General features: G+C 46.1%; 2 protein-coding genes and 1 long non-coding RNA gene across 3 annotated transcripts; 1 reads left to right on the plus strand and 2 right to left on the minus strand.

Annotated features, from left to right (window-relative positions):
• Positions 1-909: 909 nt before the first annotated feature.
• DOCK11 (dedicator of cytokinesis 11) lies at positions 910-74,212 on the minus strand. The gene is made up of 53 exons (XM_088538473.1): positions 74,110-74,212; positions 57,150-57,266; positions 56,837-56,926; positions 56,342-56,424; positions 55,689-55,758; positions 53,413-53,508; positions 51,082-51,216; positions 49,655-49,832; positions 49,166-49,245; positions 48,496-48,579; positions 46,355-46,495; positions 44,544-44,753; positions 44,266-44,388; positions 43,239-43,321; positions 42,084-42,206; positions 41,829-41,905; positions 40,628-40,812; positions 40,466-40,531; positions 40,203-40,295; positions 39,686-39,809; positions 38,876-38,997; positions 38,357-38,443; positions 37,262-37,351; positions 35,129-35,247; positions 32,852-32,921; positions 32,645-32,770; positions 32,406-32,477; positions 31,875-32,021; positions 31,360-31,443; positions 30,799-30,910; positions 27,226-27,404; positions 25,273-25,386; positions 24,080-24,155; positions 23,676-23,779; positions 21,509-21,620; positions 21,322-21,388; positions 20,854-20,901; positions 20,272-20,414; positions 19,474-19,589; positions 17,400-17,537; positions 14,208-14,390; positions 13,399-13,512; positions 11,597-11,812; positions 11,460-11,517; positions 9,904-10,010; positions 8,928-9,050; positions 7,866-7,979; positions 5,952-6,098; positions 4,885-5,095; positions 4,322-4,512; positions 3,615-3,715; positions 2,866-3,004; positions 910-1,049 (listed from the first exon to the last, which is right to left on the minus strand). The coding sequence occupies exons 1-53, from the start codon at positions 74,209-74,211 to the stop codon at positions 927-929; spliced, it is 6,213 nt and encodes a 2,070-aa protein (XP_088394599.1). The 5' UTR covers position 74,212; the 3' UTR covers positions 910-926.
• A 9,748-nt stretch (positions 74,213-83,960) lies between these two features.
• WDR44 (WD repeat domain 44) lies at positions 83,961-105,657 on the minus strand. Its single transcript, XM_088538474.1, has 20 exons — positions 105,508-105,657; positions 99,320-99,353; positions 97,515-97,589; positions 96,481-97,111; positions 95,744-95,874; positions 95,561-95,653; positions 94,472-94,608; positions 93,639-93,722; positions 93,240-93,346; positions 92,157-92,308; positions 91,270-91,408; positions 91,110-91,174; positions 89,947-90,060; positions 89,348-89,470; positions 88,414-88,605; positions 88,129-88,230; positions 87,025-87,140; positions 86,259-86,386; positions 85,473-85,604; positions 83,961-85,039 (listed from the first exon to the last, which is right to left on the minus strand). The coding sequence occupies exons 1-20, from the start codon at positions 105,582-105,584 to the stop codon at positions 84,945-84,947; spliced, it is 2,727 nt and encodes a 908-aa protein (XP_088394600.1). The 5' UTR covers positions 105,585-105,657; the 3' UTR covers positions 83,961-84,944.
• A 13,259-nt stretch (positions 105,658-118,916) lies between these two features.
• Positions 118,917-127,946, plus strand: LOC148590808 (uncharacterized). The gene is made up of 2 exons (XR_015914239.1): positions 118,917-118,963; positions 127,901-127,946. It is a non-coding gene; the product is annotated as an uncharacterized LOC148590808 (long non-coding RNA).
• The last annotated feature ends 1,624 nt before the right edge of the window (positions 127,947-129,570 follow it).

The raw sequence follows: 129,570 nt of genomic DNA on the forward strand, positions 1-129,570 counted from the left end.
ATCAGGGTATATGTTTGCCACAGAGTGATAAATAATTAAAAAAAAAAACAAATCTGAGTTATTTCATTTCAATGCACTGCAGTTTTTGTTTTTAACATATCTTGCTGATTATTACAATGTTTCTGGAAGGCATTAAAACACTTTATAATTCCCAGTTCATTTTAAGGTAACTTCTAACAATTTCTGTACCTTTATGTGTAAGTCTAACAGTTCATATCTGTGTGAAGCCATGAATGGTAAAGCATAAAATTAGTATCAAGTGAGAAACGTCCTGCAGAAATGCAAGATAAGCTACAACTGACAAGAGGCACAGTAAGCTCAGCTACCATGGATGTTGCTTTAGAATTATCTGTACAAGGGACGTATGAAAATGATAATTTCTGAATTGGCTTTTTGTTATTCTAGACAAGGGTGAGTTTACTCTCATTATATGAGTGCAGAAGGGGCATACGGAGTCCAAGCCACTTTCCAGAGAGGAGCCTCTCTTACAGCGACTACAATTTCTTCTTCATGTTCCCTGCCCAAGAAATCTTTTAGCAGCAAATATAGTATCATGCTCATTTCTATACACTCTATGCTCCTTCTATGTACAAAGTAGTTTTACATTTTATTATATTCCATTATACAATTTTACATGGTACCGTTACCATTTCAATTCATAGTTTAGCAATTCAATACATACTTAGATAACTGCCTTTCCATGTACTGTTATACATTTAACCAAAAACAAACAAACAAAATGTAGAAAACAAGCACAGTGGTGCAATGTCCAGGCACTTTCAATGTTGCTCAGCAAAATAAGCAAGCACCCTGTTTGAAAGCATGGTAACTTTTAGAAAAAGAAAAATGCTCATCATGGATTTTTTTAACATCTTTTGCACAGTTCCAAGTATTCCTGAGAAAGCTGTAAAATATCACTGGCATGTTTATATTTCAGCAGTGGGTCTAAGTGAACAGTAACCTCCATCCCCAGATGTTCCACTGATTGCACAGAAGACATGTAGGGAGTCATGCATCCATGGCGAATGCATCGTATCTTCGTGGTACATCTACACAAAACAAAACAGCCACAGATTCAGTAAAAGTCCAGTTCATTTTTAAAAAGCTGGATTATAATAAGGCATGCAAAAGAGATAGCCGACCTTGTCTTCAAAGCTGTTTCACAAAGGCAGCATAACAAAGAAATGAGAAAGAACAGTAATTCAGCAATTTCTGTAGCACGCATATAGACACTCTATTGTACAGCACTAGATAGTTTTCAGTTAAGACTACCCAATTTAGGAAGGAAACAATCCTCTCTGTGTGGCAACTTCTTCTTATAGCCTAACAATAACAGAATTGCCACACAGTCTTCTAAGAATTGCTCTCGAAGTAGCTGCTGCATTTGTTTTTTATCCTGTCCTTCATCAATGGGCTCAAGTTAATCTGCATTTACACTGCTGAAACTGAGATCACTGGCCATTGTAAACAGTTTTTGGACACCAGTATTCTGTCACTCTGAGATTTCCTGCACTTACTCAGCTGCAGTTCACCATTTTGGGTTTTTTTTGGATAGGTTACAGGCTGATCCAGTGAGTTACCCATCTGCCAAAATAGATGTACAGCCTGCATGGCTTTGGAGGCCCTGGAAACACTTAGAAAAAGGTATATTATTTGTAATGAGAACCCTAAATGAATCTGATTTCCCTTCTACGTTTAACTGAGGAACTTTGCAAAGGGACAAAGTGTTTAACAATGCACAACCATGCAGAACAATCTTTGTAAATACTATGTTTTACACTGCCTCCAGATGTCACACAAAATACTTAAGAAAAAATGAAAAGTGTACCATTCCTGGCGAGCATTTTACTTTGATGTTTCAGTTGCTGTAATAATATTTTGCCCATTAGCCAAAGAGAACAAGGCAATGGATTTGAAAATACATATATAGGTAAAAAGCTGTGTTTTAATAATGCTTCTTTGTTCTAAGATAATCTTAATTATTGTATTGCTTAGATGCAAAACCATGATATTTGTTTTAACTTTGAATATGAAGAATTCAGAAACCACAAAAGTTCCAGCAGCTGCATGCAAATTAAACGCCTTGGAGAGGTTTACTTGCAAACATTTTAGAGTAAGCAGGTGGCAAATTCCTATGAACATTTCTGAGCAAACTCAGCAGTGAAATGAACTTGTCAACGTAAAAGTGGGAAAAAAAGCTGAATGTGCAAAATGAGTAGTTGGGCTACTAAGAAAATGGTGGTATGGAGAGAATAGCAGGGAAATCTCATAGCAAAAGGGAGATAGAACAGTCACTTATCCCCATTACACTCCTACAGCAAAACTCATCACCATCATGAGACTGTGCTTTGTTTCCCTGAAATGACATTCTACTCACCTGTGCCAACACTCTATTTGATTCCTTTCAACATTTAAAATACGGGTCAATTAAGTTAGGACAAATACTTTAACAGTGCATATAAACAGCACGTTGGCTTTAGGCCAAAATTCAAAGTAAATAACCTTCAGAGACAAACAAAAAAAGGAACTTAGGCAGGATATAACAAAGGAAACCAAACTTTTGCTCTCAAATTTTGACCTGTTATTTATCATGGGATTCTTACCACGTAGAGAACATGAGACAAAACATGGCACAGTGTTTCTGGTGGCCACAGCAAGCAGGAAACTACCAGTTACACGACCTGTGAGGACTCCACCCTGGAGCACACGGTACAGTGACACCATGATGGGGCTTTCAACCCACAGGAACTGGGTTGTTAGGAGGTCACCACGGGTATCATTTACTTTTTCACATTCAGTGACTGGTGTTTTTACGTTTTGCAAAGAGCACGAGGAGAAGCAGCTCCAGGGGTGTGCGGTACGTGCCTGTTCGTGGATGATGTCAGAAAGCTCTTTCACCATATCCCTAAAGTTTGACTTCAGGCCCTCGTGGTACTCCAGCTGGTCCTCCTTAATGAGCCGCTCATTGAGGTCCAGGGCAATTCCGCAGGCTTGGATAAACTTCCTGCAGGTGAAAGCGATGAGCTTGTGGCATTACATTGTACACCAGCCCGGCAGGGAAAACCCTCAGCTCTCCTTTCCTCCAAGGTTCGGGACAAGTCAGGTCCTGGGGGGCAGCTCTGGCCCCATGGAGCAGGCGGTGGAGAGGGAACACTGGGCAGGAATGGGCTTTCCTTCGAGCCCAGGCTGGCAATAAGTGCAAAAAGGCACACGCACACCCGCAGGGTGACACGGTGTGACACAGGGTCACCCTTCCCACCTGCTCTGGCCCCACACATGGCTTGCAGGTCACAGATATGGTTTGCTAAAGGAAAACAGTCTGCTCCTTCCAACAAGCGTCCGGTGGGTGAACGGGAGTCACCGGCACCCAGCAAAGCAACGGGGGAGCTGGTGGGTGCCCGGTTGATCCTGGAAGCCCAGGACATGCTCTAGAAAGGCAGCTGGGGAAGCACATTGTCCTGAGGGCAAGCAGGAGCTGCCAGGGCACTCCTTATACAACAAGAAACACTTGGGCATTCAGCACCTCCTGATCTCAGGAGCAGGCAAACACGTAAGAAAAAACAAGCACTATATGCTAACCCTATGGTTAGTTTTTATTACATTAGAAATCCTACCTGAACATTTCTTTTAACTCATTCACCTTCTTAGCAGGATATTTGCTGGACTGGCTGTCACTTAGGAAAGCCCTAGCATAGGCCAAGGGACCAGCATTAACCTAAAAACAAAAGCAGTCATTTAAGCTTGAACCTAAGTTGAATTGCTGAAACAGTTATAAAAGTATAATAATTTTGTTATAATTGAAAAACATTATTTGAAGACCACCAACCTGGCACTATACAGGAGACGGCTAAAGTTTCTAAACATGAGTATTACTTTTTCTATCTTTTTTTAAACCTAAAGACAGATGGAGATTAAAAAAAAAGTAGTCTATTTCCTCATACTTTTTTCTTATTTCTGTTTAGAGAGCAATGCAGTCTTAAAGTCACATGCTTAGAGAAACCAGGTTCACAAAATGGCTATAGGTTTGCAGTACAATCTTCAAGAATTAAAAATATTTCAGCACCACCCACTGCAAACTAACGTGGAGATACATTTGTACTTGGCATTGCAAATACAACCGGAGAAAACACTCGCTGCCATGAGCCACCTGCTCAGGTACAACCGCACGCAGCAGGTGCAGTTTTGAAGGCGAGATCATGGCTGCAGTGCTGCAAGCAAGGCAGTTAATCATTTCTGAAAGGTAAATGTGCTGCATTGCCTGGGGATGACTCACTCCGAGATGTGCATAGAAACGTAACCTTGAACGGAGCTCAGGTCTTACCTGCACAGAAACACAGCCCTGCAACTTGAGCTGCAGCTGGATCATATCGACATCACCGGCAGCGCAGAGTTTTTGCAGCTCTGCTGTCTTGTCTTTTATCTCGTCAGTAGCGACATCAATTGGTTTTAAATTAACCTGATGTTCATAATTGACTGGAATTCTCTTCTTTACATACGGAAAGGAGTTCGAGGCTAGCAGAAACAGCAAATGAAGTTCATAGGTTGAAAAGCCTTTCAAGAAATGGGACTATTCTTCATAGCAAAAAAAAATATATATATATATATATATATACAGGCAAATCCTTGCCCTCTGAGTTTTACTCAGCGCACAAGAAATCCTGAAACAAGACTCTAATCTAACAGCATTACTTACTCATTTGTCAACATTTGCGCACAGAAATATAAGGATAACCTTCCCCCAACCTCCTCCCAAAAGTGAGAATAATTCATCACAGTTCTGACTAAAACTGAATTTCTGACTTGTTTTGGGTATTTCAATGTACTAAAACACTCTAAAAAGAGGTCCTGATACCTTCTGTCCCACATTTAGATGCTCATACTTACTAGTTAGAACAGTCCTTTTTTTACACTGTTCTTCCACACTGCCATGCTTTTTTCCAGATAAAGTATAAGGAGTTTCGAACACAAATCTATTGATATTGTGGTTTCTTTCAAATTCAGTCTTTCTTTCAGAAATTTCTTTGTCATCAAAGTAGGGCTTCACATAGGTCACTTGAATATGAGCATACTTAGGATCAAGGTCTTTAACATTTACCTGTGAGATAAGAGGATTGCTTACTAGAAGGCCAAAGGCTACGAACATCACAGATAATCAGTTAATTTAGTTAATTCATCTGCTGGGATCTGATGCAAATCCCTGCTGCTTTCAAGTAAATGATAGACAAAACTCTTCCTTTGACCCCAGCTGCGATGGCAAGGTGCTAAGGCCATCAGCTGGCAGATGCATGAGATATATGGAGGTCTGGGATGAGAAATACCTCACCTGTTGCCAAACAAGGCACATCTGGAACAGATAATCGTATCACCGTATCAATCAGCGCTGCACATGCCTGACCTAGTTAATCCCAACACAACCACGAGCTAGTGTGTATGCAGTACTGTGCCGTGGCATGCAATGCTGCAGGCTGGCACAAAGCAAAATCTGGGATCTCCAGCAGTGTCTGGAGTAACCCACAGTTGCAGCCCAAGGAGGTGCAGACCTGTGCCCTGAGGAAGCACAGGGAGCTACGGCTGTTCTGGGCTCCTTATTCAGCAGAATAACAGCAGGTTTTAGATGGGTAGGAAGCAGGCAGCCCACGCAGGAAGAGTTACACAAGAGGGATCTGTTTCCAGGGAATCCCCCAAACTGCACCATAAAGAGGGGGAATGAGCAGGAGGGTGAAAAGGATTTCCTCTTAGATATGCACTGACAAAGCAATGAGTAACCCTGTTTCCAACCATTTGCTCCTTTGGGCTGGGTCCTAACTCCTCCTGACAACAAGGCTGAGACGTGGGTTGCAAGTTTCCAATTTGTAATTCCCAGTTCATTTATTCCCACCTGGGAGCCAGATAGTCTAATTTAAAGCTCTGATGTTCACTGCTAATAGCATGTTTATTTGGTTTAATGCTACCTTGTTAGAATCCTGGATAATCTTTACAGTCTCTGATCCAAACTTTTCTCCATAAAGCTTAAGAAGTCTGAAGGAGATTTCCGAGAGGCCCGTCAGCTTGGGTTCTTTATAGATGTATTCCTTCCCATCTTCTTCTTCAAAGAATGTCTAGCATTAATTTCACACACACAAAAACACACACAAAAAACAAAGTAAGAAACAAATGGGTTTCTTCACTTGGGAAACGTTATTTTAGATTTTCTACTTTGAAAACAAGTTTATTCTAGCAAGAAGGTTTATATGATTGTGTCTTGCATAAAGTGTCATTGAATGTGGTTTGTTTAACAGGTTCCTTCAAAAACTGTATAAAAATGAAGTTCCTTCCTTAAGCAACGCAAGCATGCCATTGCTGAACAGAAAGGCTTGAATAGCACTGATGGGAAATCTAAACAATGGGGAAGGGGAGTTTGGCCAAAGGTTTTCTTTTAGGGAGTGCAGAGAGGGGCAAGCAGGAGAAAAGAACCCCACAAAAATAAAAACAGAGAAGGAGTAGAAAGACACAAAAATTGAATGAAGCCTGAGAGCAGAGACACATGAAGAATCTAGAGAATATTTTGTGTAGGCTGAAAGGGACTTGAAGCAATCAAGAATGAAACGTGCTGCTTCTAGTTTGATTCCTCTTGCACTGAGAGAAGTGGAACTTAGTGCAGATGTTGTAAATAGAGACAAAATGACACCAACAGCATCTGCCTGCATTGTCAATCCTCCCTGTAATGGGAACAACCTGAAGGCTTCAGGCTTTGGCCAGTTATTCCAGCTAGAAGTTGTGACAGAATATTAAAACTATCTCTCTATTGTTGACAAATAAAGCTGGCAAAGCTTTAAAACAAAAAAACTGGATCAAATATTGGTCATCAGGATACTACTTTATGTAGCTTAACTGGAGGAGCAGCAAACTAAACTCTAGCAGCTGTTTCTTTTTATCTGTCGTTAACCTTATTTGCCTTGTAAATAACCAAAGATGAAGATAAGACAAGGCCAAAAATAAAACTTATACTGCTGTAGCAAAAGCTTGTGCTCAGATATGTTATATGTGTAACAGTGGTGGTATTCTTGTGTCCAGGCTAGTTTCAGGGGTATACATCACCTCGTCTAGAGGAGAGGACCAGGAAAGACAGGGCTATTATCATTTACACAACATTTTCTAAAGAGCACTTCTGCATCTCCCCCAGCATTAGGGGTTCACAAGCAGAAGAAAACACATGGAATGTGGGAGATGACACATTTTATTGGACCAATTGATAAAGCTGGAAGAAAGGCAGCTGCTTTTAGGCACAGAATACTCTAAGAGGTCTGATAAGCACATACTCCTTGGAACTCCAAGCCCAAATCTTTTCCATTTCTTTTTTCCAATGACTTCAGCTAGTCTAACAAAAAATACCACCTAACCCTACAAACTTGTAACTGACACTGCACTACATATGTTATGCTCCCTGTTTCTCACGTAACCATTTTAATCTGCTGATGTCTGTAAAACAGCAGCAATTTTCTGTAAATTAAAATATCTGTTACTAATACTAGTTATATACTATATACTGTGGTATTATCAGTTATATACTACATACTAAATGGATTTGTGTAAATTATAATAATGATTGCACAGAATGTGGTTTTCTGAACCTTCTAAGCCATTTCCTAACTGCTGAGCTGCTTTGTGAAAATCCTATCGGCAGATCACAAGCTTAACAATAATGAAGCACTCCTAGAAAGGCAGAGAAACACTGGCCTCAAGAATGTCATATTAAAATGGTTATGTACACACTCCCGTGGCTGCACCCCAAGTAGGTAGCAGGCTTTTCAGCTGCAAAGCCTCACAGAAGAGCAGCTTTCTGGGCCAGGTGAGTGGTAAACTGGCAAGCTGCTTTATACACTTACTTGTCCATAAAAGGCCACTCTGAAGAAGGTTCCAAGCAGCCTCTTCCTTGAGTGCATTACCTCCAGTATCTTCGCATAGGCTCCATGAAGTGTTCTGTACAGCTGAGTAAGTTTCTGGAAATCAAACCTTGACATCATTAAAACAGAATTACACAAGCAGGAAATTATACATAAAACACTGGAAGCTACTGAGATATCTGAATCCAATCCTATGGGGACTTTGGACTAGAATTTTTCGAGAGGCTCATTTTTCCTTTGGAAAAAACCTCATTTTTAAACACATGCTTAGTTTCCGGTCTGAGAGGTGCCACTGATTTCAAATAAAGCCGCTAACCTTAGAGATAAGAACTGATAATAAACTGAAAACTGAGATAAGAAGAAACTGAAAATTGCGGTAAACCTGGAGTCTCAGCATGCTCCTAGACTAAGCCTTTAAGAGTAGAACAGTTTGCACTATTATAGCCAAAAAATCTTTTCTGATTGAAAACAGCGTAATGATATCAAAATAGATCAAGGCTTTTCCTAGCTTCAGTTATACAGTTGGACGTTGTCCTTGTGTGGAAGGGGATATGGGAGAGGAGGGAAAGTGAAGCACTAGTCTGCAGTCCAGCAACACCTGCTCTGGAGTGAGGATCATAGCAGGGGATGGGAAGTGCAAAGAGGAGGATGGGCTGGTGACAACTTCCTTCCTCCAACACTTGCTGCTGAATTATCTGCAGATTTAGTCCTCTATTTGAGCAGATCTTACTCTTTTTTAACCTTAAAGGTCTGAAGTCTTTACGCATTAAATGACATAAAGAATCAGTGGCTTTGATAAGGGCACGGGATGTAGGAGGACAGTAGTATATTGGGGAGAGGGAATTACTACCTAATAGGAACCTTCTCGATCTGGAAATGCTTTAACTTTAATGATTACATTCCAGATTATTGCTGGACACATAGTAATGACACACAGTGCTTTACTGACATCAAGCCATTAACTCATAATTTCTGAAATAAGAAAAAAACAAGAAGCTTTTTTAGCCATCTAGGAAATTACTTGAGCTGTACAAAAATGCCTACCTCAAATTCACGCCGCTTTTCATAGATAGGAATGATCAATTTGGAAACTTCAGAAATTGTTTCATAACGCTCTGCCTTCCACAGGCCATCTATACATTGCTCCAGCAGCTCCACTAGCACTTCCTATGACAGCAACCAAATTGGTGGTGTTAATAATAAAGTCAAAGTTGGAAGCTTCACATAGTTCAACACATTTCAGAACATGTTCCCACAACTCCAGACGTTTAAAATCTGTGTGTTCCTGGCCTTTTCAGAGGTATTTTAAATTTCAAAAGGGAAAGAGCTGAATTATTTTAAACAAATTTCATTTTTAATAAACCATGGGCAAGTATGTTTATTTAGCTACCTCCCGATGTACTTACACAGGTAAGAAATGTGTAAGAAATGTGTGCAGTGGCGAGGACATGTGCTGCTGAAGATCCTCAAACCTAGCCTTGATGAAAAGACAATCTAGCCGTGAGGTTGCAGGGCCACCTTGCTCAGCCACGTGGCCCACCTAACACTGATGCACAGAGATGCAGAATTAATTGTGAGGCCTCACAGAAGGATTGCTCTCCACTGTCCTGATTCCCTATTATGTTTTCTGGAATGTTCTGCCGATGTGTGTGTCCCTTTGTCAGGGCAGGACTGTATTTGACTCACGTTCTGCTCCTCCTTGAAAATTTGGTGCTGCAGTGCCCTTGGCCAGCAGAATTTGCATTTGCATAACGTGGCAGGCAAAGTTTGTGGTGCAGCCTTTTCAGTCTTAGTATTAGAGAAGTCTTTCAAAGGAACCAACAGCTTGTACCAGTTTTACTGACCAGAACTTTACCCCTAAAATCCTTAAACAACCTTTCCTCTTGTGAAATTGTTACAGAATACTTTTCCTTCCAAGTGCCAGTGCACGGCTATAATTTATTACAGCTCACACACAAAAAGATCCAAAGCTAAATCCTATCAAATCTTAAACCTACAGGTCTGCATTACAGCACCTCACCTCACTGTAATGTACATCCATCATCCCCCCATCTTCTTTCATTGCACCTTCTTCATCTATGTTGGGAGTGATTTTCCTGAAGGCAGAGCACCCACTGGAGAAGAGTTCTGTGGAGGACAAAAGCAAATCACTTTACAGAATATATCTCAAATGCATCACACTTCAAGAGCCAGCCAAGCAGTCTAGCTGGTAGGGAGATCCTACAAGCAGCAGGAGACCTGATTCCCATTTTTGCCACTGATTTGCCACATGACAACACAGCAGAACCCCCTTGGCCATTCTTCACGGCAGTCACTCCTAGTATGTCACCAGCATGAAGGGCAACAGATCTTTCAGCACGCTGTGTGGTGGTCACCTTTAATCAACCTAATGGGCTGCAACTCACTGAGTTGGGCAAGACAAGAGTACATTTCTGAACAGAAGATCTGAGAAAAATCTATTACCAGATGCTGGAAAGCTGGGTGGTAAGAGAACAGGCTGTCAACTACAAGAAGGCACATTTCTTTATGCACTCTCAGCTTTGAGTAATTTGGCCTACATATGTGTAAAGAGTGTCAGTAATGGAGATAGCTCATTGCATTCTCTCTATATCCCTTTGGACTTGTTCCTCTTCTAAGTTCTTGTTTTAAAGCTGGTTTTGGTCAGCAGCTTCCAATGTATAAATAAAGAATAACTAGCTTTCAATCCCCTCTGCTCTCTAACTATGTAACATACCTATCAAAAAATTAGTATACATATCAAAAAGAAGTTATGATTTTCCCACTTGGTTAACACACAATACATAATTTGGAGAGACTTCAAGTCCCCTGAGCAGGACACTCAGAGACCTTCCTGTCAAAGGGAATGTATGTTATCAGCTTTTGCAGGCCCTTAACTTTCTGCTACCTTTTAAATGTTATGCCATTTCAGCCATACTTCACCCATAGAAATAAGAAATGGGGTAAATATATCAACTGTTAAATAGATATTTAAAAGAAAATCTGCAAAACGGTGCTACTTTAGAGTGGAACAGTCTGCCTTTACTTCCTGTTTTGCATTAAACCACAACCCCTTTTTTTTTCCCCCCCCTCTGGTGGGTCATTACCTATTTGTATAGTTAGGGTACAACCTCATTTTTTGACTGAAATCCAACTATAGTTTTGTGTACCTATAGCGATACTTCTAGTGTGATGAATATACTGAGAGTCAGTTTTTAACAATTGTTTCCCCTTCTGAGCACGTTTCCTAAAGCGAATACATGCGAACACTTGAACTGAGCTGCATCCGTTCTTATTTTACTCAGCAAAATGTCATTGTGATTATCTAAGTAGAACCGATCAGCCTAGTAAATGCCCTTGCTTGAAAATCCGGATTAATTTCTTTAAAAAAATCCCCATCTTTTGCCTTTGTCAGCCCATGGTGCATTATTATTATTTCCTTTTTAGCTTGTTTAAAAATGCTCTACAAATAATCATTTACCAAATCTTACCAAATTACCAAAAAGATTCTGATCCCCACAAAACCCAAGGGCAAAGTCACGACACTGCCTTTGTGCCTCTCTAGCAGCAAGCACTTACTTTTCCTGTGAAGAAACTCTGCAACGAGGGCTGCTACGTGAACATAACACATGGCTGCCTGGAAAGTACAAAGGGAAAATTAAATGTCATCTGTACATCTGTCTTTTTGTACACCGTGGCTTTAATTACACAATTACCTCTGAAAAGTCTCCATTTTTCACATGAATCTTTGCCATGCTGTCCAGCCAAGTTTTGCGGAGCTCTGGAGTGCTTGCATAAGATTTTGCTAGACTGTACTGTAGGTCTATCAGCATTTCTGGGTCCTTTTCGTGTTCTTTCATTTGGGCAGTAGCCATGAGCACTGTACGGATTCTCTTTGTCAAATCTTTGACTTCGGAAGGAAAAGCAGTTGCCTGACACAAAACAAAGCTAGTTAAAAGCAGACACAGACATAGAAGGTGTTCCAGCCTTTGGCAAAGATAGTCCATCCTTACCCTTTGAGCCAATATTCCACTTACTAACGACCTGAAAATGCAAAGCACTGGAGATAACTGCAGCTTTTACTTTTTGAACTCACTCTGTGTAGAAGGTAGAGCATTGCATATGCAATGACATGCATTTTACTCTGGGTATGCAAATCCTATTGATTTTCGGGCTGATCTCTCCTGGTCACGCACAGGGTGTCAGGCTGGTTATTCCTATGCTGGCTTGAGGCAGGTACCTTGGTAACCTGCTGAGTTGGTGTGAGAGCGAGATGAAACTGCTCCAAGCATGTGAACGTCACGGAAAGGGGCTTTAAACCATTCCTGAACTAGCTTTCAGTTCATTTAACCACCGGCTTGTTAAGTCTCTGATGTGGTCACTCTTGACTTCCTACAGAACCAAAGAGCTGTATCTGTAGAGCTTCTCACCGTAGGAACGTAAAATAGGGAAAGTGGAAAAAAACAGTTCATCACAGAATTGCAGACTGTAGTCAGACCCCTCCTCGGAGCAGGGTGAAGATAAAGCAGGCTGAGTAGGGCGCGTGCAGCCAGGCTCTGATAACTTCTAAGGACACAGATCCCACCTCATTTCAGAGCCCTGCTCTAGGGCTACACCAGTCTCTTGGGGAAGAATGTTTTTTCTCCATGGAATTCCCCATGCAGCAACTTGTGCCTATTGCCTCCTATCCTGTGACTTCGGAGCCTGACTTCATCATCTCTACAACCCCGCTTTAGCAGAAAGCAGTAAAGTGTAGCTCCATGAAACCCGTTTAAATAATCATCTCTGCACAGAAGAGAAACGAGGTCTTTGTAGGGTATATCCTAAGTATAATTTTATTATATCACAACTCAAGCCCTAACTGTGGTTCTCATTTCACCTTTAGTTCACAGGATGATGACACCACTGTAAAATACTTTCCACTTTTTTCTGTCTTAAATCTGTAGTTATAGGGTGCACAACGGAGCAGGCTGTAGCAAGTGTGTATTGTTCAGTGGGTTGGGTAGAAGCCGTTCATTTTAATACTTAAGGTAGATAGTTGTTTCCCAAAGGAATAGGGAGAGCAAAGTAAAAACACATCACAACCACTAATCCCTGGGAGAGGGGGCTTTCTCCATATTGCTGAAAATCAACTAGTTGATTTTGCTTCCAGCTAATCGATACTTCTAGGCAGTAGAAATGCCAGGGCCTTCCTCATCATCCCTCTCAATGCTGTAGGTTCTTGGAAAGCTCTTTGGATAATCTTGAAAGCAACGTGCTGAGCAAAGCACAAACTGAATTACAGCGCTACCTCCTTTTGGCTTTAAGCCTGATGGATGGAACACGATCTTCTATGCAGCTGGCCATATTGCTGTTGGCATAATCTTTGTTTACTGAGCAAACAGAGCCCAGTAGGAACTTATAAATCATACAATTCCATTCATTAGCTTTACCCTTAAACACCATTTCCTTGAGTGCTTCCCCACTCTCACCCCCAGTAGCTGATAGCCCATGACATGATTTATTTTCCTCAACTTACCTTCATAGGTCTGTCGCTGTTGGCAAAGTTGTTAATGATGAGCAAGGAGTCCTGAAACCTTGTCCCACCACTGAGTGCCACATCGGCTATTAACTGGCTCACTGCAATTATTATCTGTTGGGAAAGAGCAAGGGTTTTATTTAAACAAATCCTTGTAGAGGTGTTTTACTGTCACAGTTATATAAGATGTTTATACAAAAAGATCACGTCTTTCCCACAGTGTAAGCGATGGTTGTTGTGGCTTCCCTGTCACATCTCCCAGGGACAAATAGTCTCCAGAGTACTTGCTGAACAGCAAGCTCACATGATCCGTGATAAAATGTTCTTAATACTAACCCTAATGAAGTAATTAGTACATCACTTTTCTTCTGTGACTTATTACAACCCAAAGGGTGTTCATCTGCCCATCTAGATATCTAATTTGCCTCAAAAAAAGCAACACCACAAAAGCAGCTCCAGAAAAACAATTCCTCCTCCTGAGCCAAAGGCAACTCTTCCTGCTGTCCTTCCAACCCCATCCCAGTCCGCCTCCAGGGCAGTGATGTGTCTTTTAACCATGATTCCAAAAAATCAAAAGCTTGGAGTCTGACTGGGCCAATCAGTGAAAGAGAAATTAAGCAAAGCCTGGAAATCAAGAGGATTTTTGACCAAATAATGGCTATGTTTGCTCTTTTCAGATGCGTGTGAGAAGTTTCTCTGGAAACATTAGATGACATATAGCTACTAGGCCAGTATACAGTCAAGCTCTTGAAATATGAGTTCATGAAACTGGAGGTGGACTGCTCTCTACTTGTTTCCTGTTCACTGACCTGAAGATGTGTTCTCAGAAACGTTCTCCTCTTGGTGAACTCAAAGTTATTTCTCATCAGGAGATACAGAAGGGCAGAAGCCTCATTCCTGGTGGAGGCCAGCTTTGATGTGCAGCACTTCAGGATCTCGTAGCAGAGGGCAGCACACATGTTCACCCTTCCCTTGAAAAACGCTGAGGGAAACTTCACAAGACATACACAAGCATTAGAACAGATAAATGACACCCATGGTGCTCAGAGGGACGGAGGAAGAGGGGTTACACAACACGCTCCAGCCTGAAGGGCCTGTACAAAACCTTTACCAGAGTTCTGTGCTGAAAAGTATTTGTGGGAATGAATCCAGGGCCTGTTTTTAGGCATGTTTCCTAAAGCAATGAGGAAGGGGTGACCTCAGCCAGGCCTGAGGAGCAGGCGGCCGCGGCGGCCTGGCACACGACTTCCCCCGGCACCGGCCGCAGCGGGGTTGGCACGGGAAGCAGAACAAGGAAGAGTCTGGCCACGGCATGTGGCCACAGCCGCACGGGTGGCACCAATGCTTCCTGGCAGGGAAACGGAGGCCGTTTGGGCATTGCGTGTGGTGTCCCTCCGTGGAAACGCTCTGCTTTCAGTGGCTGAACCCCTTGGCTGTCACTGAAGGAGCCCTGGGGTCCCCAGGCCTCTGCTCACTGAGGACACAGCGGTCCTCATGGCCCACCCGCCACCTCGGCCTGCCTCAGCACCACCTCCTGAGGGGACATGATGGCAAATACCACCAGGGAATGCAGCTGCATCCGCCATGTCCGAGCCTGGAGCCATTACCACATCTGGGGGAAAATCTATTCATGGGGAACCTACATGCCAGGTCAGCTCCCTTTTGGGAGATGAATCCTAAGCAGGCACAAACCCTGTTGGTGCCAGGGTCGGAGCGGCGCCCAAAGGGTTTCTGCCTGCTGAAGGCCTGGCCAGGAGCTCCCAGCTGGCAGGAGAACGTGAGCTGGAAAGTGCTGGGAATGGGATGACTCTGTGTGCCCTGGTATGGAAACCCAGCAGGAGCCAACGCAGCGAGCGGATCCCAGCCAGGCACAGGGATCCTAAACACAGGCCAAGCCAGTCTGCTGCAGGGCAAGTCACCTGCGCCTCCACCCTGCACGTTTTCCTTCACAACTTTTAATTTATGACCATTCTCCAACATGCAAATATGTGTTTTGCTGTAACCGACACTCTGAAAAGAAGGATTTGGATTTTAAGACAAACTTAGGGTATAAAACAAAAGCAAGCTAGCTTTTATTGATTCTTCCCAGTGAGTAAAATGGAGACAGCTTCCTTCCCAAATTCCTGGCACACATGCAAGCAAGCCACATTCATTTTAAAACCAAAACCAAACATGCAAACAATTACAGACCTGGGTTTTCTGCACTTTCTCAAGATTTCTTTTTAAGTTTTTTGCCTATCAAATAATCATGTTTAATGAAGAAGAAAAAATATTTTGAAGATGGAGTTTGGAATGCAGAGTAACAATGAAACCAGGAATTTTTTCTCCTCTAAAATCCAGCAGTGACAGACACCAGACTATGTGACACACCAGATAAGAGAGGGTTTGTTTTCAATGTTATTACTAGCTACGGAAAGCATAAAAATGACCACTTTGTCCCTTTTGACTGCCTCAAAGGCATAGTTCACTTTTTTTTTTTGTTTTTTACTTGATGTTAACACTGATACACTAAACCAGCTAACAGGCATAAGCAACTCTGAACACAAAAATCCAGTTTTCTTATGTCAAAACTTGCAGAAAAACATCCTTGCACTTGTCATGAAACACAGTGACACTGACTATTCTATTGACACTTTCGGAATTAGAAAAGCACGTTAAAGGACTTAAAAGGAAGTTTGGAACCCATGTGGTTACAGAGTTGGCAAAGAAAACACTTCCTTATAGATACCATCTGCTGGGCTCATATCTTGCTTTTACAGAAGTAACAGTGTGTCCTGTCTTAGGGGAAATGTGAAAAACTAACTGAAATCAAATTTTCAAATCTCTGGAGACCCATGATGCCAAGTGTGGATCCAGGCTGGCCTAAAACCAAGAAATCTGCCCAACTGCCCATCCTTGCAGAAGCAAAGAAGGCAGCCAACACTGCTGTCATCATTACTTTCCAAGGAAGCATACAACCCCGAGGGACTGCAGTGTCTGATCTGCAGTATCAAGGTTTGAAAGCTGATGGTGGGACCATATACTGTCTGGAGGTGCAGGCTTGGCTTCACAATTAAACAGACACAGAAAATCGTCCAGGAAAGCAAGGAAAGTCTCATTTGCTATGGGCAAGAAACAAAAATCAGCCCTAGCCATATTCACACTAGCACTTGGCTAATAAAATGTTCATAGACTTCAAGACTTCTCTCACCTTTGTAGGGGTGTCTCTCTTTAGCATCAAACTTGGTTCAGTTACTAGTACGAGTTACCTTTGCCAGCAATACTTCTTAGATGCATTTCAAACACGTACTGTCCTAGCTGGCTACAATCTTTTAGTTCATTAGGTGAACTTAGTCAATTTGGTGTTACATTCAAGTGATGCAGTAGCTTTTAGTTCATTTTGAATTTATCATAACTGTGCAACGTAGAAGCAACGGAAATTGCATGCATATTCGGTCTAAAAGAATGTATTCATGAGAAGCAGCAGGTTTTGACAAGCAAGAAGGCAAATGTTAGCAATAGCATCAGTCACAGCTCTTATGTGGTTAGCTTTGACTCTGCTTGAGCTCTGGGGATTAAGCAACCTCACGTGTTCCAGGGCTTGGGAAGTCAGAGGCTGTAGAAAGGTCTGGCTGCTGCTACCCTCTCTCAAATGCACACGAGCGGTTCCAGTGTGCAAGCACTGTCCTGGCAAGGGCTTTGTTAGCATTGTTGCCTCTTTGGGGAACAAATATCCAGAAGTACCAGCTTTTTGTGGAACTGATGATAGTCACTAATAACAGCTTTATTATCGAGGCAAATAAAATAATTATTGGAGATTTCTCTGTTTCATGGCATACAAGGAATAATAACTGTTGAAACAGACAATTTAACTTGGCCTTGATTTTAAATAGGATAAGTATTTGTTTTCTAAAACTCATCTTCTAACAGCACAAAATGGCGATTTAGTAGCTGAAGCACATTGGTGTCTTTCTCATGCATATATAAATTCTACTGAACCTCTGGAGTTATGTATTACATACCTTGCTAATGAAAGCTCTTAGAGAGGCAAACACATGCTTAAGAGCTGCTTCTGACTGTCCGTTTTTGAGAAAAGCAAGATGAATATCAAAAACCTTCTTCATGAGTGGATTATGACCATCGTTGCTTAAAAGCTGGGTCTAGAAAGAAAGGAGAGAGAAAAGTTTGCAGAAACTAGAAATGCCAGAAGCAAGAAATGACAGAGAGAATTTTGCATAATTAATCACATCAATTCTTTAGCCAGATAAGGAACAGGGACATTTCATAGTAGAAAACAAAACAAAAATATTTAACCACTTTTGCGTCATTAATTCCAAAGCCTCACTCAATTATCTGCACGAATTTCCACCAGTTCCCAGAGTCCCTTTAAATAAAAGAGCCTCTTAACAGCATAATTCACGTTCTGTTTTTCCTACTTGTTTTTATGAACCTCAACAAGAGTTTTGTTTGCAACCCAAAGAGAGAGAGAGAGAATGACATTAACACATCTTTTCACTGGAAGGATTCTTAGCTGCAGTTCATCAGTAGAGCTCCCTTGTCTTTACCAAACCTTGGCAGTTTGCACCTTGTAAGAACCCATCTCTCTTTTCACCTATACAAAGATGGTAATCCTCTTTATCCTAGAGAGGATTAACATAACTTGGTGTCAAAGTTATTTTGCTTATATCTACTTTTTCTGCCTAAAGACCTTTTTTTTTTTTTCTTCTAGACCAGAAAAGGAGGATTTGGGTCCTTTCCAAAATCTCGGAAAGTTCTTATTCCTGGGAAGTCCCATACAATCACCAGATGTGCATCTACAAGCTCTATCACGCACACCTGATAACGATGGCACGTACAAGCCCTGGGGGGTGGCCTCTGCTTGCAGGGATCTTTGGAGTCCTGCACAGGAGACTTGGCACCTCCTGGCATCTGGCAGGAACATGGAAGCCCTGTATTCATAGGAGATCAATCATCTCTCTTTGGTTGCCAGTTCCAAGGTTGCCCGGGCTCTAATTTGTCCTTGGCATCCTCTACACTTGTGGAGCTGGGTAAGTTTCCAATCCATACTCTTCATCTGAGCCCCACCTACTCCATAGATAAGAAAAGCATCAGCATTTTTCCTGCAGTATAGGGCACATTTCAGTGTGGTAACTCTGTTTGACCATAAAAGCAAAGCAGAAGCCCATTAAAGCGGAAGGGAATCCAGTCTATCCTGTGGTTTGAAAATCACATTGTTTTGCGGTTCGGCTATATTCAAAAAGAGGCAACTGTGAATGTCAAGCAACATTTAACTCTTGTTGCTAAAATTTTCTTCTGTTATCTAGCTATTATGCTGTAATTCAGTGTATGCATCCGGGCTGTTTTTTCCTTTGGAACAGGAGCAGAGGATAAGACCTTTCTCATTCTGTTGGTCAATGCATCTAAAAAGGAGATCTTCACTGTGCTCACTCTGAAATCCTTGTCCTTGTGACATTATGCAAGACACTGCTAGGAGCAGGACTCCCCTAACCACATTCCGAGGAAGAACTTTGCTGGAGCAATATTTCACCATTTTGCTGCCAACCTGGGGCTCTCTCCATCACACAGGTTTGATTCTTGCTGATGTCAATGACTGCCAAAAGTGTGATTCACAAAATGGAGAAGATTTATACTGGTGGTGCTGGTCCTGTCTGAACTGGTCATGGTAGCTGGAATGCCTTTGCCCAGAGACATCAGTGTGCAGCAGTGCAAAGAAATCTGGGCCTTGCTTCCAAGCAATTTCTGACAAAAACCGACAGTTCTAAGAATGCTAGACCTCCATTTCCCTCTCCTCTAGTCCCTGCAATACAGTTTCCTCTTATTCTATTTTCGTAACGCCTACACTCATGGTATAATGTCCACATAATTTTCCCTGGTCTTGCAGTTTAGAACAAATCGTAAGATTGCATAAGTGCGTAATTACTCTGAGATCCTGTGAAATACTCAGCATTTTGGAAAATAAACCAACTGCCAATCATTTGCCTGCCATTATCTGCCTCTCTAGGAGAGCAGATCACCAAAACAAACATACAGAAATAGAGCACGCATCTCTACAGTATTCTTGATTTCAGTGCTGACCTTGAAACTCTGTGTGAAAAAAGAGATGGTGTCCAGGACTGTCAGGCACACTTCAGTGGCAATATTGCCCTCCAGCAACGCCTGGTGCACAATATCAGCTTCTGATGTGCCTGCATCTGGGGATGGAAAGCAAATCAGGAACAAATGGTGCTCAACAATACGGCTCCCAGAAAGCCTAAAAGCTGATACACACATAGGGTTCTCCCCTGACACTTCTCTGCATGCTGGAGGATGAGGTAAGAATAGTGAGACATGGAATTTACCAGGTCCATTTGGAAAAGCTGTCTCAGGCTAATGCCACCCAACACAACACATGTCAGTATCTTCACTTAATCTCACTGTCTTCAAAATCTCAAAATGAGGCGACTCAAGTGGCCCCCATGGAGGGGAAATAGCAGTGTCTTTCAAGGGAGTGAAACTCAGCCATGTGAAGAGACTTAGAGCATGTCTTGGCCAAGGTCTCTGCAAGGGAACCAAGGTGAGGGCTGAACTTCTCCCCCAGAGCAGCTGTCCCTGCTCTCTACCCAAACCAGGGGGTCTCCCAGGGAATCTGAGTCAAGACCAGTGAGAGGGGAAAGCTACACAAGTACTAAGTCCCAGGGCTGATTTTTAAGGGACTGACTGAAATTTCTCCATGCCCACTTCCCCAGATTTAGAAATGTTGCAGAGATACCAGTGATCACGGTACTTCTCTAGAGCTTAAACATCCCAAAGCAACAAGGAGCAAATGAGAAAAGGCTGCATGCGGTTTTTAAGAAGCTAAAACACCACAGTCCCACTTCATTCCTCTGTACATACTGTGATTAAGAGTGAAGGAGGTCTCCAAGCTGCCCAGATGCTGAAGTCGTGCCTGCATCCCTCCAGGTCTGCTGCGGAGCACTGGCATCGTCTGAGATTTCCTATCAGCTCCCACATGCTTGGATAACCAGGCATCGTGCACCCTGCAAGGGCAAGCTAAGGCTGAGGATTTGGACGAGCAGCAGCAGCCACCTCACTACAGGTTACACGAGGCGCTTGTCTGGGGTCCTGGCCACGCTCCGATGTGCTAAGCTCATGCTGGACAAGTCCAGCAGGGTTGTCCCCAGCTATCCTGGTCTCAGCAAAGCTGGTCTGGCCTGCACGCAATGGCCCTAATGAAGCAGCAGAGATGCAGCCCACGACTCATGTTTCTCCTGCGCTCACTGCAAGGCCATTGCAAACACGTGCAGCCAGTGGGGATCCCTGTGCTCTCATGCAGGGCACTAAGATGACGGGATGCTGCTCTGGCTTCCTGCGTGCCCGGATTGGCCTGGCATGGGCACACGAGCTCCCTTCCTGCTGCAGCAGCAGCTGGGAGGGCAGGACGGAGCCCTGCGGCGCCCCGGTGGAAAAGGGCAATACCTGGCGATGTTTCTCTTCCCCACGTATCTGAAGTGGAACAAACACACTCTAGAGAAGAAGAAGAAAAAAGTCTCAGAGATCCTGCAGATTAGGAAAAACTCAAAGCATTTCAAATCAAAAGTGGCCTTGCCTGTGGACACACGCATGAAGGTTTCAAGCTTATGCTTATGTTTTCCTCGAGCTCATACCCATAGTCTCTGAAACCTCCCTGCGGGCAGCTGAGTGCCCTCTCTGCCACAGTCTGAGCTGCTGCATTCAGGACAGCAGCCACTCCACCTTGCTTTGGCAAAAGAAATTGCCTGGGGCAGGGGAAAATTATTTTGCTATATCCTGGCCAGACACCTTTAGTGGTGCATAGGGATGTGGGCATTTTGAGAGACACAGGGCAGACATTTCTTCTTTGCCAGCCCTGCACAACATGAGGTTTAACAGTGCAAAGGTGCAGAGTTTGAGCCTCCTGATACTCACTCCAGAAGCACAAGGACATTGATCAGTTCTTGAGGGGTGAATTTGTTCCAGTAAGCCAAGAGAGTATCTGAAAGAAAAAAAAAATCAAATGAGATTAAAAATCAAGCAAATATACATACATAACTTTGAGAACAAAGCTGCCAGTGATGGTCTCCTGCCTTTCTGGCTGCCCATGCGAGACACCAACCTTCAGAGATCATCTTCACAATGTAGAGGTAGCACATGAGGAGCGTCCGGATCTCAAACTGGTCCAGGCGGCTGCAGTGCGACACGCTGCTCCTCGTGGAGCTTCTGCGGATCTAACGGGACACGGGCATGAGGCAGAGGCCAGCGTGGCCCGGGTGGCTCAGGCTGTGCCAGGGGAGAGCCTGGGGCCAAATACGGCCCCACATGTGGGACAACGTGGGCACAGCAAGTGGCTGGGCACGGTGGCCTTCCTGCTCTCCCTGCTGCTTGCAGCCCAACAGCACCACTCCTGATGTGTTTGGAGACATCCCATCCATCAGGGCTGCTGCTCATCCAGCGGGCCCCTGTCTGGAAATCCTGGATAAATGGCCAAACTCTTTTCTGCCCAGAAAAGAAATGCTGGGTGGAGAAGGATGACATATCCAGCTAAACACATGGCAACTCTGCTTTCACTTCCCCTGCTTTCTAAAGTTTGCTAGAGCTTTTAAATTCCATGACATTTTTGAAGCCAGTTCTTGTCAAACAAAATAGTTCCCTAGCTTTCAAGATGCAAAGCAAGATTCTAAGTTTGTTTAAATAGATACACTTTAAAACAAAACGCCAGTGAGCAAAAAAAAAAAGAGCATTCTGCTTAAAAAAGAATCCTTTTTTTTTTTTTAATTATTTTGAGAAGTTTTCCCCTCCCCCCATTTGATGACTTAGCCAAAGATAACTGAAATACTTCTGGTGAGTCAATCTGTGTGGGAAAGGCTGATTATGCTGTGGTGGAAAGACCAGATTTTCAACGTTTCACCATTTTTTTGCATTCTCCCTGCAAGCCCTAGCCATAACCTTGGACAAACAGCTACAGCTAAGCTCTAAGCAGGACCCTTCTTTTTAAGCTGTGCCTCACATGTTTGGAGAGCAACCCAGAGGTCTCATTTGTTGTTTATTCTTGGACAGATTGTGGATGTGAGTCATAAGAAAACAGAATTAAACACTCACTTTAGAGCCGGAGATATGGCGCTAGACCCAGGACTTTGCAGCTGACCCATGCCTAACTACCAAGCTCACCCAAAGAGAACAGGCAACGAGCAACCTGTCTAAAGCTGTGACCTCTGCGCTGGTCACAGTGCTGCTTTTGAAAGGCTTTGTGGATATGATATTTATTAACATTAAAGGAATTCTCAGCTACTCTGAAAAATGTCCCTTCTAGGACATGGGAGAGGGTGATGGGGACAGAGCTGAGAACATTGATTCCTGCAAACCAGCCGGGCGTTGCTGCCAGCAGAGCTGGAGCACATCCTTAGAGCACTGCTGCATGCAAACGCTTGGGTATTCATGTGTTTGGATAAACTTGGTCCCATATTTCTCCTATTTCTTTCTTGTATTTCACACAAAGGAGCTGCGAATGCTGCACCTCCCCTGAGCCTGTCAGGGCACAGCCGGTAGGAGCCCGGATAATCTCTGCCTTACTTGTTATAAAGGCCAAAGCTGTTAAGGGCTCAGGGATTATCCTGGCCAATCTGAGACATGTGCAAAGTGCCTGGGGGAAAAATCAGAGCTGGGTTGTATAAATACCCAATTTCCATACATGCAATGTGGAAATAAAGACAGTACATGCTTTTGGAATCCTTGGGGCCAGGCCTTTCTGCGGTTTGACCAGTCGCCTGGTGTATATTTGGGTTTATGGTTGTTAATCTTGTGCTGGCTTTCCTAGAAGTGCCTCATCTTCTCTGAAGTCCCTGGCCATGGGAAGCCTCATGTCACAGCTGGGAGTGCTCTGCCTCCCAGCTGTGCATGGACACCAGCTCCCAGCTCCATGGATGAGGCTGCTCAGGCAGGCTCAAACCCATCCAAGCACAGAGAATACAGCTGCATGTGGAGAGTGTACTGCAGGAGCTGAGGTTTTCCTGCTGGATTTTGCCTTTCATGTTTTTCGACATTTTCAGTCACTTTTCAACAGCTGGTATTTTTAGCTCGGGGATTGTCAATGATGGAAAGCATACCAGATCGGAGAGTCTGAGCTCCCCTATTAAACATGAAGCCATTTGCATCCAGGGACATTTTTAAGCTGGCTTTTGAGGACACAATCACAGGCAACTCCTCCTCCCACCCCGTTTCTCTTCTGGCACATCCCAGGCATGGGCCACGGACCTGTGTGTTCCTTCTAAGCCCAGATACGTTACATTTTCGCACTGATCCGGGGAACCTGTTGCCCCCTCCGAGTTCAGGGATCCTTTTGAGTCTTCTCGCTTTATCCCATGTCCGTTTGGAAGTGCTGCTCCACAGGCTGTAAAAAATAACAAGCCCCACGATGACACCATTTGCACCTACACTCTGCAGGGCGCTGGCCCATCACTGACATTGCAAGGAGCAGGCGATTTGGACAGAAGAAATGGGGATTTGCTGGTTAATCTGGAAAGAGCAACCAGGATCACATAAAAGGGAAAAGAATTAGAGCTCTGAGAACATGTTTGTCCTCTGAGAGGTAGTTTAGGTGAAGGCTGTTTAGGAGGTTTGAAATACTAAGCACTAGTAATAGCTTAATTTAAAACAAGGAGAAATTTAAAATTTGGGAGAACTAATTTACCTGTATCTTTGTCTGCAATCAGACTGGATCTGTTTGAAGGAGATGCAAAATTGCACATGAATTCATCTCTGGAAGCCTGCAAAGCAAGAGGAGGCTTTTTTTCCAACAGGGAGACACAACACTTCTTCAAAGTAAGGAAGAGAATAACGAAGCAAAAGGCAAATCAGAGCAGTCTTGTAAAACACAGATGAAAAACAAAATCAATTTTCTTACTTTCATAACAAGGAGACAAATGACTTGGGAAGCTGCACAATGAATTCCAAAGCATACTGAGGTGAGTTATAGCAATTTTTTTCTTCCCCCTTTTTTTTAAATCATTTGATCTGAAACTATTTGAATGTTTTTACTTATTTATTTATTTATTTATTCCTTTTATTTTGCTCCGAACATGAAGGGCTGAGCCCGCTTGGGAACCACACATTGCCCTCAGGCAGACAAGGCAACTCCCAAGCAAAGTCGCTTGGAGTCTAAGGCTGAGTCCTGTTGCAACTCATTGCACTCGGAGGGACTCACCTCACCTCGAGTATGAGGCACAGAGCACAGGGATACATTAAATGACAGCAAGCAACAGGCTTGCTCCACAGCCAGTGCTGCAACCGGGACAAGCTCACAGGAAAAGCAGAATTAAGGCAAACAGCGCAGGGCCACAAGGATGATCAGGGGCCTGGAACATCTGCCCTGTGAGGAGAGGCTGAGGGAGCTGGGCCTGTTCAGCTGGAGAAGAGAAGGCTGAGAGGGGACCTGAGCAGTGTCTAGAAGTACCTCAAGGGAGGCAGTGAGGAGGATGGGGCGGCCTCTTTTCACTGGTGGCCACCAACAGAACTAGAGGAAACGGCCGGAAACTGAAACACCAAAAGTTCCACAGGAACTTAAGGAAAAAAAATTTAACAGTGAGGGTGCCAGAGCCCTGGAACAGGCTGCCCAGAGAGGTTGTGGAGTCTCCTTCTCTGGAGATCTTCAAACCCGCTTGGACGCAGTCCTGTGCCACGTGCTCTAGGTGACCCTGCGTGTGCAGGGGTTGGACTGGATGATCCCTAGAGGTCCCTTCCAACCTTGAGCATTCTATGATTCTGGGATGCTATGATTACTGTGGGGAGAAATAAATAGCTGTTTCTAAAGCTATTCCCAGCCACACAGGGCAGGGTGAGTGGGTCTGGGGAGGAGAGAAGAGCCGGTGCCCGCGCGTTGCTCACCGGGCTGGCGGCCGCACCGGGGCAGAGAGGATCCCGGGCGGCCACGCGCTGGATGTTCTCCAGGAGCAGCCCGAAGAGCGGCAGGTAGAGCTGGGCGATCTTCGCCTGCTGGTTCTGAAACACAGACGGGGAGGAAAATGCAGTTGAGAGCCCAGGGTTTCAACAGGTTGCAAGTTAAAAAGGAAAACACTTGAGCTGATGGTTTTTACACATTGCAAACTTGTTTGGCTTCTCATTGGCACTTGTGGAGTGGCTGTTAGGTGTCACCATTCCAACTGCTGCCTTCGGGCGGACAGGGACTCTGGAGCCTGAGTGACATTCCCGGTCATTCAGGAAGCATGACAAACTAAATCCCGGATTTCCTGACTCTCTCACTGGCACTTCATTTGCGCAGGCTGATTTTCAAGTTCAGCGCCCATGAATAATGAAACAAAAATATCTGTTCCTCGCCTTGTGATGACAACTGCTTCCAGTCAGGAACTCTCCATAGAAAATGTTTCTGGATGAGAGGGTTTTTAGGAATGGGTGTCATTTGGATTGACTGATACAGATTTGTTTTATTAGGTTTTAGAATGATCAAAGACGGTCTGCCAGGCCTTTTCTAAATGCAAGACTCGCACCCCAAATCCTTTTTTGTTAAAAATTGATTACTCTGGACTCAACAGAAAAGTTCAAAAAAGCACGCAAGGCTTTAAAATTGAATCATGGATTTAAACTGACACAGTAACTTAAATTTTTGTTCTGATTCATGGCGATAAAAATAAAAGAAATCTTGAAAGTGCCCATCGGTCAAGAAAACTGAGTTGTTCTATGGCAACGAACACAGGGTTTCTGCAGCCGGAGGGAGCCTGTGCCAGCAGCCTCGGGCACATCCAGACCATCCTGCCAGAGAGATGATGTCTCATTCCCAGGTCCATCCTGCACGAGCGCCAGGCGGACTCCTGGCCACATGGCCCTGAGCACAACGGAGGCTCAGAAATCCAGTGGGATTAATTTCAAAACGCATGAAGCAAACGGATGCTGAATTAATGTGAGGATTTTTGGGCACCCAGAAGAGCAGGCCACCTCTGAGCTGGCAAGTCACTGCTGCTGTACTGCGTCTGGGACCCGGCACACGCCACGGCTCTGCTTCCAGGCAGTGCAACCACCAGTGATCTCACTGCACACAAAAGCAGGCTGCATCCCGCTCAGCTCTGCTGCCAAACGGGCTGAGAAGCAAGAGGAGGGGAGCTGGTGCCAGTGCTCTGTCCCAGGAGGCAGCCCGTGTTCCCAGGTCAAACCGGGAATGCAGCAGATCAGGAGCAATTAGAGGAGCTAATTTGGAAGCAGAGATTGGCTTGCAGTTTATAGCAAGGACCACCTGTACCTGCACAGGTAGTTCAGTGCTTTCAAGGTCAACAGGGTTCAGCATCAAGGAAGGGACCAAGTCCATCCCCGAGCTCTTGTGGTGCCATCACAAGCTAATGCTCTGCCTGGAGAAAGCTGCAGAGCGACCCAGCGGAAAGACAGCATCCCATGGGAATGCTCTGATTTACTAATTAGTAAAACATGCAGTTAACTTGTAACAGAGATCAGTTCCATATTCTAATTAGAGTATAATAATACAGGATATTAATTTAACCCCAAGTCCAGAGCACTGATGTTGCTTAATTTTGAACAGCCTCCTGGCTAATGGTAGCTCAAGTTCCTTATTGGCTCAGAGCTTTATTACCTAAATCCTCAGCATGGGTTAGAGTAATGAGCAGTCTGCAATGAGCAGACTGAATTACTTGTTTTCCTGGATCATTCCTAGAACTATTACTACACCACCATAACCATCAGCAACTTAGAACAGTGCTCTAAAAGGCAACTAGAGCACCCTAAAATGCACCATGCAAAATCTAAAACTCTGATGTGCGTCTTTGCAGGAAATTCAATAACACTATTTTTAAAATCCAACAAAACATGCCCGACCTTGTGCTGGTATCTGTTGTCGAAGGCGTGCTTTATCAAGAGATTTTTTAAGACCGCGATGGCCGTACATCTGATATCGTAGTTGTCCTGCAAGGCGACGGAGGCTTCTCGGAGAAGCATCCCCACCAGGAAATGATGCCGGCAGTACTCGTCCGTTAAACTGTATTCGAGATTTACATCTGAAAGAAACAGCAAGACAACGGTTAAGGGAACTGTTCCTAGAATCTATTCAGAGCAAGACAGAGGGGTCCTGTAAGCCAAAACAGTTCATAAGGCCTGTTCATACCTCGCTCTCCTACAGTGCAGGAACCCTTTAATAGGTTTGAACTGAGTACAGCCTTTTCTCCCAGGAGATTAAGCCATATCAAAGATCCTTCCTTCCTCCAGTTGAGGATAATCATTAATTTTGGCCCCTCACAGTTTCAGCAGCAGCTAAATGAAGGCTGTCTATGGTGTCAGGCTTTTCAAAGACTAATTGTAACACCAGAGATGGCTGAATCATGTAGGGACAGCTCTGCTTGCTGCCTGGGGACAGCTTTACTCCTGACAGGGGGTGATCTGAATCCCCAAACTGCCCGGAGGGGTAACGGGCCGAGCAGAGGGTGCATTTGTGACGGTCACCAGGAGACGTGTCCCTTTTAGCCAGGGTCAGAGAGCGGAACGGAGGCAAATGCAGCTGCTAAGCCTGAGGGATGCAAACAAGGACAGGGTGCCAAGTGACCACTGCTGTGGCTTCCAATAGATTATACGGCCGGGCTTTCCAATCCCCCTGTGAGGAGCCAGGGCTGGATGCCAGCAGCTGCTTGCCACAGACTGTGAGAGTTCATTAACAGATGTTACAAGCTGCATGGACTTAGAGAAGGAAGGCAGCCCATCATCTAACCACCTTAGCTTAACTGCTGCCTCCTGGAGAGGCAGGCAACACCCACACTGTGCCCAAAGCAGGGGCTGCTGCAAGGGGAAGGCATCACTGCCACCAACTCGCTTGGATAAGGTAGGGAGAAGCGACGGAGCCAGATTGTGCGCTCGGGCTGCTAGGAATGAGCTTGCCCTGACACTGTTACCTCTTTTGGGCAGCTCAAAAGAGATCACAGCTCCTTGGGCAGAGTCTGATCACGGTTTCAAGGGGCAAAGCTTGTGGCAGTTAAGTCTCCCGGAGGGATAACCCCAAAGCTGCGCGTTCTTTCCCCAAAGGGAACAAATGCCGTGTGCTCTGCTTGGATGGTTTCTTGAAAACCCCACAGGTGTAAAAGTTTCTCTGTGGTGAGACATAATGCACACACAGAGCTTTGAAAATCCCAGCCAAAGGGTTCCAGCAGCTCTGTCCTGTTGCTACAGAAGATATTTTTAAGTTGATTGATTCATAAGTAACATTTACTGGTTTGTGAAAGTCTCATTCAGAGGAAAGGGAAAGCAATCTGGAGCATTATCTAACTTTCATTGTTAGTCATTTTGCAAATGCCTAAGTGTCACACATCACGGCTGTTTCATTAACTGGATGCAAGCTAGTTGATTGGTGGCTGCATATTTAATTTGACATTAGAGCATTCAGTGAACCTGAGGCAAATTGTTCCACAGCAAATGAAAAAAAAAAGTCTAATTTATGTGTAAAAAGGGACAAATAAAAAGATGGCAAAACTTAACAGGAAGAAGCAATGCTCCAGATCTTGAAAAATGGGACAGCACTTCATGTTTTCACATTACTTGTAAGGCTATTGCTTAACCTCCAGCTTTCATCAATCTCTTGTCCTTTTGCCATGGCAGGATTGCAAAAACGACTCCGTGCTGCTGTTGCGAGGCCGGGCTGCAGGGTCTGCTGGGGCTGATGGAAGCCGCCTGTCCCCAGGCGAGGCCGCAGAGCAGCCGGCACCCTCCTGTTAGCGGAGGCTTTTCCGAGACGCTGCTCCAAGCTGCCTTGGAGCCTCGGCAGGATGTGGTCACAAGGACGTGCTCTGCCCGCTGCCTTCCTGCACCGATTCTGCGGCAGGAACCCCGGGGGCTGCTCCTGTTTGCAGTAAGGGAATAGCAGAGGGGATCAGCGGGCACGTTCCCCCTCCTGTCGAGCAAGCCCATCTCCTCTGTGATGAGAGCACGGCAATCCATGGCTCTAGGGGCTCCTGTAATCCCAGGCCTGATCACGAAAACAGATGAGTTTGCAACAGAGATGCCCCATTTCAAGTCTCCACCGTGGCAGTCAGAGCACGAGCACCACCCAAAGGGGCTTCTGCTGAATGAGGATTGACCGCTCTGCTGTCAGAGAGGCAAGCGAATGGCATCATTGCCCTTATTTTAAAATATACGTTTTAAAAATAAAACCTCACCTGGCAAGTGCCTAGTCTTAGTAAAACAGAGGAGAAAAGATGAGCTGCTCCTGCAGCTTTTCAGATTATCTATTGCAAATGCAGAGCTGAATGCTAACCAAGAAAAAGCGTTTGTAGGTTATCGTGCTACAAACACGCAATGAGCGGGCGCTGGGGCCACTTTTAGCATTGCACTTTTTTAAGCTATGCCAGACATGTAGCCAAGCTGATGTGAGTGTAAACAGATTAGCAGATGGCTCAAAAAGCTCAGAGAACATGCCACAAGAGGGGAAAAATGTGAGTTATTGTTGCCCCAGCCACCTGGATGTAAAGGGAAGCATTATGGGATTTGTATGACTGCACCCTAAGGCTCTGCCAAGCATCCCATTGCTTCCATCAAAATAAATCCACTAAGCTTTCACATGGAAAGATGCTAAAATTCACTCTCATCTCCGGTATTTGGCCAGCCTGTGAGCACTCAAACTTTGTAATCTTTGGTGTGTATTTCTAGCACAGATGAGGCATCACGACCCAGAGAGAACGTACATCCACACCAATCTTAGGGAGCCGGCCAGGAACGCTCCCGGCTCAGGGCTCTGTCCTTACTGCCACTTGCAGCAGCTGCAGCCAACTGTGTAGTTATCCAGCGTCGACCCAGGTCCTCAGCACCCCGCTCTGCCCTGCGGCGAGCAGGACCACGCGGGACACGGCGAGGCCGCGAGCCGAGGCCGGGCACACGGCAGCACCGCACGTACCCACACGCTCGGTATGTGCCGGAGGCTGGCGCGGGCCCAAGCTTGAGCACAACCCCGAACGCGGAGCGAGCGGCTACGCTCTTGTTCCAAGGTGAAAGCAGGAGGGATCTAAATCTTTTGGCCACAGAGAGAGCTGGCAGCAGAGCAATGAATTGGATCTGTCCTCCTGCTGCCCTGATCAACGAGACATCCTGCCTCTTGGGAAATGCTGATGGTTGCGGGAGCAAAGGATTGCACTTGTACTATTTAATATAGGTACTGTAATAAAGGCAATTTCTTTTGGACACTGTTAATCTGATGCAAATTTAAAGACAGAAAATACTGAAAGGACTGATTGCAGACCAGTCCGGAGCTCAATAACTTATAAGCAGCAAGGCTGTATCTTTTCCCATGATTAATGTAAATCAGGCTAACCAAGACATACATTTATTTGACACTAATCCCAGTTCCACCTGGTCAGAAGGCTTTGAGAGCAATAAATTTCAGCTTTCTAGACAGTCTCTTGAGGAATTACCTACCTTGAACTCGCTGCAGCTTGGGTTTAGAAAATGTCATTGGTAAGTTCAGAGGAATGTAATGCTCATGGTTGCAAATGGTTTGAAGAAATTCAAACTTGTATTCAACCAGGAGCTGAGGGGGGGAAAAAGACAAATAAAATATGGTCACAGTTAGACCCATTTGCTCTCAGTTCAGTGTGTTTCTTGCACAGAGAGTCCAAACCTCAGTAATAATCAGCAGATTTTTCTCTGGTCCTTTGAAGTGTCACTGCATGCAACTGTCACTTGAGACAGGCAATTCTTTTATTGTCCAGACTTTCCCTCTCACGCATCCATTACCTTTGCCATCTGTACCATTAACCAAACCCTCCTTCAGTTCAACTGCTTTGACTCTTTATATTGTTTTAAAGCATAGATGCATATGGGCTCTTGGCCCAGATAAAGAGGTCTCTGCCTCCAGAAGATGCTGCAGGAATTGTGTTAAAAGGGCCTCCAGGAGGGTTATAAAATAATCCTTGCAAAGGTTTGACTGCTGCAGATAAGTACAACTGCAAGCCATCTTTCAAGAAATACCCTGCTTACCTTAGGGTCTTTTGGGCTGAATCCAGAAATGTAATCATTTATCAAGTTAAAAACAAATCCTCTATCCATAAAGGTCAAACAGCGCTGCAAAAAGCATAACAACAAGTGAACAATTATTACAGAAAACAATAGTCTTAAATGTTCTCTGCACTACCACCCTGCCGGCAGTCAAATTTGATCTCCTCCAGGCTGCTGCTCACTTCCCAAAATTCACTGAACCGATTCTCTGAAACTACTTGGATGACCTCACTTAGGTCTCTAGTGGACAACAGAAACACTTAAAATGAGAGCACACATATTTCATCTCAGGTTTTGAACAGCTGTTGGGCATGACTAAAAACCCCAGATAACATATGGGGGATCATAGCTTCTTTCTGTCCCTCTGAAAGTCAACCCCCTGATTTTTCAAGTCTGAAGAAACTGCTGAGATGATTGAGTACAAACATCTGTTTGCTCGTTGCTTACTTCTAATCGTTTTTTCCTTAAAGCCTGGGAGAAGGAAAGAAATTGCTGACCTTCAGGAAGTTAGCCAAGCTAAAATTGACATTCCTGGACTCCTCGGGAATTTCATTATAGCGAATGGTCACATGAGGAACGATGGCAAGCAGCAACGAATGCAGGGCATGCTGGTAGGAGTCAGGGAAGCGCTGGCCTCTGGGGAGCTGAAACCAAAGGCATGTCATATAGCAAACAGCACTGAGTGCAGGCATAAATTTCCTTTAGCATTTGTTTAGGTTATTTCCTAACAAAACATCGACACAGAGAGCACTGGCTGAAACTCCAGTAGCCAGCATCAGAAAAAGAGGTTGCACAAACCGCAACAAGCTTGTGAACTTTAAAATTATTATGGGAGAGGAAAGGGCAAAAGGAAAAACAAAGGAAAAATAAAAAGAAAAATAAGAAAGATCTGACTAGCTTTTCAGCTTGTCAGAGCTTGTATAATGGAAGAGAATTACAGATTTTTTTTTTGCAATAATTTTGAGGGAGTTAGTTTGTGATGGCTCCATTATGTAGAAAACTAATATAGGAAAATAATACATTTTTACCTTAATTTTGTTTTCTTCCAGTAAGTATATTGCCATCGACTTTGCCAGTGCTTCAAAGAAAAACCAGGAGTACTGGAAAAAGCAAAAAACACTCTTAAACTTCTCAGTGTGACTGACTGTGTTTGACTATGTGGGGAAGAAATGGTGTATGAAGGAGGGTTTGGATTTAAACAGACCTTTAAACTAAACTCCTCGCTTCTTGCCATGTCCCAAATAAGCCTTTTTTTTTAACTACTGACCTTGAGCAGCTTATTGATGGCTAGAAAATCCGCCGATTGCTTCAGGATGGTGGCCATGGAAAGGCCCAGGATCTCGTGGGTGAGCTTGGCCTGCGTGGCGCTGGGTTTCTCGGCGCGGAAGGCGTACTGCGAGGCAGGAGGGACGGCGTGAGAGCGCGCGGGCACCCGGCGCGGGGACACGCGGGGCGGCAGGGGGTTGTGACCCACCTTTAGGAAGGAGCGCAGGTAGTGCTCCAGGCCTTCCTCGTGGCACTTGGACACGATGTGCAGGAGGACCCTGAGGAAAAACACCGTTTGGGTTCAGCATGCGGCAAGTTCCTGGGGCTCATGGACGCAGTGGCTGCCTGGGCCTTATTCAACCCCCTAAACCCCATCCCTGGTGTGCAAAGAGCCCAGTTTTCCAGCCGACAGCTGGGATTTTCTCCAGCCATCCCTATCTGCTGCCTCTTCTGCATGTGTGGCTGTGCCGTCCCTGCCGTAGCCCCTCAACGAAGCATGTGGAGCCGAGCTTCCCAAATCCTTTTCCCCACTTTCGGATGAGGTGTCACCTGCACTACATGTTCTCCACCTCAGAGGTGAGGTGGAGGCTGCCACCACCTTTTCCCTCAGGGTGTGCCAGGATTAACATCCTGCGGCAACTCCAAATTACTCACAACTCAGTATCAGGCACCTGAGCACACTCAGGCACCAGCTACATCTAAAAGAAACAGATTAATTTGTCTGCACCTGGTTCTCCGGTGTCACCCAAGAATGGCTTTATTGACAGGGCTGCTAAGTGCAGAGCAAACGCTCGGGATTCCTCCACACCCTGCAGCTTATCACACACTGAGCCTGTCTTCACCCTAAGCCTTTCCTAATGCTACTGGGAGTGCTAATTAACAACTGTAACACTAAAAAAAAAAAAATCCACAAAACCAATACAAAAAGCCCACAAAACCTCTGCTGAGAAAGGGGAAAATGTCTCCATGGTTGTTACACTCTGACTTTTCCCTGAATCTCCTGAATTGATTAACTCTGAAGGCTACTTTTTACTGAGTTTATAGCATGTGTATCCTCCTCACTCCCTGCTATTTGCTATATCGTTTTCTCACTGTTGTCTCACAGTTCACTGGGGACAAGCGGGTGGTGGAGAACTCCAGGGACCTTCACGGAGGTGCCAAGCACCCGGCTTCCTTCACCAACCCCGGGGATTCACATTCTCCCTGCAGTCAAATGCAGCAACAAACTACCCTGCTTTGTCCCAGACCCCACAGGCCAAATTGTGGGGAGATTTTATGATCAGTTTATCAGACACGGTTGATTTCAAATTCCACTCTGAAAGCCTGGATGACAAAACAGTTGTTATGAAACACGGAGCTAAGCCTGGAAAGGAGCAAACAGAGCTTTGCAAACCCTCTAGGGCTGAAGGTAGGAGGTTTCAGCAGGTGGTTGGAGGCTCTCGGTGCCCAAACCGGCCCTCAGGCTTCAGGACAGCCAGATGCTTTTGGCCTGGGGATGCAAAGTGCTTTCCAGAGCTGGAGCAAGCTCTCCATAGAGCATTCCCCTTGGTGTTACACCACTGTGCGGAGGAGGCATCAGCCTGGATGTTTTGAATCGAACCGATTCACTCAGCAAGGGAAGTGCTTTTTGCAGGCCTAGCAGTGTCCCTCTGCTGCGACCTGGCCTTGGGCAGCACTGCCCTCTTGGGGCTGCAGAGCTCAACTAAAGAAAAGCTCCTGGGCTACGTGGTCTGGGCATATGCAGCAGGTACTTCCCAACACCTGGGAATTTTAGCAATGGGAGAGTGGCCCACAGGGTCTCTGAGGGAACCACGTCTGCTCCCCGCAGCCCAGGATGCTCTCACGGAGGCTGGAGCCTTTCAACACTGCAGCAACTCGGCTGCCTTCACACCCAGGAGCATCCCACCAGCAAACCCTGCCCCAGGTAACAGGGGGGCATCCTTAACCTCCCCAGTGAAGCTTTTGAACCAAATAAAGTGGCAGAAAAGAGAAGTATCCCGCTCCCAGGTTCCAGCCTGGCATCCTTCAGGAAGGAATCTGCTGAACTCTGCAGGATCTTTAAGAGAAAAGTCATTTTGGGAAACTGCTCATGAATTTGTTGTCATAAAGGAAAAAATATGTTTCCTTTGAAAAATAAACCAGGAAGGTTCATTTCCATGCGCATCACAGGCTTAAACATCCCCTTAGCTCCCCACTGTCAGCACTGCACCTTCCCAGCAGCAATAAAACAACAGTTTTCCCCACAGAACTCTCTTTTCTCCATTTGTACATGCTCTCGGAACAAGGACTCCATGCTGTGCCATGCCACCCACATGTGCTAGGAGAAAAGAGCAACCGGTGCTGCATGAAGCTGCTGGGAGCCTGCCTGGCCAGGCCATGCTGCCTCTTAGCACCTCGTAGTGGGAAACCACACCATCATTTGCACTCTACTTTGTGGTTTTGCATTTATGACTGAAGAAAGATGGATGGTTTACCAGACACTCACATGGTGCAGTTGACAGCTACTTCATCTTCCTGGGTCACATTTGTAAGGACTCTAAATAGTTGCATAAGAATTACAGGTAGAAACTGAATCATTACTTGGATCTCCATGGCGTGCAAACACTAAAACAAATGTTCAAAACACAGACACGTTTAGTTCAATATTTTACAGATGTTGTGAAATATTTATAGTCCACAGACATTTCTGTGGCAATAGGACAGGCATTAGCAAATGCTTCAGGGTGTGGGCTTCAGCCTGTCCGGGGCAGGAGACTTGGACCTCCACCACTGCTTACTCATAGAGCCTTCAGGGAACAATATGAATCACTCATGGCAGGTATTAATCTTCCTCTCAGATTTGTCCAGGCAGCTATGACTTAACCAGAAGTTACATGCTATGATATGACCCTAATGTCCCAAACCCTGAAAGTCCCTGAGACCAAATGCCAGGGAGGCAGGAGAAACGTAAACAGACCATTAAGATGTCACCCAGGAGCCTTGAAGCAGGACTAATCTGTTACAAACAGGAACAGCACAAAGAAGGGATCACTTGCCTATCAGCAAAGCCTTGAGGAACCAGCTGTGAACCGGTTTTCCTCAGAAACATCATCTAAGTGTGAGGAAAGAGGGGAAAGCAATTCTGCCTGGAGGCAGCACACGGCCACCAACTTGATGACCACGGGCTCAGGGACCCTCTGACCCAAAAGAAAGAGGGAGTTGCACATACACAGTTACCTAAAAGTCATGAAGGACAAGAAAACCCATCCTGTAACAGATGAATTATAATATGCAGTAGATAGGTGGAATCTGTTAACAGTAACTGTATAAATAATGAGTATACCAAGCTGTTTGGGGTGCCAGTTTTGTGGAATCTAGCACCCATCTCTGCCCAGAAATGACTTAAATACTTTGACCCTGTGTGTGCTTATTGCACAGCGGGTGATGACTCTGTTTTAGGGACAACCACCACAGTATTCCAAAGTTAAGGCTGAAGTTCTGATCCCAACTCTTCGTGTCACTCGGGACAGTTTTCCAGAGTGACCAAATTTCATTTTCACAAGTGCCTTTAGAGCGAGTGAACTTGACATGCAATTACTTGCTGTGAGCCTTTCCTCCAAACATGATTTGATATCAGAAATACAAATGACTTAGCGAAGGTCAAGCTCATCTGACTGCATACATGCTTCAGCCATCCCATAGACATCTTATTTCACCTGGGTCTCAAGATACAAGTCTGTGAAGATTCTGTGTATCATTTTCAAATTTCAAATTTTCAAATCTAAAAAAAAATCTTAAATCTGTATTGAGGTATTTAAATTACTGAACTATTTAAATAATTGGGGTATTGGTGGCTGGAGGCCCTAACTTGTGGTTAGCATGTAAATGTCTCTCTCCTTGCAAAGCTGCAGTGAGATCCCTGTGGCCAGGCAGGGCTGGGACCTAACCAGCTCCTTCAGGAATTGCTTACAAAGGCAACTACTGTTTTAATGCTTGGCTTAAAAAAGGTCATTATTTTTATTACTTAAAATATTCATATGTTATCTGAAACACACCCAGTAACTTGGTGATGATAAATCCCCACCACTGTAAGTAGAGCTGTTGCTAGAGCAGCACACTTGAAAACAGGCTGTCCAGAAAAGAAAAAAGGACAGTAAACAGCCAAGAAAATTATTCCCTGCAGAAGCTTTCCTTGGACCTGTTCCTTTTTACTCATGCTGCAGGGAACGCCAAAAAGCTAGGTCAGGGTCACAGGCCATCTACAATTCAATATAACTGAGTTACAATCTCACAGATCCTCTTCTGCCTGAACAAGAATCCCGTGTTAAATGGAAAAATTTCCTGAAAACAAGAGTTTAAATCAGGTTAAATGCAGCAAGTGGAGAAGGCCTTTGCAGCTCTTGTAGACTGCCTGCTCAGGAGCGCCTGAGGCCTCCAAGAAGAGGCTCTGCCATAAATGATGCTATCTACCTGTTTGTATCTCTTGCAAAGTGGCATGCAAACAGCGGGCAGTTTGGTCAGTAAGCAAGGGAGAAGATAAGGATTTTGCACAATGCACCAGTCCTGGATGCTGCAGGGAGTGCAGGGGTCTGGTGGCCCATTAAAACATAAACAAAGTGCACTGGAAGGCACTGTTCACCTTTAAGTATTTAACAAGGTCCCCTGGGACTTCCTTAGCTCCTGCTTGAACCAGCTGGCAGTACTGGAAGAATTTGTGCAAATGCATGTCCTGGAAGAGAAAAAAAATCAAATTCAGTGCAACAGCCTCAGTCTTTCACAGCTCCTACAACTTCTACCTGCAAATCCACTGGCTTAGCTGCAGCAGCAAGCCCCATGTCACCAACCCTGGCACTGCTCGAGTCCCCCCTGTGCCTTCTTCCTAGGCTACAGCACTGCTTCCCAAGAACCTTGGGAAGCCCTTCCCAAGGTCCTCAGTCACTGCCACCCTCTAGCTCCCAACCAATCCAAGAGGAAGCACAAATCGCTGCCACGTTAAAATGTTGCCCTGATTTCACCACCCTCAGTTCTGACCCCATCCAACAGCAGCTTGGAGAAGCAGAACCAGCAAGACCCCAAGCCAGGCTCAGATGACACTGCAAACAAATTGCAGTGGATGTACATGATGCCGACGGTGTCCAGCACAGAACAAGGAGCCAGGCCGAGGGCTCTCCCTGGGGACAGCGAGGATGGGAGAGGGCCCGGAGCACGTGTGGGGAAATCTGCACTTCGCAAGAAGCGCGGGGAAGTACATCACCACCACAGGGCAGCACTGCACGCAGCGACCACACAAAACCGCCTCAACTGATTTCAAAGCTAAATTAGGGCTCTGCTTTCTTGTGAAAAGTGTCTGCTGTTGTCAGAATATTTTTTCCCCCCTTAATTTAGTGAAGAGACAAATCCCTGGGGAAACCTCCCACCTCCAGCAGCTCTTTACTCTTTTGCATCATCTAAGCAGCTTTTTTGCTCAAAGATTTTCTTGGTCGTGCCGGCTGCAGTGCAATCAGCCAAGAAACACCAACCTCTCCTGAGGCTCGGTCACACAACCACCTTGTCACATCGACCCAAAGGACGGACTCCCTGAAAGTGATCCCAGATCTGCTAAAGAAATACCTCAGTGCTGCTCCACAAACCCGGGTACCCCCTTCCCACAGCCCCAGCAGCAGAGCTGCAGTGGATTCAGCAGTTATTTCCTCTGCATTTGTCAGAGTCTTTAAGAATGAGGTGCTCAACTTACCTGGGTGTAAATGGTGGAGTTCAGAAGGATTTTGATTTTAAACAGTGGCTTTGCTCCATCCACCCACCTTGCATCCACACTGGACTGCTGTGAACAGACAACACCGGGGCATTTGGTTTCAGATTGCTGTGGGAAAGTGGTTTCATGCACAGATGTGTGATCAGAAGACATTGCGTGGGGTGGAGGAATAGGACACCCTCCAGCGCAAACACCAGTGATGCAGCTGTAGCTACACACCAAGTGTTGCACATATGTCCACCCAGTCTAGACGGTCTCAAAAACAGTTTAGGCAGCCCTCGTAAGCATGGAAAGCAGAATAGAAGCATTCTGGCTCCCACCCCAATAACTGGAAGCTTCAAGGGTTTCACTGCAGTAGGAATCTTCCCAATCATGCTTCCCTGAACAGGTAACTGTGCTAAAAACATGCAGAAAACAAACACAAGTCCAGAATTTACAGATGTAACAAAAGCTCAGCCACTCTCTTTCTGTTATGTTTAAGCCCCAAAATGAGCTTCCTACCCTTCGTGACTCCGTGTCTCCGAGGCCCAAGTAGCCAGGTGGAAGGTTGGATGAAACAGGCAAATGCTGCTCCAAGGTGATAATCCGTCCATCCTTCAGCAACGGGACCCAGGCGAATCCCACTGTGGAGGCAATCAGTGGTCCATAATTAGTACCCCCAAGTGATGTATGTTTGTCTCAACCTTCAGGAAGAGTTGTGTCTCACTCTGAGGAGGTCCAACCCACAGCAGCGCAAGTGGCTTCAACTAGGCTGGGATCGATCATGTCAGCCTCGTTAAAGCACATTTCACCCGAGGACTTAGCGTTTGAAATCAGACACGGCACAACCATGATCTCAACAGCTCAGAAGTGGGTTTCAGGGACAGAAAAGGTGCATAAGGCTCATTAGGATGAGGGTTGCTCAGTTGCCTGAGGACTGGCTGCAAGGAGTCCCATCCAACCTGACTTGGGTGAGCTCAGTCACCTAAACCATGTTCAATGAAGGCAAGATCGGCCCCTGATCTTATGCCAAGCTTTTGTTGGTGACTTGACTCACAAGAGGACTCATTGCTCTTTGATGAAAACCAAGTCAAGACACAGAAACAGCTGTCACGGTACAGCAAAAAAAAAAAAAAAAAAAGCTTTAGTATACGCTGAAAGCTGTATACTGTGTTTTAATCCAGTTTAGATTCATCATTTGTATTAGGTCATTTGAAAAAAAAGAAAATTCAAAAAGCTAGTATTTTCATCAAATATTTTTTTCACGTCCCTACATTTATTCCATTTTGGACTCCTACATTCCAATAGAAGCAATTTAAGCAGTGAACATACCTTGAGTTTCGACGGTGTCTTGTTTTTTCGATGTTGTCTTTGTATTAATTTCACAGCTGACATGATAGAAGGTGAAAAGCAAATGATGCTTTTGATGGAGGTGAATTGGAAGCTCAATTTTAATCTAAAATGATATCATGATAGATAAGACTGTATTTTTAACTGTGGAGTAATACTTTAAGTTCCATTTTTATTTCACAAAAGTTATGCTGTACTCAGTTACACAAGACATGTTTCTACCCATCTTAGATAACTCTTGGCTAACATTTCCATTGCATTTGCACGTTACTTATTAATGGGGGTGTGTGATTGGAGTGCACAAAGCGTGACAATAAAGACAGCAGAAAACAAGCTGGCATTAAGAATTGAGAAAGTCAAAAGGGCTTTGTTGAGCCCTTCTACTGAGACAAAGGCCTGGTGTTTATTTTTGCCCAGCCCTGGAAAAAGAGGTGTCCTAAAAAGCCATTTGACTTTGCAGAATCCAGGCAGGTTTGTTATTTCTCTGTTTTGATTTTACCTCATCATAAAACTCTGGACTTTGGTTGTGATGCAGCACAGCAGCATATGCATTTGTAGTCAAGAGAGGGCCTCCAGGTTTGCCATATATACACTGGAATGAAAAAGGAGAAGCTGGATTCAGGGCATCTGCCATGATGAACCACCCGATCAAATCAGAACAGGCAGCACCAAAGCTCAGTGTTTTCCTGTTGTCCTGCTCAGGACACTATAGAACTGCAAGCAAATGGCAGCCCCAAATCCCTAGAGGCAACAGGCACCCACCTTCAATGGCCTGGCATCAGCTTCGTCCGAATCCCTGAACTCAATGCACACAGCAATATTCCTTGCCTGAAATGAGGAAGGAGAATGAGCTATTGCCACAGATGAGCAGTGCCACCCTAGCCCATGCTCATCTGCCTGCAGTCGGCCTTCTGGGCTGCTCACCTTTGCAAAAACCTTCTGGTTCTCATACTTCAAATGCAAGGGGTAGACATAGAGGTGGTTTTTGTAGACAGTGAAGGGGTAACAGTATTTGGCAACTTCTGGGACGAGCTCCTCCACTTCAACTGCAATGTTCTCACAGCTCTTTTCAAATGGCTTTATAGGGATGTAAGAAGCCGTGACGCAGTCTAGAAGGGAAGGAAAACCCACATGAGCACACGGCTGACATGCTTGGTAAGTACAGCTAACGTGACAGGAAACCTGTGGGTCTGAAATTCGGTCATTGCTCCTGAGCACTCACTTCTCTTCAGCCAGAGTCTCGTGTGTGCTGACTAGGCAGCAGGATTTGCCCTGCCCTCTTTAGAGTGGTCAAAAAAAATTATCCTCTTGATCATGCAACATCTGTGGCATTAGCAATATTGAAGAAAGACGAGTGTGGGGGCACTACTAGTCTCTGCTCTCCTCACCAGCAGGAAGCAGAGCAAGAAAGTTGCTTTCCTGTAGATCTGGGCAAAGCCAGAGGTCTTAGGAACTACCTATGTCTGGGCTGGGGCCACTGCTCTCCCAATCTCTCATTGGATTTGCAGCTTGACACCTCCAGGAATTTGATCTATTAAATTTTGTTTTTATAAGTGATGCAAATATGACCTGAAGGAAACATCCATCGCAAGGGAGAAAGCAGCTCAAGTGATGGCCTTCAAAAAGAACCAAAAAAAAAAAAGAAGTCTACCAGAAAACTTTTCAGACAGAGGATTTGACTAGAGAATCTGTAACAGGCGCTGCCACAGTCCCAGGAGGTGGCACTGAACAGGCCACGAGTCCTTTCTTTGTCTTGGTTTCCTCATATGCAAAGCAGGGAATCACTGACCATATCTGTGAGGCCCTCTGGTGCTATAGATGAAAAATGCTACATGAGACTGCTGTAAAAATAACAGTAAAAGCAGACAGGGGTTTCCTTTAGATTTAGGATGTGCCAACCAAACTGCGAAGTTTATGCACCCCTAAAGTAAAGCTTTGGGTTTGGATCATGTCCCTTCACAGAATCCACCAGAGAGACTTAGAGGTCAGTAGTTGTCAGCAATGAGAGCCACTCATTTCTTACTGCAGCCATAAGATCCTGCTTTTTAATGGAACTGCAACCCCCTTCGATTAACACCAAAGGACCAGCACCGCCCGTACTTATTTTCAGATTCAAGGTCCTTACTTGTGAAGTCCAGTGGGATGTCTTTGATGACAATATTTAACTGGGCTGGAATGACTTGCAGTTTTGTCTTCTCTGGTCTGCATCAGGGAGAAAGCAACAAGAGCATGAGTCTGGAAAATTAATGTGCTGAAAAGATCAGCAGGGCTTTTTGTTACTCTGAGTATTTCAGAAATTGTCATCTCATGCTTACACTCACTGTTTAAAAATGTATATTAAAATGTCTACTCAGCCACTGCATCAGTCTCTTGCACTTACTTCTTATACTCTGCTAAAAGCTTCAGCATATCTTCATTTGAAAGCTTGCTGCTGTCTTGCTTGTACAGAGGGGAGAATTTTCCTTCAGAATCCAGAGTTCCCTGCGAGTCTTTAAAAACCGGCCTGCAAAAGGAAGGGGACAGATTTCCTCCATGTTGGTAAATCAGCAGATATCTGATATTTTTGACACATTGGGATGAAGGGCACTTTTTCTGGTGAGAGGTTCACTGGCTTGTAACTCTTCTAAATACCTCCAGGTCCCACCAAGCAGCACCCGGGTCTTTGCCTGTTGCATAAAACCACATGTGGCACCGCTCATTTCAGTCCCCTTCCTCTAAGGACAAATGGTAAATTATCTTCCCTGCTGCTCATCCCCATATAGGCCAAGATAAAGGCAGCAGGTATCTGTGTATTGCTGTGCACTGGCTCTCCAGAATGAATTGAGGAAGTGCATCCCCGAAACACACTCCCGAAGTGGAGCAGCAAATGCCACAGGAAAAGGCAGCTCGGGAATACAAGGGTGAGCAGTACACCCTGAAATCACAACCCCATGCAACAGTCATCTGGTGCCCCGATGTCACCACAGTTCCTATCAAACAGCAATGCAAAAACAGGAGGCAGCAACAGAGCGATGAAACTTGCCTGCAGCACCATCTCTATTAGGACAGATGTACTCTCACTGTGACTGATCACATAACAGGGAGGCAAAGGCAACACCATCTCCCAAGAGCATTAATTAAAGGAGAGAGAAAGATGGGAGAGCTGGTGGCTGCAGCTGGACCAGGAGCTCCTCCGCTCTTATCCCACCCCCAGCAACCGCGGGTGCCAGGAGGGCATTTCTGCACCAATTGCCATAGTAGAAAGGGAGATTGTAACTTGTCCCCAAGAATGTTCTGCCCTAATACCAGAAGCTACAGGTCAGCAGGAAGGTTACTGTCTTCCCAGCACTGTTTACTTCTCAATATTTTGTTTCTAATTCTAGACAGAGTATTTCAAGCCAATCCAAATTTTGCCTCAGGAATCAGTGTCAGATCCTGCCCTCTGTTGCCTCCACGCAGCTTCCCTGACTCCAGCAATCTGGCTCTTTGCCCGTTTAGCCCGATATCCTCCCGGATAACTCCCAGAGCAGCCAAAGGGCAGCCCGAGCCCGCTCACCTGGCAGCCCAGCCGAAGGGCATCCTGTACTGGCCCAGGCGGCTGCACACCTGCCTGGCCACCTTATGGACCTTCTGGGCAGCCTGCAAGAAACGACAGAGAAGGTCACCGTGCGCCCCGGCTCCCACGCCGTCCGGGAGGGAACAAGGAATGAAGGAACGTCACGCTCTCCGGGGAAAAGAAACTCTCTGTGTTCCACCATACGCAGACACAGAGCTTCACGATTGCTTAAACAGTTGATAGAAAAATCGCTGTCAATTCACAAGGTGCACATTTATTACTTTTGCAAAGATATAAAAGGCACAGTCATATTAAAACTCGATTCGACATTATACTGTCGGTTATAAGAGGCTAAGTAGTATATTTTCCAAATCTGACTGTAATTGGCTCATCCTTCACAGGCCTACAAAATGTTCAAAGGGAAAGCTAGCATTTATGAGCTGCCCTGACACACGTTAATTTTCCTGTTTTTACCAGCTGCAGCAAGGCTTCATCAGCTCTGCCTGGCACGGAGGCAGGACCAGAGCCTCTCATTGAGCATCGGTTGCATATGGTCCCCCATATGGTCACAGCACCCTCCACGAAGCATGAGGGAGGCAGGATGAGCAGAGAAAAGGGTAAAGCTTGTGCTTTGCTGCTACTAAAACACCCTGTGGCATTCCAGGGGGAATGAACTCAGAAATGCTCTGGGACACGGGGTGCTGCAGCACGACCCCTTTCTTGGGGTGTGAAGTGACCCACTTTGCTGCTACCTTGCTGATGTGCAATGGGGAAAGGCCTCCCTGCTCCAACTGCTTCACTCTTTCCAAAAGTCTTCTGTCTCCTTTTGGGGAAGGAACTGAGTTCCCCCAAGACAGCCTGGCTGATGCCAGCCTGGGAGCAGCACAGGTAGCAGGATGGATGAAGACCAATATTTGCCAGACGGAAAGTTAAAGAACAGTGAAAACATCCCGTGTTCCAGACCGCACGACTCCAAGGAGCAACAGGCAGCATCACTAAGAAGATCCTCCCACAGCCCCCCAGATACCTTTCCTGGGTCCGAGTTCTTCATGTACGGCTCTGCGCAGTGCGTGATGCTGCCCTGCAGCACCTTCTCCACGCGGGCCACCAGGAAGATTTCCACGTGAGGGTCAGTCACGGAGAAAACACCCTACAACAAGCAGACGGCAGGTTGTCAGAAAGCTGCCTGTACCATCGGACTTGGCACCCGGCCACTCGTTGCTCTCCTCCTGCAGCCCATGCAAGACCTGCTCAGCCCCAGCACCAACAGAGAGGCAGATGGAGGGGAGAAAGTCACTTTTTTACCCGCTTTATGTAGCGCAGACAGGACTCGGGGACTCCGTGCACGAGACTCTCGCCCGGCGGTCGCCCCTTGGAGCCCTCTGCCCCGGGTGCGGAGTTATCCAGCAACATCTCACGGACACACGGAGGGTTCAAGTCCACGTGGAAGTCAGCTGAAATCTTGCAATTATTTTTCAGGTCAAATAATGCCAAGCTTAGGAAAAAGGGCTCCACCTAGAAGTTTGATGGAATGCATGTGTCAAAAAGATGTATGGTACAGGGTCAAGAATATTGCACTGCTTTGCTCGCTGAGCTTGTCTTTGGCATCTGTTTGTCCCTTTGGTTTTTACCTTGAAAAGATTCTTACAAATACTGCATACTTATCTGCTCTATAAACACATACATTTTTTGTTGTGTATTCTTGCATTTTAGTCTAGTTAATTTAAACAAAGTTTATTTTAAAGCCATCAATAAATTAAGAGGGGAATCCATAGGGGTTATGTAACTGGTAAACTATGAGGTCAGGAAGAAAAGATGACCCCGATCCATCAGTTAAAACAGTTTATCCTTTGCAATGAGAAATAATTCAACTGAAGAGTGTTTATGTTCACATGCTGAGGACCACGTCACATGCCACTATCCCAAAGTAAATCAGCTCAGCACTGCCCCTCCTCAGCTATCTGCTATCAAGACACACAAGATGTTTGTTGGTCGCTAGCACTGGGGCACAGAAGGAAAGTCAGCACAAACCACCTCAAATAAAGCTCACAAACCAAGCTCAAATACAAGGTCAGGAGTGTTCTGGAGCTGCTTGTGTAAGACTTGCCCCTCGGGAGGCCATCTCACCCCAAGCTGAATGCGCTTTGAAGCTGTTGACCTTTGCAGCACAACACAAATGCTGACAGTTCTGCGTATTTTTAGTTCAAAAGACCCTAGCAGGCCTTCTTCCATGTAAAGATAAAAGCAAAGGCCCGAAGATAGCAGTGTTCCTGAGACATTACAGCATAACTTGGACGCATTACATCAATACTAAAAATGCTCTGATTAGCTCCTGCGCTGGGTGTGATTAGGGATTAATAACAGGAATCTCTGCTGTGGGCAGAGCCCTCCCCAGCTGAGCAGCAGTTTGCTGCACTGGCTGATCCCACGGGGACCGTGAGTGCCACTGTGCAACCATCATGAAAAAAGCTTTTGCATTTCTAACAAATACCACAAGAGGTGCCATTTGCAGAGACTGGGGACTCCCCGTGGCTCTGCCTGTCCTGGAGGGACTCAGGACTAGCCCACGTGGAACAGGGCTTGGGAGGGAAGGCTGGGAGAGCCTGGTCTGCTCAGCCTGGCGGAGCAAAGGCCAAGCAGGGATACGACTGCTCTTTACAGACATCAGGGGCTCAGAAAAGCCAGGGCAGAGCTTTTTAGGCTAAAGCACAACACTAGCATTAAAATAAATGCACATAATAAAATGGCCATGAATACAGCCAGGCTAGGAGTCACAAGAAGGTCCCAGAACAGGGAAACTCCTTACATGAGAGGAAATGAAATCAAACACAGCAGTGAGTGGTCTGGAGATTGTGCTTACTCATTTACCAACAGGATTTTAACAGGCGCCCTGAACCTCACTGACATGTGCTCCCGGTGCCACCAAACTGCTGGTCTCACAGTGGTCCCAGCTCCCGGCAGACCTAGGGCATGTCAGGACCTAGCATCAAGTTCAGGTCCCATCAGAGCTCATGGCAGAATAGGACATTCTTATCCATCCACATGAATCTGCCGTATGATTTTGCTGCTTGACAGGGGCAAGAAGGCAAAGCTGGTGATGCAGGAGCTCTCCTTACGTTGGTGGGTCCTCCTTCCGACCCGTCGTTGAGCTGGGCGAGGAGGTTGAGGGCCAAGCCCTGGCAGAGCACCACGAAACGCCTGCTGCACTTCTCCTCAAACGGCTTCACGTCCGGCTCCATTCCGGAGAAGTCCAGCCTCTAGACAGCAAACAAACAAGTCTGGCCTCATTAAAAATGAAAATAAAGCCCTGAATAATGTTAAGGGATCACATTACAGCCAATACGATTTACTATACTATACCAATTTTTTTTAAGTGGTACAAAAAGTACAGGACATTCACAAATGAGTGCCATTTGGTGATGTTACACAAATGCATTCAGAACATGAACTCATGAAGATGCATCATTTTTTAGCCATCTGGTTTTTAGAGCACAGAAAACTAAACCTCAGTATGATTTCAGTTCCTTCCTGCTTTGCTGTAACCCTGGGGATCTTCCCAAACACCATTTAGAGCTTGGGGAAGAAAGCAGAACATAAGCCGTCGTTACACTCAGAAAAGTATCTTCCACTTTGAAGATCTGACTACTTTAGAGATGGTCTCTGTGCCTGAAATAGAGAGAAGGCACAAGCCATTGGGATTGCGAACAACATCTCAAACCTCTCAAACCATAAGGTGTTTCTAGCACAGCAATAACCTGCACGGTTGGGAACAGCAAAGACTGCAGAACTGTCTGGGAAATCCAAATAGTCTTGGTTATAACCATGTATTTCCTAACCAAGAACATCCATGGCTGGTCCATACCTTGACACAAACCTCCTCAGACAGCAGACATCAATGCAGCCAAGACCCTGTGTGCAAGATCAAGATCCTCAGCCCTCACCAGAGCTGCTCTCCGCTGGACTAGGGTCACAGCCATCAAACACCCCAGCACAGCAGCACGTCCCCCGGGAGGACCTGGCACAATCCTGCTGGTTATTCCCCCTCGCATCCTGCAGAAACCAGCAGGCCAAACCCAGGGCGCTGCTTTCTCACAACCGCGTAGCTTCAGCAAAACAGGCTGCAATTGTTCATCCAATTCCTGGGAAAGTTTTCCCATTGTTCTTCCAATTTCCTTTCTAGAGGAAAGTACCTTGCAGGTATGTTTTCTCCCCCAGTTTTCTTAGCACCAGGCATGCCAGCATACACATAAACACCAGCATTCACTGGGACAGTGATCTTGGAGCTGTCACAGCAGCTCTTTGACCCACACCATAATGAAGAGCTCTGTGTACACAGAAAGGGCACACTCAGCTTAGCCCTAAATTTGGTTAGAAAAAAAAAATGTGTATTAGACTCTCTGTGTGCTCCACTGAAGGATATTTCCACTTTTAACATCTGAACTAGAATATAGAAAACTTTTCAAAATTTCTCTTCAAAAAAACCTCCTGCATGACACAAAAAATAAAAGATGAGCCTGGGACCTAAGGAAATAGCGAGACAAAAGCTTGCTTGGTGTAACTAAAGCTTTCAGAAAACTAATTACACTTTCCCGTTCAACTAGAATGTTCTTTTTCACAGGTGTGAACAAGCTAAGGCACGCCAGAAACAACGAAATAACTTGGAACAATTCTCTAAAACCGTGCTAACAATTGCAACTCCTTCCACTGAAATCCCACACCTGGGCCTGGGCAGAGAGGCCAGCAAAGACGCCAAAGCTGAGAAGAAAGCAGTGATGCTCCAGTGCAATGACAACAGCATGCGGTATTCTTCAAACTTGTATTCCACCCTACATTTGCCAGCTCTCTGGAACATGAGGCTGTTCCTATAAATCCCTGTGATCATGTCTAATGTCACAGCTCTGTATTCTGGTCGTGCTGAGCCCATGCAGCAGAGAGGTCCGGAGGATGGATTTGTCATTCAGCAGCATCAAGGTGCATTATATAGAAACCAGGAAAGCTGGAAGGAGGCCACCCAGGGAACTGTTGTGTCCCTTTTTCCAGCTGAGCATGGACACGTGCAGTTCTTCCTGCCACAGCAGGGAGGTGGGCACAGACCCCTGCTTGTTGCACTCCTTGGCAGGGCATGGGCTGCACTTCCATCCTCATTGCACCAAAGGAGACTCTGCATCTGCAGGTGAACGCTGCAGCCATGCAAGGGAACGGGGGAGGCAAACTGCCACGGAGGCTCCTAGAGGGAGAGAAACAGGGGCATGTTTACCTGGACTTCTGGGTCAAAAGAAAAGAGGTTTTGTCTTCCATCATTTCTGCTCAGTTTATTCAGCTGATCTGTTTCTCTTCCATACTAGGACAAAGGAAAGCATTGATATTAGTGCCTGGCTACACAGATGCAAGCATTTGTGTTTGAAAAGAACAGATGCAAAACAAAATAAGTATTTTGCAGGTCTTCCTTGTGATATGTGAGAGGATGCAAGGCTTCTCACTGCACCCATTAGTGCTGCACTGTGACTAAGGCAATGTGGCTCTGCTAAATAAGAAAAGAGATAGAAGCAGGCAGCTACTCTCTGTATCATGTACAAGGTGCCACAAAACCTCTGCTCTGCAATTTTACCCAGGACAGTCATCCCTGTGGAGCAGGAGTGACCAATACTAACCACAATGTCCCTACTCTAGCAGTAAGTCTGGTTCTTCTTTGTGAAGAAGTGTGGAGTTATCTGTGGGGCAATCCCAAGAACTATCCTAGCTCCATCCTTGGGCAGATGAAGTGCTACCGACAGCAGCAGCATGCAGTGCCTGCCCAGCTTCCCCGGAGCTGCAGTTTGGGACTGACCCACAGCATGTCACAGAATGTGGAAAATCCTTTTCCACGTTGTGGAAGTGAGAGAAAACTAGCTATGGGCTTGGAAAAGCGAGCCCTGCAAACAGAATACCTTCATCAGCTCCGGATGCATGCTCCTCTCCAGGCTCTCCAGGATGTTCTCCGATTTTCCCTGGGTACTCGATTCATCATCTGTAGGGATACAAAACCAGGAGATGTCCAAGACAATTGCAGGAGCACCCTCTTATTCCTGGCTGCCAGAGAGCACTCTGCAACATTTGTTTACAACAGCTAGCACAGGAACAGTTCATTAAGACCTTTCTATTCCTCAGGAATAAGATTTTCCCATACATTACTAGTACCAGAGCGTACAGTTACACCCTTCTTGGTCTTTTTAAAGAAGCATTTTATCTCAGGGCCAATTTTCCGGGAATCTTGGAACTGTGCCATGGATTTCCCACCCAGAGGAAGGGTCACGTTTCACTCGGCTTGTGGTTAACACAATTCTTCCTATTAATCCAGAAATAAAAGGAATTCTACAGGCACACAGTTTGCATCCTGCTGGAGAAGGGTGAACACAGGTACTTCTTTATAAACTGACCTTGCACCGATTCCACAGGATCTTTCTTCTCCTGCACCAAACTCTCAGCATTGCTCTGAATGATCTTTCTGAGAGTCACCAGCCACTCTTCCATCTCCTGCTCCGTTTCAGCTGCCAGATAGTGGCTGTACTTATCAATCGTCTTGAGTTCAAACGCGTAACGGCGCATTTTTGGACACTGAACAAACAAACAAAAAGAGCAAACCTTGTATTACACTTTCCTCACTTTCCATTACAGCTACTCAGCTCAGTACCTGTTAGAAACCTCCTGTCAGCAAGGGCGCTGTAAACCGAAATATTGAGACAGGGAAAAAATAAAAAACTAAAATCATATAACACCACAGACATCCTTGTTGACAGCAGAACAACTTCTGCAGCCATTGCAAAGAGCTTTATGGCTGGGAATAAGCAGCACGTGCCTCTGTGTGGCTAGCTGCCCCATCAGTAAAAGCAAGGCAGACTCAACCACAGTGGCTGCACTGGGAGAAACAGGGCCAAGTTTTCTTGTGTCATGAGACCTGCAATTTACCCAGGGAAGGGAGGACCTGAATTTGTCTAACAGTAAATAATGCTGCCTTCCAAGATACTTACAGGCATCTATGTAAAAGCTAAAATGGCTCAATGCAAATTTTCTGCTGAGATCTCCTGGTCTTTGAACAGCATTTTCCAATGAGGAGCCCAGGTGAATCTGATGCAGTCTGGGAATTACACCCTGTACATCACCAAGGCATGTGCACAGCAATGTGCATAGCTTGTACTGTATTCAGAAAGATGAGTATCTACAGAAACGCACAGCTCTGACTCATCTCTGCTCAAGCAAACAGCTGGGGCAATTTATGTTGTCCTGCACCCGCTCCTCTACACTCTATGCTTGGAGCTTCAGCGCAGAGGCTGGATGCAGAAGGCAGAGCAGCTCTTTACTGCTGCCCTTCACTACCAGCAGAACGAAGCAGTTTAGGTGCTACACAAACTCCTGCTCCTTCCAGGTTTTAACCCTGCAAGGTCTTTACTGCTGGGAAGAACCAAAGGGCTCCATGCTTGCATACCCTAAGAAACAACAAGCAGTGCGAGCAGCAAGCAGGCAACAAGGTGCACAAGACTAATTCACACCAATTTATACTGGCCCCAAACGTCAGGGCGTTCTGCAAGGTACCTGGCCTACAATAACCAGGTGGAGGCGGCAGACAGCAGGGAAAAAGCAGATAAGGTGACAATGAAATCCTTAGATGCAGCAGTGTATTGCCTGGGATGGCACCGTTATGCAACTCCTTGCCTGGATTTTAATCAGATTGCCCGACAAAGCAAACGGGCTTTGACTTACTTTGTAAATCCATAGCCCTCACCTCTCAGTTATAGTCCTGAAAGAAGCATTTCCATCTCTGAGCAAGGCACATGTCCATGTACAGCCGTGCAGAAAGCACACCTACCTGAACAACGTCATTGCAAGCATCCAGGAAAATACAGCCTTTGGATTCCTTTGATATTTTCTCATCTTTGTAGGAATTAAGAATATAGGAGCCATCGGTGAGTTGCGACAAGTAAAAATATCTCCTCTTGAATACCTGCAGAAGCAAAAAGTTTCTCCCATGTGAGCATTCATTCTGTTGCAAAATCCTATGACAGGCTCGTTTTTGGAACCAGCCTTCCTGCCAGCCCTGGGCTGGCTCCAGCCTCCTTCCTCTTTACAAAGCAATGCAAGCCTGAATGCAAGCCAAGTAACACTTGTATAACTCACACTTGCATTTCTGTTTGAAAATTACAAACCTGTTTTCATCAGCTGGTTCTGTCTGTCCAGCAGACACTGGACCATAATTCAGGAGCCCATTTCAGCAGCAACTAAAGTGTAACCAGTCTGTAAGGAACAGTGTTTCACAGTTGCTGGAGATGACTACTACGAGAATCAAACGGGAAGCCAGGGCAATAGGGATTGCAAGAGGCATTCCACTGGACTGGTAGATCTCTCTCCAGATTTTATTGGGCTAATATCTTATGAGCTATGGGATTTCATGCCAAAACATTTGAAACTTCTGGATCTCTTCATGGGAAGTGCAGAAGCAAGCACCAAACACTATGCCTATCATCTTGGCACTGCCAGCAGAGATAATTGTCAAAAGGCTTTGATCATTTGGCATGAATAATATAAAACCAAGAATAGAGGGGATATCCCCTTGGATCAGGCTACAGATGCTTGTGGAGAAAACGGCCATGGCAGAGGGATGCCTAGAGAACCTTGGAAGTCTATCTTGGCAGAAGGAAAAAAGAGAGAAAATCCTCATGCCATGGCAGTGTGGCACACTGGACTGAACAGAATGCAAGACACTGCCTAGCCAAGCAGAGAGGTTCTTCTCAAAGGAAGGGTTATTCTCAAATAAAGGTAGGCAGCTGTAGTCTAATTACATTTCCCTTGCAGGCTGACTCACCACCAAACCCATCCTGCACATCCTTAGCAGCACGTGAAGAGGCAGCAGCAGCCGAGCACCTCACAGTGAGGAAACAGCACCCAAAAGATGGGCAGGCAGCACCCAAAAGATTCTGCAGCAGGAGCACAGCCTCTCAGTGTGCCAACGAGCCTGAAGACTTCCAAAATCCTTACATTTCTCACACCTGCCTTAGGAGGTGTTTTGCAAGGCAGCTCAGGAAACGGCCTCTGATTCTGTGCAGTTTGTTTTTTTTAAGTTTTGCTAGAGACTCTATGGACCTTATTAGCAGAACAAAGTCCCTGTAGTTTAGCCACCATCGCTGAACTCTGGGTCTAGATGCTGGGCTCTGAGGCCATCATTAAGCACTACATGAACCTCAGGCAAGCACGCACGTAACTAACGGTTTTGAACATCAATGATAGCTCCTCCAGGTAGTGGCAGGGGCAGAAATGTCCAGCTCTTTGACCTTGCTACTCAGAAAAGCAGAGAATCCCTGTTCTATCCTGCCTTCAAGTTCATAAGGAGCCATTTTAAAGCTCAGATTAAATTTGAGCACACGAACTGTCTGGCTCTGCTTCTCATTCATATGTAACTTACTGGATTGAGCCTCAGAACAACTGATTTTTTTTTTTTTTTAAGATTTACCAATATTCTAAAAAAGCAGAGAGCCTTGCAGCAGCCCACAGTTGAACAGGACTACCTAATATTCCCTTTATGTAGTAAGAAGACAGCTGCATGAAAAAGAAGATATTGACTTATTACCACAGCAAAAACATGTGCTGAAGCTATTAAAAATGTCCGCTGCAAAATCTGGGCAATTTCACGCCAGATTATGCACAACACAGAACAGCAGACATTGCAGCTGTTGCTTTTTAGGTCAGGAACGCTCCGTCTCCTCAGTGACATCATCCCTGCTTTTAAAGCAAAGACTTGTCATTTAAATTTAAAGCTGGTCTCCATGCATATTTCCTACCGGGGAGGAAACTAGCAATTCAGAAAGCCTATTTTGTAGGGCAGCTGCTTCAGTTATTTAAATAATTTTCCCATTTTGCATCTCAGTTGCCCACTCAGAAAACAATCTGAAGTTTACTAGAAAGTGCTTTACCTTTTTGACCAGCCTGCCTGTCACCATTTGCAGCGCATTAGCATTATATTCTGGGGAGGGAACGCTGTTTCCGAACTGGGTTTTCCAGTGTAATTTGAGATATTCTGCAAAAGGGATGGACATGCATCCAAGCCAGAACCCAACAGCTGCACTCCACTAGTTTTAGAGATTTGCTCTGCACTTAAGGAGACTGTGCTCCATTCACAAGGAATATGACCCCGGATCAATCTTACCTTCATGGTAACAGTGATTGTGCTATTTACATTTGCTTTATGCAGCCAGCCTTGCTTTATCACACCACCCTTCTGGGAGCACAGGGACGAGGAATCCTAGAAGAGAGCAGAACCAAAACAAGGCATCACCTTAACTCACTGCCTTGGACCACGGAACATTTACACCAAAAAGTGATCTTGTTCTAACCAGAGCAAGATACATGTACAGTGCATCACAAGAATTGCAAGGGCTATTTCCTTCTACGAAAGGGTCAAAATAGGCCAATTCACCTTTACAAGGAAAAACTGCACCCACACGGATAGAGCCGCATTGGAATTTTGCAATTTAGAAACACACGTTGGTGCTCCTGCAGTATTTCAAAAACCAGGGGAAGGGGAAGTAGGGAATTTGCAAAATGGTCTGTTTGACCAGTTGCAAAATGCAGAACTCCATATTCATTTCATCATTTGTTGTTGTATAAATCAACTTTCTATTTTAAATTAAAGTAAACCTCTTCCCCCTCCCACCAAAAATAGTTGAAATTCGACTGAATTTCTTCACATTTATCAAAACAAATAGTTTTAAGGGACCAATCAATCTGTTCTTGGCATTCTGGCTAGGATTTCAACCTCTGGTCCTGAGCTCCTGGGGCCAGGTAACGGCCCTGCATCCACACCGAACTGCAGCCTCCACTGGAAGCAGAGGCAAACAAGATCTCGGAGCAATGGAACAACTTGCCCTGGGCCAGCTCCTAGAGAATCAGTAGCAGAGACGGTCTGTTCTGCTGAGCTGTCCAGAGACTGCTTTGGCCTGGCCCCTGAATCCCAAATGGCAGGTTTTTACTCCTTTCTTTTCCAATTTGCAACAAAGTACATTTTCAAATGCTTCATTGTCCTGGTTTAAGCAACCCATTATTTCTCCTTTACAATGGCTCACCTTTGTTCATCAGTAAGTTTCTTTTACTCAAATTCCCATCATTTAATTCTAATGTAAGTGCTCTGTCAGGAAGCTATAAAAGCGTATGCTAGGCAGGGCCATGCCAATAAATGGCAAAACATCTGCCAGAGCCCTTGGAGTGCCCTTCTAGGAGAAACATCAGAGGTTTCGCTTGTGTGAGTATTTGGGAAACTGATCAGGGAGAAGGAAAATCTCCAGTAATTTTTGAAAGCCATTTCTGTCCTTTCACACTCTCAGAAGCAAGCTGAGAGCTGCACAGCTCTGTGCAGCCCAGATGAGATGGAACTAAAGAGATAGCAGCCCAAGTTAATGATGTCATGAAAAGCAACAAAACAGCCAAGAAATTTAAGGCCAAGCTATCAAACTTGTTATCAAACACATTTCCATTTATGACAAAAAGCCAAATCAGTGTTGGTCTGCAGTGTGTTGGGACATGAACAGCAGTGGTTAGAACTGCACATGAAATGGCCCTTTCAAATCTTCAGCTTTGGCAAGAAAGAAACTTCCCTTTCGCCTTGGTGAGTTCCCCAGCAGCAGCAGTTTGATGCTGGGCTTCTTTTAAACATCTGGGCTCTACTCCTTGTACCATAAAGTACAAATTATTAATGCCAAAACTGTGAATTAAGCTTCACATGGTACCTGAGACAGAAAAACATTACTTCTCTGACAAATAGGGAAAAAAAGAAGATGTACACAGGGGAAACAGAGAATCTCTATAGCCCAAAGTGACTGAAATTCCTGGATTTTTAGAATTGCTAGCTCATGCAAACGGAAGAGCTTCAGGGCTGCAAATCTTCCCTACAAGAAGGGTTTGTGCAAATATGCAACCTCCAGAGGAAGCGAATGCCACCAAATATTTGCAAGTTTGTATTATTTTCACAGTGGATCAGGCCCATACAGTACACAAGGCATACGTGGGTATAAGTGACTGATTAAGAACTGTCTGTTATGAGGCAGAGCACGACCTGCTTTAAGGTCTGATATTACCTCTGATATTACCATATTACTGTGTAGTTGAAAACCAACTTGTCCACATTCCATTTTAGACACAAAGAATTTCACTTCGTAATATTTTTGGCTTCCTTCTTTTCTGCTGCTGCACCATATCAAGTGAAAGTGCCATGAAAAATATTAAAGTTAACCTTCCATTTAATCAAGGAGATTCGTTACAACACTTCCAAATAAATCATTGTCCTACTTTTGGCCCAAATCTGCAGGACAAAACATCTCAGCAGAAAGTCACTCCTGGGAAATGTATTCTGACTTTGCCTTGTGAAATCTGCTTTGTAACAGATTTTACAGAGCAACAGGTTAAAAGAAAAATAAAAAATCCACTTACCTCGTCCTTTTCAAAGTCTTCATCAATCTCAAATACATGGCTTGGAATCTTGTCTGGCCTAAAGGATTTGCTGAAATCATAATACATTTTAATTTTTAACGACTGGGGAATAAGGGTCCTCTGCGCCTATTATCTGATGCTGGATCAAGTACTGATAGCTAAACCACAGATTATGGAGCATACCAGAAGGGTCATCCTGCAGATTTCACCAGATCTACAGCCTTGTACAGCTAGAGAGCTAATTTCTGAGTGCATTTTGTGGTACTTAAGCACAATTTGCAAGCAATTGGCTTTTCTCATGTTACTGCCCGATACCGCAGTTTTTGCTGACTTGCACTTGTGCAATATAGGAAACAGCAGGCCAGTCTATCTCCCAGCTTGCAAAAGAGCCCCAAATCATGAGATAGCAAGATTTTCCACAAATGTAAACGATATCGGATCAGCAATGACACCCCATTTCTCTCAGAAATCAGAGAGGGACACGGTAGCACCCATCGCCGGCTCTCAAACCTCCGGAGCGGGACATTCCTCAGGGCAGGAGCTCGGTTGCAGGATGCAGGAAAAATGAAACATTGGGGCAGGCTGCCCCTCTCCAGCCAGAGCAAACCACAACCCTGTTACATGTTAGAATTCCAGGGGAGAGCAGCACTGACCATGGCAACGTTCGGAAGTCTCCCGAGTATTCCTCATACTTGTAGTTCACCACGTGCCAGTCCGAGCTGTAGGTTTTGATGCACTGAAAGGAAAACAGCACAGTTCTTCGCAAGCTGCAATGAGCAACACCAAACCTGCACCAGGCCGAAGTGGTACAAATTGCATTGCACTAGAGAAATTCATAAGGAACATTTTTAGAGACACAAAACACACAGCATCTGCTCTGCTACACAGCTGTAGATTAATTTAATTACATAAATCTGAGAATTTAAAAAAATGAGTAGTTACTTTGAGGGAACTGTTTATCAGAAAGGCCCACTTTCCTGCCCTTACAGGCGTGGTGCTTCTAATTCAACACTGAGCATCACTTGGGACTTATTTCCACGGCATTTGTGGGAATGGTCTCAGAGAGCAGCATTTTACACAACAGCTTTGTGCAATTCTTATTACCTAAGAGAGAAAGGACTAAAGGCAGGTGGGACTTTTCCTCTTACCTCTTTCACAAAGAGACTCTGAGCTTTTTTTAGGGCATCTTCTGGCACTGTAGACTGGACAGTTCTTCTCTGTCGACCAATGACCGAGATCTGCAGGGAAAAGGAGAAAATGGAGCTAGTACAGAAAAGGTCTTTAGGACTCGAGACTCACTTTTAATTAATATATTAGACCCAAAACAGCAGCGAGTTATTTCAGTTTTATGTGTTGGTAACACAGCCAAAATCAATACGTGGCTACGAGTAGAAATTTTCCAGAGTGAGCAGGATGGACATGAATGAGCCTCAAATATGAGCAGTACCAGCGCAAACTCACAGACACATCTTCTATTGGAAATATCAGCAGGTCCCGGAGAGGGTCACTGTAGATCTGAACTTTACGCTGAAGGATCACGTTCTCGTAGTCCAGCGGTTCAACCACTTTAGTTTTTTCCTGTAGGAAAAAAAGTAGAAGATAAATTTATATAAAAACCAGTAAGATTTATATACATATATATATAATTGGTAAATAATCAGTTAATTTTGCCTGATGATTTCAAAACACGTTACCGATGGACTGCTCATTAATTCGGCAATGGGACGCTCGTGTGGTGTTGGTAACCACCACCAAGCACATTTTCCAGAGAGGAAAACAAGGTTAAGTGACTTGTATCTGGCAATAAATGCTGGAAGAAACAAAGCACTGTGCTGCTCTTGTCCAAGCAGAGTCTCCAGTTTCTCAGTGGGGCACGTAATCCTCCTGGATATGCAATAGCTTTAACAGCTGCGTGTTGCAGCTTCTTTAAGCAGGAATAGCTCATCAGTGTGACTCAAGAAATACGGCCCAGATCAGACTTCTGCACGGACTCCTCTCAGTTTGAAGCAGTTTTGTTATACGAGCTGAGGAGATTTGCACCATGTCTGGAAAAGCTCCATTTGGGGAGCAGAAAGCAGGCCAGCTGGTAGGACCTGCGGCACAGGGATGTCACGATGCAGAAGGGAGATCACATCCCCCTGGAAACACAGGAAAACCCTCCTCATAAATCAGCCCTCAGCCGCAGCCCGGGGCTTGGGAAGTCTGGGGCCTGGCTTGGCTCTAACTTACTTTCCCGGGAAGCAGGAGAACTCCTCTAAAATCCCTTGAGCCACGAAAGCAAAGGGAGAAAGGCCTCTATAAACCAGGGATAAACACTCGTAACAGCAGCAACTGTTCCACGTTCTCCTACTCCAATTTGCCAGCTCCAGCCGGCATCACTTGTGCGCTCGGCATCAGGGCAACTAAGCCCTAAACACGGTTGCTCTCACAGCACCGTCACGAACCGATTCCTGTTTGCAGCACAAGGCATTGGATGTTCTCTCCGAGTTTCTGTTGCTGCTGCCTCTGTGCCAAACATCTATTTTTTTGCCTTCATCTGACATCTTGCACAGAGAACGCAGGTCAAAAAAGCTCATTTCCTTTGCAAAAGGGAATGAGTTCATAGAGATGATGTTTTAAAGACAATTATGCTCTGTATTGCATTACTTTTGTCCATGTTATGAGATCAGAAAACAGAGCTTAACAAAAAAAATGAGAAAAACACAAAGGCAACTTCTGAACTAGGAAAAATACCGCAGCTGTCTAGTTCTGGGCTTCTGATTTCAAAAGCAAGAGCTTGGCACTTAGCACTAGACTTGTGAAAATCAAAATCGATTCTGAAAGCAAATACATGATCCCACACGATAAAGGACACGCGAATTCCGATTCACTAATTTTGCTCTTTTTTGAAGCCTGACCAAATGCGTGTTGATGCCTGGCCACCCCCCGGACAGTGTTGGCGGCCCCGTGGCCACCACGGTGCCAGGCTGGCACATGGCTCCTGGACACAACCCCGCTGCAGCAGCGGCGCTGGGGCTCTTCGTCCCCAAAGAGGAACACCAGGTATTCCTCAGCAGCAGCAGCAAACGTCACCCTGCAGCTGGACTGACCCTGGGGAGGGCAGCACATCTGGACGTCCCCCCGGCCACCAGCTGTGGGGACAGACAGAGCCAAATCACGGGGAGGCAGCATTGCAGCAAGCGCCCAAGCAGCCCGACGCCGCCGCGACACGTGAGATCAGCGGAGCATCCCCATCCCCATTCCAGAAGTGATCAGAGCCAAAGGGTTCCCGCCTGGCGCTTCCAAGCTCCTTGCAGCAAACGTGAGACACAATTCTGTTTTAATGACAGCCGAGCAGAGCCGGCGCGGGGACCTCAGGGTGGCAGCGGGTGACTCCAGCTGGGGGACGTCCAGGATGGGGACATGTCCCCTGCGTGGTCAGGGGTGGCGGTGGCCACGCACTGCAGCGAGAGCAGCCCACGATGGCCCGGCCAAGGCTGCTGTGCGGACGGGACCGCAGCAGGGACATGGGGACATCACGGGGCTGGTTTTGGGGAATGCTGCACCCCCCGGGGCAGCCGGGCCCCATCCCTGCCCAGGGGAACGGAGATGCCTGAGGGAACCGGCAACGATGCCTCCTGCTCACCGAAAGAAGCATAAATCACTACAAACTGCGTTACCTTCACTCCCTTCTGGAGACATGTCTAGTTAAATTCATCACTGTGGAGACAATTTTTAGGTGCCCTCATTGATTTCCTTGAAACACTCCTCATCAGGCCAGGCGTGGTAGGACGAGACATTGGAGCTGCAATGTTAAAGGAAGATGCAGCACTCTGAAGTTTTCCAAGGTCTTTTCCAGACAGGCACCTCCGAGCTGCGTCTGGGCACCAGGGTCTCCTCTGGGGATGCAACAGGAGGAACAGAAATGCTGCTTGCCGTGGAAGGGGACCGCTGCATCCCTGGTGTTTCCAAGCGCAGCAGGCAGGCGTGAATTTAAAACTAAAAAATAGTAGCACATCTTGTTTTCAACTTCTTTTTTTCCTGAAACACCGCAGAATACAGTCTTTGTATGATGACACTGATTTCTGATAAAACAAGCATGTTTAAAAAAAATTGAAGAACTGCAGAAAAAAATGTTCCTTCCGTTTTTCTTTTGCCATGCTTTGGTATATGGTAAAAATAGAATAAAAATGCAAGCTCTGTGGGAGGCCTGGGTGGTCCATCGGGCTGGACCATGTGCTGTGGTTTGTGCCATGCTGCCTCTGGCCTCGCTGGACAAAATCTGCTCCCCAGGCGCAGGATTGTGAACTTTCAAAATGTGCAGAAAGCAGAACTGAGACGAGAGATTTTGCACGGCAGACGTGCAAGGAGGGTACCTGTTATTCCGAGTTTCCAAGGACGGCAGCTGGAAGCAGAACCAGACCCCAGCAGTGGCTGGGACAGAGGAGAGCGCAAAGCTCCATGTGCAACGAAAGCCAGTTCTGATAATGCAGGCAGCACCCGGGTGCTGTGCGAGCTGCTGGGCAGAGCCATTTCCACCAGCCTTTTGCTGAGCCGCCGCTCTGCTGCACTTGTGGCTCTCATTCTTGGCAGGGGAAAAGAAAGAAACATCCATCTCCTGCCCCAGACAGCTATTTATTCAAAACACCTCTCTTCCACGTCGCAGGAAGCCAGCATGGATTAGCTCTGATATCTGAAACGGTTCCTCTTAATCGCCCTCTGGAAAACTCTGCCTCATCCCTAGCAAAAACACATGGGCCAGCAGAAACCCTGTAGGGATGAGCCCAGCGGGGCAACGGCGCGAGAGGCAAGGGCTGCCCTGCAGAGGGTTGGTGCAAGCGCCCGAGGGTGAGGAGGGCTCCAACCAGCAGCTCCACGGGGATTTGGGTGCAAAGGAAGGGGCAGCAGGAGCAGGGAGGAGTGAGGGGCGCTACAGCCGGGACCCTTTAGGGAATACGGATGATCCCGGAGGATTTGGGGTGCTGGGGTAGGAAACGTGCTCCTGGACCAGGTTTTGGGGCAACCTCGCAATGTTGGCTTGTAGCCAGAAAGAGACCACCCAGCCACCCCCTAAAACTCCAGAGCAGAAAGCAGAGAAGAGGAACCTGTTGTTTTACTCAGCCCGATGCTCTTCGGACGCTAAATTAAACCTTGGCTGATCACCTAGCGCAGCGGTTCTTAGCTCAGCATAACTCAGCTCGCCCCTGAAACCGCGCCAAGCCCTGCAAGGAGCAGCAGCACGTGCAGGAGCTGCTCTCCCGTTCGCGGCTCCGTGTTGAGGAGGAGGAGGATGAGGAAGGCCGGGTGCCGGCACCGCGGCGCTGCTCCCGAGGGGCGCGGAGCCGGGATGCGCCGCGTTCCCCGGCATCGCGTCCGATCCCGCAAAGCCGGTTAAAGCGGCGCCGCAAATCCCAGCGCGCTGCCCTCCTCAGCGGCGGCTCTGCCGCTAAATGAGATTCCCCCTAAGAGCCTTTCGCTTCACTAAAGCGCTAGGAAGTGGATTTGGATACTCAGTGCTTGAGATTACTCTGTATTTTTAGCCCCATTTTACACCGAAATGTCTTCCTGAAACTGCGCCCGTGCTACAAAAGCTGTTCTTTCAAAACGTTTTTAAGTATTTGTTTCTTTTCTAGTTTTGACCCCTCTGCAGATCAGAGCAAGCCCCGGCAGGGATTCTTGGAGGACCTGGTGACATTACAAGGACTCCGAGGGCCCCATGTCACGGCAAGCCGGCTCTTTAGTGCAGATGAAGGATGTAGGTCAGCCCGCTCGCAGGGGAAGCTGCCGCTCATGAGAGGATGTGGCCTGTCCCCAGCGCGCCGGCGGGGACGCCGAGCTCCTCCATCCGCCCCGGGCACGCTCCGGCCTTGCTGCAAACAGGACGACGGGGACAAATTGCCAATTTCAAGGCTGGAAATAAAGGTTTAAGCCCTGAAATCAGACTTTGAAGTCAGGTTTTTGGTCCCAGCGCACACGGCCCGGCCGTGCGCTGCCCGCCGCAGTCACAGCCGCAGGTGGCACCCACCGAAGCCCTTGTGAAAGCAGAGGAAAAACCATTAGTTTGAAGCAATTAGAGTCTTCGAAACCACAAATTCCTCCACAGGGGAGGCCAATATCCGAGAACAAAGCAACGCTGCCCGTCCAACAACAACAGCAACACATTTCTGCAGGCAGAAACACGGGGCTGTGCCAAAGCGAGCGCTGTTCCCCCCAAATGCAGGCGGCACCGCGCCGGGCCGGGCGCGCGGCGCCGCTCCGCGCGTTCCCCAAAGCTCTGGAGCCTTCCCCTACGGCCCCTGCAACCAGGATGGATGTCAGAACAAAAAGGGAGCTGCGTTTTTGCATGGCAGCATCGGCTCCCTTTGCTGCCCTCCCCGGCCGCGTCCACGCCAGCTGCGTGGGTACAGATGGGTACCCAAGGAAAGGCCGGGGAGACCGGAGGGTCGGGGACACGACCCGGAGATCCCGGAATGAGCTTCTGTCCCGGGACCGACGCTCCCGGGAACACGGGAGCACGAGGGAACAGGAGCGCAGCGCTCGGATCCCTGTCGGAGCCAAGTCACAAGGCTCCGCTGGGGCAACAGCACAGGCGAAACAAGGGCCTTTCTATGAGGCTATTGACTGGCTACCAAAAAGCAGCTTGGCTGGCATTTTAACAGGAAATTCAATACACGGCTTCAACAGAAACATGCCCACGAACACCAACGCGAGGCTGTGCGCAAAGGAGGCCGAGGGCCTCACCCTGCCCGCCCTCCTCCGAGCCAACGCTGCGCGCCGCGACCGCGCGGAAAGCCGGAACGGTCCTTGGCCACAAAGCACCGAGGAAACGGCAAGGGATTAACGCATCAATCCCGAGCAGAACATCTCAGGAAGCTGGGCTAAGTTGTCTTCCTTCTGCACCCATTTACAAAGCCTATAAAATTTCCTAAATTTGCTTTCAGAAAACAGTCCCCAATAACAGCTGAGATATTAATGCGGGGAGGGTCAAGAGGGTTATTTTATACTTCCATGGCCTGAAAAACAGTAACTACCTGTCTTCTGATTTCCTGCCTTTGCATAGCGTAGGAACACGCATTATATACAGTACATGAAATCCACCTCACAGCACATCTAGAGAGGCACGAGCAACCTGAATATTAACAGCGACGATTCTTTAAAGTATCTGTGGGGAAAAAAGGAAATTGCAAGACCACACGTATATAAAAATATATCGCATCAGACTGTGCAACTGTTCCCAGACATTTAGCGAGCGTTTGATGGCGTGTCTATTTACTGCTTCATCTAGGGCAACCCGCAGTTGAAGGAGCAGGAGCTGCACTTGTGTGCAAAGCCTGGCCAAGCCTAAAATCAAAGGGTAAAGGAACAACCTGAAGCAGCTCACAGAAAGCAGGAGGCAACGTCAAGCTGGGGAACTGAGTAAAAGCTAGAGAAAAAAAGAAAAGGAAGGGAGGAACCACCCCGAGATGAACAAGTCACAGTCAGATCGCTCCTGAGACCGGCAACAGCCCAGGGCAGAGAGCGACCGCTTCCCACCACGCTGCCCAACCAGAAAGACCTCCGAACTGAGGAAACCTCCACAGTTCTGGGATTTTCTCATGAATCTTTTTGGTAAATTGGAGAATTTATACGGAATCTGGGAAGTGAGAAAATTCACTTGACAGCATGCATGGGTACAGACAACTGGGGAATTTTTATCTATAGAAAAGCTTTTCCAAAGCCAAGGATTCAAGGATCATGAGTCGGGGCTCTCTGAAATTGTTTGGTCTATAAAAGCTTTTCTTTTTTTTCTTTTTTTTTTTTTCTCTCTTCTTTTAAATAGCGCGTGGGGACTCTGTTGCTGCCCTGCTGTATGATGACACTGTCAGGCTCTAAGCCAAGCTTGACCGAAGTGAGATGGGGGAAACATAAGGATGAAAAACAGACAGTTCAGTGCATGGGTCTCGTTGCAGCCGGGAAGACCTAGGAGAGATGCCCGTGGAAGGGGAGATGACAGGAGAGGATCATAGGAAAGGATGGAGCAACAGAGCATGGGGCTGAAGACCACACGGGAAATATTTGTACCAGGGACTACCAGATGAAAACACCGAGAATTTTATGAACTGACTGAGGAAGAAAAACCTTCCAGGGAGAGGGAACACAGGAAGCAGGGAGAGGTGCCAGGATGGTGCAGAGGCGGGTGCGACTGGGAATGCACATTGATGGGATGGAGGGCTCGGGCACACACAGGCGGGGAGCTGGGAGAGGTTACAGCTGGATGCTGAGGTCTCCTCTCCAAGCAGAAAACCCATCCTCCCCGGCAGAGCCGGCTTCCTGATGCCTTCAGCAGGCTCCCCCAGCACCTCCTGCAAAGCTCATCCCTGTCCCTGGAAACAAGGGCTTCCCCAGGTGCACTCCAGCACAGTCTCTCTTCCCCAGTCCTCAGCAAGCTGTAGGACTTCTGTTTCATACCAGAACCGGGCTCACGGGGCTAAGGGAGCCCAGCTGGACCTTAGAAAGGACTTGAACTCTTTCCCGTCCCAGCAGGACACAACCACTCGCGCTTCCTTTCCAGGCATCTCATAGACAGGGATGCGGGTGCAGCCCCTCCATCCCCACCTCCCTGCAGGGGTTCGGTACCAGCCCACACCGTTCCCCAGCTCTGAAACCCAGTGCAGACAGCGCAGGGCTTCTGTGCCCCGCTCTGCCCCCGCTCCAGGGACATGGGGGTGGCAGCGTTTGACACGAGCTGTCACAGAAATAAGAAGCCACGTGGCAGGGAAGGGGAGGACGGGCGCGCAGAGCTGGCACCCTGCAGGAAAGCACTCGCAGGGGAAATGACTCAGGTTTTGCAGCCGAAAGCGCCGAGCTGGAGCCCGGCCCCTCTCCCTTGAGCCCCTCCGTGCTGCGGGGCCTGGGCAAGAGCAGCTCGGCCACCCGCACATCCCTCCTCGCCGAGGCCCAGAGAGGCCCTGCAGTTTGTGCAGGACAAGGTGTGCGTGAGGCTGAGGCCCCATTAACAGGACAGACCGGACCCTGTGACCCTGGAGCTTGGGAGGAAATCTTTTCCACTGAATTACAAAAAAAAACCCCCAAAAACCCCACAACGCAGGGTGCTTGGATCAGGATTTTGCTGCTGAAGTATTCCCCCTTGCATGCACTAAGGCTTTAAACATGGCCAGGAATTGGGCCACTGCTATCGACAACGACTGCACCCGCTCTGGATCTCATCATTACATCTGCTGCCAGAGACCGAACCCGTCTTTGCAGCAAATCCTGGCCCCGAACAAGCTGCGATGCAGGCCACAAATTACCATACCCTGAATCAAGCTCAGAACTATGTCAACAGGGTATTTTGTAAGCCACTTGCTTCCTTTTTAAGTGTAACGCCCCTATCTCTAATGACTGTTTGCAGTTTTTGGCTTTCTTTGCTTCTGAGAGTGGGTATCTTGTGACACCAGTTTGGAGAAGGCTTGGAGAAGCAGCCAGAAAGTTGATGCCTTTCCAGGAAGCAGGCACTTCTGATGGAGACAGGAAAATATTTACCCCATCAGTTCTGCTTAGGCCTGGCAAACAAAAGAAAGAGTCATGCCCTAAAATATCTTCAAATTGGCTTAGAAATTTTAGGCAGCCAGAATAATCAGCGTATAGTTCTTCATTTTCCTTCATATTCTTTTGGAGATCACATTTCTTAGCTCTGCAGCCACGAGGGCCAGGAAAGTTTCTCTTTCCAGAAAGCTGAGATTTCTGCACAATCATTTGAGCTAAAGAAAGCAGGTACCAGAAACAAACTGCACTGCAACAAGGCGATACGAATTCCCAGCCAACCTGCCGGCAACACGGAGCGATGCGACGAGCACAGAGCCCATAGGATGCACATTTTTGGCCCAGCTTTGGCACGAAGCCCCTTCCAAGCTGATCCAGCCGCACTCCTGCCCAACGCTGTCAATCAGGGACTGCATCTCCAGGCCCCAAACACAGCGCTTGGAGCCGCGCGTGTCCCTGCACGCGTAGGTCCATCCCAGCCAAAATCCAGCCCTTCTGCACAAGGAAGAGAGGGAGGGATTAGTGCATCCCTACACCAAGCACGGGAGATATGGACACAGGACAGTGTTGATTTTCTCCTCTGAAAATAACAACATTAATAGTAGCTGGCAAAAGCCTACTGGTTTCCATGGGATAGTTGCACTTCTGCCAGATATGGCTTCTCAAAACATTGAGAGCACACATATGCTAAAAAAAGGAAACGATCACTATAATGACAGTAATACATGTTATTTATGTAAGTTATTAACTGGAGGATTCCAAAGTGCTTTTCAGATTTCACTGCTATTTCGTCATTTATTTATATAATATCAGTTCCATATTTAGCATTCAGTTCCAGAAGAGCTGAGCTCCAAACATCTTTAAACAATTAATGGCGCATCAGCAGAACCCCTCCCTTTCCTGCCTGCTCTTAAAACCCGTGTTTTTCACTCAAAAAGCTGTGTGCACAAGCCAAGGGCACAGCAGCATCCCGAGCAGGAGCCGGGGAAAGGAGCCCTTCTTCTGCTCGGCTGGTGTGTGGAGCGAGGCAGGCCATGCTTAAGCCCCAGCAAGGCTGAGGAAAACAAAGCAGAAAAGTCATAGCTGTTTTTTTGGGGTTGCCTTAGCAATCTGGTAACCACCCACAACAGCCAAGTGAAACCCCAGAGATGTCAGGGCTGATTGAAGCAGCTCAGGAAGTTGCTTGTGTCGAGCCCTGGCTTCCTTAGGCGGTTCTGCCTTCGGGCCGCAGGACTGCGCGCGGGTGCAGAGCGCTGCAAAGCTGCACGCTCTTCTTCCCAAAGGAGAAGGGATGGGGGCTCCAGAGGGGCCTCTTGACTTCCAGGGTCGAATGTGCATGAATCCCATCTCACACCAGCCAAAGGCAAAATGCTGCTGTTGGAGGAAGCAGCTGAAAGCTCCCCCTGGATTTAGACATCGGTATAAACTCCTGACTCCATCGCACGGAAGGACAAGGGAACACGTGGGCCACGCCAGGCAGGACAGTGGAGCGCGAGTTGTGCGCGGCTTTCCTGAGCCCTCACCCTGCTTTGGGAATCACAGAATCCCAGAATGCTGAAGGATGGAAGGGACCTCTAGGGATCATCCAGTCCAACCCCTGCACACGCAGGGTCACCTAGAGCACGTGGCACAGGGCTGCGTCCAAGCGGGTTTGAAGATCTCCAGAGAAGGAGACTCCACAACCTCTCTGGGCAGCCTGTTCCAGGGCTCTGGCACCCTCACTGGGAAGAAATTTTTCCTTAAGTTCCTGTGGAACTTTTGGTGTTTCAGTTTGTGGCCATTTCCTCTAGTCCTATCAGTGGCCACCACTGAAAAGAGGCCGCCCCATCCTCCTCACTGCCTCCCTTGAGGTACTTCTAGACACTGCTCAGGTCCCCTCTCAGCCTTCTCTTCTCCAGCTGAACAGGCCCAGCTCCCTCAGCCTCTCCTCATAGGGCAGATGTTCCAGGCCCCTGATCATCCTCGTAGCCCTGCGCTGGACTCTCTCCAGCAGCTCCACATCCCTCTTGTCCTGTGGAGCCCAGAACTGGACACAATACTGCAGATGTGGCCTCACCAGGGCTGAGTAGAGGGGCAGGATCCTCTCCCTCGACCTGCTGGAGACGCAGACCATCTCCTGCTGTTTCCAGTCAGCTCCAGCGCCGCGTGGCTCCGAGGCTCCCGCAGACAACCCTGCGCGCGCGGAAGCCTTCACGGCTGCCCGAATCCGTCTCCAGCTCTGCCCGTGGCGGCTCCGGCGCGGGGACCCTTCCCGGGTCCCCAGATGTGCAGGGCACCGCGTCAGCGCCAGCGGCCTGGCCGCAGCTCCTGCTTTCGCGGCCCTCGCTCGCCATCCCGGCGGGACACAGCTCCAAGGCAGAACCCCGGCTCCTGACCACTGCCAAAATTGGGCTACTAACCTTGTTCGGCTCAAAATCAGCAAAGCTGAAGGAAAACGAGCGGGATCTGGCATTTTGTGTGCTGCCTCCTTCAGCAAGAGGAGGCCGCTCTCTTTCCTTATCTTGCACAGGAGCAGTTACACAGAAAACATGAGGCTCTTGGCCATGACCACGTCCTTGTTATATGAATTATACGATGGTGACTTTCCAGCTGCAGCTGGATGGGATCCCCCTGCTCCAGTGGGTGGGAAGGGGTCCTTGTGTAGGGGCAAGGGCCACACTGAGGATGTCACCCAGCAGGAAAAGCGGGAGCCGGAGGGGAGCAGGGAGCAACCCGGGCTGAAACAGGGAGGCTCTTGTTCCACCCACTGCCACTTCCAGGGACAGCCTGGATATTAATGAGGACAGAGGAGGAAAACACGTTGCAGGCAGGATGGAGAAGGGCGAGACAGGGGTAGGAATGAATAGAACTGACCCCATTAGAGAAGCAGCGGGAGGCAGGGAAAGCCGGGACAGACGATGCAAGGCTGTGCCGAAGGAAAAAGGAACCAGCGAGGGGGAGCTTTGATTTGTGCTTTTTTAAAGGAATGAAAGAGATGGAGGAAAAGGGCAGCAGGGAGATGTGTTGGAGCATTTCTGAGCTGACAGCAGCAGCCACAGAGGCACGTGAGGCTCTGCTGTTCCTCCTCGGGCAGGACAGGACGGGGAGGTCGTTTCACCAGGGAAGCTGGAGGCCACCGGCTGCTGCTGGGCTGCCTGCTGTGGCCGTGACTTGCCTTCTCGAGCCACAGAAATGTCAAAAGCTTTGTGCGGTTTTACAGCATTGGAGATAAGGAATCGGTGTGCAAGGGACTGCACGAAACACTGTAAGAGCCCCCAAAACGCACGTATAAAAGGGTGTTACAACATGCACTGCAACAGCCCAGCTTCAAATGCTCCTGGTCCAGGGGAGACCATGGGAGTGGGGCTGAAATGGAGACCTCGAGCCATCCCCTCCCTGGATTTTAGGAGCATCGAATCCTCACCCGCATTGCGGGCATTGGCTGCAGGCACCACCAACCATCTGCTCCAGGCGTTTCAGCGCAGCGACAGCGGCACTCGGGGCAGATGCTGCCGGTGCAGGTGTCCCCGCGTCTTCATGACACCATTTCTGGCACAGAACGACCCACTCAGCCTTGCCCGGCGAGTACTAAAACCCCAGCCTCACAGCCAGTAAATGTGCTAAAAGGTGCATGTGAAAAGCACTAGGGCTGGATGCTCTGCTCTGGATGCTCTGCTGTCTTCTGCAGAGCTCGCCCTGGCCAGGAGGACACGGGTTTTTTCAAATGATGCTTCAGGAAGGGGAAGGTTCAGCACCAGACCCGCCCCAGCCTCTTCCTCCCTGTAAACCAGCTCCTTCTACCACGGAAACTCCGTGCGCAGGCACAAACCAGGGCACCGCGCTGCACGCGGGTGCACCCAGCCACCCCGAGCTGAATTCAGCACACACCAGCCCTGATTTGGGAAAGCATGTGACTAATTTTAAGAATGCACTCGAGTATTTTTGTACATAAGTCCCCGTGAGCAATAATCTCTCTATAAAGACTTCCATGGAAGTCGTCAGAGCGAGAGGAGGTGGCAGACGCCAGCGTTACCCTGGGTAAAAGCTGCCCTACGTAGAGTGACAGCAAAACCCCCGCCCTCCTCATCGGGGAGGGAATTTCCTTCATCTCTTTAAGACATCTTTTTACTATTGAAGTTATGCAAATACAGCACACTGACTATATCCTAGGGGAAACGCACATGTATTCTGTCTATCTCAAGAGCACCAAGATCACTACAAGCACTGCATATAAACACCCATCATGCTGATCAAAGAGAATTTAGCTTATTAAATGCGGGTTCTACACAAAAAGCTGGTTTCCTCTGCATGGGTGCAAATCCACTCATAAATAATACAAATGAAGACTCACAAGAAGAACAAAACGCCTTTCTGCCTCTTGTCAGAACCTTCTTAACATCGTTGCTGGGGAGCTTTTAATCTCCAATTTTGTGCTCAAAATGGAGCCACGCACATAAGTCAACCAAACGAGGATCAGAACACGCCACTACCTCCTCTGGGGACGATGCTCAGCGTAAGGGTGAGGATTCCGAGAGCGCGTCCTGCGGGACCCGCGACGCTCGGCTCCAATATCTGTGCACGGCAGGAGCCTGCGTAGACGTTTGCTCTGCCACACGGCGGGATGCCCGCGCGCTGGCACACGTGTAGCTGTGTCCTCACGCCCGGGGACACGGCGCCGAGCCGCGGGGCGCGCGGGGAACGGGCCATCGAGCGGCCGGGCCCGCGCGGCTGCTCCTTCCCGCTCCGGATCCGCAGCCTTTGCAGACCTCGGCAGTGAGCGCATCCTCAGCTAATCTGCATGAAAAGGAGCTACAGAAAACAGGAGTAATTGTGGGAGGCTGCAAATTGCCACCAGATGAGTAGCTCTGGCAGCACTGTGGGAAATAGATGGCCTGGGTTTCGTCAAATGCTCCCTGCTCTGATCTCATGTCTCCCACGTATCTTATTGCTCCGTCACAGCGCAGAGAACGGCACCTTTGGAAAGCTTGCGAGTGGCTTCACATACAGCCCCATTCCCATGGGAGCCGGGTGCTGCCGAGGGCACCGCTGCCACGAGGAAGAGGAGCTGGAGGAAGGCTGAGCCCGGCGTGCGGCCCTGTCCAGCCGCCGCGGGTCCCGGGCAGCAGGGATAGACTCGCTGTTTTCCTGGCAGCGCTCCTAGACGCCTGATTACGGGTCTCCCTCGTGCTCCGTGTGCGCTGAGCTCCAACAGCGCCGGGGGAATTCCTGGCAGGGCCAGCACGATGCCATGGAGGATGAAGGAAAGGGCAAACACGACCCCAGGAAGGCACGATGGAGATGAAGGAAAGGGGAAACACAACCCCAGCAAGGCACGATGGAGGATGAAGGAAAGGGGGGATACGACCCCAGCAAGGCACGATGGAGGATGAGGGAAAGGGGGGATACGACCCCAGCAAGGCACGATGGAGATGAAGGAAAGGGGAAACACGACCCCAGCAAGGCACAATGGAGATGAAGGAAAGGGGGAATATGATCCCAGCAAGGCACGATGGAGATGAAGGAAAGGGGGAATACGACCCCAGCAAGGCCAGGGAACCCACCCGCGAGCATCCGCATGGATCCTCCTGGCAAAGCTCAGCTTCCACCCGCAGTGCTCCCGCACAAATCCCATGCGCTCCGTACAGGTTTTCCATCCTTCCCTCCACACACGACCTTTCCATTAATACTCAGCAACATCCTGAGCATGGAGAAGAGGGGAGGAAGGAGATTTTATCGAAGGCCTGAGTCAAACTCACCAATGTCTGTTCACTGCCAAAGGTCCCCTGGCTGCTCTCCTTGAGCTCTAGCCTGGTTGTTTCTCCCCAAAGACCATTAGCACTTTCTATCCTGGGTTTAAAGTTATAGTTCTAATATAATATCTTACTTTTAGTGCCACAAGGTTTAAATTGCTGATAATCTTTCAGTTAAGCATCATGCTTAGGCTTTGACTATTCCCTTTAAGCAAAACTCAATCAAATTATTTGTATCTTCCCACACGTCATTTATCCCACTGAGCAACTTAATGCCTTTGCTATACTTGCCTGTTCATTTAAATAGTGACCTCATTTATCAGTTATTCTGCCAAAATGCCATGCACTAATTTATAATCAGTAGGATGCATCAGGGACCCATTCAGAGCTGCAACTGATAGAATCTGCCCTACAGTTATGCTAAGAAAAGTGTGGAGAGAGAATAAGGGCTCCCACTTGCCCTGCTGCCCGCAGCAGCCCATGTGCTTGTGGCTCTGCTTCCTTTCGAGGGGTTCCTGCTAAATTCCTTTTTCTCACCCAGGTCTCCCTGCACAGCCTGTGCTGTGAGCGGGATGCAAGGCTGGGGCCCTGGGAATCCAGAACCGGGAGCGAAGCCCTGCCAGAAGTCACCAAACTCCTCCTGACTTTACTCCGGGTTTGCAAAGAAAAGTATAAATGTTCTCCTGGCACGAGGCAGCACAACAAATCCAGGAACAGCAGAAACACAGAAAGAGCTTCGTTGCACTTGCAGGACAGCACTAATTGAGCTGCATTATACAAAGCACCACGCTCACCCCCGGCGCAGCGCTCCCGGCTGGAGGTGCGTCTCCTTTACAGCATGAATTATGGCTCAGCGCGAGCTGACCTATGCCGTGATGTTAAAAGCTCTCTCACTTAGACATTTTCATTCAGTAGCACTTCACTCCCTGGCTGCAAATGGTTTCTTACCCTAAAACAGCTCCTTGTCTCGAGGGAGTGACTTGAATGCCCAAAATGCCGAGCCTGATCCAAGCGGAAAAGGCGCCCGGCGGCTCCCGCTCCTCCTGCGTGCTGTGGTGCACGCACTGTTATCCTCGAGCAGGGCTCCCCGTCCCTCGCTCTCATCCATGCTCCTGCCATGGGAGACAGCAGGCAGACAGCGAAGGCATCTCACAGCATCCCTGGGACTGCGTCAGGCAGAGCATCCCTTGGGTGCTGGGGTGGATGACACCACTCAAGGCTCTTATTGACCTAACATCTGCTGTGTTGAAGCAGCAGGAAGCAGAGGAGATCCCAGCACTCAAGGTCAGCAGTGTAACCCCAGCCTGCTCCACAGACAGATCAGTCTGCGGGCAGCAGCTTTCAGCAAGGGCCCCCAAGCAGGTGGTTCTGCCTGACACCACGCTGGGATTGGGACGTGCCACCCTTGGCACGTACCAGTGCGGGTACCCGTGACCCCAGGCTCGGCCAGGCCCCTGGGGGACCCGCACAGCTCTGGACATGGGCTTGGTGGCAGCCTGCACATCTGCCACGGGTGTCCTGAACGTCGCTCCATGGCGAGAAGGGGCTGCACAGGCATGGGGTGCATTTATGCCAAGCGGGCAGCTCCATACACTTCCATTTCAGCTTAGAAATAGGATCAAAATCTACAGCTTTTTAGTCTCCCCCCTCTCCACCTTCTCCTAGGATCCCATCTCTGCTCTCCTTGTGACCAACACACCAGGACACGGACATCCCTTGTGAGGAGGAGCAATGACCTGGTGGATGGAGAGGAACCACCTGCTCCTTGGAGCAACAGGGGAACCACCTACTTTGTCCTGAGAGAGCCCAAAACACTCGTCCAAGATACCCTCATACATTTACACCACCTCTTCCACCACTCCCTGGACACTGCAGCATCTTATGGCTCTTCCTAGTGATGCAGAAGCGCTTGGATTTATCCTTTGCTGCTAGGCTGTCAAGAGCAGGAAGCTCTGCCAAGATCTAGGAAACAGAGACACCTGCCCTCACCCTCCTCCAGTGCTTGGCTGCAAACAGCAGCTCTGGGACATCTGCCCATCACAAAAAAAGAGAAAAGAGAGAGAAAGTCAGCAGGGGGATGGTGAGTGCCATGAAACCCTAGAGAGGAACAAAAAGCGAGTGGTTACCGATGGGTGCCGAGCACTGCTGGCTCCGTGGATGGGAGGCTTGGGGTGGCTGCAGGGTTTTGTTTATCTTCACGTGCAGCCCACCCGTCCCTCCATGCGGTGACAGCAGACACCTGGCACGACCACTGGGCAACCACTTGCCTGGAGGATACTGAGGCTCTTCGGGTCCTATGCAAACAATTTCATTTTTAATGAGAGGTTCCATCAGCTTTTAGAAAGCATTTATTCCTACGGATCATTTATGAACGAGTGAAAACAAAACACGTGAAAGCCGGCAAGGATCCCTAGACAACTGCATATGGGAAACAGTAGCCACAGCACCAGGAAATCACATAGGATCATTACAATTTTTTTTCAACCTTAGTAACTATCATATTCACAGAAAAATTACGTTTAAAAGAAGAATCGCAAGAAATCCTCTATTTATTTTACTATCAATCTACTAGCATAGAATTAACAAGAATTATTCACTGAACTCGCACTGCACTTGCTTCATGTCCCATTGCCTAACCTTCCATCCAAGCCAAGGTCAAACGTGACTGCACACTTGAGTAATTCAACGAGCAACGATGAAATCCACCCTGGGATGCTCCGAAGGGCCCCGGGCGGGCCCAGCAGGCAGCGTCCGCACAGCTGTGCCCGAACAAAGACAACCTGCTGCAGCATCCCTCGCGCGGGGAGGAAACGCTCCCGATGGATGCGCCGCGCGCGCCGGGCGAGCGAGCCGGGCTCCCGGGACATGCCGGCCTCCCGGGACGCGCCGGGCGAGCGGTTGCTGCCTCCCCTCGCCAGGCCGTGCCCTTCAGCATCACCCTCTTCCCTCGCCCCGTTTCCATCGCTCGTGCTGGCCACGCCGCGGTCCCTCTTGGCCCGACGAGCCGCACGGCTACGATGCCCGTGAATTCCTGCTCCCCGCGCAGCAGCGGGAAGCAGCCCCAGGTTACGCAGCCCTTCAGGTACTCGCGTGTCAGCCCGCGCTCAAACGGTGGCCAACGGCGCTGATGCGAACCCGCAGCCCCAAAACGGTCAACGCGAGCCGTCCCCCCGCGTCCCCGCGGCGCTCACCAGCACCAGGGAGCCCCGCACGGCCTCCGAGACGCTCTGGCGCAGCTCGGCCGCCGTGCCCGGCTTGCTGAGCCGCTTCGTGAACTTCCTCACGTCGGACATGGCGACATGGCCCGCGGCTGCGGCGGGCGCGGAGGGGCCGGGCGGAGCCGCCACGGGGCGGGCGGCCACGGGGAGGGCCCCGGCGGCCACGGGGAGGGCCCCGGCGCTCGGCCCGCCCCCGCGGCGCCGCTTTGTCCCCGCCGCCCGCGGCACCTGCGCCTCGTTGTGCCCGGGATGGGGCAGCTAGGGCTAGTGGAGGGGGGACAGAGGCAGCAGCCCGCGGGCCGCGGCCTGGCCCTGCCTGAGGTGCTGCCGGGGGGACACGCGGCCACGCGCACCCGGCCCAAGGAAGTCACCCTCTCCACGGAATTCCCGGGTGTTTCCACCAGGAGCACCCTGGGGAGCAGGGCAGGGGGCCCGTGGCACTGTGGGGTGGGTGCTATGGCCACGCCGGGCCCTGGTTCTGCTGGCCCTGCTGCCACGCACAGGGTCGGGACCTGCTGCTCGCGCTCACCCTCACCCGGCTCCAGGGATCGCCGCAGGAACCCGCTGGGATGAGAAGGGCCGTGATCCCCTCTGCCTGCAAAAATGATCAAAAAGGCTCCTTTACACCCCAATTTAAGTCTAGCCCAAGTCCTTAACACTCCAATTTAAGTCTAGCCTGTGCTGCTCTACTCTTGTGCATTGTTTCAAGGGCGGTGATTCTGAAACTACAACAGGACTAGAGAGATCCATTAAGCCTTTCCAACCTTGTGCTTTAAAGATTTACTATTAATCTTCCTACTTATTTTATTGGGTGCTGTGGCTTCACAGTAAAATCCAATACATGTGAACATTAAATAAACAGCATAATCTATTAACTCTATGAGCATGTGTGAACGGGATGGAGTTGCCCCTTGTCAAATTTTTAAGGAATTTGCACACATTATGCCATATAGCTGATTAAATACAATTTACAAGGGCTTCACAGGAATTACAGGCATGTTGTTAGTCACACAACATATAGAGAAGTTTAGATTTTTAGTGCCAATCTGTAGGGGGTAATGAATACAGCTATTATGATCCAAGCCATGTAAAACGTTATTTGTGACTCCTAAAGCACACAGGCCAGTTGTTGTTCTGCTTTTTAGCAGTTCACTGAAGGGGCATCAGACTCCATTTCATATTAAACATCGCTCCGATCTCCTACACTAGCAGCAAAACAAGTCTAAAACTTTCATCTCACCTAATTCTCCAAGGCCAGTATAGCAGGGACAGGAAAAGAGGTAGTTCCTTAACTGGGGAATTAACCTTCTCCGAGACCTCCTTTCTTAAGGCTTTTCCAAACCAGTTCAAATTAAGCAGATCACTTGGCGACATGCAGAGGGCTGACGTTCGCTTCCTTATTCCTAGCTCACGCACGTCCTTGCAGAGATTTTACCAGCCACTCCACGCTGTCACAGCACACAGCTCCAGCCACCACACTACGATGACCTGGGCTACATCCATACTGGTAAATGAAACAAGTGAGGCCTTGAGAAGGCAAGTTACACAGCCTGGCTTGTGCCCATGTGGTCACTCTGCACCGAACAGGGTCACCGTGTCCATCCCACCTGCTGGGACGGTCCGCGGTCCCTACAGTTCCCCGCACGAGGCTGGACGCTGCGCAGGGAACACACAGCATCGATGGGATCGGGGCTGCCGTTGCTTTGCTAGTTCAGAAGCAGCTCTGGGAACCCAAACGGCTGCAAGGGGCCGAGGAGAACGTTGTGATGTGTCACTCGACAGCACATAAAATCACGCTCGGAGCGCCCAGCCCTCGTTTATCCAGTCAGAAATTCCCGAGAGGGCTGTGAGCTTGACGCGGTGCCATCGAGGGGCCAACGAGTGTCCCGCTCAAGGACCCACCAGGGAACCGTGTGGCCCTTCCATGAAGCCGAGCACGGACACAGAAGCACTGGGAAGGGCCCATCACATGAAAACAACACGCAGAAACCAGCGACTGCCGCTCAGGAAGATTAAGCATCAGAATATGAGTCTCGAGCACAACGAATACTAAGAAAAGAGAACATCAGCCACAGCACTCAGTGACAAGGCAAACCTGGGGGTGTGTTTCTATTCCCCGTGCACGAAGGCCAGCACTGGCTCATCAGTTTAAGAAAGGCACATGGGGAAAGGCAGGGGGTTCTGGAGGCACTGGAGCTCTGTGGTGCCCCAGACCACTGAGCTCTTCTCAGCTGCCATGGGGAACCTGGCCTCAAATGTGCTCCCAGTCTCACATTTCCATTTTCTGACTTTCTAGTCATTCTGACCCTAGGAAGGGTTAAAAAATAGACTTTTACAAAGCATAAGTGTTGTTGAAATGACTTCCATTTTCATCACTTCAGTGCACATTTTGGTAAAATATTTTTTTCTGGCCAGTTCCTAGCAATGCCCAGACAGCGGCCGTCTCCTTGCACAAGCAGCCAGAGCCCGTCGCAGCTCTGAACAAATTCAATGAAGAGCAATGGGCACCCGGCTCTGCAGCACACAGGTCACAGCTGATGGAAGTGCTGCCCTTTTCCCAGACACGTCAGTTTATTGGGAGCACACGAACCATAAGGAACACCAGATTCTCTGAAGCAAGCAAGCAGCTCTGCTCCTGTCCTTAGGAGAGACAGCTCTTCCTGTTTCCTGTCTTCCTTTACTCACTTAATTCAGAGAGGGAATTCCTCTTTCCAAGAAAACAGTCAAATTCAGCAGCCCGACTGTACAAGTGTCCTCAGCTACATTTTAGTAGTTGAGGATTCCTCAGTTGGAAGGCCTGCCCAACCCCAAAGGGATCTTCAACACAACATAAATATTCAAACTTGAACAAAATGAAATGGAACCCCTGAAACAAAGATGAGTTAAAAAGCAGAAAGGAATTCTTGGCTCATCTAAACCTATTTCCAGCCTGTTGCAACTTTATCTTTGGAAGAACTAGTAAGGAAAAAAAAAAATAAAGACAATAGGAAAAGCGTGTCAGGTAGATTTCAAGTCTGCAATTTGCCAAACAACATAAAGGCAGGAAAACAAACCAGTTTTCTGAATTAGCTACTGTGAAACAGCCTGGTAAGAAATCAGCTTCGGTGCCAACATTCCAGGTGCCAACATTCCAGCACCTTCCATTCCATTTCATACTCTCTTATCAGCAAGCATGTCAGCAAAGAAAAACACGAGAAGGGGCTGTGCAAGAAGAGATGCTCTGAAACACGTTCTCCTCACTCCAGCCTCAGGCAAGCAGCTAGCAGAGGCAGCAGCTTGCACAGCAGTGTCCAGAGCTTGAGAACCTCCTTGGAAACTGTGGGCACCTTCTGGGGATGCTCTGAGGAGCTACAAGGTACTTGTGACAGGCCAGGAGAACCAGGCAAGGACAGCTGCAAGAGGCCTCGACTTCTCCTGGGAAAGCTCTAGCTAGATGCAGCTGCTAATGGGTTCTGATCAGAGGGAATTGGGACCTTTGTTCCAGCTCACCCCTGTTTTGGGTGGCTGGGCACTGTGCCATGGGGAACAGTCAAACCACGTAGAAGATGAAGGCTGGAAACTGGCCACTCCTTGTGTGAGGAGAAAGGCTCTTGCTCCTCCTGAAACTTTGCCATTGATGAACAGGTTGAGTGGCCTTCAAACTGAGGAGCAACTGGGCATGGCTTTAAATGAAGCAACTGAGCGCATGGACCGCATGCCGCAGGTCTGCTGAGCGGCCTCTGGTCTGAAGCTATCCCAAATAAAAGACAGTATTGTTACAAAGTCATCTTCATTTCTGTGATACCTTCACTGGTTATCTGTGGACCCTTATATCACCTGCAAATGGGCCTGTCCCAGAAAAAAAAATAACTATGTGAGTAAAGTGGTAGGTACTCCCACTGACTTCACTTTATTGGATAGGGGTCTATATTCCTGCAGGGAACTTACTGGACTCCATAACCCACATCCAGACATGCTGTTTTGCTGGGAGCTATAGGGTTATAGATCACTACTCCCCTCAGTTTCCCAGCTTCAAAATTCCTTTTGAATTTTGTGGTATGTCAATGCATTTCAAGTGTTTCAAGCTGAGCATGTTTGTAACTGTGCCTTTTTATATTTTTGTCAGCGCATTTACCTCTCAACAACAGCCAAGGCAGAGGGTGCTCTGGGTCCACAAGCAAAGAACTCCATAGCCGACCCTTTCTGTGCAGCTTCTGTCTCCTGTCAAGAGCAGGAAAGACAAAACTCTGTGGGCAATGGGCTCAGACATCTCCTCTCAGCAATGCACAGAGCTCACCAGCGGGCCTGGCGCTCCCGTGAGAAGCCCGTGATGGCCTTGACACTGTTATGAACCCTGATGGGGATGAGTGAGGGTCATATGTGCATACCTGATGGATTTTAGTTGGTGCATGCGCAATTAGCCCTTGCCTATGTGCTATTTACAGAGAGATCAGGCCGGGGGAAGGAGCTCACCATCACAAACTCTTAGACTCTCAAACTCTTAAGAGTCACAAACTCTATGCAAGGTGAAACACCAGGATTTGGACACCATCTCCAATGGAGGTTTAACAAGACAGCTCCTGTCCTTACTCCCTACGTGCCACACTGTCTACTGACTCTATCACTTAACGCTGGATGAGGAAGCCTCCACCGGCTTCTCTGCGCAGGGAAGGGAGCCCCTTGGCCTGCACAACAGCAATTTGATGCTTTGCTGAGGGCTGAGAAGTCCTGGCTGTTCCAGGGCTGCCCTCTGCTGACTTCCCCGCAATGAGCAGTGACAGCCGAGCTCCCTGACCGAGGGACATGCAGGGCTAAACGCTACCGTACCCCACAAGGTCACCACTTGAGCGAGCACCCACATACAGCAGGAGCAAATGGTGCCGTACCTGCTGCCAGGACCGCTCTCCTCCGCGGATTCCCCGGCCTTAGCTCCTGGGGATGGGAGGTGAAGGTAACCACGGTGCATCTGCTGCTGTTGGTGCATCCCGGGAGCTCCTGCCAGCATCATCTGCATGGGAAAGGATGCACGGATCTGCAGGGGATTGGGAGGAAACTCCTCACTGCACTGACGGGAAGTGAAACAGCATGATCAGGGTTCCACTAGCACGATCAGGGTTCCACTAGCACAGCAATTCCCTTTAATCTGCTGCTCTGTCACTAGCAATAACTCCAAGCCTCCCAGGGACGGTATTAGCCCAGTGAATTGTGTAGTGCAGATATACAGAGCAAAGTGGAAAACTGAGGGATCACCACTGTTCAGATAAGTCTTTTCAGCAACCTGCTCTACAGCATGAAATTGTGTACTTAAATCAGGCAGGGCCAATACAAGAACCTTTCATCCTTTCAAGATCTGGGTATCGATTAATCAGGGAAAAAGCTAAGGACAGTAAGTGAAGCCTATTACAAATAATGGAGCTCCCCCTGGGCAGAGGTGAGGAGAGTGTATTTCTTTCCCATAATCTGCAGTTCCCTCGGACACAAACTTGCTCAAGGATCAGATTTAGTAGTTGCAGGACCTTACACGAGCCCCAGTGCAGCTCTTCACTGCCCTGGCTAGATCTACCTCAGTTCCTTCTTCACAAGGATTTCTGGTCTTACAAAAGAGGTACATACCCAAGTTGGAGAGGTCTCTGGGGCTTCTTTTAAAAACATGCTTGCAAACAGTTAGAGTCACCCCTTAGTTACTCAGAAACTGCACGTATACCAGAGGGGCAGCACAAATAGTTTGTTGCTTGCACCAGAGCTCCTAGGAAGCTCTGCTGTTGCTGTCTAGCAGTGCTCATTGGTAAGGTGCTGCCTTACCAGAACAATCCTGCTTTGGGATGGTGGCTGAAACTAACAGGGGGTGGGTTTTAGGCTTTTTTTTCTTTTAAATATTATATAGCTCCTGAAAGCTCCAGTACTGTTCCACGCTAGGTGCTAGTACAGAAAATGATGTATCCAAAAATAGAAGCGAGTGGCAGTGCTAATCACATTAGGCTACACTGAGCGATTATCACATTTAACTTCTGTATCTGGAGCTTCTTTGGAAGCAGTGCATTAGTCCTGCACTTACAGGAGCTCTTGTGACCCTGTGAACAATGTATGCTCCTGGTTAGAACATTTACATATTGACGCTTTGTTTATTTTTTCCCTTTAGGAACTAAACCACCCAATCACCCTTGGTCCCTGGGAAGAACAGCACAAAAACGTTTACTCACCGCAGCGGTCTCACCGAAGGGCTCTGGGGTCACTGCTGTCACAGGCGCAGGGACATCTCCTCAAGCACAGGCAGTTGTACAGGAAAACCCGAGTGTTTCCTTTCAGAGGGTGCAAATGTTTCACAGCAAAGTGATTCATGGCTTATAGCACAGACTTCTCATTTCTCTGTTATTTGGCACATGCTGCACTAACACCCAGCCTTCAGCTCTCAGCATTTCATAGTAACACAATAATAAAGTTTTTTTTTTTTGGAACAAATTTTATCAGTGTGTAAATCCACCCGCTGTAGTTTAATTTCTTGAGACAAAGACCAGATGTCTTACAAGGGGCCTCATGAATCTTGTCTCTTCTTAGCTGCTTTAAAAGGCTTAGATTTCACCATGAACAGCCAGATTTCCAACGTCCCAGCTTGTTTTGTTCTTTCTGTACTTCATGTCACAGAAAGACGCAGACTATACTGGAAGAAAAGGCTTGGTCAGTAAACCAAGCAAGAACAAGGGCTCTGTACTGAATTAGCGTAGCTCTGGCAGCGCTGGGATACTATGTGGTTGGCACCAGTTGGCAAATAATCCTTTTCTTTTCTGGAGCGCCTTGTCACGCTTTGAATTTCGATTTTATACAGCAAAAATAAATAGCTGTAAGGTTTGAGGCTGCTGTTTTCACTGTGTTCCTCGTGCACAAATGCACGCGCCAAGGATTGAGGCTGTGTCCACGACAGGAGCAGGGGCAGGACAGCCCCCGGCCAGACTCACCCAGAGCCAGGGAGCTCCTTCCTTGCAGGACCAACTCATTCTCTTTCTCATTCACGCTGCCCAGGCAGGCCCAGAGCAGAAGGCAGGCCCAGAGCTGAAGCCCTGTTGCAAAGCGAGCGCTTCCCTGGGCAAACACTCCACTGAGCCCAGGAACGAGCCAGACAGGCACAAAGCGCTGCTTGATTTCCAGGCCTGGCTCCAGCACAGCGTTCAGAAGCGTGCTGAACACGCTGCAGACAGAACTGGAGGCAGAACAGGCTGTCTTATTAATTAGTGCAGCAGTTCATGTTCATTTTAGGAGGAAAGCAGTTGTATGTAAAGTTTCATTGCTCAATATGCAGACCTTACTGTTCTGCCAGATGGGTGCCATGGAAAGAATCCAGAAGACCCAAGCAAAAGAACAACAAAAAAAAAAATCGCCCACTAATTATCAAAGCACCTTACATTGCAGAGTGGCCTCATTTACAAGAAGCTCTGGTATTTAATCTGGAATTTCCATGGACAGCACTGAGGTCTTGGCCAAGCTTTCACACCCCACCAAGCCTTTCCCAAAGGCAGCACAGCAGAGTTAAGTTCCTGAGCGAGGATTTTTGCTGCTCAGGCAGCAGCCCTCTCCTTACCAGGGCAAAAGCTTCCCTTGCTCTAGCAACATTAGCTACGTGTTGAGGCTAAAAACAGAGGGGCCAAGGAGAGATGGAAATGAAGCGACTGAGGGACAAAAACCCATCCCAAGTTTGTGCCAGAGCACTTACTAGTTATGTCAATAAAGACAAAACCTGTTGAAGTGAAAAACTTGGACACAAATTCACCTCAGCAAAGGCTAGTAGGACTTCCAAGGCAGAAATGGTATTAGAATATCTAGATGTAAAAGCAGAGGGAGTAAATGGAAAGGGAATGAACTGTTCTGATATTGACAATTCACATAATGATGGCCCTCACTCAGGAAGGTGTTACAGACATGCTTGTGGTTAAGCATGAGTCCTACCAACACTCTAAGGAATTAGAGCAGCTGCAAGCACAAACTTGTATACAGCTCTAAGCATATATTTATCACTTATTGCAGTCTAATTTATCCACAGGCTCAAAATTAAACAAGTACTCCAGTGCTTTTCTGGATGGCCTCTCTTTTTCTGCTTTTAAATAAAAACAAAACCAAAAGACATAGCACTTGGCTTAATTCTATGTGCTCCATTTACTTCTCATTGTATCCTGATCTACTTTCCACACAGAAAAATCGGAGGTAATATCACTAATGCACATACAGAAAAGAATTACCAATTCCAATTGCACTAACTGGAAAGCCTCTCCAGCACCCTGGCAGCAGGCCAGTACCATTTGCAAAACAGTAGGAAAGCAGCAGTTATAGCCAGTGGCATAAGAGCCTTGGAATCACACAAGTATCTGACATCCTCTGAACTAGCCAACAGTTCCCTCCAGCCTTCCAGTTTGACCTGCATTCACAAAACAAAACTGGAGTGCCTGTATGCAGTTCTCAAACACATATGCATAGTAACATCGTACAGCACCAGAAAAAAAACCACAAATCCAATGCTTGATATTCCCAGTAGAACAGCAGAGCAGTTGAGCATTCACCTGTGCTCAGAAGTTCACTTAAAATCAAGTTCCAAGAGTCGTCAGTTTTAAAGATCCCCTTTCAGCTTTTCCTAAACACAGATTCAGATTGCTTTTCTAATTCAAGAACATCCGACTCCTGCAGCATTTAAAAATCCAACTTTAGCATTTTCCATGCTCCTGAACCATTGCTTTTATCCTGTGCACGTGCACCGGGCTTAATGACAGCGCAGAAAGACACACGGGTAGTGGAGAAACAGCTTATTTCCAGCCATAGCTGCCCCTTGCCAAAACTAGCTGAGTGGAGCCAGCTACAGCTGAAAGTCTTAAATTCTTTCCTTCAAGGGATCTATGACACTCCCAATCAGCTCATTTTATTGATACTTGCAAAGTGATTAAATTAATTCAGAGATACCCTGCACAGAGGCACTATACAATGGCAGTTCTTTGCTTCTGTCTCCTGGGAACTCTCAGCCATATTCTATACAGAGAATTTTGATTACACAGATGTCAACTGTTTCTGTTGAACAAATGATTAAGTAGACTCCTGGAAGAGGCAGTCCACGACAGAACGTTCTAGAGTAAGGAGGAATGTTTCATTTTAACAGACTCCACCTATGGCTTGCTGGTGTTTGAAGGAGCAGAGTAGCCCTTGGCAGTGTAAGGGCATGAGCTGATGTACAGCAAAGGGAACTGCACAAAAAGGGCAATCTCAGTAACTGCCATTTTGCAGAACAGCAGAATTTAAAGGTTCAAGACAAGCACAGAACCCAGCGGTATGAGGAACCACACAAGCCTTGGGATGCACTAATGGGATAGGTTAGGCAGGGCACGAGGCCCAGGGCTATAGCACCACTAACACAGAGTTAGGGCTGCCTTACTGGTAGCAAAATTCTGTGCAAACCTGTTTAATCCTGGGAAGTGAGGAAAAGAGGCTCCGATTTCTGAACCCCTAAAAACATGCAGAACAGCTCAACTGGGGAAAAAACACACAAAAATACACGGAATACAAAATGACCTCAGAGTAACACCACAGCTGTTAGTACGAGAACCTAATTTTGAGATAAATGGAAGCCAAACATTTCCATCAGTATCAGCTTTGTTTGCTGCCAGTGTTTGAACAAGAACCTGGGTAATGAAAAATAACAGTGACCACTTTTATAAAGTGCTGAGTAATTAAGTTGCATCAAATCCGCTAACAGCTTCTGGCAGCTACAGGGAATATTTGACTGACTGAAGCAAGACCAATGATCTGAGAGAAAGGCGTAAGTTATTCAACAAAAGGCAAGTTTATGAATCAAAATGGAAAGGAAGCAACAATTTCCAAGTGTGTGACCAAGTTTAATGATATATATGTTCTCTAAAACACTTGACCATCAATAACATTTCATGGGTTAGGATGCCCAGAATGTTACTTCATAGGTGTTTTCTATGCATATTTACAAAGACTTTCAAAGTTCAGTGGCACTAAACAAACAAGAACTTAAATCTTTAAGCTACAATGCTTAAAAAAATGTAAACAGTTTATTTTACATAGTTGTAAAATATAAGAACTTTCTAATGCAGCTTAATTTTACCTGGAAGGTGAATATAGCCTGGTGCCCATCAACAAGGAATGAGAGAATTCTTTACACATAAGTATTGTGCTCCAGTGTGCAAAAATTATATATAAGAAAGGAATCTAAAGTCCACAACAATTAAAAGACAACAAAAAATTTCATGTCCCGAAGTTGAGAAATTTATAAAAACATTTACACATGGTTCCTGACCCATCAAAAACTTGCATAACTTAAAATTCTGAACATTAGCTACTGCAAATTCAAGATCTTTCTCAAATGGAATTTTGTGCAAAGATCAAACTAGATCATTTAGCATTTTTCCAGCCATCCCTCCACCCTTCCCACCCCCATTTCTGACATCTAGTGGCCACAGGTACCACTAAACTCCTTTTGATAGATATTCAAATTAATGCATGTAACCAAAAGGCACACACATGTGTGAATACATTTAGTGCAGAAACCTGTGCATGGTCACAACTACATTGCAAAATAACTGCTCTTAGAAAGTTTACAATGTCATGTTTGGCAGGATTATTCTTACACATTCTTTCTATTCTAAAAGCCCTGGCGTTAATAGGTTGTCACTGCTTCCAAAGGATCCAGTATTTGAGTAGCTTTAAAATAAAGATTTTAAAAATAAATCAGCCTGTAACATTATTATATTAGATACTTTGCTTTTGCCCACATTATTTACGGAAATTCAATCCCACAGTACCATAGCTTTATGCTGTCAGTTACAAAACAATTAAGATACATATTTCTTTTTGTTAATGAAAACTTTGATTGCTCCAGTAAAGTCAGCTGATAAAAGCACTTCTGTGTGATCCATCTTCAGAGCTCCTTAATAAGGAAAGAAAATACATGATCAGTTTTTAAAAATCAAGTTTCCAGTTAAGAGCTCTCAGCATGACACCCCTCTGCCTCTATCACCTGCCTGTTATCAAGCCATTACTTTAAGAAGTATCTGAATTTCTAGGAGAGGGACTTTTCTGAAAGCATGGGTACAACTTTACCTCAAAATAGCTCAGGTGTAAAAAGAATATTCCTAACATACACAGGACTACATCTATGCCCCTCACTTCACACATTTTGCATAAGTGTTTTTAAGAATGTTGTCAAAAATATTCAATAACCGAAGTATGAATATATCCTTGCAAGGATTTTTCTCCTTTATGAACCTCCCAACTTGAGAATGCTCTCTATAACTTTTTCCTTCTCACCCAACATGTAAGTTTTCCTTTCAGTTGGTTTTAAGCAGAGCTTAAAGACCTACCAGAGGGAATGGTATCCGATGCTTCAGAATCTTCTGCCTTACTTTCAACCTCTTGCTTTTCAGAAGTTTCCAGTGACACCATCAAACCAGGATTTGGAGCAAAAATTGCAGATGTGACCACTGCATTGTGTGCTTCAGAAAAAAAAAAATCCAGTTTTGATTACATTGTTTCAAGGAACTGCTAATTTTATAAGAATAGCAGGCATAAATGAAGGACCTGAGAATCTCAGTACTAGTGACATCAGATAAACTCATTCAAGGATCAACTGTCCTCCTTTTATTAACCTGATCATCTCAGAAGTTCATACAAGTCCCCCAAACTGACTGGAAAATGTTTGAAACAAACATGGCCCCGTATTTTTGGAGGGAGGAAGAGAGAGTTTGAGGGGAAGGCAACAGGACAGCACACCAGCTGTGTGTCTTTTTTTAAAAAATCCTGCAATAAAAAGACAAAAGGCCTTGCATTTGCTTTCAAAGTCATAAAATGGATCTTCTAAGGATGAGTATTTTGAGTGGCCCACTTTTATTGTAATGATCAAAGATTCTAGATGAATATAACGTTTTGCTGTCAGAAGTTGGACTAACTCCTGGCTATTCAAACTTCATACTCATTTCTTCCTGAAGACAAAGTTTTCTGACAAAGTCCACTCACTAAAAACTCGCAAGTTGCTAACATACCCTGCTTCCAGAAAACTGACAATTTGTTCAAGGTAAATGAATAAAACTGCTTGGAAAGTTTGTGTATTTTTTTTTTGTTTGTTTGTTTGTTTTGCTTTTTGTTTTTACCTTTAATGCCTTCCCAGAAGTCATTGCGGTCTCTTCTTACAGATGTAAACTTGCTCAAGTCATGGTATGTACTCCAAATATAAACATATTTATCTTCCGAACCACTTACAATGTAGGTAAAGTCATGACTGTGGGTACGAAGAAGGAAAAAAAAGACACTTTACTCTTTGCTGTTTCGAAAGCTCTTCCAATGGCTTTCAGGACAAGCTGTCATTTTACAAATGCAAATCAATCTACAATCACAGTCTAATTTGATCCTTTGCATTAGCAGCTGCAGCTCAGGGAACATGTAGTCCTTTTTAACAAGGGCACATGCAGACTCCTTGACCCTCTTCTCCAGAAGAAAAACAATCCTCTGGAAGAGTACACAGCTGATACAAGAGCTTGATTTCATCATCAGGCACAGCTTTCCTGCAGCTTCCAATAATGAAGGGGATGATTCCAACAGCTACGCTCAACAGGGTGTTTAACTGCAATTTGTTTCTGTTTTGGACTGCAAACTGTGTGATCTGATATGCAATATATATTGTAAGCAGTTCCTATTGCAGGTGTGTAAGATTGACAGAGGTGGAAAGAAATGCGTCCTCAAGAAAACCAAATAACTGCACAGACCACAGCCTTCACAGTTACTTTGGTATTCCTAGTCAGTGGCGCTTCAGAAGCACAGGTTCATACAAGTTGCACAGATCATTTAAACAAAAGCCTCTCTACTTCACCCACTGTGTTACTGAAATCCAACACCTCCATTGCCATAGTACTTCCTTACCTAAAACTGGCTTTAATTTGACTGCTGCTGTTGACATAACCCTTGTATTTCATGGATAAAGACAGATCCCTTAGGTCATACAATCTGATTCGGGAATCATTCGAAGTCACCAATATCTAGAAAGGAAATAAACAATGGATATTTAAAAGCGGAAAGCAGGAGGAACTATCAAATTAACACGCACAAGAAGCACCACAGTTCAGTCAGAATTCCAAGTTATTTTGATTAAAAAGTATAAAAAGTTACGTAGGCAAACGATAATCCCAAAGAAGTAGGCAAGTTGTAGGCTAATGACATTCTTTGTGGTCCTATGACGATGAATAGAAGACAACTTCACAATCTGCCCAGAACAACTGACTTGCCTAAATTAGAGGAGCTATTCTTGACCAAAGTAAAATTTGTGCCCAAAGAACAGTCAATTTGCAAGGATATATTGGAGCCCATTCTACAGTAACATAGCAAACAGCTGTCCCATTAGGGTGGATATCGAGGAAGTCATGACATGTCTATCAAAGCACAACTCAGATGTCATTATGAATAGGGTACCATATAAATACTGAGTATTTCTATTTATCGAATTATTTTATTCAAAGTTGTGACAACCCTTTGTCACAGATTACAGATCTATCTTATCAGATAGATCAGACACAGAATTTCCTACTTGCTTTTTAAAAACTCATTGGGCTGTGCTTCCTTAAATCACAGAACATGCCAAGCACAGCACTCCATGCAGGCCCAAGGGAACTGCAGATTTCTGAATGTCTCTGGAATCAAGTCAGACAGACTTAACTGAACAAACTAAAGATAAGTTACAGTTATAAATACCAGTGACCAGAATACAATACCAGAAAATAACAGCTGGTAGTCTACTACTGTATTAAAGCCAGCTGTTGATCCCACACAACACCTGAAACCTTATACACAAGTGAGAAACTCCAGTTTTCATTCAAAGTAATCTGTGAGCATTTTTTCACTTTTACATTTATCAGAACATAATGTCATTAGAATACTGCATAATGGGAGAACAGTTTTTTTTTATTTTAGTAATGTCAGAAGACTAGGGGCAGCAAACAAGGTTGCTGAGGTTGCACTGAAATACTGTACCTTATTTTCTCCAGGCAAAGGTTCAATGCCCGTGATTTTTCTTCCAACTCTGTTCCGGCCTCTGGTAGAACGCACATGTATTTGGGTATGGTACTTCAAGTGCTGAAGAGAAATTAAAATATATCCTTGAATAATTGTGTAAAAGCTTCAGTTCCAACTTTTTTTTTGGCTTTAAGTTCTAAGAGAGGTTTCCCAATACTTACACAATAAGCATGATCTTAAACCATCTACAATTTAACTTGACAAACATTTTTTTCATGAGACAGTCTCACTCAAGCTTTTTACCTCTGTGTCATAGAAGATGCATCTTCCATCATATGTGCCAATGACCGCATATTTGCCATTCTGACAGAAATTAGCAGCTGTAATCAATTTTGTCTGTCCATCTACTTCATTCCACAGTGCCACTTTTTTGTCAGGAATGTTCCAGAGTCGGAGTTTCCCATCCAGTGAACCACTTAAAAAGTACCTGTCATCCTGAAAGGACACACTGCATTACTCCCAGCTTGTGCTCTATGTACCTCCTGAAGCATTCCTAGAACTTTATTGCCCCATTTCCAAACAACTTCTCTTCAGGACCTCCCAGAAAAGAATTTCCAGGTGAATATTTGATGCATTTACCAGTCACATATGACCATTTCTGGGGAACACTGAAAAATGCTTTTCCTCTGCTTGAGTTTCATTAATGTTTATGAAGCTTTATGTTTCAGGTCTTCTGTTCATTTGTTTATGATTGTGAATATGGAAGGGATCTCCTGAGGTCTCTGGTCGAACCCTCTCTGCTCAAAGCAAGGGCAATTTCAAAGTTTAAATCAGGCTGTACAGGTTCATATCTAGTCAATTTTGAAAGTCTCCAAGCAGCCTGTGTACTCACCAGACACTCTGTGGTACATCATTAAGTGTTCCCTCCCCACCGCTTTCCCCCCTAATACTTAACTGCAATTTTCATTTTGCAACTTCTGACTTTTCAGCAAGTTATTCAAAACTATGCCAGCTGTGAGGTCATAGCTAGAAGAAAATTCACTGGCAGCATCATGCCCACAAAAGGATAACCCAGAGAGCAATCCTGATGAAGTTTTATGAAGATGAACACCTCAAGTTCTAGAATATTATTATACTGAGATATTTTAAAATTCACAAACCCATTTTATTTTTAAATACGGGAGGAGAGCTCTTGCTATTTCAAATCTTCCCTCCTGAGATGAAAAGGAGGACTTACTCTTGGATGGAATGCTATAGCAGTGACAAAGTCTATATGCTGGAAACAGCAGAGACATTCTCTTCTTGATATGTGCCATAGTCTGACCGTTTTGTCCATAGAAGAAGAGAGCAAGAAGTAGTTCTGTTGGACAAGAGAATTGTGAGGTTTATTAATAGATAAAGAAGTAAAAGTACAGATTTTTATCTCCAGTTTTTAATCTTTGAATAAATAACGGTATCTTTAGATAACTTACATAACAGTACCTTTAGAACCTGTATGCTTTGCATTAAACCAATGAAGCACACTGAAGGCAAGAAAAGCAGTTAACACTGTAAATCACTGTAAATCAGTGGAAACTTCTTCTACTCTAAACAGAATAACTTCATTATTGAATAACAATGGTAATAATTACTAGCATGGTTTCTTAAATAAAACTTAATGAAGGAACACTAAGTCCAAGAATTTTGTTCATTTTATTCCAACTATAATAGCTGGGATAAGCATTCTCTTAAAAAATCTTAACTCTAACTGCAATAAATGTTTAGATATATAGTTCCAACAACAGAAAACCATAAAACCACAGGAGGACTGCATAGTCATGTGTTAAGGTGCCTTACTTTAGACCAGGAAAGATCAAGAAGGTCTGCAGTATGTCCTTTGTATTTGCAAAACGGTCGTTGACGAAATGGGGCATTTTTATCATCTGGATCTTCATCAACTCCACTGCAAATCTATCAGGCAAGTGTTTAGAAACATTAGAAAACATTAGCTGGAAATACTACAAATAATTCAAAAGCAATTACTGCTTATAAAAGGTACAAGGCCAATAATAGTTTGGAGAACAATTCTAGTGACATTAAAATGAATGACACAGTAGCAACAAAGTCATTTCTCAAGCACAATGGGCTGTGATGCATCAGCTTGAAATAACAAAATTAAGCTCTGCATTTTCCATCAATGCAGCTTTTATTTCAATGGGATAAGCTTAAGATAGCAACTTAAGCAAACATTTGAACATCTGCTTTTGGAACAAAGTATACCAACTTTGAAAACTGTACTCCAACAACAATGGCACATATATTTTGATATTACCACTAAAAACTGGACTTAAAAACAGATTGTCATCTGTTTATCACATTCTCAAAGATCAAAATAGATTAAAATCAATGTATTTTTTCTAAGTTCATTTAAATATCTGAACACTCTACAACTATATTGTTCTAATACTTTTGGTTGTTCACGGTCCATTTTAGTGCATACAGATGTGAAATATTAAAAATACCACATTTTAATATACTGAGCATCCCATTGCTCAGCTTGGCCTTCCTCAAAAATGTCACCAAGTCAGATGCTAACCTTAAGTAATACTGTAAAGCAAAACAGTAGGACTGGAAATTGAACATTCACCCTGCCCCTTTTAGTAGCTCACAAAAAAAAAAAAAACAAAAAAAAAACAAAAAAAAAAAAACACAAACACACGCACTTGGAAGAGTTAAGAAGCAGAAAGCCACAGAGAAGCTACGCGGATTTTGTAGAGCATTATGTTTAGGTATTTTCTTGCCCGCTTGTATTCCACACAGGTGGAATAGCAGTATCTTACTAAAGAAGTCTATTAGTAACAGAGTACACTCACATCTTAAAGACACTGGATAAAAGCTATTGTCCCTCATCAAAACAATGTGTGTTTGACTGAAGATATAATGAGGAGCTGACATTCTAGATCACTGCAACCCTTCCTTCCCCAAAGCAGCCTCCCCCTGCAAATATCTATCGTACGTACTCCTGCGTCAGTGTCAGACTTTGAAGAATTCAGACTCTCTTGAGATGGTGAGGGAGAGACACGGCCTAAAACACAAGCAGAAACCCCGTGGTCAGCTCCAAATTCCTAAATAAGTATAATTTATAGCGTTTTACAGCTATAGCAATGCATAGAAGGATACCTTCTGTGTTGTATTTCATTCGCATATTATTGAAATAGTCAAAAGCATTCTTTAAAACCCATATTCTCACTACATTGTCCTGTCCTGCAGATGCAAGTAATCGACCACAGTGAGAGAATTTCATTGTCCAGACAGCACCCTGTCAAAATAGAGAGTTCATTGTTTCAGCTTTATGTGAAGTGCTTCTTCCTATACCAGAAAGCCTTTCTATAATGTTAATTGACAAGATTTAGTCAAGATTTACAAAATCTCACAAGTAAAAAAAACTGCAGATCAACTGCACTGAAAGGCAATTGCTAAAACTGATTCTGCAAGTATGTTGCACAAACACATAGAAAAATCAGGGAGTTTTTTCAGTAGAAAGCAGGACTGTCTCATGGTTAGCTCTGAAGATGCTGGAACTATGAAACCGATTGCTGTCAGCCATCATACTTAGCTTAAGGGTTAAAATGAGGGTTTTAATCATTGTCAGATGGTGTCTGCCAGCAGAACAATCAGGGGAGTCTGGAATTCTGGAATCTATTTCAGATTCTGCAAGGGAACAAGCTCACAAGCTCAAGTGGTAAATATGCAGTTTTCTGCCTTACAGCCATCTCTTTGCAATCACATCCCAATTTTATCCTGATCATCACAATCCACATACCCACTAATCTCTCCCCACTTTCACTTCCAGAATCCATCTGTTCAATACCTGGATTCATACTACTTGCACTCACAACTGGCAGATTGTTTTGTTCCCTGCGAAGTGGGTCAACATCTGAACTGGCTGCTCTGTGCTCAGTTGACCACAGCCCTCATTTCTGGAGGACATCACGCAGATGAAAACTTGAAGCTCAATCTCAGGCTGAGCGAATTCAGCAAAACCACAAACAAAACTTAAGACTTACCATATGCTCTCCACTGAGATCCTGAACTACTTTAATTTGTTCAAAATCATAGGGACCCTTGAAGCCATGTGCTGCTTTGAACTTAACTGGCCTCGTGTATGGCATCCCTTCATCATCACTTGAAGAAGGATCATCTTGATCTGTATGGAAGACTAAGAGGAACACAAATTTAGAAGTATATTGCAGCAAACGTTTATTCTGTTAGAATAACGGAACATTTGCCAGTGCTTTGATGGCTGTTTAGTCTTGAATTAACAGCTCTCTATAGTCAATTTTAAGATTTTAAAGCAAGACAAAAGAGCGCTGTTGCATCAAGGCCTAAAAATACATCTACCCTAGTTTTAGGTTGCAGTGAATACAGACACTCAACCAAAATAATTGCTATCATTTTTTGTTCTGCTCCACTTATTGCATCAGCTCTTGCATTCATTAGACCCTGCTGTGAGTCATTTCTGGCAGTTTAATAGGTACTGAAGAGCAGTCATTGCATTTTATGTTTCTTTCCATTGAATGTGCTGAAATGACCCAGCCCCTGGAGGATCTGAACAGACAAAAGAGCTGGGGTAAACAGCCATTGGCAACAGCAAATGCAAAGGTGCAGTGCTTATATGGCACTTATTTCAGACTGTTACATTAGCTTACTCAAGTACTAGCAGTCTGCCTGAAAGAAGGAATACTGATGAGACAAGAAGGTTCAGTTTTAACTAGAAAACCTTCTAAAAGGAGTTCAAGCTATATGAGAACTCTAACATGGGCATAAGTAATCAGAAAAATGTATTATTACACAGAAATCACAAAGACAATCCCCACTGCTACTTTTTCCTGGAAAAGCTTTCCAAAAAGTTTACATTTTGATATCCAGACAACATTCTGACATCACAGGAGAAATTTCCTTAACTGATTTGGCTGAAGAGGTGCCTCAACTACCACTTAAAAGGATTCATCCCTGTAACTTGACAGTTTAGGAAAGTCTACCAAGCTAAAAGATTTAGCTTTAAGAAGCCATGTTATGATCTGCTGTATAGAGCAAAAGATGTTTCTCAGGTAGCTTTCATTAAGGAAGGGAGGGGGAGTTTCACTGACCTTCATCTCGAACACTCTTAACTTTATTTACAGCACGTTCCCCATACTCCTCAGCAAGGTGTTTTGCTCGCTTTACGGATTTACCCAGGAACTTTTTCAGTTGGGTCCTTAAAAACAAGGGTGGTACTTTCAGCATATAATACTCTCAAATTCTTACTTTTTGCTATTATGAAGTTATGATTTGGAATGCAGTATTCTCTCTTTCTGTTGTTTTTTAAAATAAGCATTTAGCGTAACAGCAGCCACAACCTTCAGTTTCACTACAGAACAACAGGCTTATATAGTTTCAGTTGTGATTTGCGCTTTAAGCAAATTTGTTCAAAAATCATAAAGGGAGCCTTGGCTTAATCAAACAAAGCAGAACTGTCTTATTTGCAAGGACATGAAACAGCATCTTACGTTTTTTGTTTTAACCTTCCTCCATCCGTATCCGTTTGCTGTGCCTGCATTTTGTCTTCATCATCAGACTGTGCTGCGTCATTACTAGGAAATACAGAAGTGATCAACATTTAGCACAAAACCATAATGAGCCTAAAGAGAGCAAAACATTTTAAAGGAGGATCATTATTTAGGACCCATCTTTAGTCCTTAACATGGTGCATCAAAAATATGTGATGTAGCATATTTTGCAGCAATTCAAAAAACCTAAAAATTGTCCGATATATTTCAAAAACCTAAACTTGTATGTTGTGTCTAGAGTAACAATTTTCCAATGTTTAAGAAACTTTTCTATTACAGTTCATGGATATATTTTTAAATATTACAATGACCTAAAACTTTGTTGGAAGCAAAGGAAAACCTCAAAGCACTCAGCTATAATGATGTCTGCTGACCTTCACAGCATCAAGATCTACGAAGTTAAACACTGAATAAATTTACAGGGGGAATTGGCATAAACGAAGCACAGTACTTGAGCATAGATCATTTTCCTTTCTATTTCTGAATTAAATTTAGTACATCTATTACCAGAACTTAAGTTCAGCTGGATTTTCAGAGATATTTGCCAGTCAAGTTCCAGTGATATCAACCTTCGGTCGACTTAAGATACAAAAATTCACAAAACAATTTTGCTGCCTCAGTAAATACTTAGTTTATTGAAATTTGGGAATTACCACTTATGTTACAGACGATAAGAAGCAAATAGGTTGGGACTCCCTTACATACGTAAAATACATGCAGAGAGTATGAACACAGCACCGTAAGAAAAATCTGAAAGCTATCTTCATTCATACCTGACATACTCTTTAGTCCTCCTCATGATATGCAAAGTCAGGGGATTAATGCCTGTTGGCAACTTTTCTTCTGCCAAACTCAGGGGTATTTCTTCACCCGTATCAAGGTTTTTTATCATTACACTTGCTAGAATTTCCTACGGAAAAATAAGATGTGAAAAAAAGATAACTTCATTAAGCCACCCGAACTACAGCACAACACAAATCCGGTCTTACAGATTGTCTTAAGAAATTCTGTGATTCATTATACATTTACATTAGAAAGACTGTATTTACAGGAATAAGATTACATTAAAAATGCCATTAGTATGTTAACATTACCATAATACTTTAGCAGCTATATGCAGATTAACTGTTACACGTCATTAACAGCTTCCATTCCATAAATCTGAAATGCAACTATGTGAGTATTTGCCACTGCCTGACACCTTCTAGGCTAATATCAAACATACGCAATTGAAAGATTTGAAGTCTTTCCCTTTTCAGTTACTATAACAGTTTTAGTTCAGATTTAGGCAAAGAAACTTTAGAAGAAAAATACAGAAAGGTAAATTTAGACATAGCATACTACCCAAAAGGTAACGAGGTTTTTTCTGGAGCACAAGTACACTATTGAATAACCTATTCAACAAGAGCAAAAAAAGCTATACATGCAAATATGAACACACAGCTGGCAACAAAATGACATCATTGAGATTAATGGAGGTTAACTGAAGAACTCTCTTCCTAGCTGAAGAAAAAATATTCCTTTCTGCTCACTCCTTCCCCCTCCAGATGCACTGACAAGATGCACTGGCATTGTCAAGAGGGCTGGCATTCCTTCAACCTAAAATTTTGTAAAATGTTTATCTTCAAAGCAACTCACAGCATTCCAGATCTACCTCAGCTCAGACCCTCAAATACCACACAGGGACCACAAAGCCCCTACACTGGAGGGACAGCATGTCATTTTTTGCTGGGCAAGACCTTGGTGACAACATATAGTGTTCAGAGTGCAAAGAATGACCTGAGACTATTTCAATTCACTCAGCAGATTAAAGAAGAGACACACAAAAGAATCAATTATGTACAGATTACAATCACTAATACCTCATCTGTGAGCTCTCTTCCAGAATTAGACCTTGGTCTTTGTGGCCCAAGTACTTCATTTGTTGTTTGGCCATCAGCTGCTTTCCCGTTCTCCTGAAATTTTGCAGACATAGAACACATGATCTCCAGTGTTACATAGAAAGTGTAACAGCCAGACTAAGAGTTGTAGCTAGTTCTCAGTACCTGTGCAGTAACTATTTTATCTCCACTAGTTGCACTTGCCAAATCCAAAGAAGGCTGAGAATCTTTGGGCATGCCCTCTGTCATTGTGCTCGGAGTTAAGAGACCACCAGTTGCAAAATGCTCCCGAGGAACTGAAAAGAGACTTCCTATTAGTAAGAAGAATGTAACACTAGCCATACACAGGCTGGAGCTTTCTTCAAACAAACAAACAAAACACAACACTGCCTATCCATCTTATCAATTATATTTTTAATACATAGCTGGAAGCATCGACATGATTTCCAGCCTAGCCCATGAAGAAGTTTTTTTTTTTTTTTTTTTTTTTTCAAATTGCTTTTTCCTCTGGCAGACCTATATTGCCCTACTAGTACACATTGCATATACTTCATTTGAAACACACAACTTCAGATTTATGGCAGCCTTGTGGGGAAAAAAAGGGTACTTGATTACTCTGATAGTTAGCATAAACCTCCTCCCATATTGCCATGGCCACTTCCCTTGCTTGCAAAAGTAGCAATTTTGGTAGAAAGTGTTAGTTTCCAAAAGAGCCTATAGAGTAGAAACATCACTAATTCAAAAGGGATTTTTTCTACACTACAAATCTGAAGCTAAGACATTCATAGGATGTTTTACTTGTCTACCAGTTAAGTACTCTGAAAGCATGAAATTTAATGATTCTTAAAGCAGAAAATCAGTAACCCTGTAGATAGCTAAAGCTGTCTCAATAGAATACTTGCCTTCTAAAACAGGTTTTTGTATTTCAAAATCCAGTTCACTCTTTTTCTTCCGTGGTGGTGGAGCAGGCCGGGCAGGCGGTGGTGGTCTTGGAGGAGGAACATTTGTTGGGGGTGGTGGTCGTGCTGGGACAGGTTTCTTTGTGCTGGCAACTATATCAGGTTCTACAGTAAGCTGCCTTGGTGGTTTTGCTGGAGGCGTTTCTTCTGATGTAGAAAGGTCTTTGGTAGATATATCTGAAGCCACTTGTTCTAAAGCATTTGTTTCTTTCTTGTTTGTTACTTCCTCACTTTTTGATGTTTCTTCTTGTGCTTCTGTTTCATTGACTTTAGGGTCAGCTCTATCAGTAACTTTTGTGAGTTTATTTGTTTCTTGTTGCTCAGAAACAAACAAAAGCTTCCCAGAGGCCAATTCCGTGTCCTTACACACACTCTGACACGCTGTTTCTTTTGGATCTTCTTGTAATGATATTTCAGTAGATAATACTTCTGGAATACTACTAATGATGCCTGCTCCAGAAATCCAAGCATTTTCACCTGAAGTTGGAATATGCAGTTCTTGTCCTCTAGAAGCTAAAGAATCATTATCTAGTTGTTGCACCTTCTGACTCTCTTCTATAATACTGTCAATAATCTAGGGAAAAAGAAAAAAAGCCATATTAGCATTAAGTATCAGGCATTGCTGGGGGGCACATAGCAGTGTCTCTACAAAATACCACAAAAAACTCTTCAACTGAAGTGTTGCTTTGTATATAAAATATATTTTGTTTAAAAACACTGGAGATCAGAACCTGGGCGCAGAAACAGGCCTATCTGAAAGATAGGGCAAAGGGACTAGTATCTACTGTGTTTTATTACTTTTATTATTTTACCTTTTTTTATTATTTTTTTTTACAGTTTTATTACTTATTTTATTTTGTTGCTTGAGGTAGTCAGGCAACAAAAGATGCTTGGCTCCTCAGACATTCTTATACTCATTCTTAAACTATTTAATGCTTTAATACTACACGGAAAACTTAAAGCAATATTTAACTTACCTCTTTTGAATCATCTTGCTTCACTTCTTGTACAGAGGCTTCATTTCCAACTTTGTGTAGTTTGATGTCTATATCCTATAGGAGAAAAAAAGACATAATAAGTTAGTAAAAAGTCCTTGAATTAAGATGAATTAACAAAGAAAGTGATAACCAGTTAAACACAGAAAGACAAGCATTCTGCTATACTTTAACATATTAGTGTTTAAACATTTGACAGCGTAATCCATAGCACATACCAAAAACACTTCAGACTACCATATACATCCAGACAGCCTGCTCAGTACTAAATGGACAGATTACCCCTCCTGTCTATAGAGGCAAAACTTCTTTATTTCTGTTGAGGCCACCAGTCACTAAACCTATCCTAAAGAGGCCACCATTAGCTAGTCAGTCACAAACAACAGACTCTATAGCATACTAAGTACTATAGTATATTGAAAGGCCCTAAGTAGACATCCACTTGAGTTCCAGCCTCGAGAAATAACATATCAAGCAGAGATGGCTGCAATTACTGGAAAAATTCCTTTGTCAACTCCTCCTCCCCTTTCCATAAAAATAGCCTAATCTAGATGTGTGTTCTATTTCACTTAATCATCAAAATTAATGTTCAAAGGAATGATAATTTAAATACTTGAGAGTAATTCATATCTACAGAAGTTACTATATCAATTGCTGTTGAGATCAAACTCACATACTCACTTCTGCTAAACTTTGGACTTAAGCATTTCTAACCTGCTCCAAGACAAACTATGCCATCAGTCACACATTCAGAGAACTGATATGATAACAAGCAGAGAAGCAGTTACTTTTCCCAACCTCCAACATAGTTTTGAGCAAGTGATATACTTGAGAAAAGAATCCTATATGCAATATACAGAACTTTATAGCTGAAAATTTTCATTGCCATTAACATAGAAGTTTGAGCCACTTGGCTGTATCTCATTTAGTTAGAAAATAATGGAAAATAATTGAAAATAATGGAAAATAATTTAAGCCTTTCTTAAAAGGCTTAAAAAATAATATTGAATTATTAAAGGGACATTAAGCAGACAAAATAAAAATCTGTTCCCATATGATATCACTGTAAAAAGACAGCTGAGCATTATCACAGTTTCTACCACTATCGACTAACCAAACAGTAGTGTTTTCACCATGACTGCCCAACACTTTAAAGACAATGTCAAGTTTTTTTTTAGCTCTACGTCGGAGGACTGCATAGCTCCACTTTGACCCCTCTAAGACCACGCAATGGATGTTATCTGAACAACGTTCCAACTCCTAACCTATTCAGTGTCAGATTCAGCTGCACTGTCGCTATGCACAGATGCAGCATACTAATTACTTGCGTGGGAGGTGGCAACCCTGTCTCAATAAGCTAAATATAGTGTTTTATTTCCATATAACGTAAAGGGGAGGCTTTTCAAGTACAAACACTAAGATTTTTCTTATTTTGATGACAGAAAGGAGTAAAGTAACTATGTCATATAAATCAAGCCAAAATCCAAGTGCTGTAGAGACTTGTTTATTACTCAAAATCACTTGAAAGATGATAGTCCAATAATTAAGTACAGCTCAAGTTGCAAACATAAGTTTCAGAGTAAAATTAGCTTCAAGACATGTTAACATACCCTAAATAAAAGGGAAGTTCGAACCTCAAGAGACATCAGCATGAAAGCTCCCTACAAAAAGGAAAATCTACAATTCCCCATCTGTGCACATGTTAAACCATCATAGTTATGTCTGCATTTGGGAAAAATGCTCTCTGTTCTTCAATAAATATTCCTTGGTCTTATGCAGAAACATACCTTAAGTACATGAGATCCAACCTTTGTCGGTGACCTGGTAGAAAGAAGAAGATAGATTTAGGTAGAGCTCTGAGGGGAAAACAAAACAAAAACACACTCATTACAATAAACTTCGCATTAAACTGAATCTATAAGGCAATCTTCCTTTGCAGAGAATGTATGCTTCCTACTTTCTATTAGGAAAGTGAATGTTTCTGATATTCCTCCTTTACGCAAGAGGCTCCAAATGGAGTTAAGTGCTGAACTAGTCCTGATAGAAACAGACCCCACAGCTCAACTCCCCAAAGTTTCTCAACAGCAGTTTTTAAAACAAACAAACAAAACCCCACCACCACATATTTCTAACACACTTTTCTGATAAACTGACGCTACTCCTAAGGCACGTTTAAAAACGTTTTCCGTTACAGAGAACCTAAAATTGGCATTTGGACAGCTATGAAGAATGCTCTAGTATCCAGTACATTAAGTACACGAATCCTACCTGTAGTATCAACACCATCATATCCATTCTACTCGTTATACTGCTAGGAGGGGTAATGCAAATGAGCAAGCTCTCTAGCAAATTCAGGCTCTTGCTACCAATCACGACCATAGATCATAGAATGCTGAAGGTTGGAGGGACCTCTAGGGATCATCCAGTCCAACCCCTGCACACGCAGGGTCACCTAGAGCACGTGGCACAGGGCTGCGGCCAAGCGGGTTTGAAGATCTCCAGAGAAGGAGACTCCACAACCTCTCTGGGCAGCCTGTTCCAGTGCTCTGGCACCCTCACTGGCAAGAAATTTTTCCTTAAGTTCCTGTGGAACTTTTGGTGTTTCAGTTTGTGGCCATTTCCTCTAGTTCTGTCGGTGGCCACTAGTGAAAATGATGCTCAACAGAAGGAAAAAAAAAAAAAAAAAAAGCATCTACATCATAACAGAAGGGAACCCATTTTGCACTATTTATTTTCTCAAAACATACTCTGAAACAGATAGTGGTATTAGCATCCATTCACACATAACCTTTTGCTAACTCAAGGGAAGAACAGGGTATCTTAGGGGATTGGTATCAAATAATTACTTCTTTCTAGGTCACCAATCAAGTCCAACCAGCAAACTGTCAACTTCTTATCCCCTGAACTTGCATTTTCACAAGATCCTAAGTATTCACAATGAGCCACACTGCTGACTTTGATTAACAGGATCTTACGTGGCTATAAAGTTTGTTGGTCACAAGCAGAGAACAAATCACAGGTTACCACCTTACTGGCTGTTTGCAACCTGGATTGCAAACATTCAAAAGGTCTGCTGAGTTCAGTGACATTTTACAATTTACATGAGCTTATACTAACAAACTAACCAAACATAGAGAGATTGGGCTTGTTGTGCATGTCAGTGTTTCCTTAAATCCAAAATATCTCTTCAGCAAGAAAACACAGTTAAAATTACTAAAGTACTTAGATTTCAGCCAGGAGTAAAGTTCCATTGTACCAAGCACTGCTTAGACTTCACAACCTAAAGATAGTGCAAATGCCTCAATCGACAAATACATACCTTATAGCTATTTATTGAGACACTTCCCACCAATTACCATGTCACTCCTAGTACAGGAAAGTCATTTCTGCATCGCTAACACAAAATTTGAGGTTCAAAAGACCTTGTTTCCATTTCTAACTTCTTTGGCTACATAATTAGTTTCCTGGAAAATCTGCACTCAAGCTAAAACAGATGTTATTACCCACTCCCATGCATTACTCAAATGCCTTAGGAAAAATCTACTCAAGTGACAGAAATTACTAAAATACCGGGTATAGAATATGAAACAGTACTGCGAGCTTGATTATCAAATGTACAACACTTATGTTAAGACGAATCTGTATTACTGAATTACATCCCTTGAAAACATTCCAAAGCTTCCACTACAATTTGGCAATAACACCAGATCAGTATATAGTATAACCAAATTTAACAGCTTGCCTGAGGAATATTTGAACTATGTGCATGTAAGAACCGTCACTCCCTTATCAAAATAATGACTACTTTCCTGTGTGCTGTTATATTTTAAAGCCAAGGTATGTCACTGAAGCTGATAACTGAAGTCCCTTGCAGTTTAACATGACTCTGCAATGGTTTCACTTTCCCAAGCACTTGAAGTTACCACCCTTTCCCCTCCTACTTCTGCTGTATCTGTAAAAACTAGTGGCCTAAAAGTATCCAAGATACTTGGGTTTTTTTCCTAAAAGTACACATGAGAAGCAAAGGTGTCTGAAATGATTTGTTATGAATATCATGATCAAATATTGATCTTGCTTAGGAAATTCTGCAGCTTTACAGGGTTGTCAACTTTAATGTGAAGACAGACATACCACAGAAAACGTCAGGCTGATACTTTATTTTCTTGCCATGTATTATTGTTTAGTAAAGAATGGGATTACGCATCTGGTAACAATGGATCCTAGATGCAATTTATTTGAAATGCTTTCTAAGACTTAGGTCTTCTTTTGTAATACTGGCCATGACAGCAAGAGGTTAACAGAGGGGATGTTCAAGGTTATCTACGAAGATCAAGGGGGCCTGAGATGGAAGAGGAAGGAAGATCTGTTTTACCTGCACAAACATACCAGATATCTGAAAGTCAGATGAACTCCCCAAGAATATTATCTTTGCATTTATTCAGTCTTCCAAGTTCATCCTGATTAGGGGTAACCCATCTGCTTTCTTAGAATATTCTGTATCATTATAAGGAAGTATGTTAACAGTGAAATGGTGAATGTTCAGTGGCAAGCTGCATAGCAGATACAGGTTTAACCACAGCCAGTCACAGTAAGCATACTTACTGCTTTTCTTCACTTTGCAGAGGCTGTTTTCCTCCCTCTATCTTCGGGCTGGCCTGGAAGCTACAATTATTCTTGATGTAGCTCTCTGTGGCAGTCCACACTTTTGAAACCACAAGGATTCATCACTGCAGTGCCCTCTCGGCTACCCTTGCAGAGCAGTTGGGCACTTCAGCTAACTGACCACAGAAGCTTGTCTGCAGTGCAGCAAGACACTGTGCTCCATGCTACACCTATCGGCTGCCGAGATCATTTCTGGATTTTGGCTAACATACACACAAGGAAAGCTTGTGCTAAGCACATCTCCTGTGTCATCAGGGTACAACTTAGCATTATCTAATTTCCTACAGAGAAGAAAACTCAATGCTTGAGGAGAAATGGAGAAGCAACCTCAGAAAGATAGGATCATTGAGGTTAGAATTTACAAACTTAAACTAATTAAGGTACTAGAGAACATTTTCTCACTATTCACACTGTCTCTTGGATACAGTGCCTTTTATTTGGTTTCTTGCAACAATTTTTAGGATAAGAGCGCACTACACAAAGCGGGTCCCTTACTCCTAGGCATATGATATTCACACTGTTTGGGAGATCTTCATTTCAGAGTGGGTAGCCCCCACTCCGAACCCTACTCTGACTGACCCAACATATAAAAGGGTCAGTCACCTGCTCGTATCTGAGCAAGTGTGCCTTGCTTCACTTTTTCCTCCTCTCGAAACTGCGTTCTCCTTCAGGGGGGCTGTTCATGCCTCTAATAATTTCACTGTTTTTTTTCTAGACCTCTACTGCAGTTACAGTCTTTTGCAAGAAGAGTGACAGAAGACACCTGCATATAGCGTGAACAGTGGGGCTACATTTTCAGCCTTCTTGCTTCTTTAATGTCACACTAGCTCTGCTACTCCCTCACTTGCTAGTGAAAGGCAGCAAAATAGATGCCTTCACTGATGGGGCTACACAAAACACTTGAACACTTTTTTCATTTTTTTTTTTTCAATTTTTTTGTGGGGGGTCTACAAAAGCTAAGAGAAACAGACATGGCTTGAGATCCAAGAGCACAGTTACGCATAAAAGGAGAATTGCACAGCTAAAGCAAAGCACACAGGCCTAGCCATGGAGGATGCAGTAGTCTCCAAACATCTGGTTTAACACACTTAGTTCTCCAGGGTTGATGACTTCTGTGAGATGATCTCAGCCCATAAGTATCTGAAATAAACATTCTGTAACAAGTTCCATATTTTTTGCTAATTTATCCCTAAATGGCACCAGTTATTATGCATTTGAGGATAGAGGGTTTGCTTCAACAAGCATCCTAAAGCTCAGTACCAATTTACTTATGATGGCAATTGGAAGCTGATACCAATTTGAAAATGTCACTTCTGCACATCACCAAAGTCACTTAGTAAAAACAATTAAATAGCAGAGAAGGCAGTAAGCTTGCAAAAACACTCTGTTGTCACCACTTTCTGAAGTTCTGTATCAGCAGTTAATAAACTTCCCCACACAACCCTGGGCAGGAGGGAGGAAGCTACAAATCCCACTTAAAATGCCCTTATGAATCATGAGGACAAGGGCACCTACACAGCTTTGGAAAAACTGGCTACAGTAAATGCTGGGAGGAAAAATTAAAAAAAAAATAAAAAAAAAAAGAAAAAAGAAGGAACTCCACACATTTCTGGAGATTTTTTGTGCAACCCTATTCATATGACATATGCATAAGCTTCAAAACTATATCAACAAGTCAACTTCTGAGAAGAGGCACACATACAAACATGAAATTAGCTTGAGACATCTCAACGCTTAGAGAAAAATACCCTCCATGTTGTTAGTACTGTTATGTATTTGGTATCAAGGCTGCACACAAAGCCCCTTGAGGTCACCCCCTTACTCGACTCAAGCGAGTTGAATTCTATTGATTTCAGTCAATGGTGCATCCTTGTAGGTTATGAAAGAGCAACATAAAAATAAAAACATGTCTGGAATTTTAATTTCTAATGTATGACTTCATAAAAGTTAAATTCTGCTTAGATATAGGTGGTGTGAATCCTCAAAATCAGAACATACAGTATTATTAACACCAAATACAAGCCAGGAAGTGTAGTTATTACACATTGTACACAGAAGCTACCAATGCTCACACACACCTCGACAACACTAAGCTGTAGTTCCCTTTGCACCTGAGCCAGATTTAAGGGCTCATGTTTACCAAAAGATCCGTTTTCTCCTTTCTGCCTCTCCTAGCCACACAAATCCAACTCCTTCACACTGTCTGGACCCTTCTGTTAGCTACTTGAACACACTAAATAGTTTTTGCTGTTTCTAGTTTTCTGTCTCTGATTACTCTGTGTTAAATGCAGCACATAGAAGAGTTCAATAGTCACCAGTGCGAGGTAAGCACCTGGAGCAGGACCCCGTTTCACAGGGCCGTTTCAGCCAGGGCCGGCTGCTGATTTGGCTCGCTACACCTCGCAGAACTGGATGCCAAGATATGTTTTTCACAAGACTATTAAAGAGCTAAGTTCAAAAGAGCTTTGCCACGAGATGTGTGTGTGAGCAAAGAAAATGTAGCCTTCCCTTCATTCCAGGCACCAAGCGACCATCAACATGCAGATTATTACAAGCATATAGTCAATTATTAAAGCTCTAAATGGGCAGACCTCACCGTTTATTTTAGTGCTCTTCAAACAGCTACATGAAACCTCACTCTGTGCAATCAAGTGATGAAGGGATGTAGTGCAGACTATGCAAAAAAACAACTGATATGACTCTACCTACATACAACTCCACCATGCAACCAGCGAGACAGATTTTTATTTTAAGAAGCAGGAGTGTATCTGCTACACCACAGTACAAGAGCTCAGTGCGGTTTGAGGTAACAGCAGCAGGAATTAACATTATAAAGGATGGTTACAACTCCCCATACAGCGACTAAATACAACGCACAGTGCACAGAAGCGCAACTATTAAGAGGGCAGCAGAAGTTGCTCTGCACACAGCAACAGTTCGCCTCGGAAGAAGCCCTTCTTCCCCGAAAACCGCTTACTCTTAACAAATTTCAGCTTTACCGCCCGGGCTGCATCTCTACGGCCGCACGTCTCCTCCGCGGCCCCCCCGCCCAGGGCGGCAGATCCGATCGCACCGAGATAGCGGCCCCGGACGCCGCTCGACGAGCACCGGGCTCGGGCTCTCCGCATCCTCCCGCGCCTCTGTCTCCCTGCCCGGGACCCGCGAGCCGAGGCCGCCCCCGGCGCCGCGATGGAGGAACAGGGAGCAGCTCCCCCGCCCCCCAGCTCCCCGTAACGGTCGTAACGGTCGGAGCCGCCCCCGGCCCCCCCCAGCCCAGCTGCGCGGAGGGCGGCGGCGGCCGCGGCGGACTCACGGCGCGGGGGAGGCGCCCGCCAGGTGCACGTCCTCGGGCGCGTCGTAGAACTCCTCGGTGTCGCTGTCGGAGGCCATGGCCGGGCCGTGCCGGGCCGGGTCGGGTCGCGCCGGGCTGAGCCGCCGGCAGCGCAGCGCGGCCGCCGCCACCTCAGGGCAGGGCAAGCGGGCGGGCGGGCGAGGGCCGCGCGGATCTCGCGAGAGCGGCGCTAGCACCGCCCCAGACCGGGCGGAAGTGCCCGGGGAACTGAAGGGAAGTGAGGGCAAGCGGCGGCCAGCGTGAAGCCGCGCGTCGTAACGTAGAGGGGCGGGGCAAGGGAGGAGAGGGCGGGGCAAGGCAGGAGAGGGCGGGGCGGAGCCTCCCCCCCCCACCCGCACTGCGGCGCCCCCCAGCGGCGGGGCCGGGCGCGCCCTGCAGCTCCTGCAACACCCCGCAACACCCTGCAACACCCTGGAACACCTTGCAACACCCTGCAACACCCCGCAACACCCTGGAACACCTTGCAACACCCTGGAACACCCTGCACCCCTGAAAGAGCCTGCACACCTACACCCCTGTGCAGCACCTTGCACCTTGCACAGCACCCTGTACCCCCTGCACCACCCAGCACTCCTGTGCAATGCGCTGGACCCCTGTGCAGTGCCCTGCACCCCCTGCACCGCCCTGCAGCACCCTACACCCCCATCAGCCGCCTGCATCCCCTGCAACATCTTGCACCTCTGTGTTATGCCGTGCACCCCCTGCACCTCCTGCAGCCCGTGCAGCCCTGGCAGCAGCAGCACTCTCCCCAGGCAGTGCTCTGCTCTCCAACCTGCAGCAACACATTGCACACCAAGATCTGGGCCACAGGGCTGCACCCCAGAGCCGTGCAACCCGGAGCGCATGGGGGACTGTCCTGCCATGGCCCTCATGCAGAGGGGACGGGCGGTATCCTGCTGCGCCCAGCACCTCGGCCGTGTTGTCCTTGCGCTTCCAGCCGCTGGCACAGCCCCAGCCTATTCTCCGGCTCCAGAGAAGCGCAGCGAAGCAAAGCAAGGAGGAAGGAGCATTGCCACCACAAAACGAGGACAAGGAGCGCTGCCACCACGCTGGGCGCCGCTCGCTTCCCCGGCACCTGCTCCTCATCCTGCAGCTCCTGCTCTCCCTCCCTCCCTTCCTTCTCCCAGTCACTCCCAAGAAATAGCAGATGAGCCCTGCAGCCCCAATAAAGCAGCCGAGGAGCCTTGGCTGCAGCCTGTCTCCTTACAGCCCCAGTCCAAACTAGCCATGATTTCAGAAAGTTTTTTTTTTTCCCCCAATTACTTTGGCCAGAGGAGGAAACCAGAATAAAGTTAATAGTGAGAATTAGGTGAGAGGGTATGAAGATATTGTATTAGATGAATTGCTAAGAAATGTCAAAATGATTTGTTCCCAATTAGCGTCTGTAATCAACATCTGAAACCAGTAGCAGGAATTAAATTACACGGTTCCTTATTTGGTTTTCCCTGTATTTTCTTTCCAATAAATTTTCATCTGATCTTCTGGTCCTTTTTTTTTTTGGCCATTGAGTTACGAGCGATCGGCCAACAACAACATGCAGAGGAAGAGGCTTCGCTTGGAAACCTGCAAAATTCTCCCGCTGAATATCGGCACAGCGATAAATGTGTGATTCCAAGGGAAAGCAGGATCCTCTCATCAACATATGCGGAGATGGTGGCCGCTGATTCCTGCATGTCAGGTGTGTGCAAACTTGCACCCCCCATGCATGTGTGCACTGTGTGCAGCTACATCCCTTTATTTCCCTAAAAAAACCCCAAACTCATCCAACATGCCAGGAGAAGGGCCAAGGAGCCAAACGGTAGGCAAACTGGAAATGTGTGAGCAATTCTTCTGATTCCACTTAAAAAAAAAGACTCCCAGGCCTCGCTTACAACTTGCACTTTTACGGCGAAGGATTTGAGCAAAAAAACTAGTGCATAAAATTATGGACTGGTGAGTCACTGTTCAGCGTTTCTGCTCTAGCCCGCAGCCAAACACGCGGATTGCATTAGCCTAAGTAGGATGGTCTCTAAATTATTAAAGACAACAGTGATGCAGCCTGCGCGGGGCTGGCGGAGGGGCAACCACAGCCCCTGTGAACAGCTCGAGCCGTCTGCGACTGACGGCAGCCGCCTGACTTCACGTCTGGTTGCACTCAGGAAATTGTGGAATGAAGGAAAGTGGAAATGAAAGCGCAATGAAATGACGGATTTTAGCCGGGTCTGTGCAGCGGCCAGCACTGAGCTTAACTGCAGTTCTCTTGCTCGCAGTGCTGAGGCTGGTACACACATCTCGCTACTTCTGTGAGGCTGCATCAGCATCCGAAAATACCCACTGTGTTGGATTTACGGCCTCTGCAAAATATTAGCAGCCTCCTGATGCATCTGGTTGCCGAGGGCCATAAACTTCCAAAGCAAAAATATTTTTTATCCTCGCATTAAGAAATGAAGGGTGAGAGGTATCTCTAGAGAGAACTTGTTCCTGGTGCAGGTCAAACACCAGAGGTCAAACACTGGAGCTGTGGCTGAAGCACTGAGGTCTCTGGCATCTCCTCCTGGGCTCCAAGGTGCCGGCACTTCCCTGGATGTGGAGTTTGGTGAGTGGAGGAGGGACGGGATGACCGGAGGTGCTGGATGTGGCGGTGCCGGATGCCACTGCGAGCGGGTGACACCAGGGCGGCGCGGTCGGAACGCCGCGCGCTCCCGCTTGCTCGCAGCCCGGCGCGGTGTGCAGGAGCCCCAGTGGCACCCGGGGAGCCGCTCTCCCTCCCGGCAGCGTCAGCCGTGACTCACTGCCACCACCGCCGTGACACGTCCCCTCCGCCGGATCAGCTGGGGCCGATTCACGTGGGTGGTGGCGACGGTGACCGCGCGGCGCGAGGTCTCTTTGTGGCCCTGTGCCCAGGCCATGGAAACACGGGAACAGCGGGATTTGCCGGCTGCTAATGGGCTGCAGGTGCTGCAGGGCCGTCCTGCCAGCGCTGCCATCTCGGGGTTGCATTCGTGCAGGTTGGGAGGCTGGCAGAGACTGCCCAGTGCTGCAGCCCAGATGTTGCAGCCCAGATGTTGCAGTCCAGATGTCGTGGTGCAGGGAAAGCTGCAGGTCTCCAGGAACAGCAGATATTCCCTCATTCCACAATAAGCTAAAGGTGAGGTGCAAACACGGGGTCACTGACTGGGCAAGAAGAGGTTACAAACACCCTGTCTACCTCTCCGGGGACCCTCCCAAGGCTCAGGCTGTTCATGGGTTCATATTTGGAGACTTTTCCAGCTGCACTACATCATCTACACTCCAGAACACACCAATTTAATTACCCAGGCCCTTTCTGGTGCGCTCTCTGAAAGCCACGATGAAAGCCGTGCATGCACAAAGCAGGGGAATTCGCACTTCTTGCAAGGAAGAATTGCAAGCCGCTGGCTTTGAACTGCATTTTGTCAGCTTTGAAAAGATAATGAGCACTTGTGAAGATTAAGGAAGTAAATGTGAGCATTGATGAAATCAAAAAGCAGCAAGCAGCTTTTACTAATGCGGTTTTACCAAACACTCTTGAATTTGAACAAAAGAATGGGAATAGAAAACAATATTAAAGTGAGCTAATCACTTTGTACACAGTTTCCCTATTGGATCCGGATACAAGCCAAAATGCGAGAAAGCTCACAAAAATCAGTAAGGTTGCTAAAGAGATGATAAGACCACAAATTACTACAGCATCCAAAAGCTCTAGCTTTACATGCGCCATTAGCATGAAGCCAGTTGGTCATAGGAAAAGTTCTGCCTGTTGCTTGTGACACCGGAGTGTTGCAGGTGGTAGCTGCTGGCCCGGGCGATGCCTTTCCTGGGTGCTGCAGGAAGAGCCTGGATTTATTGGGTTGCAGCTTGCAGGTTAATGCCATTTTTTGCCGAGACTTTTCCTGGCTGCAAGACTGCGTTTTGGACTCCATTCCTCCACAGATCGCTTGCAGGAGTGACTCCAAGGAGAGAACGCAGATCTTTCCTTGGTGAGAAAGGGAGCAGCTTTGGTCACATGCACCGTGCGTGTGTTTGCACACCTGGCTGCCGGCGGCGATGGGAACGCGCCGGAGCCGCTTCCCGCACAGCTGGAGCCAACCCCTGGAGAGGGGGAACATCCGCACGCTCCCGCCGGGAACCGGCGTCACGCGGAGACAGCTTCCCATCCTGGGGAAAATCTTCCAGATTTCACACTTTTCTCTCCCACCTTAGTCCAAAGTGGGGGGAAATGAAAATCTCAGCCCTTCTATTCCGAACAGAGCTCCATAAATCACGTGGCCTTGCAGGCAAAAGAGGTTCCTTTAAGGTCTTTGTTTAGATTTTTGTTCTAAATTTACAGTTTTTGCTGGCTTGAAATAAAATTTGCATAGTTGCTTATATACAATATTTTTCCTTCTCTAGATTTTAATTTTAGCTAACGTTAAATATGCATAACGAAGTAATTGAAATGTCGGAGTCCTAGATTAAGCTCCTCCACTGGGATGAAATTAAAAGGCTTCTGCTCCCATCCCGGCCTCGAAGAGCGCGGCGGGAATGTTTTCTGACAGCGGCAAAGCCAGAATTACAGGTTGGGCTCCCGGTTTGTGTGCATGACTAACACCAGGCAAAGCAGGAGCAGCTGGAGCTGTTACAGGATGAAGACAAGAAGCGAGGAGGGAGATGTGATTTATTTTGTGTTATTTATTTTATTTTCCTCCGTCTGTCCTGGAGGAAAATCTCCTTTCCAGCTCGTTGGGCCCCACAGCTCTCACAGGGCTCCTCTGCCCTTTCCTCCTTCCAATCGCAGTCACTCCAGGGCAACATTTCCCATTTCCTTCCTTTGGCTGGACCTGGAAAGGGACAATATAAGCAAGAATAGACTTACTCTAAGCAGATATAAAGTCCTCAGGTCTGCAGCACATTGCTAAAGTTATCCAATAAATTGCTCTCGGAGTATTTATGGGTGTGAGACGGATTTGCGAGGTCCTGCTGGCTTTTCCCGTGAGATTTCCTCCATGCAAGGCTCTTCCTTCCCTCCCTCCCCCAGGTAACTCCTTCCCGCTGCAGCAGAACTGCAAATGCAACCACATCTGATGGGAATTGAGAAGGTAAAATTAAAAAAAAAAAAACGGAGCCATTTTCAGGCTTTTTGGAATACACCAGGTGGGCGGCAGGAAGGACGGGGACGGCAGCGGGGACCCAGCCAGCTCCAGATGTGTCCCCAGACGGTGGCGCTGGGGCCCTTTGCAGCAGCCCAGGGTGGTTTTAACAAAATCAGCCAGGAGGCAACAAAAGCTCTTTGTCCCGCCCTGCTTTTTTTTTTTTTTTCCCCTCTTTTTCTGTTTTTTCTTTTTTTTTTTTTTGCAGCCCGTGAGCCCTTGGGCTGAAGGGGACTCCCCTAAACAAGGACATATCAAAGGCACAATGAATAAAAAAATAGGAATTTTGGGGAACATGGCCATAGATTAAAAAAAGTGGGAAAACTATCACGTCTGGCAGAAATTGCCTTGGTTTTTACTCCGGCACTGCCATCGTGCTACGGACAAACCTACAGCAGCCTCCATCGTTTTGATCCTTTCTCCCTTATTGCAAGAGCCGGGACGCTGGTGGCCTTCGCTGGTGGCTTCCAGCCCTGTGGCTCTTGGGGCTGCTTCACCTAAGCCTGGGCTCACCCCTGCCGACGCCAGGCTCCATGTGGCCGCACCATTCCCAAATGCAGGAATGCAGGAATGCAGGAAGCCCCCGGGCTCACCTGCACGGATACTGCAGAAACGCTGCAAGGCAAAATCAATTCTAAGTGGATTAACTCTTACGAGTTCAACTCGGTTTTCTTGAGTATATATCACAGAGTGACTTAACTAGATTAACTCCTGGGAGTTTTGCTCTGTATACCCGGAGTGTCATGGAATAGAGGAAATCTGGTTTTGTGCAATCTCTTGGGATGCTGAAGAACCAGCCAGTGGCTGTTGCAGAGGGTTTGCTGCCCTGCTGAACGCGGGGGCACCAAGAAACCCTGGAGCCTGCAGCACGGAGCCGCTCACGTCCCTCCACGGCGTGGAAACGCGGGACGGGATCATCGGGCCTGGCACATTGCACCCCTCACAGTGAAATCACCCCATGGCCGTGCACACGTGGAGATGTGGAGCTTTTTTGCTCTCTCTCTGCATTGCATCTTTGAAGATGAAGCAATCAAAAAAGCCCAACCAAGATCACTGAAGGCAAAGTCTTGCCTGCCCGGGAGCTGGGAAGCTGCTGCTGCAGAATAAGCAGCATTTTAATATTCAAAGAAAACACAGAGATAAAAATATCATTTTATGTAAAAAAATCATTGCATGTGAAACTATCATTGCACGTGAAAATATCAGTGCATGCAACACACCAGGGCACATCTGCTTCCATGAGTCACTTCTAACCACAGGCAGTTTCTTTTGGAAGGAGCGGGACTCCAATGTTCTGTTTGTGAAACTTCAGCACATGGGCTGAGCAGCAGGAGAAACAACTCCAAAATCACCTAAATATAAGCAGACACAGAAAAGTATTTATTTGCCATGAAACAGGAAGCAGAAATTTACTGTCATCTGAAAGGGAATGGCATCCACCACTGAACTCTAAAAATTGCCCAGTGCTTATTTTTGTCAACCAATTTCTCCTAGGGAATCATGAAGGGCAAACATCTTGGGACAAGAACAACTGCAAAGACAAACTGCGATCTTTGAAATCACAGAGGATATTTTAAAAGACCCCAAATGTAGCTGTCAAGTGGTCACAAGTTGCTGGATTTTAATGGATTTCAATTTCCCCTTGGATCCTTTCAGACTCTCCCTGCAGTGAGCAGCTTCACAGCAACCTGGAGGCTTGGAAACCTGTTATGCAGTGAGGTTGCTTATGGTTTAAGTGTATTTTCTAGATACAAATTGAAGTCTTTGTACAGCGAGCAGGTTGATGAAATGCGTGTGCACGTGAGGAGGAAGAGGATGGCTGCGATGGCTCCGTTCTTCCGGGTGCAGAGCTCCTCCGAGGAGCTGTCCCTGTGGACGAGCACTCCTGTTCCTCTGAATTAAGTTTAAATAAACTGAATTAAAGAGCATCTTCCTGAGCCCTTGCAGAGAAACAATCCAGCAGAGAAAACAGAAGCTGGGGGAAGCAGTTAGTGACTGCTCTGGAGCAGCCTGGCCGCGAAGGCTGCGTCTTCCTCCTGATTTTACACTCTTGGTTTTGCACCTTTCCTTGTACCATGAGCAGTTATTCTGCAAGATGTAAGTAGCTGAGAACAGAGCAACAGCTTTGTCTCATCTAGAGCAGAGGCAATAACTACAGAGCATTAAGCAAGCAAAAATACTCCTGGAAATAATAAGCAAAACTGATGAGACGCATTCGTGTCTGCAAATACAAGTAGGACACATGGGCTCTGCAAGGGGCTATCGAGGCCATAAGTGAAAAAATGCAACAAATCAGCTTGAAAATAATTTATTAAAATAAAGAAAAATTGTAACCTAATTTAGGAGGTAATAACCTGACCGCATATTTATGTGTCTGCTAAAATGCAAAGAGACAGAGCATCCCACTTGGTATAGATACAATCAGTTGTTTCAGAAGGGTGATGGTGCACATGCTATATGGGGAAATTAAAGTTGGATTTTAATGCTTTTCCACTTAGCTGCAGGCTATAATTCAATTAAAATTCATATGCACCATATTAATGTGCAATCCCTCCCCACCCCTGGGGAGCTGCGTAATAGGAAGCAAGAGGCAGCCCGGCCACCCGCCCACAACGCGGAGCATCAGCAGCACCACGAGCCAGAGGAGAACCCGCTGGGAATGTCCCACATCTTTCCTTCTCCTGCAAAGGCCATGGATTTGCAATGCAGAGCTGGATGTGGCCCTGGAGCAACACGCACTGACTCCTTGTGCAAGGAGGTGGAGCAGGGGGTTGGTGGCGAGGCCTCGAGACGGAGCAGCAGGAAGGATGGAAGTGATAATTCCCGCTTAATGAGACTCCTCATTGCTTTTCTGAACAGGTGGACTCTTTGGGGAGTCATCTCGCTGGGGCAGGATGCACAGGCTAGCCAGGAAGCAGCAAAAAAAAAAAAAAGAAAAGGAAAACAAAAAAGGATGATGCAAATCCCTCCTTTTGTTACGTACTAAGAAAAGGTTAAATCCCTGCGTACTTTTGGCTGGCACTGCAGCACGGCTCGGAGCAGCCGGCAGCTTTGTTCTGCTTTGGACGCTCATTTTGCGGGGGTGAGGGGTTGCTGCTGTGCACTGCACGTCAGCCCAACAGTGCGATGAGCTTGGGGCCATTCTCAGCCCTCACAGTGATGCCGAGTGCAACAGAATTTGGTTGTCCCCTGCTCGGGGACCTCCTGCTCAAGCCACCCCAGACTATCCCATTGCTCTGCATGTGCTGCCCCAAACCTCTGGGAGTTTTCTCTCTCCTGGCTCTTCGGGCAGCGGCTATCGCACCTATCTAGAGACTGTTTAATATCATATTCCTAATGAATCCCATTCCAATTTATTTTGCATTTGCCTTAGGCATCATAACTGAACAGCGTATTTTTTGACTCAGAGGGGTGTTGTTTTGGCTCAGAGCAGTTGCAGAGCAATTGGAAATGGTGGAAGGAGAAACTGCAGCTGCCAGCCCCAGGCAGGGCTCGGCTGGACAAGACTTCCAGATTTTGCTTGGAAGGATTTCCTCCTCTGCACTGTGCAAAGACTGTGCACACCATAATAATAAATATATAGAGATATGGAAATCTATTTTAGATCTCTCTTTATATAGATAAATATATTTTATATCTCTCTATATAGATAAAACTTACTATTTTTGTAATATCTTTATATAATAATCTACTGAAAATGTAAACGCACCTTGAGCATTTATGTCATTCAGAAGTGAAAGGACAGACTCTCTTTCTTCTCCTCCTCTGTTTTATTACAATTAATTCTGTTGCCTTGTCTGCCACATCTGTGGAAAGTATCAGAGGACAAAGGAGAAGGAAATGAGGTGGTCCTTGGCCAAGAGGTGTGATTTGCTGTTTTCACAGCTATAACAAGTGTGACAACGAAACTTGTCAGGTGTCACGGGACAGAAATCACTCAGGTAGGTGTGCTGGGAAATTATCGTTTTTCCTAACTGTGCCCAACTCAGCAAGAAAGTTGAGTTCTGGTAAAGTCAGATGGGATTTCATTTACAAGCCTCCTTCCAAAACTATCCACACATCACTATCCTGTGAGCTGCTTTCGGGCAATGCTTTTCCCATTGGAAAAACTTTGCATTTGCATTCAAGGGGGATGGGAGCTGAAATCGTGTGCAAGGAGTAGAAAACTTTGAGGTTGGTGGCTTTTCTGGGATTTTCTGTTTTATCTTCATTCTCTAAGGACACAGAGCTCCACATTCTTCAAGCATGTGGAGCTTGCATAGCTAGTGGCTTTTGCTCATGCACCCTCTATGTGGCAACGCGTTTCATGGAGATGGGCTAGAAATAGTGAAACCACAATATTATAACCTGATTGCTCTTGTTCATCCCCAAACACGCTTCACTCGGTGAGAATCTGGGATTTTTGTAGCTGATCTGGTGCAAGGAGCTCAGGACATTTCTCTTCTGGTAGGTGCCGTGTTGTATTTTCGCTTGTGCATTTTACCTTCCTTGTGCCATTTGCCCTGGCTGAACAGGTGTCTCTCAAATTCCCCACTGTCCCCTCTGATCCCACAAAACTTACCTTGCAATTTCTGTCTGCATGTAGGTGAAATATTCCAGTCTTGCTAAACCGTCAGAATAATATTTTTTGTTTGCCCTCCTAAGAAAATATCCTCTTGCTGGCCATAAAGGCAAGGGCATGCACTTTTAGTGCAGCTGCATCTTGTAATCGAGGATTTAAATCTGTCCAGCGTCTGCAGTAAAATACCCTGTTAGGAGATAGGCTGTTTTCATTAGATTGCACCGATATCATGTGCCCGCTGCAGCACTTCAGTGGTGCAAGCCCATTTTACGACCATTTGTTTATCTCTGAAGAAATAACGGAGCAAATAAACAGTTGGTTATTGCTCCTGCAGTCTAGTTCAGCCATACTAGACGTACCTAAATCTGTGATTTTGTTCTGCCTCCGAGGAGGAGAACATAGGAATTCAATATGTGCTCTATTGCTTTTGGGGAGATCATGATGAGGGGCTGCATTGCATCCCGCAGCAACTTCAAATGTAGTTTTGATGTATGAATCCTGCAAATAAAAAGAGGATAGTTCTGTATGGGTCCCAGGACTAGGTTTTAGAAGTGGAGCATGTACCAAGCTTTACCATGGGATCAGCTCAGCTGACTCATGGCAAACTTTCCAATCCCTGGCCGTTACTAAATTTGCTCCATTTGGAGCCATTTAGCTATTCTTGCTTGGAGATAAATTTGGTAATGTGTTTCCTGGTGGTAATCAATAATTTATCTTATATTCACTGCGATCTTCAACTGGAAGTGAACCTAGAGCCAGATAGCTTGGCAAAATTTGCTTCTTCTCAGTTGTGATATTAAAATCACCTGTGACGGAGGTCTCTATCTTGGTTTGATATTGTAGCGATTTTGGATAGTCTGATAAGGGATCATTCCAAGGTCTTCTGCTGGAGCACATTCCTCATCCACCCCAAGGAGGGGAGCAGGATGGCCCATAACCACGGGCTGCGTTCGCCAACTTCATTCCTGGCAAGCGAAGGGAGGCCGAGCTCAGCGTTCCCTCTTTAGGATCCCTCTGCCAACAGTTTTATGGCTCAAAAGCAAGATGATTTTCCAGAAGTTTGAGAAAAAAAGGGTATTATTATTTTTTTAATTCCTCTTGTTATCAAAGCTGACCTGCAGTCCCACATGAGGAATTAATATTTGTTGCCAGTGGGGAACTAAAGCAGATAAGCATGCAACGATGCTGTGTCTAGCCTGGAGAATATGCAGCCCACAGAGATGAAAATATTTCTATGCAGTGACTAGTGATTTTTCTGCAAAAAATAAATGAAGTTGCTGCTCAAACATGAAGAATAATGAGGTCTTGCAGAAGACATTGATTATGGTTTTGTTGACTGTTTGAACTTGCATATGGTAAATGAGAATGTAATTATTTAGTGAATCATAAAGCAACCCCATGCTGGCACATGAGGCTCAATGCCTTGGAAGTTTTGCTGTATAGACATTTCAGAAAAAAAAAAAAAAGCACCATTGGTGGGAGTGATATTAAAAGATGTATTGTAGTCCATTGTAGAAACATGTAGAGTTGAAGCCAAGTACTGTATTTTGCTCTTTTCCTTTGACATTTATTGGAACCATTGCCTTGCTTGCACTTACTTCACTTACAGCTTAGCAGTGAAAAAGAAATACATTTGCCTATTTTTTTTCTCTAAGATGGTAAAAGTCAGATAAAAGTGCTGGAAAAGGGAATGTGAAGATATAAATTTGGCTTAAAAAAATCAGGCGACCAAGACCTCAGCATTCCAGAAGACCCAACTCAAACTGTAAATTCCCTCCCTTCTTCTGACTCTCTAAAGCAAGGATACAGAATTAAGAAAGAGCATGATGTAGGTAAACAGTACAACTCAAAAATGAAGCAATTCTGCCGTATATAAACATATACCTCAAAGAGGTATAGACACATTCTGGGCAGTGAAAGCAATGACTGAGCGTCTTAGCCAAACTTCACTAACTTATGCAAAGCCTGGATGACACAACAGATAAGATTTACTGCCATTTGTGAAAAACCATAACTCATTTAGCAATCCTTGTCACTTGTGAGCTAAAAAAATCATTAAAATGTCAGTGATACCTTTACTTGATTTCTTCATGTTGTCAGTTATTGGAGCACTGGACGATATGAAAACATAAGGAGCGTATTTAGGTTGGATCCTGTCTTTGTAGCTGCTACACTAAATTTTGCAACAATTCTAAATTCCCAGTGCACTTAAACCTCAGTTTGCACTGATATCCTCCCTTCTGGCTTAACCTTACTTACTCACTCTGCTCCCTGCAGTAGTTTTCTCCAATTTTTCCAGCTTTCCTTCCACTTCTTTCACATTTCTTTGCAGACTCAGAAGGTTTTGATCAATTGTGCATTGAACGCTTCTGCTTTTTTTTTTCCACACATGATGAATTTTAATGCTCAGCGGCCGCAACCATTCCCCCGTCCTACATATTTTAACATTTTGACTGCGTCTCTCTAGCGAAATGCTTCATTTACATCGGAATCGTTTCTTGGAGAACAGCGGTGATGCTCATACTGAGTCGTTCCACATCCTGGTACGTCTTTTGCCATCGAGGCAAGCGCAGACTGTCAAAACAGTGACTCTCTGTTGTCCCAACAAATGTCGTTTCCCTGGCGGGAGACTGCACAGGCAGCAAAAAGAGACGAGATGTTAAAAAATGCAATGAAAAGTGCAAACTTTAGCCTATTTGTAGATACCCTGTGATTTGCTGTGGGTTGCAGAGGGTCGCACATTCACGGTTAGGTCACAGCTCCCTGCGGATGTTTCTCCATGCTGGTGGGTACCCGACACGACAGTGCTGGGATGGGAATTGCTTGGACACGGTCCCCACGTCAGAACCTCGCCATGGGCACAGACAGGTCCAAAGCCCTGCAAGGTCAGTAGAGTTTGGTACTGGCTCATGCAAGGGGCTGTTTTCGGGGACAGAAGTAGGAAAATGTATACAGAAATGCTTTATTCTGCAAGTGAGACAGCGAATTTCTTGTCAGTCTGAGTATGGGGATGAGCTGGCTCCCTGGCCTTGACTTTGCTTTTGTTGATGTTAACGATGTGAAGGAAATAGAAGTGAACCTGAAACTATCCCAAGCAACAACTGTTGGGATTGTTTATCCTGGATCTCTTTCTCGCCCGGGCAGATGATGCGCTGCCTTCGACAAGCCACCTTGGAAAACCCCAAGGTCAACCGCAAATTTAAAAGTAATTGCCATTCATATTAATAATTGCAAAAATAATGATTTATATAGAAGGAAACTCGTTTGCAGACTAATTAAAGGGGGCTCCTGGAGTAAGTCTTGCCGCGTTGCTCCCTGCAAGGCCAAACGACTTTGCGCTGCCGCCCTGCGCAGGGGTAAAGAAGAGCAGGGGGCGGAGAAGGGGGCGGAGCGAGGGGCGGAGCAGGGGCGGAGCGGAGCAGCCAGACAGGCGCCCCGCCCATCCTCCCCTCGCGCCCCGCCCATCCTCCCCTCGCGCCCCGCCCCTTACTCACAAGCCACGCCCCTTTAAGTAGGCCCCGCCTCCGCCCCGCCTCTCCCGGCGCGCTCGCGGCGGCGCCTGCGCGCGGGCCGCCATGTTGGCGCGGACGGTGACGCGCGGCGGCGGGAGGCGGCGCCGGGCGGGCGCGGGGAGCGGGGCCGCTCCCGGGCCGCGCGCGCGGCGCTTCGGGGACGCTGCGGAGCGGGGCCCGCGGCCGGCGCCGGGCGGGCGGGCAGCCGCGACCCGCAGGTGAGTGCGGCGTCGGGGGGGACACGCGCGGGACGCTGCCCCCGGCGGGGTCCCCCGTGTCCCGCGGGGCCTGCGGGACCGGGGCGGCCGTGATCCGCGGCGGGCGGCAGCGCTGCCGGCTGGGGCGGCTGCTCCCGAGGGCGCTCCGGGGAGAGGAACCGGTTGCGGGGGACGCGGGAAGAGCCCCCCGTTTGCAAGGGGGGGACACAAGGGACAAGTGCCCCGTTTGGAAGGAGGGGACAAGGGACAAGTGCCCCGTTTGGAAGGAGGGGACAAGGGACAAGTGCCCCGTTTGGAAGGAGGGGACAAGGGACAAATACCCCGTTTGGAAGGGGGGACACAAGAGACAAGTGCCCCTTTTGGAAGTGGGGAGGGCAAGGGACAAGTGCCCCGTTTGCAATGGGGGGGAGAAGGGGAGCGCCCCGTTTGCAAGGGAGGGACGGGGGACGAGTGCCCCGTTTGCAAGGGGGGAACAAGGGGAGCACCTCGTTTGCAAGGGAGGGATGGGGGACAAGTGCCACGTTTGCAATGGGGGGTACAAATGCCCCGTTTGCAAGGGAGGGCAAGCAAAGAGTGCCCGTTTTTAAGGGAGGGGGTGCCCCTTTCCCGAGGGAAGGTGCTGTGTCCCCTTGGGCTGGGGGACGAGGCGGATGTCCCGTGCCCTTCCCTTGGGACGGGGAGGGCGCTACGCTTGCTGCCCCCCAAGGGGAGAAAAGGGAGGTTGCTCTTTGCAAAGGGAAGTGACCCCCGCTTTGCAAGGGGCTGCCCTGGGTGCAGGGGGGTCCTTGTGCCCACGGATGTGGGGTGCCGTGGGGCTGGGGGCGCCGGGAGAGGGGCCGGGGCAGCAGTGAGCGGTGGTGGGGGCAGCGGCTGCGCTGCCTCTGGTCTCCTTCCCAAAAAGCGTCCCCAGGTCGCCCTTTCCAGGCGTCGCTTTGTGGCCATCGTCACCGTTTTCCTTCTTTTCCCCCAACGCTTTCTGCTCCTCCGCGTTCATTGTTCCACGGTCTTTAAATAGGGCGGCTGAGTTTGGGATGCAGGAAGGCATCTGAGGGATTAGTCTGCGATGCAGCCTCCAGCAGTGGGTGTTACTGCAGGCTGCGATCAACTTGCGAGTTCTCTTTACCTTATTCACGTGAAAACTTAGGCCAAGCTCGGTTTTGACTAGGAGCTTCCCAGGACTCTTCCTTCTCCTCCGAAGAAGCCTGAGGTTGACTCGAGAGCTCTGCAGCTCTTTATGGACACCCCTGTGCAGCTCGGGAGCTCCGAGGTGCATGTCCAGGTTCACATCCAGGTGCTCGTCGTGTTTCTGCTTCATGCAGCTCCTCTGCCTCCGTGTTCGGCACCGCTGCTGGCTGGGACCTGCATCGGAAATATCCCCCTTCTTCAGGACGCCTCCTGCATTTGCATGGAGTCTTCCCTATCCTTCCCCAGCGAGCTGTGCCCGGAGATAATGCTAACGAAGGACCTCCAGGGCACTCTCCCCACTGCTCCGGTTTCGTGGCGGAGCCTGTTCTGCAGTGCAGTCCCCATTAGTGCACTCGGATGCTCTGCAGAGGCAGCGAAAAGTTCAGGTAATAGCTAGAACTAAACGATGTCTTCAGTGCTCTTTGGTCGCTTTGATTCTGTGAGTTTTCAAACTGTTTCTAAACATTTTCCCTTGCTTACAAAGTGCAAAAAAAAATCGCGGGGAGCTGCCAGCACAAATTATCGTGCTGCTGTGCTTCAAAGCAGCAGGGCTGTTTTTAGTGAGCGTTGGCTTGATACCAGGTATCAAAAATGAGTTTAAGTGGCTTTGCCCCAGCCAGCTTTATTATTATTATTATTATAAAGGAGCTTTTGCTCCTTTATAATTCCCTCAGCTGGAAGTCATCTGGGGCACTAGTGCCCCTCTACCTGGGTTGTAGTGACAATGGTGACGTGGGGAAGGCTGTGGCTGTCCTGCCACAGCTTCTGGTGGTCCCACGCTGTGGAGCAGGTGGGCAAGCTCACCCGGCTCGGGGCAAACCAGCGTGCACCGTCCTGCTGATCCAGTCTGCAGTGTGGTCCCACAAATGATAGGTGAGTGCGACCAGGGGAGAAGATGGAGCACGGGGAGCATCGCAACCAGCGTGTGGGGAACTGGCTTGCCGTGCTGGTTGAGGTGGAGCGAAAAGGGAGCGTTTTCAGCTGGTGTCAGCTGAAGGCATCGAGATCCCCAGGGAACCCTTCATTGGGCTCTAAGGGGGCTGGAGGAAGAAGCAGAACGGAGCTGCTGCAGAAGGGACCTTCCTGCTGCTGCTTTGAACTGCCTAAAATCACAGGGGGATTGGGCATGCGGAGTGAAACTTGTTTCTCTCTGAACACCAGTAACTTTTAAATATTTCTTCTGTTTTTTTTTTTCCTGTTTTACAGTCAGCTGAAGAAAATGTAGAAAGCATTTAATTCTTGGAGTTCATGTAAAGCAACTCTCAGACTATCTAGTGTTTCTCCATGAAATACGATGCTCGTGTATGGCTCTGGGACAGCGGGGATCAAGCCCAGGAGGTCTGGATCTAAAAGCAAAGGCTCTGCTGTCTGCACTAAAAGTTCCACCAATGCCTCCTCGAGGGCTGTGTGTTCTCGGTGTGGTCCAGTTATTACGAAGGGCTAATTAGCCTACAGGGAGACCTGCTGGTCGAGGCTCCACGTGAATTTGCAGCGTGTTCTGCTAGAAATGTTTCTGCTAGAGTTACTGTGTCGCCTCCACAAACACAGCAGTCAAAGCTGTCAAAACTGCTGCTCTTCCTCATAGTTGTTTTATTGCTGAAATAGCTGTGATGCTTAGTCCTTTTTTTTCATAACTTTTAGGTGATATCTTTGCTGGCAAAGCTTCCTACAAAGTTGTGTCAAGGTAAAATGGAACAAATGGAGCAATTGGGAGTGTTTGAATTGAGCGCCGGCTGCCTTGGGAAAGGTGTTCAGTGTTTGGCCATTTTGCTATTATCAGTAGTACAAAACTTTCCTAATGACTCTTATTAGCTTACGAAAGTCAACTTAATTTAGGCCCTAGGCTAGATTCTCATGGCCAGTGCCCTTATCGCAGATCTAAAGTCTATGTGGGTATCCGGGTGAGTGGGAGGTAAGAGCTTAAATGAACGGGGCAGCGCATGTTCTGCTTTCACTCCAGCATTCCTACTTTAAGGATTGGGGGGTCTTTTTTTCTTTTTTTGAATTCTTTTTTTGAGTTTTGTATTGCATTGTTGAAATACTGGGTGGAAACATTTTAATTCTATTTTTAACTGTTCATTAGGTTTCCTATTTTTTTCAGGGTAGAACTTTATTAAAAACCTAGTCTGGAAGGAATATTTCGTAGTATATTTGCGATCCCTAAGCAAAGTGTCTTTGAAAAACTAGGAAGTAAGCAAGTAGTGTTAAATAATCACGAGGAGAAAAGGCGTAATCAGTATCAGAGATTTGACCTGCTGTTTTTGTTGGAGTTACTTGCATAAAGGCAAACTTATTTATGCAGTGCCTGCAGAAGTTCCATGCTGTGGTGGCTGTTTCGGGGTGAGAGCTCAGCGTATAGTGAAATCAGGGCTGTTTAATATCCTGTTTATCAAACCTCTGATAAGTTGACTGGGGCTGCAGGTACCTTGATGTGAGATATGGGGCATTGCTCTGGGAGACTTAATTGTGGTGACAGGGGAATTTCAGAGGTGCATTTATGAAGGCAGCCTTTGGATTAAGAGGTGGTGATGGAGGGTCTGTCTGAATGCACGAAGAGTTTGCAAGCTGGGACAAAATTCCAATTTAATTCTTTTTTTCAACTATTTCAGAAGAAAATGCAAAAGCTTTCATACGGTCAGTGAAACAGCCTGTTCTGTAATGAAGTTGATATCTTCCCTGCCTATTTGGAGAAGCTATTTTTAACTGAATCAGGTATATTAAGTTTCTGGATAATGCAGCAACTGCTGATTTGTGGTGTTAATCAGTGTTTTTGCTTTAAACTCGCTGTGAGAAATATGTCATTTTGTTTCCTTTAGTGGAAGCAGTACTTTGGTAAATACTAATGTCGCTCCCCACGTGATTCCTCAGGGCTTTTGTTTTAAGCTCTTTGTGCCTCGTGCAGCTGCTCTTGGCCTCCTCTGAGGTTGTAAAATCTGGGGGATTTGCTGGGCACTGCCAATACAGTCTCCATTTTTAAAGCTGTTCTGCTTGTTTCCTTTCGGTAGGACATGCTTAAAATGTGTGAATGCTTATGTAGGGGTAAAAGAACATTGTAAGCAGAAGTTTTGTTGTCAGAGCAGTTCTTAAATATTTTGTCTTATCCTGAAGTTGTTGAAATCTTTTAAGTGAAAGATCTCTTCTGGTTTCTGGCTTAAATTTATCAGTCTTGCAGGTGCCATGTGCCTGTTTGAGCTGCCAAATTTATACGTGTTCTGCTGCTCCTTTTGGAGGGCCTGAGCACACAGGGGTGCATGTGGAAGGATATCAACAGCACAAAACTGCTCAGGGTTTTTATATAGGTCTGGAGGGACCAGAGATGGGAGTCCCTGTGGACAGTCCAGGTGGTTCAAAGCCTGTGAGATCTCCTGTAGTGTTGGCCCAAAGCTTCAGCTTGGGCTTGGGAAGGTGAAGGTGGGAGCCTGTCCCATCTCTGAGGACCTGCAGTTACTTTAACAGGTATCGCAGTGCTTGGCGTATCGCAGTGTGTTAGATCCTTTGCGAATTTAAATTTCTGTCTTGGTAGGGGAGCGTAGAAAAGATTTTGTTCCCTTGTTCTTGGTGAGTAATATAAACTGAGCAGGCCGATTTTGTCCTTCTGTATCCCTCAGAGCTGGTAGACCAGGGTTTAGCCACACGACGAATGAGAACCGTGTGTGCTCTGAGCCAGCGTGATTGCACTTCCACCGGGTCAGCTGCAGTCGCGTCTGAGGAAGATGGGTCCCGTGTTATGAGAAAAATAAGATACAAGCTTGGAGTTTTGCAGGGATTAATCATTAAATGTTGGGAGGTAATTCTGCAGATCCGATAAAGCAAGGCTGTACAGGTGAAGTTCAGTCTGTCTCCTTTCTCGTGGTTGCTTTCTAGGACCTCGGTGTGAGCGGTCTGTTTTGCTGGTCTCAAATTATGTTTCATTTAACATCGTGGGAACTTGGATTCCTCTGAATAACTGACCTTATCTGATAATGCTAATGTATGATGTGAAATATCTAGCAGGATGTTAAGATGATCTAAAATACCCAGTGTTTTTTTTTTGCTGTACTAGCACAAAAATTGAATTTTTAAAATTGAATCTATTTCTATAGTGTACATTGACATAGTGTATTTTCTGTATATTTAAGTAAATCAATAAGAAATAAATGTTAAGCTTTTGTTTCTTTTAAATTTTAAGCATAAACCTGCCAAGGCCTGAAAGGGAACTGTATGATTCCCACTTGGAGGGCCAAATCTGCTGGCAGGGACTTGGGGACAGCAGGGGGACGGTGCTGCCCTGCGCTGCTGCAGGCTCCGCTGCTCCTGTGATTGCAGGGTGATCGCTTTGATGCTGCTTATCTCATGGGAACGAGCCCACTCACTAACGCTCTCATTTAACCAGGTAACTCGCCCTGGGGCTGCACCGGGCTGCCCTCCCAAGCAGAGGTGGGAACTGGAGCTGCGTGGAGGGGAAGCGGGACTTCCACATGGGATGGAGCCCCCAGCTCCACCTCGCGTGGAGGGGAAGCAGGACTTCGACATGGGATGGAGCACCCCGCTCCACCTCACGTGGAGGGGAAGCAGGACTTCGACATGGGATGGAGCCCCCAGCTCCACCTCACGTGGAGGGGAAGCAGGACTTCCACATGGGATGGAGCTCCCAGCTCCACCTCGCATGGAGGGGAAGCAGGACTTCGACATGGGATGGAGCTCCCAGCTCCACCTCACGTGGAGGGGAAGCAGGACTTCCACATGGGATGGAGCCCCCAGCTCCATCTCGCGTGGAGGGGAAGCAGGACTTCCACATGGGATGGAGCTCCCAGCTCCACCTCGCGTGGAGGGGAAGCAGGACTTCCACATGGGATGGAGCTCCCAGCTCCACCTCGCGTGGAGGGAACGGGCTGTTCTTGGATGCCTGGCTTGGCAGTGCCCAACTTGCTGAAGTACCTGCCGAGTTACGAAACAGGTTTGGTTCTGGGCTAGTTTTTTGCTGCCCACAGGTTTTGCATAGAGCAGAGGAAGTGACTCGTGTGCCCGTTATGTGAAGGAAGCCCTGAGTGGCCCTGGACTCCAGCAGGCCTGGCCTGGCAGCAGGATTTTGGCCTACTGTATATTTTTATCTCTTTTGTTTCAAGTTTATAGTGAAAGGTTTTTAATAAGTGCTCCTCAGCAAGGACCCATGCTGAGTATTTGCTGTATGATGCTTCACTCTCCATTAGCTTTGAGCCGTATCAAACTTGGACCTCGAAGAGCATGTTGAGGAGGGGCAGAAGGGCTAGTGGGCAGTTTGGGTCTCCAGGTGGGACTTGATACCACCTCTTCCTCTTGTGTCCTTAGTTTCCAGGCCAACAGCCTTGTTATATAAAGGAGAGGAGCAATGAGATGATGATGATACCATTTTCCATCAGTGAGTGGCAGAGTGTTATCCCATCCAGTGAGGCTGTGGATACCACTAACTGCGAGAGAGTCTGGCCCCTGCCTTTGCAAACAGGCTGATGCTTTTCAGGAACAGTTCAGTAGCTTAAATGTAAAGTGGAAAAATTGGAGGAATTTGCAGGAAGGCTACAAAGGAATCACGATCCAACTCCCCCAGCACCTCCTTGTTGCAAGGAGATAGCGACACTGAGTTTCCTTCCTGCCTTAATTTCAGTTTTCTTTGTTAGTGCAATGCTGCTGTTAATCTGTGTAACTGATGACACATTTGGTTGGTATAAAATTTTAGGGTGTCAAGCTTGCCGACTTTGAACGTTTTAAAAAGAAGATGGTAATCACTTATGGAGAAACTATATCACAGCTTTGTGTGATATCTATATCCAGGTCATGCTGTTGTTATCCTCTCGGATTTTTTCCTGCAAAACCGATGGTGCTGCTTAAGGGGGTGCGTTTTGGTGAGGATGCAGCATCTCCTGCTGGTGCTGGGTAAGAGCGTTTTGGGCAGGGAGGAGGTGGCTCTGGTGCCAAGAGCTGTCACCAGGCTGGTGAGCACTGCATGGCCAAGTGTCCCGTCCTCAACGGGGACTAAAAACGGGCCGGGTTGGATGCTCAACTTGTTTATTCATGGGTAAAAGTAACGGTAGGAGCGAGCGGGCCTGGAAGACGAGAAAGCCAAGAGAAGAGGTTGCGCGGCAACGCGCTGGGCTCGGGAATAAATAATGATGGAAAAAGAGAGGGGAGGAGGAAAGGGGTGCGTTGGAGGGAAAAACACTCTCTTAGTGTTGACTTTAGTGTTTCGGTGCCATCCCAGATGTGTGTAACAAGCCGGACGTTGTTCTTGTTGCTGGTGGCCTTTCATAAGGAGCTCTGCTGCGGCCTGTGTGTGTCACTGCAGGGCCCGACCGCTCTGCAGAGGTGCAGAAGGCCCTGGTGCCATGGGGATGGCAGGAACCCTGCGGCTGATGCAGGTTCAGGGGGCTCCTTCCAGCGGGGAGTGTTTCCTAGCGCCAGGACTTCTTGGTTTTCTTCCCCGGAATGGCTCTTGTATGTGATTCGCGAGGAAGACTCTTCCACATTGATGCTCCTTTAATTCTCAAACGTGGGGTGGCTGCCCATGTCCCTGTGTGTGTATACATAAAATCAAAACAACTTGATGCCTCTTAGAGAGGAATATTGAGAGGATGCAAATTTCCTGCAGTAAGACTGCAGTAGCCTCTTTAGTCTTCTGATACCATGATCACTTTGGTTAAGTTTGAATGCTGTGTAGCATCTCTTATTTCATTTCTCAGCAGTTTTTATTAGTTAACATGAAGCTTCCTACACGTTCTGTTGCCTGTAGGATTGTTCTGTTGTTTTTGCTGGAACAATGATTGCTCTTTGGGTCGGGAAGTGCTTGCACTGGAAAGCTGTTGTTAGCTTTTCTTGAGCTGTAGAAGTGACCCTTGCTGGTACTACTCGAGTACAAGCTGCTGAATTATCAGAGTTACACTGTAATTTTTCTGATTTCTGCTAGAAAACACAGAGGAAGTGAGAGCAGCCAGTGCTGCTGTTACCAGTTTTCTCAGTCTGATTTGGATTAGAATTATAAGAAAAGGGGGTGGAGGGAAACACCCTGCTGATTATTCTTTGTGGTTTTGGGTGACAGTTTTTTTTAATTGGCCATACAATAGCTATTCAGCACAAACATGAAAACAGTGTCTCCCAATTTGTGCTCTCCAGTGCTTCCTTCTCTGCAGTCCGATATCTCGGAGTGGGCTGTGAAATCCTGTTCCAAGCCTGTTGTTGCCTGGATTCTTCTTGCAGGTCCCTCCATGGAGCTTCCTGCCGTGGTAGCAACTGTGGGGTGAATTAATGAAAAGCTCCTTTGGTTTAGTGCAATGGTGCCAGGTTTTATTCCTGTTAAAATACAGTGGTTCACACACGTTCAGGGATTTACACAAGCTGGTGGCTCTGGGGAAATGCAGTGTTGATGAGATACAAAGAGACAGAAACTAAGTTTAAAAGCAAAAGTTACATCTAACTTTTTTATTTCCACACTGCTGTTGAACTGAAATTGATTTTTATTTGTGGTCTTGGAGAAGTGTATGTTATAAATACATAGTATATCTGGACGAGAGCAGGATGGGACAGATTTGTAGCAAGTTAAATGAGCTTTTTGTGTAAAAAGGGGGGAATTTTCAGTTTTCCACTCCAAGTGGAGGTAGAGCTCAAGGAGCTGCAGGAGGTAATAGTCAACTGTTCTGCAGATGCTGTACTTTGAGGTTTGTTCTAAATAAGAAAATCTGCAATGAATAATAGTGTGCAAGTGTGTGTGACAATTTTTTTTCCTTTTTCTGAACCTTGTTCTAGATGCCAGAATTAACCTGGACTACTTGGGAATGGCGAAATGTAGCCCTGGGACTCTGCCATGAACAGTAAGAAAGTTGAGATGCTTTGTGTATGCAACTGATTAATAATAATTATAAAAGTAAAGCTAAGATCCAGTGAAACTGCTTCTGTTCAGTTAGCATAACTAGTCAACACTTTTGGTAGTGCAGTGTGGATGTAATTCCAACTTTATTCATAGAGTAATGGGGCAGTGCGGTAAATCTGTTATACTGAAAAAATACAAGCCTTTGAGTTGATGTAAATTAGAAATAATGGGGAATTTTCGTTTGGGGAGTTGCTCTGTGATCTGTTAGCAGTTTTGGGGGTTGTGCACAGTTCTCAGAAGTGTTGCATGAAGGTGCTCACGGGCGTTTCGAGAAGAGGAAATGAGAACCACGTTTGCTCAGGTGTTTACTCTGCGAGGGAGTGCTGGAGGTGGGCAGGCTGCTATGGGGAGTGCGTTACAGTAATTAATAATTATAATTATATGCTATTGGAGTAGAGCATTCCCTATTAGTCAGGCTGCTTGCAATGTTTCTGAAGCAACTGCTACTGGGCAGGTAACTTGGATAAATTGGTCTTTAGTCTGACCTTTTATATTTGACTTCTATAAGGTGTTTTCCTTACATGAAGCTTAGTATTTAATAGGTGCTTACATAGTTTCTGTATCCATGAGAACAAGCACCTTTAAAGATATCTTTTGAGGGCTTATTCTTTAATTCACATGTTCTTGTGTTATCGGTAGTCTGAAGCTTTCCACTTTTAAGGTTGTATGAATAAATATTTGCATATTTACATGCTATGTGTGCTCTCCATAGTCTCTTCTAGATATTGCAGTAAGAATCCTTAAATGGATTAACTGAAAATTATTCTACCTGATTTTTACCAGGGCAAAACAGATGATTTAGGAGAGACTGTGTGTGGGTGAGTAGCATGTTAGCAAAAGTATAAACTTCAGCTCAGCTTGGTGCTGTTGACACTATTTGTCAGTCTTCTGTGAGGCAGAAATTAGAAGGCTTTTGTGTGGTAATAATACCACCACATTGGATAAAGTTAGTTGGAAATGAAAGACCCTTGGAAATTCCTGTGTCTAAGTGTTCCACAGCAGTTTAAGTGCTTGACTTGCAAATATCACAGAAAAATATTTCACTTTGTTCTGTGGAACACTCTGGCCATGTCTCATTTAAGTCTTTCATGAGAGGAGTGTTTAATATGGGACTTTCACAAGATGATTAGTATATTTGAACCATGAGACAAAACACTGAGTATCTTGAAAATCTCAGAAATCCTTCAATGAAAACGCTAATTGTTCCAATGGTAATTGTGGTTCAAAAGCCCGTAGCCTTAGGTCATTAATCGGAACAAAGGAGTAAAGGCAGAGGAAGCTGCTCGGTTTTGTGCATGCACAGAGCTGTGCACGCAGCTCAGGACTGTTAGAAAGCTGCGTTTTTCACTTTTCATAAGCTTGTTCAGCTGAAAGTCAAATGTGTATTTTGCATGTTGTCAATAGCTGATTTAGAAATCTTTCCAGAGTGTGGCTAAAGGGTTAATTTATCCTTTGATCTCGAAAGGACTGACATAAGCTCAAGTTGTTCTGTTTTGAGGCAGAGCGTTCATTGAAGTTGTTCTGTTTTGTGTGAACTTTGCTGTTC

The sequence above is a fragment of the Tinamus guttatus genome, unplaced genomic scaffold, assembly GCF_059628265.1.
Source record: "Tinamus guttatus ecotype Peru unplaced genomic scaffold, ASM5962826v1 Tinamus_guttatus_pri_ptg001087l, whole genome shotgun sequence".
Classification (NCBI taxonomy): domain Eukaryota; kingdom Metazoa; phylum Chordata; class Aves; order Tinamiformes; family Tinamidae; genus Tinamus; species Tinamus guttatus.

Excerpts from the sequence above, each read along its gene's own strand:
- DOCK11 (XM_088538473.1), bottom strand. The coding sequence starts at position 74,211 with ATGTCCGACGTGAGGAAGTTCACGAAGCGGCTCAGCAAGCCGGGCACG. Across the intron at positions 41,906-42,083 it reads CTTTTAGCAGAGTATAAGAA|ACCAGAGAAGACAAAACTGC; the intron begins GTAAGTGCAAGA and ends TCCCTGATGCAG. Across the intron at positions 38,998-39,685 it reads AGACACCGTCGAAACTCAAG|TGGGATTCGCCTGGGTCCCG; the intron begins GTATGTTCACTG and ends TTGCCTCCACAG.
- WDR44 (XM_088538474.1), bottom strand. The coding sequence starts at position 105,584 with ATGGCCTCCGACAGCGACACCGAGGAGTTCTACGACGCGCCCGAGGAC. Across the intron at positions 97,590-99,319 it reads TTGGATCTCATGTACTTAAG|GATATAGACATCAAACTACA; the intron begins GTATGTTTCTGC and ends TTTCTCCTATAG. Across the intron at positions 92,309-93,239 it reads TAAGAGTGTTCGAGATGAAG|TCTTCCATACAGATCAAGAT; the intron begins GTCAGTGAAACT and ends TGTTCCTCTTAG.